Below are 106,852 nucleotides of genomic sequence, written 5' to 3' on the forward strand. Positions count from 1 at the left end.
TACAGCTCCCTAATGGGGAAACTCATGGCAGAAATTGCACAAGTGCTCAGGCACAAGTGAGTTAAAGTCTTTCACAAAAGCAGGGTGTGTGTGGCATTGAGGAAGACACATATCACGAGGGGATGATTCAACAACTAGCCTACACAGGTTATGCGCAGTGGCACACGTGGAACAAGCAACTGTTGGTCAAAGCACTTCTACCTAGTGCTATACTTAAGTAATTTAACATTTGCAGTCGGGACACTCCAATCTGGAGTAAACTCAGAGCAAGTCCAATCCAGGGTCTACACCCTATCGGCAAGCAACTTGAAAACCTCAAAGTTCTTTGTTCCTGCTGTCCAGTTTCTGCCTCTGTGGTGAAAAGGGGACTTGTACTATAGTTAACGAGGGGACCTCACATTGAAATCCATGAATGAATGCAGACTTGTGAAATCTCCCTAAGGGGGACACATTCCATCTCTGACCTGTTTGCAGCACATATGAAACAATGAAGACCATTATGTTGGGCTTTGAGCGCCAAACCGCCTTGGCCAGACATCAAAACTGACATTCACAGTCATGAAGTCCTTTCGGCAAGCAATTTATTGAACACAATACATCTGCTTACTTTGCAATTGCCTACAGAGCGATGTGCAATACTGTGCCTTGTCGGCTTGCGTTCTGTGAATAGAGGAACAACAACAACCATGATAATTGACTGACTGGTTGGCGACCAAGTGGTAGGCTCCCCTGTTAAATTGCTGAAATCATTTAAGAGGGAAATATACAGAATGTTCCCAATCTAGAAGAAATCTAAGGAATTTCTGTCTAGTTGATGATGTCATTGTGTGGATGAAAATACCCAGGAATCAGCATCTCCACCTCACAGAAGACTGTGAAATACATATGATTTACTTCCTGAGTGTGCCAACTGATGACACTGGAGATTTTAAAGGTTATATGGAAGTATTCCATCCCCTGTCTTGTCAAAGACAGTGTGAAGGAGGAATGGTCTCAAATAACAACTACTCCCGAATGCCCACTCCAACAGGAAGGCTATGTGCAACATAACAGCTGAGGGCTTGTTGCTGTACATCCCACAACAATGAGGATTGTAGCCCATTTCAAATGCCCACATCACCAGCATGCATGCAAAACTCAGCAGACTTTAATCATTAGGAATTTATCATACCATGACTAGGCAGTTGTCACAGCATGTCTAATGGAAAACTCACAAAAAAGAAATTGCCATTATTTTTTCTTAAATCTCTTATCATAGGGGTGACTACATTTCATTATGACCAATGTGTACATATTCTACATTTTGGATATATGATAGTTAGAAGATTCCTATTGATAGTGTACATAGTTTGAGATCATAAATCATTCTCTTACTTACAGGCTAGCCACAGGCTATGAACTCTGGAGGGGAACATTATTTATTGAGAAATTGCACTGCTGTCGTTTAGTTGCAAAGTAAACGGCTACTCGCACGGCTAAATCTGTTTCGGTGGCACTATGTATCTGAAAAACTCGAAGCTATGACTAAGGTAATGATGAATGAAGAGTGTCGACCATCCTTGTCTCAGATTTCACAAGAAGGTCCTGAATAGGGGGGTGGGGTGCGCACGGGGGAGGCGGATTTGGGGATGTTCTTTGTGTGTTCCGTATAAAAAAAAATGTTTTAACCGCGACGGAGGAGAGACAGTCACGTGCTATATCCAATCCCATGGTGTAACTAGTGAGACGTTTGTATATTGTGGTGAGAAAGAGGGAAAAGTGTTCCGAATTTTTTGAAGGGGGTTTCGAACACAGGCTGAATTCAAAGAATTGAGAAACGCAGTCGGCTTCCAGGTAAGATTAACACACGTTTATCAAGCAACAAAACGGAGCGTTAATGTGTCCAGGCTGTTTTTCCATTTTACAAATGTTGTGCGCTTAGCTAGGTTAGTTGTATACATGTATCTCTTGGAGCAATTTTATTTTTCTCCAAATGTACTGCGTTTAACATGTGATATTGATAAGTAGCTAGCTAGTACATCGGCATATTGTTTGATTCGTGCTACTAGAGGTATCTCGCTAAATAGCAAGCTAACCAATTTACATTGTCTTGAATGGACAGTAGTTTGTTCCTTCATTGTGTGAACGTGATGGAAGCAACTGAACGTGGATTTCATCACATAGGGCAGGGGTACTCAACTCTTACCCTCCGAGGTCCGGAGCCCGCTGGTTTTCAGTTCTATCTGAATTGCACACGCCTGGTATACCAGTTCTAAATCAAATCGCTGATTTGTAGGGGGAACAATGTAACAACAACAAAAATGCAATGGAACTGGCATCGAGGTCCAGAGTTGAGTTTGATCGAACCCAGGCGGTGTCCAATCAGAAACGCATATTTTGAACAAGGTGTAAAAAAAATAATGTTAATTGGGATAATCCTCTAAAAAAAACGGTCAAAATCTCACGTCATAATACGTAAGAAATGTATTGGGGTTGTAACCCTTGTAAGGATGGTCAAAATTAGGGAGACTAAATCAATGGTCGAAAAGTCTGGAAAATCGCGTCGCCTAGTCTGGATACTCAGCGAGAATTAAGGCTACACACAGGTTTGACCTACCATTGAACTCGTCACATTTCATATCAAATAAAACAATATGAGGTAAGATGGATATCGAGTTTGAGACACGACAAATAATATTTTCATATTTTAGCAGGGTTGCCAATTTTTGGAGATATCTGAGGTTTCCTATCGCGATTGTCAATGCTGTCACCCCTAGCGGGGGTTTTAGGCACATGACAAGGGTGGAATAGAAATGTTTAAAATTCACAGGTCAGGTGTATTTAAGATATTTATTTTAAAGTTGAATAAACACAACTCAACAACATGGTTTGAAGGTATGATATTTTTGTGTGTGCATGAAATTTAGAGAATGGCAACTGGGGAAAATGAATTAGTTAGAAAATCCCAATATTAATCTCTCTAATTTAACTAGGCAAGTCGGTTAAGAACAAATTCTTATTTACAATGACAGGCTACCCCGGCCAAACCCTAACCCGGACGATGCTGGGGCAATTGCGCGCTGCCTTATGGGACTCCCAATCACAGCCGGTTGTGATACAACCTGGAATCGAACCAGGGTCTGTAGTGAAGCCTCTAGCACTGACGCACTCAGTGCCTTAGACCGTTGTGCCACGGAATGTTTTTTATGAGACACCAATATGGAGTTAATGTGGGTTAACTATCCCTTAAAAATAGGACTGTTGGAAATTCCACCTAGAGGTACACCCCTTCAAATGAGTGGATTTGGCTATTTCAGCCACACCCCTGGCTGACAGGTGAATAAAATCGAGCACACAGCCATGCCACCTCCATAGTCAAACAGTGGCACGAGAATGGCCTTACTGAAGAGCTCAGTGATTTTCAACGTGGAACCGTTGAAGTGCTGTTATTGTGAAGTGGAAAGTCTAGGTGTTTGTTAGGAGCTTCATGAAATTGGTTTCTATGGCCGAGGAGCCGCACACAAGCCTAAGATCTTCATATGCAATGCCAAGTGTCGGCTGGAGTGGTGTAAAGCTCGCCGCCATTGTACTTTGGAGCAGTGGAGACGTATTTTCTGGAGTGATGAATCGTGCTTCACCAAATGGCAGTTCGATGGACGAATCTGGGTTTAGTGCATGCCAAAACACTACCTGCCCGAATACAACTGTAAAATTGGATGGGGGAAGAATAATGGTATGAGGATGTTTTTCATGGTTCGGGCTAGGCAACTTTGTTCCAGTGAAGGGAAATCTTAATGCTACGATTCTGTTCTTCCAACTTTGTGGCAACAGTTTGGGGAAGGCACTTTCCTGTTTCAGCATGACGATGCCCCCGTGCACAAAGCGAGCTCCATGCATAAATGTTTTGTCAAGATCAACCCCCCCCCCCCCCTTATCTTGTAGGGCGCTGAAACAAACTGCCTATTATCACATGCTGTCATAAGGAAGCATTTTGGGACAGGTGTGAACGCAAATGTATTTCTTGACGTTTATGTTTACAAAACAGCTTTCAAGTTGCCATGCTGATATTTTGAGTTCATAGTCTTTGATCTGCGCTTAGAATGAACGTGCCTGTCCAGTCTGCCGTGGCTGCAGTCCACTAATCATAAGGGGCATTTCTTTACGAACGCATCCAATCGCCTTGGTCCCGGTCCCTTATTAAACCAATCACAAGCTTCAATCTGCTGCGGTTCACAGTGCTGTGGCAGAAAGATTATGGATGTCCCGGGTGAAGCCGCCACGGTTACAATTTCAGGCACATATATGCTCTGATTTTCAAAAAAGATTTGGAGGCACAGTTGAAAAGTTGACTCACTCAATATGCGTGAGTTGGCAGCACTGTTTTTGTATTCGCTGTTCATATTAATGCGAAGTTCATTTTCTTTTTTGAAGTGTGACATGTCAACAGGGCATTGAGCGTACGCAAGCTTTATATTTTCAAAGCCGTTTACATTTAATTCAGCTCGTCTCATGCTGCAGAAATTGACTTTGTGCCACTGGAGGCAGTGGTGTACCGCAGGGTCTGAGGTCTACAGTTTTTAAAGCTAATTTCCTGCAATTCTACACACATTGCCATATGGCAAAAAGACAAATGTGCAGTTTTATAGCTAATGTCATGCTATTTTACACATTTTTCAATGAGGCTGAGAGAATTTAAAAAGTTAATATCCTGCTATTCTACAGATTTTTACCTTGCCTTATGCCCTGTTCATATCCTATCTGGGGGCGGGGACTGGACTACCTCCAGGTGAATCTTCTAAAGGTGCCGCATACTAGGTTTGGTTTGCTCTACCTGGAATTAACAGGTTACGTCCATAGGCTGACCAGGTGAAAGCTCTGATCCCTTATGTCATGGAAAGAGCACGTGTTCCTAATGTTTTGTATACCATGTACACTTCCTCAAAAGTGTACATTTATCTCAAATTAATTCTTAGAGAAATAAATAAATCTATAATACATTGACTTTTTTATTTTTTACATCTAAGATGTTTGGTGCAGTAAATTAGTCGTCTCGTTGAATGAAAACAATGTCCATAGTTCCCACTCCTACTAGGAGTAGTATTGTTGACCAATCACAGACGAAGGGGTGTAGACTTCGGCTACCAAACTTCGACGAGCCTTTTTATTTTATTTTAAATTTGACCCCTTTTTCTCCCCAATTTCATGGTATCCAATTGTTTTTAGTAGCTACTATCTTGTCTCATTGCTACAACTCCCGTACGGGCTCGGGAGAGACTAAGGTTGAAAGTCATGCGTCCTCCGATATACAACCCAACCAAGCCGCACTGCTTCTTAACACAGCGCGCATCCAACCCGGAAGCCAGCTGCACCAATGTGTCGGAGGAAACACCATACACCTGGCAACCTTGGTTAGCGTGCTAATTAGTGTAGTTGATGACAATTCTCCCGGATCCGGGATGGGTAGTTCCAAGAGAAATGTGTCTTTAAAAAAAGTATATTACGTAAAAAGCATTATCTGAATACGGTGCTCAGAGCCCAAAACGGCCAAAAGAAATATCCACCATATTGTGCAGTCAACATCAGTCAGAAATAGCATTATGAATATTCACTTTTGATGATCATCAGAATGCACTCCCAGGAATTCCAGTTCGACAAATGTTTGATTTGTTCCATGAAATCCATCATTTATATCCAAATAGCTTCTTTTGTTAGGGCGTTTGGTAAACAAATCCATAAGCGCGTTCAGGTCCAGCCGAACGTCGACTTGAAAAGTTCAAAAAGTTATATTAAAGGACATAGAAACTTGTCAAACTAAGTATAGAATCAATCTTTATGATGTTTTTATTAATGTTCGAACCGGAGAATTCCAATGTCTGGAGAAAAGCAATGGAACGAGAGCTACCTCTCATGTGAAATGCGTGTGACTGAGATCGAGGCTGCTGCCAGACCTCTGACTCAATCCCCTCTCATACGGCCCCCTTCACAGTAGAAGCCTGAAACAACGTTCTAAAGATGGTTGACATCTAGTGGAAGCCTTAGGAAGTGCAAAATGACCCATATCCCACTGTGTATTCGATAGGGGCTCAGATTTCCCACTTCCTGTTTGGATTTTTTTCTCAGGGTTTTCCTGACATATGAGTTCTGTTATACTCACAGACATCATTCAAACAGTTTTAGAAACTTCAGTGTTTTCTATCCAATACTAATAACAATATGCATATATTAGCATCTGGGACTGAGGAGGCAGTTTACTCTGGGCACGCTATTTATCCAAAAGTGAAAATGCTGGTCCACATAAGTGGCTTATATCGGCTGAAAGCTTTAAATTCTTGTTAATATAACTGCACTGTCCAATTTACAGTAGCCTTTACTGTGAAAAATACCATGCTACTGTTTGAGGAGAGCTCAAAACACACTTTTTTTCACCGCGACAGGTTTGATAAATTTACCTCTGAAGGTGAAATGTGTACGTAAATCAGAGCAAGATTTCAGAACGTATCATCCCAATAGTCCCAGAGATGACATGAAGTGTCGCTTTCTTTGATAAAATCCTTTTTCATATCCTAAAAAAGGTCCATATAGCATGCACGATTTGATTTTGTATTTCCACTTGTTCAATTTGCAAAGAAAAGAATCTGTGAAAATCTAACCCTAAACTTTGTTTCAAGCAGTCAAATTACATTTGTATTTATTCCTCAGAGATCCTAGAATGTAACCAAACTTCACTATATCATTAGGAGTGTAGTATATCCTATGACACTAAATTTGGTCTGAGAGCGACGCCTTTATGGCGCGCCGATGACACGGGCGGTGTTCACTTGTTTTGACTGTTACTTTGTCAAATAAGCACCAATCGGGGTCAAAGAAACAAACAAAGCTAGCTAGATAGCCAATGAGCTTGGCTTTACGGGAGTATGTGGAAACCCTGTATCTGTTGCACAATTTTGTAAGCCTTTTCCTTTTGGACAAGAATATGCAGAGTTATGAAAACTTACAATATGGCTACTAATACTGGAAAAGCTAAATCAATGTCCAAGTATACAGATTTGACGATATTCTTGCAGAAAAATTTAATCTAAATATACATTTTGGCAAATCGTGAAGGCCACCTGGGTGACTTCACACGAATTGTCATGTAGCTTGCTCATACTTCAAGTTATTAGTCTGAAACTTTGCACATGCACTGCTGCCCTCGTGGACACCATCGGTATTACAACCTTTCTGGTGCATTTCAAAGATGGTGGTAGAATTTTTTTTACAAAAGAAACGGTTGTTTTTCTCCCTCGTATTTTCTTCTACCAGATCTATTGTGTCATTCTCCTACATTCAATTGACATTTCCACAAACTTCAAAATGTTTATTTTCAAATGGTACCAAGAATATGCATATCCTTGCTTCAGGGCCTGAGCTACAGGCAGTTAGATTTGTGTATGTCATTTTAGGTGAAAATTGGAAAAAGGACGCTATCCCTAAGAAGTAAGCGCATCACAGGATGCAGTGGCCAATTCATTGAAAGCTTTGGTTTGCTTAAAAAGAGCGGGTACTACCCGTGTGCTAAAAATAATAATGCTAGAGGGAATTTCGAGGAGTTTTTTTACGAGTTGCTGAATCCCCTACTCTTAACCACCAAGAATGGGCGGCTACAAATAAAAGACTGTAAACAAATATAAACAGCCTACCTATCAGTCTTGTAATTTCTTTGGCCTGGTCAGAATCAACTTGAAGGGAGAATCTGTTTTTTATTTGTTTCAGTAATGGCATTAAATTTTCAGTTCCACATTTAATTAGACTCGCTGTGATTATCAGAAACATCTCATCCATCCTCCAAACTGTCCAAACTATAAGCTTTCTCTCTGCCTGTCTGCAGACAGTGCGGCGAGGGTGTGTGTGTGTGTGGCAGGAGTAGCTGTCCGTGGCATTTTCGTTGCTGGGTTACGTTTTAATCCACAGGAATTTTAAAAGGGAAAAGCTTGACTGAATGGAATGGCTAGCCAAAATAAACAATGACCAGTTAATTAACACAATGAACACTGCTAGGGTTCTTTAACCCATCTGCAAATGAGACTGTGACAGAGAGACTGTGACAGAGAGACTGCCAGGGTAGAGGAGAACGTTGCAGCTAATGCTTAATACCCCACAAACTGCAAGTGCAATACATGGAAAATTGAGATGTATTCACCTGAAGGAAAAAGTAGTAGATGGTGTGTCAGGTAAACATGTTTTGGTCTTTATGAGCAGTGTGGCGAAAGTCAAATACAATTTTATTGGTCGCATTCACATATTTAGCATATGTTATTACGGTTGTTGCAAAATGCTTGTGTTCCTAACTACAACAGTGGAGTAATATCTAACAATACACATGCATCTAAAAAGTAAAATCTAATTTAGAAATATTAGATTTGAGCAATGTCAGTGTATTTTATATATCTACACACACTGCAGTCGGAAAGTATTCAGACCCCTTGCCTTTTTCCACATTTGGTTACATTACAGCCTTTTATTATAACATATTTTATTAAATCAATCTACACACAATACCCCATTATGACAAAGCAAAAATCTTGCTTTGAGAAATTCTTGCAAATGTATTGCTCAGTTTGGCTGGGTGGCCAACTCTGGGTGGTTCAAAACTTTTTCCTTTTAAGAATGATGGAGTCCACTGTGTTCTTGGGGACATTCAATGCTGCAGAAATGTTTTGGCACCCTTCCCCAAATCTGTGCCTCGACACAATCCTGTCCCTGAGCTCTACGGACAATTCCTTTGACCTCATGGCTTGGTGTTTGCTCTGACATGCAATGTCAACTGTGGGACCTTATAAAGACAGGTGTGTGCCTTTCCAAATCATCCCAAATTGAATTTACCACAAATGGACTCTAGTCAAGTTGTACAGTTCTGGCCAAAAGTTGAAAATGACACATTCATTTTCACAAAGTTTGCTGCTTCAGTGTCTTTAGATATTTTTGTCAAATGTTACTATGGAATACTGAAGTATAATTACAAGCATTTCATAAGTGCCGAAGGCTTTTATTGACAATTACATGAAGTTGATGCAAAGAGTCAATATTTGCAGTGTTGACCCTTCCTTTTTCAAGACCTCTGCAATCCACCCTGGCATGCTGTCAATTATCTTCGGGGCCACATCCTGACTGATGGCAGCCCATTCTTGCATAATCAATGCTTGGACTTTGTCAGAATTTGTGGGGTTTTATTTACCCACCCTCCTCTTGAGGATTGATCACAAGTTCTCAATGGGATTAAGGTCTGGGGGGTTTCCTGGCCTTGGACCCAATATATCAATGTTTTGTTCCCTGAGCCACTTAGTTAACACTTTTGCCTTATGGCAAGGTGCTCCATCATGCTGGAAAAGGCTTTGTTCTTCACCAAACTGTTCCTGGATGGTTGGGAGAATTTGCACTCTGAGGATGTGTTGGTACCATTCTTTATTCATGGCTGTGTTCTCAGGCAAAATTGTGAGTGAGCCCTCTCCCTTGGCTGAGAAGCAACCCCACACATGAATGGTCTCAGAATGTTTTACTGTTGGCATTACACAGGACTGATGGTAGCGCTCACCTTGTCTTCTCCGGACAAGCTTTTTTCCGGATGCCCCAAACAATCGGAAAGTGGATTCATCAGAGAAAATGACTTTTCCCCAGTCCTCAGCAGTCCAACCCTGTACCTTTTTTGCAGAATATCATTCTGTCCCTGATGTTTTTCCTAGAGAGAAATGGCTTCTTTGCTGCCCTTCTTGACACCATCCTCAATCTTTGCCTCACTGTGCGTGCAGATGCACTCACACCTGCATGCTGCCATTCCTGAGCAAGCTCTGTACTGGTGGTGCCCCGATCCCGCAGCTGAATCAATCAACTTTAGGAGATGGTCCTGGCGCTTGCTGGACTTTCTTGGGCGCCCTGAAGCCTTCACAACAATTCAACCGCTCTCCTTGAAGTTCTTGATGATCTGATAAATGGTTGATTTAGGTGCAATCTTACTGGCAGCAATATCCTTTCCTGTGAAGCCCTTTTTGTGCAAAGCAATGATGACCGCACATGTTTCCTTGCAGGTAACCATGGTTGACAGAGGAAGAACAATGATTCCAAGCACCACACTCCTTTTGAAGCTTCCAGTCTTTTATTCAAACTCAATTAGCATGACAGAGTGATCTCGAGCCTTGTCCTCGTCAACACTCACACCTGTGTAAACCAAAGCACCATTGACATGATGTCAGCTGGTCCTTTTGTGGCAGGGCTGAAATGCAGTGGAAATGTTTTTGGGGATTCAGTTAATTTGCATGGCAAAGAGGGACTTTGCAATGAATTGCAATTCATCTGAGCACTCTTCATAACATTCTGGAGTATATGCAAATTGCCATCATACTAACTGAGGCAGCAGACTTTGAAATATTTGTGTCATTCTCAAAACGTTTGGCCACGACTGTAGAAACATCTAGGTTGATCAATGGAAACAAGGATACACCTGAGCTCAATTTTGCATCTCCATTTTAAAATAAGGCTGTAACGTAACAAAATGTGGAAAAAGTCAAGGGGCCTGAATACTTTCCGCGTGCTCTGTACATGTCGCAATGATTTTGCTTTTGTCAAATAAACCTGGATCAATGGAAAACCTGCCTACTGTCATACCTTGTTCATAGACTGCTTACAGGGTAAGGAAATCAATTGTAATTTGGGTGAAGTATACCTTTTAACATTTTTCAAATACATACACTGAATATAAAAATAAATGCAACCATTTCAAAGATTTTACTGAGTTACAGTTCATTTACTCAGTCCAAATTCATTAGGCCCTAATCTATGGATTTCACATGGCTGGGCAGGGGTGCCTTGGAGGTTATAGGCTCACCCACTGGGGAGCCAAGCCCAGCCAGTCAGAATTAGTTTTTCCCAACAAAAGGGCTTTGTGGATGGATTATCTTGGCAAAGGAAAAATGCTCACCTACAGGGATGTAAACAAATTTGGGCCCAAAATTTGAGCAAAATAAGCTTTTTGTGTGTATGAAAGATTTCTGGAATGTTTTATTTCAGCACATGAAATATGGGCCCAAAACCTTATTTTTGTTCGGTGTAGATTCAATGGTTCTAAAGACGTTTCTAGGAAATGTACAGTGTTATACAGAGCCATGAGTGCATGGAACTCCAATCTTATATAGCGCAAGTGAACAGCAAACCTGGTTTAAATAAAAAATAATAAAGCAACACCTCACCTCTCCCTCATGTGACCTACTTGTGTGCATGTACTGACATTTATGTGTAACTGATTAATGCACACACAGTACATGTTAATGTATGTAAATGTAAATTAGCTCTGGCTAATGGGGATCCCAATAAATCAAACGATCAGCTCTGAAACATTTCTGTGGTGAAAATATCTAATGGGATTTTTCAAAAAAAATATCAGAATTGGGCTGCGCTGCCTTTGATAACAAGGGAGTGAGCACCAAGTCTAGGTCCAAAAGGTTCTTTAAAAGCACCCCCCCAAGCCATAAGACTGCTGAACAATTAACTTTGTTTTTACACTGCTGTTACTCTTTTTTTATTATCTATACATAGTCACTTACCCCTACCTACGTGTACAAATTACCTTGACTAACCTGTACCCCAACACTGACTCTGTACTGGTACCCCCTGTATATAGCATATATATAACTTTATTTAGTAAATATTGTCTTAATTGCTGGTTAAGGGCTTGTAAGTAAGCACTTCACGGTAAGGTCTACCGTTCCATTCAGCGCATGTGACATAATTTGATTTGTGTTTGTAGCCCTAGATGGCTTGGAAGCTGGTACATGATTTAGTCTTACAGCTGTTTTAATGAGATAAGACATTCCAGTTGGGCCTAATGATATAGGCCTTATTGCATGAGATCCTTGTCCGAACATGTGCCTTCTCAAGAGGGAACTTCTGTTATCCACACTGAGCGGCCTTTGAGACACATTGTTAATGCCACCTGGTGGACATTACTGATATCTTGCTGATGGATCACCACATTTTTGTCCTCTTACATAGAAAGAGGTCTACACTGTCAAACAGAAAAAGGCCTTCATCACCAGAGACACATTTTATTGGTACATGTAGGTGTATAACACATCTACACACTTCAGTTTGTTGGTGTAGTTAATGTACTGCTCCCCTACAGGCAAAAGGTCTTCATATTATTTAGGCAGTTTCCATATTGTAATATTTGTGGGCACCGAATCTGATTTTTATCTTTGGCTCTCACACTGTTGCAAACTCTCGTACTGAGGAGGAACCCCTCATCATTCTTCAGCAATGAGCTGCACGCTTCTGGTAGTGGAGGCTGATGTCATTATAGAGCCTGGTTAGACATTTCTTGAGAAATCTAATATTTGAATATTGATTCTAGATACTGCCTCACTTTCAGGTGCTCCTATACAATAGTCTAATTTGCTAATTTTCCCTCCCTCTTTCCCCCATATAGATCTGAAAGTCTCTCTCCCCCCACCCCAGAGGCACCATGAGCTGGAGTTTCCTGACGCGTCTCCTGGACGAGATCTCCAACCACTCTACCTTTGTGGGCAAGATCTGGCTCACACTGCTTATCGTCTTCCGCATTGTGTTGACTGCTGTGGGAGGCGAGTCCATCTACTACGATGAACAGAGCAAGTTTGTGTGCAATACCCACCAACCCGGTTGCGAGAATGTGTGCTACGACGCCTTTGCACCACTCTCGCACATCCGCTTCTGGGTGTTCCAGGTGATCATGATCACCACCCCCACTATTCTGTACCTGGGCTTCGCCATGCACAAAATCGCTCGCATGGACGATGATGAGTACAAGCCCCGCGGGAAGAGGATGCCGATGGTGAGCCTAGGGACCAACCGGAACTACGAGGAGGCGGAGGACAATGGCGAGGAGGACCCCATTATCTCCGAGGAGATCGAGTTGGAGAAGAAGGAGAAGCCTAGCAAGAAGCACGATGGACGCCGGCGCATCAAGCGCGACGGCCTCATGAAGGTGTACGTGTTCCAGCTGCTGTCGCGTGCTGCTTTCGAGGTCTCCTTCCTGTTCGGCCAGTACATTCTCTACGGCCTGGAGGTGTCTCCCTCGTACGTGTGCATGCGCTCGCCCTGCCCACACACAGTGGACTGCTTCGTGTCGCGTCCCACGGAGAAAACCATCTTCCTGTTCATTATGTATGCGGTGAGTGCCCTCTGTCTGCTTTTCACTGTGCTGGAGATCCTCCACCTGGGTTATAGCGGCATACGGGACTGTTTCTGCCGCCCTCGTCCTCACCCCCAACCCCCCACCAACTCGCCAGCCAGCATCCCTCACTATGTGGCCGCCAGGTGCCCACAGCTCCTCCAGGCTACAACACAGTGCTGAAGAAGGACCCAAAAGGTATGCGATTGGATTACAACCTGGGTGACTCGGGCCGTGAGTCGTTTGGGGATGAGGCGTCACAGCGGGAGCTGGAGAGGCTAAGGCGGCACCTAAAGCTGGCCCAGCAGCACCTGGACCTGGCCTACCAGAATGAGGACAACAGCAGCACTTCAAGGAGCAACAGCCCCGAGTCCAACGGGACGGCCGTGGAGCAGAACCGGCTCAACTTTGCCCAGGAGAAGCAAAGCAGCACCTGCGAGAAAGGTGAGTAGGCTGTGCCACGCATCACAAGGAGTACATCTTCAGTAGTAATTTGCATGGCATATCTATGTTTTAATTTTTATAGTGGATGGAATCAATGAATGGATGTTATGTAGACAATTTTACTCTATACTTCAAACTGACGTTTAACATTTTTCCCCTTGCCTTCAGGTTTACGAGCATAACTTCGTCATTGGCCCACCTGGCCCTCTCAGGATAGATTCTTGCATCTGGGACAGTAGGGGTACCAGGGAGCATTGTGTGGGGACAGGTGTGTATGTGACTTGAGGAGGATGAATCCATCTTTCTTTCAGTGTTGAGGCCAGTGAACGTTCAAGGGAAACATGCCACACTTAACGAGCAGCGCCTTCCTACCCAGCTATACTTGAGCACATCTGAAGATCCAAAGTGTCCACAAACTAGTTTTCAGAACATTCCTATTCGTCTCAGGGTAGCTGTGCTGTTTTTTTGGGGGGGAATACTAGTGTTTCCTCTTGTTTGTAGTTTTTCCCTCTGCTGGAGTTTAGAGGTCAATCTTAAGTTTGCCTTCAACCTAAAACTGGAGTTTACATTTCAGCCATTCTAAGGTATGGGCAACCCAAGCGTGTCGCAAAACCATGTCAATGTGTAATTTTTTTTTGTGTGTGTGTGTTTTGTGAGGAATAGGGAACCACGGTGAGTCGGTGTTTGGGGATGTTAACTGGTATGGTAATAGTTGGTGTTAGAAGTGATATTATGGAGTGAATAACTGTCTTCCATGTGCAACAGCTTACAATGAGCAAATGGTTAACTATTTTGGGTCAACCACCAGAAACAACAGTTACATTTGAGTTGTAGCACAGCAATATGTAGTTTGCAGAAAGAGAACTAACCTACTTTCATCATGAACCTCCCCCTTCCCATAAATCTGACTGTTGCCAAGTCTGGGAACTGGAAGCCTATTTTGGCACCTTTGTCCAAAGGATTTTAAAAAACCTGGGTAATGCTTGAATTCATGTAAATTGTTATCTTGTCTGGTAATGTTGAACATGCTTTTGATACTGATTTCTTCCATTTTGTTAGTGTAACATGGAAAGTGTTTGGACGACATTGCAAGATTAAACCTTTAAGGTCAGGATGGCCAAATTGTAACTATGAAGTTTACTGATGTCTTTTTGGGATTTCTACATTAACTGAGGGACTCAACAGATTTGGAGTTATTTTCCATTATTGAGGACCATCCACGATTTGTGGGTAACGTATCTATGCCATACACCAGTTGAACTCTGGGTCTTGTGCAGTAGGGCACACCATAGCAATGTTTTGAAAGGGAAAATGTCATTAATCCTTCTTATAGGATAAGTTCCTGTAGTACCTCTCCCGTCCTGTTTTGTGCCTACTGAACATGAACCAGAGACCCAATATTTAAAAAAATATATATATACAAACGACGCATTTACTCTGTCGAATAGCATTTTCAGAAAGTAATTCAAGACCCCCACAATTCAGGGTTATTTTTCTATATTGTTTTGTTCAGTGTTTTCTCCTGAAATTGGGACATGTAGATTTGTGGCTCTGTGTTACTTCTCTATGCAATTCCAAATGTATGCTCGGTTCAGTGTTCATTATTGAGGCATTGATGCAAGTAACATTCAAAAGCCTTCAAGCTGTTAATAATGACCCCCATGCTGCAGTCTCAGTGACTGTTGTAAATGTTATCATTGTTATCTTTTTATGGTTGAAACGACCCAATGCCTTGAATGTGATCTTATGATGCCATCAGTGCACACATTATATCAGCAGTGCCATTAAGTGTCAACTGTCATCTCAAACAATTTGTTTAAATACTTTTGTATGAATAGTATTTTTGTGCTCAATTTCTTAAATAAACTTTTCCTAATAAATCCATGTCTCCTGTGATGGAAAATTGTATTGTTTGTGCTTTTCCTTTAACACATTTCTGTGTTCATGCAAGCGACTGAATGAATCACCAGTATTTGGCAGTACGGCCAGAACCTGGTTTTGAGAAATGGATATCCGTTTCAACGTTTCAGCTTAGAGAAGAAGCCTCGTGAGGTATTGGTCTGTCACATGCATGACCCAGTATTGGTCGGTCGCATGAATGAAGCAAACGTTTCGGGGATGTTGGCAAATTACACCTTATGAGGGTTTGATCCAGATTGTCTGAGCTTCCAGTATATCTGTCAAGTACTGTCCAAATAGTGCAGATGAAGGGGAGGAAACAAATATTTTTTTACAATTGAGCCAAAGCCTCAGAAGTTATAAACACAACTGCAATATAACTGACATGCGTTATCTAGCATGATTACATAAACGATACAAGAGTTCAATACAGTAAACAGCATTGCTATAAAAGGCTTACTGTGCAGTTCTCCTTCCACCACCAAGATGAAGAACCTGGTGCGGGTTCTCTATCTGTACCTGATGTGCCTCTATGGCTGTCTGTGTCAGGAAGATGACCCACAGGACTTTATGCTTCTAGCAGGCCCTCTCACCAACCACTTGAGGATGGACTTGAGCACTAAACCCATTGATGCCTTTGACTGCAGTCATCCCCTTCCCTTGGGCTCCAGGGCCTACTTCCAGTATCTCCAGAGTCGGGGAGTAACTCACTTCAAAGTTCCCCTGTCCTGGGCTCAACTTTTGCCCACAGGTGACCCCAGCCAGCCCAGTCAGCCTGCATTGTCTTGCTACCGGAACTTCTTGGAACAGCTAGTGGAAATAGGACTCAAACCACTTGTTGTCTTGCATCGCTCTGCTTTACCAGAGGCCCTGAGATCCAGGTATGGGGGCTGGGAAAGCGCAGAGCTGCCAGATGTATTTCAGCAATATGCTGAATTTGTTTTTCTGGCGTATGGAGAACTGGCACACTCTTGGGTGACACTGAGCCACATCGAAGAGCTGAGGGATGAGGTGAATCTGCAGCTAAAACACGCTCTCCATGCCCACGCCAACGTGTACCACCTCTACCATCACCTGTTTCCTGGACAAGGTAAACCCTTAATTAGCATGTGGTAGAAGATGTACATTATTCACAGGGTTTTGGGGAACAGTTTAGAGATAACAATTAATTTACCTTTATTTATTTTTTTAAGTCCAATTGCAAGGGAGCCCTGCATGCACACAATTTACAAAATACAATCACATACAGACACAAAATCACAAACACAGTTAAGAAAAACAATAATGTTCCTCAGCAAAGAGGTCCACAATCAACATTTTGAACTGCCCGAGAGGCACTAGTACATCCAGTTGTACTAAACTCTGTAGATTTATGGCACAATGGGGTGTAAAGAAACTAAAAGCTGAATTACCTAACTGAGGAGACCGACTAGATTTCCAGAGTTAGCCATCCCTTAGACAGGGTATGGCAACTCCTAAATCTAAAGGTTATTAACGCTGTTAGGTACAGTGGGAGTTTTTATTTTTTTAAAGAGCTTTATGAATAAAAGAGGGCCAGCCTACTTTCTGGTAAAGAATGTAGTGATGTGTTGCACCTGTCGTCCGCAATAAATACTCCTATAGTATGTGGGTTTTTATGAAGATCTTTAGTGCTACAAGGTGTTTGAATTGTTTGTAACCAACAAGTTTTTAGCAAAGCGGCGTTAGGTTTAGACAGATTTTGTAAGAATTGTTTCACAAAATATCGGTCAACCGGATGTGAAAGAGGTCAGTGACTGTGCCTCAATTATGTCCCATCCTTGACTTTTCTAGTACTATCATTCATGTTTGCATGTATATTGTTTTCCTTATCAGGAGAGATTATTTCTGGCCAAGTGTTGTGAATGCCGTTAGATAGCAAAGGTTAGGATCTGGGGAAAAGTGAAACACTGCATGGTTTCTCTCTCTCATAGGCACTGAATGCACAGAAATGTCTAAATGTGTTTCAAAAATAGTCAGAGTAATTATTTTAACCTAAAGCATTTAATAAAGACATGTATAGTACAATAGTATGGGGAATGAGAGGCCTACTTACACAGTGTTTGGAAGGGATCACAGCAGTGATTGAAAGAGGGTATGAGGCATGAGTTGAGGGTGAAAACCCTGTCAAACTGCAGCAACCTTATACTTGTTCATATTAATTATATTTAGACTAGATTAGGAAGAGAATTTCCTCTACCCAGACACAGAAACAACAACTGGTAGACAATAGAACTCACAGGGCTGAGCTTGCTTTATGCATGTTTGCATCATGCTGTTCTATGCAACTTTAGGCCTTGTAAAAAAATGTACTCAAATCTGTCGTCACTATTATGTTGAATGATTAATTCCAGTTACTTTTGGATTGAAAACGTATATGCAGCCTAGCCAGCCCAATTTTGAATATAAACCAAATTTGATCACATTCACGTTTTCGCCTGACACACAAATGGACTATAAATACTGTAATGACCTGACTAGATCATAAATGAACAATTGTCCAGACAGAGGCTTGAGTTTGCGAATTGACGGTTTATTGAACCAACTTTACACAGGCTACTGTTTGGGCCGTAGCACACGCCAAATAGATGACAGATAACCCACAAGCCAATCGTGACCTTCTCTTGTGAAGCCCAGACGTAAGAGAGAGAGAACAAAGGCTGAACCTGGTCTTAACTTCCAATGCCCAACCCCCCTCCACGCCACTCCGCCAACCACCAGGATGCCCGGCATCAGAACATTCCAGGCATTCCCGTGATTGGCAGATAGCAGGTTGATTGACATGTCGGACCCCGCGAACACCGGGTACTGGTCAGTACAACACAACCACCTCCTAGCCTAGCACATAACACACAGCTGTCTGTGCGGGTCGCTACAATACATAACGTTATCAAATTAGTTACCCTGACGAATTTGACAGCGCACATAGGCTGTATGCATCTGCTCTTATTAGTAGCATACGGTTAATCAGACTGAAAAATGGTCTCGTTTTCATCCCATACAGCATGTCAGATCTCTAATGTTTAGGTGTAGCCTAGGGTGCTGCATCATTTAAATCATGAGTTTTTGCTTTTGTCTGTCCGGAGGAAAGTGGAAAGCCTACTTGAGCGCACGCGAAAACATACGCTGAGTCAACCTCTCTCTTTAATCTCTGTTAATGGATGATGCGATGGAAGCTATCAAATCATTCAGAAATTGATTTCGACATCCCAGAGGAGACAGTCGAAAGTTCTATAAATTCAGCAAGTAAAGTATTGTTATGTGCACAATTACCTCTGCAAGCTGATTTTAGTTTCCCTTTTCGGCAGAACATTCCCTCTCGTAGTGTCCTCTAAAAGCAAATTATTGCATGCCCAAAAACACAGTGGTGTTTAAGCCGCTTGAGAACATCCCTGTTTCTTCGAACTTTCTCGTTGAATACGCAGGCCTTAGTCATGATCGATCCAGCTTTTTCCCAGAAGCTTGAATCTGATCTGGGCATTTATATGCTGCCTGCTGAACGATCGATGTTCTTCAGGTCACTGTACCCATCTATCACCTAGGCCAAGGCTCAGACTTTCCAAAAAGCAGGCCAGGCCAGGAATACAGCTGGCTTGGTGAAAGACTCCTTGTTAACCAAATATACTTTTGATACCAGTTGGTATTGAACGCCCTCACCTTTTCATCCTTCTTCATGAAACTGATCTCAGGCAGAGGTCGAACCTCACTTTTAATTTGCACCGTGTACCCCAGAGAATGAAAGGGGTTCTTCAACAAAAAGTCAACAATATTGTCGGCAGCGTTGGCCATTCTACCATTCTGGCGGAGAAATCTCCACTCGCGCTGGTAGCTAGCTAGCTACTGAAGTTAGAAAGGCAAATTTAAATACATTTCACTAACTGGACACAAAATAAAGTTCTAAAACCAAGAAATCAATATATAATATACTTCCTCCGTCTCCTGTAAATTGAAAAAAACTATTTTGAATTAAGTAATATATATTTTTAAAAGCTCAACTATTACTTTTTACTCTTAACCTCTATCCAACAATGTCACCAAACTTCTCAACATATAGAGCCCCCATAACGCTCTGTGGCACAATCCCAATACAACTCACAAGGTTAATTCTCTGATCCTAATTCTATGATTGGATGGAGAACATGTCAGTTCATACTGCAAAAGTTTTGATTGGTTGGAGGACGTCCTCCGGAGGTGGTCATAATTACCATGTATGTCTATGAAAGGTCAATGTAGCCAGAGGACGGAAGATAGCTGTCCTCCGGCTAAACCATGGTGCTACCCCGGACAGTGTTGTTGAAATTACTGTAAACCTTCATTGCAAAACAGTGTATTTTAATCATTTTTATATAATTAACATAACTTTTTTAATATTTCACTGTTTTCATTTTTTATAAAATTTCACTGAGGAGGATGGTCCTCCCATGGAACTGGATTGCTAACATTGTCACTGTTTTTATAACACATCAGCCCTCTATTCTGCGCTCTCCTCTCAGGCGGCCATGTGTCGATTGGTGTAAGGGCCAGTGATGTTTCCATCCTTTACCAAAGCGAGGCTGCCATTAAGGTATGGGTACAGTACCTTTGACATTTGGACAATTGAATGTGTCACAATGTCAGACTCCAAAGCAAATGTTAAACCTGCACAGGGTTTATACTTTTCCCAAGGCACCCAGCGTATTGCTGTGATGGTGATAACATATTTCCCATTCAGGAGTCCCTAGATTTCCTGTCAGTGCAAATTGAGTACAACTGCACCTCTAAATCAAACCTGGCAGAGGAGCTGAGAAGATTACAGGTAGTTTACTCTTCCATTCTCTGATAAAGTGTGTCTTAATGAAAGGAAGAAAAGAGCCTCCACATGAAAGTGTATTTTATTACTGTCTTATCTTACCATCAATTATTAAATGTCTAATTGCCAATATTCTTGTAAGTTACTGTAAACCTTGTGTGTGAAACTCATAATGTTTTACCCCAAAATGGAAAACTGTGAATAATGTGAGATTTTGTATATACAGTTTGAAGGTTGAAGAGGCTGAATACAGAATGTCCTAATATGATTTCTCTCATTTAGATGAAAACACACAACCATTCATCTGCAACTCATAATTGTCTCATAAAAGCCAGCCCCTGAATGACGATCCCTTTGTCATGTTTTAGAAAGCCAATGGGCAGATACCCATTGTGATTTACAAGATGAATATCAAAGGCTGTTCCTTCAGTCAATTCCAGCCACTTGGTAACATCCTGCAAGGTAAATCATATGAAGCTGCATAAATGTACACACGCACGCTTTGTAGACCATCAGATGAATCACTGGTGTCTTGTATGATCATACCATTCAACCTCAGTACAATGGTTCAAATTGCATTTTCTTACAGACAGTTCACCCATATTCAAGTCTAGTGTCACATTATAGACATCTCTACACTGTCAAATAAACGTGTTGGTGATGACATCTCAAAAACCAGATGTCGGATTCAAATCAAGAGAGTGATTTGTAGTGGTTACAGTGCCAGAGACCATCATTTTATTGATGTTATCTCCACAAAGATGTTATCCAATATAAAATGTCATAGTCCAATTTGATTGTAAAGGCATTATGAAATTCTGACTTGTTGTTATCATGGTCCGGAGTACGCTGCAAAGTGCTAGCTAGTTAAACGGCAATCTGGTATTGGAACAACAACAAAGTGGTTATCCCACCTCTTCTTTGGTAAACAGCTCAGGTATATGACTGGAGAAATGTAACTACTAAATGTAACTACTATGCATGCAAGAATTGACCATAGATGAGATCAAATTACAGTTCAGTTTAATGTTTGAAGCTATACAGTGTTCAAACCCTCCTCCAGTCTAGCTGTCTCAATTACCATCTCACTTAAAAACTGTGAGCATACCCTTTATAATTAATATATCCTTTATGGATTTTGCAAATATAGATCATATAGAATGTAACCCGATGTTCATATCAAATCATTTTTTGAGGAATTTGAAGAACAACCCCCTGTGTGTGGTCTAAAATCATTACAGTTCTGCGAAATGGGGACCTGCAAATTCTGGGATGTGACATGGTTGACTTGTTTGAGGAGCTGGATTTGGTGGACATTCTGAATAGGTACAAATCTACTTGTTGTTTACATGCACTATTTGGAAATGTAGTCATAGATCAAATAGTCTACTATTAGCATAATGGAATATAAAAAGTCTGAATTAACCTTTTGTCTTTTTTGTATTTTAGTGTGAATTCATACCTCTGTATGTACAGTATCTGCAGTGCCTTCAGAAAGTATTCACACCCCTTGACTTTTTCCACATTTTGTTGTGTTACAGCCGGAATGTAAAATGTATTCAATTGAGATTTTGTGTCACTGATCTACACACAATACCCCATAATGTCAAAGTGGAAATGCTTACAAATGAATAAAACATGAATAGTTTAAATGGCTTGAGTCAATAAGTATTCAACCCTTTAATTATGGCAAGTTACGTTCAGGAGTAAAAATGTGCTTAACAAGTCACATAATAAATAGCACGGAATCACTCTGTGTGCAAAAATATTGGTTAATATGATTTTTAAACGAGTACCCCATCTCCGAACCCCACACATACAATTATCTGTAAGGTCCCTCAGTTTAGTTTATTAATTCGACCATTTAAAAAAACAAGAACACATAAAACTTAAAAACCATACATGCACATTAATAAAATCATCGAGGATAACACACAATAAAGTCTGGGACTTATTTCCATTGTGGTTCTCTTGAGACAAGATGGCTAGACAAGATCAAAAGCAGTATGGCAATGTAGGGGTTATTCATATGGGCACAGAAGACATCAAACATATTTTAAATTTATTTTTAAAGCTGTCCGGAGAGGACGCTCTTTTTTTGTGTTTTTTTTTCAAATGGTTAGCAAAGAAGGTAGAATTGGTAGAATTACACTTTGAATGGTGTATCAATACACCCAGTCACTACAAAGATACAGGCGCCCTTCCTACCTCAGTTGCCGAAGAGGAAGGAACCCGCTCAGGGATTTCACCATGAGGCCAATGGTGATTTTAAAACAGTTACAGAGTTTAATGGCTGTGATAAAAGGAAAGGGAAAGGGGATACCTAGTTGTACAACTGAATGCTTTCAACTGAAATGTGTCTTCTGCATTTAACCCAAACCCTCTGAATCAGAGAGGTGTGGGGGGCTGCCGTAATCGACATCCACGTTTTTGGCACCCGGGGAACAGTGTGTTAAATGTCTTGCTCAGGGGCAGAATGACAGAGATAACTGAGAATGGATCAACAACACAGGAGTTACTCCACAATATTAACAAAAGGGAGAGAGCAAATTGAAGGAAGCCTATACAGAATATAAAATATTCCACAGCATGCATCCTGTTTTCAATAAGGCACTAAAGTAATACTGCAAAAAATGTGGCAAAGAAAGTAATTTTTGGTCATGAATACAAAACATTATATTTTGGGCAAATCTTCAAGCATGGTGGTGGCTGTATCATGTTATGGGTATGCTTGTCATTGGCAAGGACTTAAGGAGTTTGAGCTAAGCACAGGCAAAATCCTAGAGGAAAACTTGGTTCGGTCTCTTTTCCAACAGACACTGGGAGACAAATTCACCTTTCAGCAGGACAATTACCTTAAACACAAGGTCAAATATACACTGGAGTTGCTTACCAAGATGACATTGAATGTTAGAGTGGCCAAGTTATGTATTTGACTTAAATTCGCTTGAGAATCTATGGCAAGACTTGAAAATAGCTGTCTAGTAACGATCAACAACCAACTTGACAGAGCTTGAAGAATGTTTTAAAGAATAAATGGGCAAATATTGTACAATCCAACTCTTATAGAGTTACCCAGAAAGACTCACAACTGTAATTGCTGCCAAAGGCGATTCTAACATGTATTGACTCAGGGGGTTGAATACTTATCTAATCAAGATATATTCGTATTTTATTTACCACTTTGACATAAGAGTATTTTGTGTAGATTGTTGACAAAAAAATGGCAAATCCATTTTAATCCCACTTTGTAACAAAACAAAATGTGGAAAAAGTCAAGGGGTGTGAATACCTTCTTAACGGCACTGTATTTAATGTTGTCCTTCACCTCTCTTGCTCGGCTAGTCTTTCAGAACACACTGGGGATGCACTGTCAGTAAACTACCAGAGAGTGTGGGATAAGTTTGGAACTCAGACCATTTCCGAGCGGGACATCTTCCTGAATGAGTCTTTTCCTGATGGCTTCCAGTGGGCCACTTCCAGTGAGTCCTTTAAAGTCGAGGGTGGCTGGTCTGAGCATGGGAAGGGTGAGACTATTTGGGACCGCTTTGGCCATGAGCACCAAGCCTTTGAGAATCAGACTGCAGACCTGGCTTGTGACAGTTACCATAAAGTCGACTATGACGTCTATCTCCTGAGAGGTCTACTTGTCAAAACCTACCAGTTCTCTATCTCCTGGGCCCGCATTTTCCCCTCTGGCCACATGGGGAGCCACTCTGAGAAAGGTGCGCTTTACTATGACAGCATGATCAACGCGCTGATAGAGGCGGGTATAGAACCTGCTGTGACCCTGCACCACTGGGATCTTCCCCAGGCACTCCAGGACTATGGAGGCTGGACCAATGTTTCCATTGCAGAAGCCTTTAAAGACTATGCCAACTTCTGCTTCTTCAGGTTTGGAGATAGGGTTAGGACTTGGAACACTTTCAGTAGCCCCTGGGTGATTAGCCATGCTGGGTACGGTACCGGTCAGCATCCCCCTGGAATAAAGAACTATGTGGTTGCCTCCTACCAGGTGAGAGAACTAGCATCACTCTTTTCCCTATAGCCCTTTGTTGACTTTGTGAATTGTAATTATTATTTCTTTGATGATTTTGATCCTTTGTGTGCCCCCCCAAAAAGGTGACTCACAACATGCTCAAGTCCCACGCTGAAGCATGGCATGTTTACAACGACAAGTACCGGAAGGACCAGGGAGGCAAAGTAGGCATTGCCCTGGACTCCAACTGGGCTGAGCCTCCAAGCTCCTCTTCCAAGCCTGAAGATGTAGTGGCTGCAGATCGCTACCTGCAGTTCATGCTGGGATGGTTCGCCCATCCCATTTTTGTGGATGGGGACTATCCACCCTTGCTAAAGTCTCAGATTGAGCAGAAAAGGCGGGATTGTTCCCTCTCTGTGCCTGCCATACTCCCGTTCTTCACTGCAGCAGAGAGTAAGCGAATTCGCGGAACGGCAGATTTCCTGGGGCTCAACCACTACACCTCTCGCCTGGTCAACGCCAGTGATGGTGGCTGCGTGCCTGGACCAGAGGGGGTGGGAGACTTCAAAGCTTATGTGGACCATGCCTGGCCTTCTACAGAGTCTGACTCGATACACTCTGCACCCTGGGGCCTCCGTAGGCTGCTCAACTATGTTTCTGCAGAGTATCTGAATGTCACTAAGGTGCCCGTCTACATAACTGGAAATGGGATACCCACGGGGTACAGCGGGGACACTATCAATGACACGGAGCGTACAGAGTACTTAAAGGGCTACATCAACGAAGCACTGAAAGGTAAATCTCTGGAATGTGTTAGACCAGGGGTCACCTAGCCCTGTACAGAAGGAATGTTTTGAGACTGTTTGTAAGAATGATTGTTTATAAGTATTGTTTACCAGGATGATTTTGGTTGACTTTCAACAGCAATCCATCTGGATGGAGTGGACGTGCAGCGTTTCACTGTGCAGTCACTGATGGATGGGTTCGAGGGGCCAAAGGGCTACAGCCAAAGGTTTGGTTTGCACTATGTCAACTTTGAAGACCCTAACAGGCCCAGAACCCCAAAGCAGTCAGCCTATTTCTACTCTGATATTATCAAGAGAAATGGGTTTTCTGATACAAGAGAAAGAAGTCCACAACAAGAACCAAAGTTTCAAACCGTTGTGCGGCAACCCACTCTGCCCCCGTCCGAGGTTCCCTCCAGATCCAAGGTTGTCTGGGAGAAGTTCTCCAGTCAGTCCAATTTCCAGAGGAAGCTCTACCACTACGGCACCTTTCCAAAGGGCTTCCAATGGGGAGTGACGTCCTCAGCCTATCAAATAGAAGGTGGCTGGAATGTTGACGGAAAGGGTGCAAGTGTATGGGATACCTTCACCCACAAGCCTGGCAGTACTACCGAAGATGCCAATGGTGACATAGCCTGTGACAGTTACCACCGACTAGAGGAAGACCTGTACATGATAAGGGCCCTAAGGGTTAAGACCTACCGATTCTCCCTGTCCTGGTCCAGGATCTTTCCCGATGGTCGGCGCAGTTCCTTGAACCAGATGGGTGTTAACTACTACAACAGGCTCATTAACGGCCTACTAGCTTATAACATAACCCCCATGGTGACACTCTACCACTGGGACCTCCCTCAGGCCCTGCAGGACCTTGATGGCTGGGACAACATCCAGATGATTGAGATCTTTAACGACTTCTGTGACTTCTGCTTTTCCACCTTTGGGGAGCGAGTAAAGTTTTGGTTGACCTTCAACCAACCCTATACAATTGCCTGGTCAGGATACGGTCTGGGGCAGATCCCACCAAATGTCAGGAAGCCTGGGGATGCACCATATAGAGTCGCTCATAACCTTCTAAAGGCACATGCCACGGTGTACCACACCTATGACAAGAAATACCGCAAATCCCAAAGTGGTCTGGTCTCCATCGCCCTCAACGCAGACTGGGCTGAGCCCAAAGATGTCAACAACCCCCGGGAAGTCATGGCTGCAGACCGTGCCCTGCAGTTTCAGCTTGGCTGGTTCGCTCACCCAATCTTCAAAACCGGTGATTACCCCGACGCCATGAAGTGGCAGGTGGGCAACAAGAGTGAGCTCCAAGGCCTGCCAGGTTCCAGGCTCCCCACGTTCACCAATGATGATAAGGCCTACATCAGAGGTACTGCTGATGTCTTCTGTCTAAATGCTTATACCACTAAGGTGATACGTCAAGTAACTGCCAGGCTTAGTCCTCAGTCCTATTATAACGACCAGGATGTTGGAGAGGAGGAGGAGGGTGATTCCCCCACAACTGCCATCAAAGGGCAGAGGGCTGTAGCATGGGGCTTACGGAGACTCCTCAACTGGATCAAGGAGGAGTACGGAGATCCAGAGATTTATGTCACAGAGAATGGAGTTCCAACGGCTCCAAAGACCACAGTGGATGACACTGACAGAATATTCTACTACAAAACCTACATTGATGAGGCTTTGAAAGGTAAGATCTAATTATATATTTCTGTTAAGAGAATTGTGTTCAATGTTCATAAACCAATTCAATTTAACTACTCAGTCTGCTAATCAGGATTTGTAAGATACGGATTGAAATGAAACAGACGGAGGCCCAGCTAAAATAGTCAAAAAGGTTTATTCACGAGAGCGCTGGTCTTTTGTACAAAACCATTCATATTTATACTGGCTTCTTACGCACATACTTTCACACACAAACAGCCCACGCACATACATACACACACAACAGTATGTATCCTACGCACATACTGTCCCACAACCCAGCCGACAAAGATTAGGGAGACCTTGGGACCTTGAGATGTACTCCCTGTCCTTTCCCAAATCTCTAGTCAGGTCGGCATCGAATTTTGCTCAAGAATCTTGTCTGTGTTTAAAATACCATAAAGACATAAACATTAGCTATATTGTTTTACCCTAATTCTGACTAGATCTACACATGTATTGATTATAATTTTATACAATCTAATCAATTCCATACAATTATATGGTTTCAGGGTGAAATATTCTAATCATTCAATTAACAGATAAATCCCATTAACAATTTCCCTACAAGTTGCTCATTTCACCTTCAAGAGGTGGTGGGAGTTTGGGGGGGATGGGGACGTTGTACTATGTCACTGACTATAATGCCTTCTAATTGCATTGAGGATATAGTACAGACTGAGCAGAACACCAAGGGGCAAGCAAATGCAACTTACTTCGCTAGGGATTTCCGACATTTGCTGTAAAAAAAAGAAGAAAAAAAAGGTAATCTTCCAAAAGTAAATCTTCTCTCTTGTCCCCTTAGCCCATGACCTGGATGGTGTGAAGGTGAGGGGTTACAGTGTCTCGTCTCTTATGGACTCTTTTGAGTGGCTCAATGGGTACACAGTGGGCTTTGGTCTCCACCATGTGGACTTTACTCACCCAAGCCGACCCAGGACGCCCAAACGTTCAGCCCACTACTACTATCAAGTCGTGAGGGACAACGGTTTCCCTCAATCGGAGGATGGTACACCCGTTTATGGAAACTTCCGTAAAGATTTCATCTGGAGCACAGCGACAGCATCTTACCAGGTGACTGCTCACTGAAAACAATTCCGAAAAGTCAAGTGCCAATAAAAGCACCACGATATGTTTACCGTGTCATTTTATATCTCTTGTCCAGATTGAGGGGGGCTGGAGAGCAGATGGAAAGGGCCTCAGTATCTGGGATAAGTTTGCCCACACTCCTCTTAGAGTGTCCAATGATGACACAGGAGATATTGCCTGTGATAGTTATCATAAGGTGGAGGAGGATGTGGCTATGCTGAGGAGGCTGAAGGTGACCCACTACCGCTTCTCTATATCCTGGTCCAGGGTGCTCCCCGATGGCACCACCAAAAACATCAACGAGGCTGGCCTCAACTACTACCGTAGACTTGTTGACGCACTTCTCATTGCCAACATACAGCCTCATGTGAGTTTGGTGGCCATGAAGACATGCTCATGACTGGGATAATATGTAATTTACTATATCAAAGGGAGTTAATTACACACGCACTTTGAAAAACCTGAATTGACACATTAAACCCCTGAGGTAAATAATTGTTTCCTCTCTTCATGAATGTTCCTCTCTCCAGATTACCCTCTACCACTGGGACCTCCCTCAGGCTCTGCAGGATGTGGGGGGCTGGGAGAACGACAGCATCATTGACCGATTCAGAGAATATGCTGATTTTATCTTCACTCACCTTGGAGACAAAGTGAAGTTCTGGATCACCATCAATGAGCCTTATAATATTGCCAATATTGGCCATGGCTATGGAGCTGCTGCCCCAGGTACTACCTCTTTAATTCAGACTAAACAAATACGCATTTGGCTTGTATTTGCCGAACAATTGTTGACTGTTTTCAGCGTGTGTCTGTAGTAACAGGAAACAATCGTATCGTTGATATGCTAAATAGCTTCGAAATACAATAGCTTTAAAAAGAGATTCTAAAGCTAAAAAAAAATCATTTAGACCTCTTAAAAGAACTGTAGAAAGAGGTCGTATTTATTTAAGTGTCTTCAGGATGCAGTTAAAACAATAATCCTTCTATGGCCAGGCATCAGCTTCAGACCTGGCACACTGCCCTACATAGTGGGCCACAACCTCATCAAAGCCCATGCCGAAGCCTGGCACCTGTACAACGATAACTACCGCACCAAGCAGGGAGGCATTATCTCCATCACCATCAACTCAGACTGGTCAGAGCCACGGAACCCCTACAAGCAGGAGGACGTAGAAGCTGCACGACGCGTTGTTCAGGTACAGTCTAATGCCTCACATTGCATCAGTCATCAAAGTTCTCTCCACTACATCAGTGAAACTTTAGTATCCTGTGTAAAACATAATCATGTATGTAGAGTTCCTGTACAGCATGTACCACATTTAGCATATTTGGCACAAAAGGCTTCAATAATGGTACAAACAAACATACTAAATAAAGAGTTACATGAAGAGTGACCACATTATTTTTCTGTCGTTTCCCAGCTTTAAAGCCCCAATGTTCTTATTCAGTAACACTATTGGTTCCTTTCTCCTGTTGCAGTTCTATATCGGCTGGTTTGCTCACCCTATATTCAATGGAGACTACAGTGATACAATGAAGACAATCATTCGAGAGAGGAGCCTAGCAGCAGGCCTATCTAAATCACGGCAAGATAAATGTTTATTAGTAGCGCTAATTTTAAAAAACCCATAGAAGAATTTGCATTCATTCTGAGGAAATTATATGACTCAAATCCTAAATATAGAATAAATCATTAGTGATTCACAGATAAAATGCTTTGAACTGGTTATATGATACACGTATGGTCAACTGGCTATGAACTTTCTTTTTTACAGGCTTCCTGAGTTTTCCCCTGCAGAGATCCAGAGGGTCAAAGGTACATATGATTACTTTGGGTTCAACCACTACACAACTGTTCTGGCATTCCCTGTTGAGTATGGGAACCTACAGCACTACGATGCAGACAGGTGAGAAATCAGCCACAAGAGCCTACACTATATGTATTCATGGTTAAATCAACAACTGGAGATGTGTATATAACTACATGAAGTCAACCTGTAAGGGCTATGCATCGTTTATGAATCTATTATAGTTCTTCTGTACGTTTGTTTCTTGTTTCAAATTGATGTCCTGTTCCATTTCCAAACCCATATTTAGTTCAATTAAATATTCTGTCATTTTACTGTGTGTATTAGGGGCGCTGGAACGATTGCTGATCGCACCTGGCTGGACTCTGGCTCTGGCTGGCTGAAGGTTTCCCCATTTGGATTCCGCAAGATCCTCAACTTCATCAAGGAGGAGTACGGCGACCCACCCATCATCATCACAGAGAATGGGATCTCGGCGCGAGGGCCAGTGGATCTGAACGATGTCCACAGGATTCACTACTATGAGAATTACATCAATCAGGTCCTCAAAGGTAATATGCCACAATATCAATTCACTATTTAAATATTGACAGTATGAAATATAATTTACAAGTCAAACACCATATTTAATGTTTTGGAAAACATTCCCACAACCCAATGAAATGTTCTGTGAACCTTTATAGAGCCAAATTTGGGTTTTCTCCTCTCTTTTCAGCATATTTGCTGGATGGGGTGGATATTCGAGGCTACACAGCCTGGTCTCTGATGGACAATCTAGAGTGGGCCACTGGCTTCTCAGAGAGATTCGGCCTGTTCTATGTGAACCGTTCTGACTCCAAACTTACACGAGTAGCCAAGAACTCTGTTGCCCGCTATGCCACTATCATCACCTGCAATGGATTCCCTGACCCCACTCTGGGGCCTCACGAGTGTTTGAATACCGAGCCCGAAGGTAGAGTGACAACATTGTCTATCTCAGTGGATGCAACACTGTTGCGCATAGTGCATTTCAGTAGGAAAAAGCAAATTTTTAATTATGTATGTTTTACACACACACCATACCTGCGAACCATAAAAGTTATCACACAATATTAAAAAAAGACAGAAAGTGATTAGAAGGGTTTTTATAAACTCCTTAAAAGTTTTTTTTAAAGAGGAGTTTACCCATTTTGAACTTTGCACTGCTTAAGTGCAGTGGTCATTGTAAACAAAAGGATGCCATTATGTTATCAAAGCACAAGGAGAGGTATAGAGTGGCAGACAGGCTCGTGGTCAAGGCAGGCAGAGTGGTCAGGCAGGCAGGTACAGAGTCCAGAAACAGGCATGGGTCAAAACCAGGTGGACTAGAAAAAGGAGAATAGCAAAAACGATTTCGGGAAAAACACGCTGGTTGACTTGACTAAACATACAAGACGAACTGGCACAGAGAGACCGGAAACACAGGAATAAATAAACTGGGGAAAATAAGCCACATCTGGAGGGGGCGGAGACAATCACAGGAACAGGTGAAACAGATCAGGACGTGACATATGTTTTATGTTCATATCTGGCATATTTTTTGGTGTGTCAGAAAACTTAAAGTATTTACTACTCTATTCCCATAGAGAAAGTAGTCCCGAGATTAATAGATAAACAGTGGCTTGCGGAGGTATTCAACCCCCTTGGCATTTTTCCTATTTTGTTGCCTTACGACCTGGAATTAAAATAGATTTTTGGTGGGGTTGTATCATTTGATTTACACAACATGCCTACCACTTTGAAGATGCAAAACATTTTTTATTGTGAAACAAACAAGAAATAAGACAAAAAAACTGAAAACTTGAGCGTGCATAACTATTCACCCCCCAAAAGTCAATACTTTGTAGAGCCACCTTTTGCAGCAATTAAAGCTGTAAGTCTCTTGGGGTATGTCTCTATAAGCTTGGCACATCTAGCCCCTGGGATTGTTGCCCATTCTTCAAGGCAAAACTGCCCCAGCTCCTTCAAGTTGGATGGGTTGCGCTGGTGTACAGCAATCTTGTCAAGGATCCCTCCGGAACTTTCATTACGCACACCTGGCCTCTATTCCCAGTGATTAGTAATTGTATAAGTGTGCCCTTGGTTTACCAGTGTCTGGTCAATTATTGTTACTATGTCCGTTGGTGCGTGTGAGTACCTGTGCTGTGTCTTTTGGCTTTCGTGCCATTGTGGATTGTGCAGATGATTACGGGTCTCGTCACGTGTGTTAATCATTGTGCGCGTGTGTTATTTATTCAAGGTACTCCTCTCTCTTTTGTTTGGGTTTCAACCCTGTGTTTTTGTATAGTGTTTGTTTGGTCTTTGTTCACGTGTCTTTACACGGCACGCCGTAATTTGGGTAAATTAAAAAAAACTTTTATGCATTCCTGCGCCTGTCTCCCGAATTATTCATACCAACGTGACAGAATAATCAACCATTAAGGGAGACAGCGGGAATGGCCCATCCGACGACGCTGCGACTGGGCCATCCGCCGCAACTTCGGCAGCTGCAACTTCGGCAGCTGCAACTGGCCCGTCCGACGTCGCCACAGTGGGTTGGTCCGACAACGCAACTTCAGCAGCTGCAACTGGCCCATCCGACGCCGCCACAACCGGTCCGTCCAACGCCACTGCTACTGGTCCGTTTGATGCCGCCAAAACTTCGGCAGCAAAAACTGGTCCATCCGACTATGACATAACTTCGGCAGCTGCATTGGGTCCTGACCGACCCGCACTGCGTTCTTGTGATCACCCTCGAGGCCGGTGTCGTTGCGCTGTTGGTGTAGTACTGTCACGGATCCCTCTGGAACTTTCATTATGCACACCTGGCCCCTATTCCCAGTGATTAGTAATTGTAAACTCAGCAAAAAAAGAAATGTCCTCTCACTGTCAACTGTGTTTATTTTCATGTGTAAATATTTGTATTAACATAATAAGATTCAACAACTGAGACATAAACTGAACAAGTTCCACAGACATGTGACTAACATAAATTGAATAATGTGTCCCTGAACAAAGGGGGGGTCAAAATCAAAAGTAGCGGTCGGTATCTGGTGTGGCCACCAGCTGCATTAAGTACTGCAGTGCATCTCTTCCTCATGGACTGCACCAGATTTGCCTGTTCTTGCTGTGAGATGTTTCTCCACTCTTCCACCAAGGCACCTACAAGTTCCCAGACATTTCTGGGGGGAATGGCCCTCTCCCTCCGATCCAACAGGTCCCAGTCATGCTCAATGGGATTGAGATCCGGACTCTTCGCTGGCCATGGCAGAACACTGACATTCCTGTCTTGCAGGAAATCATGCACAAAACAAGCAGTATGGCTGGTGGCGTTGTCATGCTCTGCAGGGTCATGTCAGGATGAGCCTGCAGGAAGGGTACCACATGAGGGAGGTTTTCCCTGTAATGCACAGCGTTGAGATTGAGCTTGTCATTGCAGGCAGTCTGATGATGCTGTCACACACCGCCCCAGACCATGACAGACCCTCCACCTCCAAATCTATCCCGCTCCAGAGGACAGGTCTCTATGTAACCCTCATTCCTTCGATGTTAAACGCGAATCCGACCTGGTGAGACAAAACCGCGACTTGTCAGTGAAGTGCACTTTTTGCCAGTCCTGTCTGGTCCAGCGACGGTGGGTTTATGCCCATAGGCAACGTTGTTGCCGGTGATGTCTGGTGAGGACCTGCCTTACAACAGGCCTACAAGCCCTCAGTCCAGCCTCTCTCAGCCTATTGCGGACAGTCTGAGCACTGATGGAGGGATTGTGCGTACCTGGTGTAACTCGGGCAGTTGTTGTTGCCATCCTGTACCAGTCCCGCAGGTGTGATGTTCAGATGTACCGATCCTGTGCAGGTGTTGTTGTACATGGTCTGTCACTGTGAGGATGATCAGCTGTTCGTCCTGTCTCCCTGTAGCACTGTCGTAGGCCCTGGCCGCATCTGCAGTCCTCATGCCTCCTTGCAGCATGCCTAAGGTACGTTCACGCAGATGAGCAGGGACCCTGGGCATCTTTCTTTTGGTGTTTTTTCAGAGTCAGCAGAAAGGCCTCTTTTTCGTGTCCAACGTTTTCATACCTGTGACCTTAATTGACTCAAATGATGTCAATTAGCCTATCAGAAGCTTCTAAAGCCATGACATAATTTTCTGGAATTTTCCAAGCTGTTTAAAGGCACAGTCAACTTAGTGTATGTAAACTTCTGACCCACTGGAATTGTGATACAGTGAATTATAAGTGAAATAATCTCTGTAAACAATTGTTGGAAAAATTACTTGTCATGCACAAAGTAGATGTCCTAACCGACTTGCCAAAACTATAGCTTGTTAAACAAGAAATTTGTGGAGTGGTTTGAAAAATGAGTTTTAATGACTTCAACCAAAGTGTATGTAAACTTTTGACTTCAACTTGAGCTTTTTCCTTAATGGCCAAAAATATCAATTTTAGTCTCACCTGACCAGAGTACCTTCTTCCATATGTTTGGGGAGTCTCCCACATGCATTTTGGCAAACACCAAATGTGTTTGCTCATATTTTTCTTTAACCAATTGCTTTTTTCTGGCCACTCTTCCGTAAAGCCCAACTCTGTGGAGTGTACGGCTTAAAGTGGTCCTATGGACAGATACTCCAAACTCCGCTGTGGATCTTTGCAGCTCCTTCTGCGTTATCTTTGGTCTCTTTGTTGCCTCTCTGATTGATGCCCTCCTTGCCTGGTCCGTGAGTTTTGGCGGGTTTGTTGTGGGGGCATATTCTTTCCATTTCTTAATAATGGATTTAATGGTGTTCCGTGGGATGTTCAAAGTTTCTGATATTTTTTTGTAACCCAACCCTGATCTGTACTTCTCCACAACGTTGTCCCTGACCTGTTTGGAGAGCTCCTTGGTCTTCATGGTGCTGCTTGCTTGGTGCCTTTCAGAACAGGTGCAAATATACCGAGCTCATGTGACAGATCGTGACACTTCGATTGCACACAGGTGGACTTTATTTAACTAATTATGTGACTTCTGAAGGTAATTGGTTGCACCAGATCTTATTATGGGGCTTCATAGCAAAGGGGGTGAATACATACTGTGTACACGCACCACTTTTCCATTTCTATATATATATATATATATATTTTTTTAAACAAGTTATTTCTTTCATTTCACTTCACAAATTTGGACTATTTTGTGTATGTCCATTACATGAAATCCAAATAAAAATCAGGTTGTAATGCAACAAAATAGGAAAAATGCCAAAGGGGATGAATTTGGCGCATGTGACATATACAATTTTTATTTTTATTTTTGTCCTAACCCTAAATTTGCTCCAGGGGTGCTGTACTACTATGGCTGACCCTGTAAAACAACACATTTGACAGCACCTATCCCGTGTATGCGACAATAAATCATGTATTTGTTTAGCAACAAAAGGACTCCTTAAATGTTTCCTCCTCGTGTTGTGATGCGTTTTCATAAAATTAATGACACCCTTTTTTTGTTTACAAGGAAGTTCAGAATGGGGAAATGCTTTTGATTGTCAATCTTACCACCTTACACCTGAACATGTTGTCTGATTAATTTCAATGAATTTATTCTCTTACCCCAGGAACGAGTGCACCCTCCACCACCTCGCCTATCTTATCAGTCGAGAACGTGAGCTTCCTCGGTATGGAGCTGTCATCGGGCAGAGCTGAGATAGCCCTCTACAGCGTCTTTGCTCTCTCCATTACGGGTGTCCTCTCAGTCATCGCTGTAACCTATCTGTACCGGAAGTCAGATAGATCCTCTGTGGAATCTGTGAGGATGGAGACACTCTGAACACATAAAGAGTGCGAGAAGGCTCTGCCCCATCCAACATAAATGTCTCATTGTCTCTGTTTTTAAAATAATCTGTCAATACTCAACCTGAAAAGTGCCTGTCTATTTGTGGTATAGGAAAATTAGTTGTTGCTTATATATCTGATGAATCATTAGTGTCTGCACCAAACGTTGCCTTCACTTGTTATTTTAAGAAATAAAGGACTAACTTTTGAAGCATTTCCAGTCTATGGTCATTATCATCAGTCGTCCAATAGAGGACGCTGTTTTATCAGATTCTCTGGTCTTTAGATTAGATTGGGTGTTTATAATACAGTTGTTCCTCCTTTAATGTATATACTCGATTTCATCAACGCAATCAGAAGGCATTTTAGTCAGTAACATTCTACAAAGTCCCAGGTCCCCCTCCCAACGACAATAAAGGTGCAATGCAAAAAATGTAGGCATTGATGTCTACAAAATATATTTATTAGTCAAGCAACTAAACAGCTAAACCATCATTTAAAGGTCAGACAGGATTGTGTCGAGGCACAGATCTAGGGAAGGGTACCCAAACATTTCTGCAGCATTGAAGGTTTCCCAAGAACACAGTGGTCTCCATCATTCTTAAATAGAAGACATTTGGAACCACCAAGAGTCTTCCTAGAGCTGGCCGCCCAGCCAAACTGAGCAATCGGGGGAGAAGGGCCTTGGTCAGGGAATTGACCAAGAACCCGATGGTCACTCTGACAGAGCTCCAGAGTTCCCCTGTGGAGATGGGAGAGCCTTCCAGAAGGACAACCATCTCTGCAGCCCTCCACCAGGTGGTAGAGTGGCCAGACGGAAGCCACTCCTCAGTAAAAGACACATGACAGCCCGCTTGGAGTTTGCCAAACAGCAGCCAAAACACACTCAGACCATGAGAAACAAGATTCTCTGGTCTGATGAAACCAAGATTGAACTCTTTGGCTTGAATGCCAGCGTCACGTCTGGAGGAAACCTGCCACCCTATGGTGAAGCATGGTGGTGGCAGCATCATGCTGTTGGGATGTTTTTCAACAGCAGGGACTGGGAGACTAGTCAGGATTGAGTTCATAATGAACGGAGCAAAGTACAAAGAGATCCTTGATAAAAATCTGCTCCAGAGCACTCAAGACCTCAGACTGGGGCGAAGGACAACGACCCTAAGCATTCAGCAAAGACAACGCAGGAGTGACTTTGGGAGAAGTCTCTGAATATCCTTGAGTGGTCCAACCAGAGCCCGGACTTGAACCTGATCAAACATCTCTGGAGAGACCTGAAAATAGCTGTGCAGCGATACTCCCCATCCAACGTGACAGAGCTTGAGAGGATCTGCAGAGAAGAATGGGAGAAACTCCCCAAATAAAGGTGTGCCAAGCTTGTAGCATCATACCCAAGAAGACTCGAGGCTGTAACAAAGTACCGTGCTTCAACAAGGTACTGAGTAAAGAGTATGAATACGTATGTAAATGTACTAAATCACCACAATATCTCTGGGAAAGCGAGTGATAAGCTCTGTTTGTATATTATCGGTAGGAACAAAAAAATGTGTATGATGAGATCCCTAGGGAGGATATTAAATATTTCCATACTTGAAAATGGTATACAAGGTATACATGATGTAAATAATGATGATTGTAAAACCGAGGGTATTGTCTTGAAATTGGCCGCATTAAAGAAAGCATCTAGAATAATGTGTCTTTTAAAATAATCTGTAATACTAAAAATACATTTAATGAATAAACCATTATAAATGCGTATAAATGTTTAAATGCTTAAGACATTATTATAAATGCTAAACGTTCAAATTAATTGTATAAATGTTCCAAAATACTTATTATTAATATAAGTATTATTATTAAATAAACTATTAATTCATGTTTGTTGCCAAAGTATTACCAAAGTGACTAGTGCTATTAAGCTCATTATCTTGTTTTGGGATATTTCCAACCTAAACTGTGTTTATCCCTCCTAATTGGGTTCAGTGTTCCAGCTGTGTACGTGCAAGCATGCATACAGAATGTGTGTTTACACTGTAGTAGCGCTGCAAGTCTATTATTTCGACCTCTGCAAATGTAGAGGGCAGTACTATTTGACATGTGTATATACAGTATATATGATATTATAAATACCTCACATGCGACTCGTAATAAGACACAAGGCCTTGGCCTAGCGTCGTCCGAGTTAGGGAGGGTTTGGCAGGCAAGGGATATGTTTGTCTCATCGCGCACTAGCGACTCCTGTGGCGGGCAGGGCGCAGTGCACGCTGACCAGGTTGCTAGGTATACGGTGTTTCCTCCGACACTTTGGTGCAGCTGGCTTCCGGGTTGGATGCGCGCTGTGTTAAGAAGCAGTGCGGCTTGGTTGGGTTGTGTTTCGGAGGACGCATGGCTCTCGACCTTCGCCTCTCCCGAGCTCGTACGGGAGTTGTAGCGATGAGACAAGACAGTAACTACTAACAATTGGATACTACGAAATTGGGGAGAAAAAGGTGGTAAAAAGAATAAAATTAAATAAATAATACATTTGAAAAATAAGACACAAGGCCTATTCAAATTTGTATCTGATGCCATAAAGTTGAGTTACAGTAATAGGCAATCAATAAATATCTGAATTTAATTACTTTGTAAAATGAATGGATTCACATAAAAGAAATGAATCTTAAGTTACAAGGCAATAATTACAATAACAAAGCAAGGCATGATCAGAGAGAGAAAGAGAGAAATCATAGCCTGAAAGGCCATGCACCAAAAGAAAGGGGTAGTGGAGAGAAAGAAAGAAAGAAAGAGTCTCTCACCATAGCAGATCAGGAAGAAAAATAAGAAACAACAATGAATCCAATACCCTTTTTAAATTTATTTTTAATTTAACTAGGCAAGTCAGTTAAGAACAAATTCTTATTTACAATGACGACTAGGGCATAAGCATCTGGGGTGTTTGGATTCAAAATCTGAGTTGTTGACCAATAGTATTACTGTAAAGTTAACCTCCAATCAGATATTAGTTATATGATTCCTAAGACAACACAGAGGAAATTATTGCATACAGTTGGTAAGAAGAGTCACTTCAGGGGTCAGGTTGCCCTACACAAATATATTTACCCTTCAGAGCCACTCAAGGTTGCAACTATCATTACAAACACCATAAACCATTGCATCATTGTGTGTCAGAGTTCAAGTTAGTAAAAAAACACCACTATAAAATGCGAGCACTGTGTGGACTTCCACTATAACCAAGATGAGATCCCTAGGGAGGATTCCGTCTCTGTATCTGCTGTGTCTCTATGGCTGCCAATGTCAAGTGGAAGATGACCAACAAGACTTCATGCTTCTTGCAGGACCCCTGACCAATCACTTAGTAAGGGACCTGAGCACCAAGCCTTTAGCCATTCAATCAGGGATTGATGCCTTTGACTGCAGTCATCCCCTTCCTGTGGGCTCCAGGGCCTACTTCCAGTACCTGGGTAACTCACGTTAAAGTGTCCCTATCCTAGGAACACCTTTTGCCCTAGCCTAGGCAGCTGATAGTGGGTGCTAGATCTGCACCATCGTCTAGGATTGATGTGCCCAGCTGGTAATATACTTGTGTCCCCCTTGGAGTGGCTCATACATAAATCATTTGCCGTTAGGCTGCGAAGACATAACTTCCCTCAACTAGCTTTAATGGCGGTCCGTCTGAAAAACAACTGGAAAAATATGTACTGTCTTATTAAAACACAATTTTCCACCACCACCATGCTTTTTCAGCCTGAATGGAGGATGCTTTATGTACGAGACGGTCCACAGGGGACATGAGTGTATTATCGGTTGGGCACATCTATCCTAGACAATATTGCAGATCTAGCGCCCACTATCTGCGGCCTAGGCTACTTTTGCCCACATGTGACCCCAGCCAGCCCAGTCAGTCTGCATTGTCCTGCTACAAAGGTAAGAGGTGAATATTTAAAGAGTGTATGGAGGACACAGGGCCAACATTTATTGCCTATTGTCTTTTATCACATTTTAGAATTCATAGAGATGACAGATGTGTCATACTCAGGACGTTAACAGTACATAATATGAACATTTATAATGCTATTTATTTGCAAGGTGCAAAGTACACTGAACAAAACTATAAACACAACATGCATAGTGTTGGTACCCTGTTTCATGAGCAGCAATAAGAGTTCCCAGAAATGTTCCATACCCACAAAAAAAACATTTGTGCACAAATTTGTTTATATCCCTGTTAGTGAGCATTTATCCTTTGCCAAGATAATTCATCCATCTGACAGGTGTGGCGTATCAAGACGCTGATTAAACAGCATGATCATTACACAGGTGCACCTGTGTCTCAAGTTTTGAGGGAGCGTGCAATTGGCATGCTGACTGCAGGAATGCCCACCAGAGCTGTTGCCAGAGCATTGAATCTTCATTTCTCTACCAACGTCGTTTTAGAGAATTTGGTAGTACGTCCAACCGGCCTCACAACCGCAGACCACGTGTATGGCGTCGTGTGGGCGAGTGGCTTGCTGATGTCAGCATTGTGAACAGAGTGCCCCATGGTGGCGGTGGGGTTGTGGTATGTCCAGACATAAGCTATGGACAACGAACACAATTGCATTTTATCGATGGCAATTTGAATGCACAAAAAATGCCGTGAGGCTCATCTTTTTTAAGGCGTCTGTGACCAACAGATGTATATCTGCATTCCCAGTCATGTGAAATCCATAGATTAGGGCCTAATGAATTTATTTCAATTGACTGATTTCCTCACAGAAACTGTAACTCTGTAAAATCAATGAAATTGTTGCACGTTGCATTTATATTTTTGTTCAGTTTATGGCTCTGGCTAGGGCTGTGTCCTACTCATGGACCTTAAAGGAGCATTATGTAGAATTTTTGCATTATAATGTCCATAATATATCTGCATTAATAGTGGAATGATAGTGGTACACTATTTTTTTTATTATGCTTTTGGCCTTTTACAAAATTGAGTTGAGATTTTCAGTTTTCCCATTGGTCAACAAAATTCAGTGTGTCTCTCATTTCCGAGTTGGAGGGCTGCAGCCTCCCTCTTTGAGCAGGGTCACTCGGAGTCGTGGTCATCTTCTTCCCGAGCGCAATCAACAATGTCAGATTTTAGGCAAGCGTCCAGCCCCACTGGTTGCGGATACAGGGACCAAAAAAAAGAAGTTCAGCAAAGCGACTAAATGATAAGGCTTGTGGGGAAAAAATGAGTAAATTTGGGTAACAATTTTAAATCACTGGAGAGAAGTTATGGCCCTAAAAGGGCTGAAGCCTGATGCAGAGATGGCCTGTTTTCTGCTCGACAGGTAACATTACCAAGACGTTGTGCCAGCTACAGTAGCTAACTAATGTTATCTGTGATGTTTGTGAATGGAATGTAAAACCAGTGAGGATATTGACATAAGCATGTGTTTTTGAGCATAATGATCATTTAGAACCTACGTACATTTTGCATTGGCGGCTAGCTAACGTTTCATGTGCATTTCTCTGTTTGAGAGTGATCGAACTGTAATGGTGCTCGGCTGTAACCTTAGCAGCTGCAATGGTGCTTGGCAGTATAGTTGCCTCACCTTTTTGAGACTTCCAAGTGACTTCCATTCTTACAGAACATTACTGAAACAATGTTAGCTAGCTAACATTATGTAGCTTGGTAGAGAGTTGACGAGCAAGCTCACTTGTTAGGTTTTGTGACACACATTAGCAAGCTAGCTAGCTAGATATAATAATGGGACATGCTCAAAATGTAATTAATCAACTTCTAGTTAGGAAAAAGCCCCACCACAATTCACTCCAAGGAAAGTGTTACCTCTGCCTGCTTCATCAAGCATTGGAGCACCACACTGTCAGATAGGTGAGAACACATGCTTAATTTCATTAGGAGAATAGATAAATACCTTTTTCCTATTCCATTCAATGATGGCTATTGAGTAGTGAGATCTTTCTTGTGTGAGACACGTTTTTGTGTCCCTCTGTTTGTGCCGGCCTTCTTTGAGCAGGCTATGTGGGGGCGTATCTCTGGTACTGTCATGTCTCTCTCTCTCCAGTATTCAAAATGTTTGCCATGGAGCACCATGGAAGCACCATGGAGGCGACAGAAGGATGAAAACAGGCTGCACTAACTTTTTTTTTGCGCCTTCTGTTGCTTCCATGGTGCTCCCACCTAGCTCAACCTCTCCAGGCTATTTCAGAAACTCATCCCTCCTTTAGAAAAATACAGTAGGTTATACTCCAAGCATGTAGTATATTCAATACTGTAAAACATTTTGAATACTGGGAGACATGAACTATTCCCAGTCATATTCCCGGAAGTCTCAGCCCACAGTGAAACATGGGATGCTGACAGGTGACTTTTTATTGGCCACAAACATTTTCCTGTCTGGGAATAATTACCTTTTCTAATTCATGAACATGGGGATGATTTCCAGTGGCACCTTTTTCAATATTCAAGACTGGTACTGTGTGGACTTAATACATTTGTTCTGGAAGGGCTGTGATCATTGACCGTCTGCAAATTAAAGACATTGTGGTAGCCCTAGGTAAAACTGAATTGTTTCCGTGCTTACAGTACACCACAAGCATTTAACATGGATGTCCTGCTTTTTTATTTATTACTTCATGTCTCTTTCGATTTCAGCTGATGGCCACGTGGACTGGCCAGGCTACTGTGCACAGTATTGCACCTCCACTACATTGGCGAATGACTCCATAGACATCTCCATAGTGAACATTGACAAGAAGGAGACCCAGAGAAACTCTGTCATCATGGAGAGAGGCATTCATTAGGACCATGGATCAGCTGATTACGGAGATTCCGCCAAAATAAATCTGCACAGACGCACATGTACAGATTTCTGCTCTATTGAGTACGTTTGGTTATGAACATGCACATCAAATGTTTATTTTGCAAGATTGAATCGCTTTAGAAAAATATATAATGTTTTTTTCAGACTCAGTGAAACGAAAATATAAAAACAGCAGTATCTCCATATGTGGCATGGAGCCAAGAACCTGGCCAAGAAAATCCATGCAGTGAGTATGTAATGATAGATATTCCAGTATATATTTTGGGGGTTTTATGATGTGAAGATGTTGCTCCAGTGTTGGAAATGTTATCGTACCTAGACAGCACAGATTAAAGGTACATTCCGGACCTTCATTGCAAGATTTTGAGGAAGCGATTGGAATCTGGTGGTGGGGATGCCAAGGAAAAGAAGCCTAACCCCTATTCACCCACCCAACAACTGAGGAACTTGTGCAATCACAAGTGAGAAGAGGCCTAGGTAGGTAAAAAAAACATAAGGCAGGAATATTAGTTTGAATTGCATCAGACCTTAGAGTGAGTTATAACAAAGCCTGTAGATGATACCTATGAAATCAATGAATAGTTGTCTAACTTTCTAAGTTCACATTATCGGTACACTTAACCTCCACATTCCTCATTCTTTCCCTCCCCCCTAGGGTTGAACCTCGAGACCATGCAGGGGTACCGGAAACCTCCTCCAACCCTGTGAGAAACCCAGGTAGTAACCCACATACACTACATACAAACTGTTTTACACAAAGTACATTACAATAACCAAATTTTTTAGCCCTACAGAATTCTTTGCCCCACATAGTAACAATTCAATGTTTTCTGACTTCTGTTGGAATACATCAAGATTGACAGTGAAGGACCTGATGGACCAAGACCCCTGTGAAGCCTCCACTATCAAGCAACTAACAGGAGACCTCCCTGCCTTCCTCCCAGTCCCGACCCCAAAACTGATGCAGCACTTTTTCCATGTACCAGGCCACACACAGAGACTGATGACAGGAACACACACACATGGACAGCTTAAACTCTATGGCTGACTGGCATAGTGAAGGAATGGGATGAAATTAGGATTGATATTGATATCCTTAGGCTGTGCAGAGGGCCTACAGTGCCAGACCATTTTCTTAGGTTTACTTTGTTCTGTAAACATGGCCTTACTTTTGAGAGTACTTTACTTCATTAAAAAGGCCCACAGTTGTCACATGATCACCCATTCAATTTGCCAAGCAGCTCCTCCTAAAAGGCTCCTTGAAAAATCCCAACTTGCAAAAGAATCATTGGTTTAGAAGACAAAATAAGAGTGACAACGTGATTCTAGCCTTTTGAAACCCCTTGCTGCACTCTATTTTGATTTAGATTGTGATCGGTGGGGTACACGTGAGGTCATTTGAATGGGGTGATCATGTGGGCTTTTAGTTCAGATTACAGTTTTTCCCAATTGCTAAAACACAATTTTGCAAACTCGGCTGGTTTTATCAAAATACTTAACAAAATTCACAAACCCAAACTTCAAAATAACTCATATATCCTGCAAAATGAAGCACTGCAACCAAAACTACATATAGCATTATCAAAATCAAACGTTTGCACGAAATGGCACACACTTCATTCATATTACCAGATTTTTGTCTAACCAACTACACACTGTTAGGCATAATGAAAAGCACTCATCTTTCGTATGCTTTGCCATAATACTAAAATAGTTAAAATTGTAGAAAATTCTTCAGATGCGCAGAAATATTTGCAGATACACACACATGCTGTTGAAACATTTTATTTTTCATCAAACAAGTCAGTGCAACATATGCACAGCAGATATATTTACATTGGACTGAACCAAAATATGCTCACAAAAAAACAGTAAACTGAAAAAGACAATAGCAGAAAAATATATAGAAAAAAGAATTAGGCAGCATCTTGCCGCACAGCTGGGTCTGACCACAACGCCTCGTGCACATCACAGGCAATATCCTCCCTTGCCAGACATCGAGGGAAGAAGCGCCTTGAGTGCCTTATCCATCCCTGAATCGCACCCACATCAATCTCATCACATGCCTCTTCCATAGCCTGCACAAGAGGCATGCGCACAAGGGGCTGCCGGTCGTACACCTTCCACCGCCATGCCGAAAATACCTCTTCTATGGGGTTCAGAAATGGTGAGTATGGTGGGAGATATTGCACGAGAAATGGTGGGTGGTCAGCAAATCAGTTTTGGACTGGGGCTGCACGATGAAAGCTCACGTTGTCCCATACTACAACGTACCGTTTTTTTGATGGTCTGCATCATTCATACGCTCTGGTGGTATGAGAATGTTGTGGAGTCTGTCCAGAAATGTGAGAATATGGGCTGTGTTGTATGGTCCAAGGTTGGCATGTGTCGTGGAAATTTCCTCTATTTACCAAATTATGAGAGCAAACCACACACAAGTCAGAGTTAGTTATCACAAAGTCCATCTTTAATTATATGAGCTCCATCACAACCCTGTGACTCTCAGATGAATTCTCTGAGAGTCCCTTACACATTGCAACTGAGATCCTTTAGAGCAAAGACACACATAGCCAGACAGCATTGGCATAATTTATCGTTCAGCTTTGTCTCCTAAACTATGTTATTTTCTCAAACTCAGAACCATAAACAAATCCTCCATATCAACAGCCATATATCAAATCCATCCTATCTTGACAAGATCACAGAGACACATTTACTGGCACACAGACATTGTGGAGCCAAGAGATCCACGCTTGACCTCTCCCCTCTCTCCAGCCCACGTAACTTAGTCTTGACAGAGACCAGATGACTGCAAATCCCGCCACAGTACAAGACAAAAACATTCTGATGAGAAGTAACTTACAAACATAAGATGAATATAAAACATCTTACCTATGTTACCAACTAATTCTGATTATTCCCCAACACATGACGGTGGAGGACACCATGCGTATTGGAGATGGCAGCGCACATTGTGATGTTCCCACCACGTTGGCCAGGAACATCTATAATGGCTCTGTGGCCAATGACGTTTCTCCCCCTTCTTCTGGTCTTTGCTAGGTTGAACCCAGCATCATCTATAAAGATGAACTCATGTGGGATTGCATGTGAATCCATTTCCAGTACTCCCTGAAAACAAAGAACAAAAGCAGTCAATATGGTGTTATCCAGTACACTGGGAAACAATGTTGCGTGTAGTGTACTGCAGTCAATATTGTACTTACATCCACATATGCTCGTCTGACCTCTTTGTTTCTTTGAGAGTTTCTCTCAAGCGGCACCTTATAAAGTTGTTTCATTCTGATTTGGTTTCGCTTGAGAATGCGAGCCAATGTGGACAGACTGACTCATTGACTGTTGTTGAATATGGTGTTGTCTTGGATGATGTGGCTTTGAATTTCTCGGAATCTGATTTAATTATTTTCCAAAACCAAGTTTACAATGGCAGCTTCCTGTACCCCGGTGAACATTTGGCCCCTTCCTCCACCATGGTTGCATCTCTCAGTCCTTTAGAAAAACAAAAATATAGGGCTTGGAGAATGCAGCCTAAAGATATTTCCCCCACAGTAGAGTAAATTCTACAGGAAATTTGTGCAGTTAGTGTATGACATCAGCCATTCATGAAGTAAACAGGTGTCACCCAACGGATACACTATGACATGGGGTGTACAGTCTAAATGTCTGGATGACACAGGCGACAGTAAAATGGCTCAAGTTGGGCTGCACTCTCTGTCCAGCCTCTCGCATTGTCAGCCCATGGTTGATGACATGATCAACTAAGGTTGCTCTGATTTCCTTTGAAAGTTGTTGTCGTCTTTGGCCATGAACACCTCTACCAGCTCTACCCCTACCTCTCACTCTTCCTCCCCCTCTCATTCTCACCCTTCCTCTTCCTCTCTCTGCAACTGCTTCCATTGTTGTTGTATGTGCTCACCTGTGGTCTTTTCATAGTGCTTACTTCCTGATTGAAGTGGTAACATTTAACCATTGAGGTGTTTGGCCAGGTGGCACATGTATTGGCCAATTAGCTCATGTAGTGTCATTTTGAATGGCAGTGTTTTGAAATGGCAAGCATGTCACTTTATGTCAGATAGTTGTGTCTTGTGCAGAGAACCGTGTGCAGTGCATTTAAAAAGTGCCATTTTGAATTGCTTGTCATTTTAGTGTGTTAGCAATTGGAAAGAACTGTAAGTCTATAGAGGTCTTTAAACAGCTAAATCCATTGATCCACCTATGCTGCTACGTCTTACCCGGACCACCTGTCAGCCATAGATCTATTAACAGATATTGTTGGCCTCTTTACCCTTTAATCCTCCCATCCCTGTGTTCTTGGGGCTCTACCTGCCTCTAGGGGTGTATATTATGTCTGGGCTCGAACACAAATCTTTTATTTCTCGTTAGGTGACAATTGACACAAGGTTCTGGATCTTCAGTGTTTTTGATCTGGTTATATTCAGGTTTCTGTTTTAGCCTTTTATCAGTTGACAATTTTTCTCGGTAGCTAAGCGTTATCTTGCGCTTGATCATGTTCACATTGTATCTTAAGTCCTTAAAGCTGGAATCAGCAAGTCGTCTGCGATCCCCAGGGCGCACCTCTTCTTTTGTTATTTCATTTTGAACGAAACCCAACACTTACCTCTTTCTCACCTCTCTTTTCGGGTCGAGTTGATATAGATCCAATACTAATGATGATGCTTGTTCAGTAAAACATTAAAAAACCAAACAACGTTCTCCCTGGAACCACAACTGTTTATCTATGACTACCTAGCAGCTGTTTACATTCTAACTCTCTCACGGATGTTCATGCAGGTGGTAGTTGTGTTTTTATATCCCAATTGAAAACTCCTCTGGAATATCAGTACCGTAACCTAATAATTGCATGCCTTTGTCTTATTTCACTCTGCATCCCATGTCTCATTGAATATCAAGGCTTGGAGTAAGTTATCATTTACCTGCATAGACCTGGCACAAGTAATTGGCGTTAACTGTTGTTTTGAGGGTGACATTTGAACCGTATGATTATTATCAATGGTAACCAATTTGCAAAATAGACAAATGTCTAAAATGTATACATTTTTTACCTTTTTTAAACTTTATATCCAGAAAAGTAAACAAATGTAAAAAATATTATTTATTCAAGCACACAATAAAATCTGACGTTTTCCCATTTCAACTTTGTTGTGCTGGGAGTAAGTGCAGTGATGACACTTTTGTGTGAGAAGTAAACGAGCAACCTTTTAGAATCTTTGATATGACATGATGTGCCCAGTAAGGTTTTTGATGTCCTGAAGATGCACCTGGCTGGTGTTTGTGTGTGGAGAATGCAAAATGAGGGAGAGGTTGTGTTCTTTTCACAGCAAGTGACATGATGCCATACTAATGTCAATAAGTGTCTGACAAAGGACACTCTTTGGGTATAACACTAGCATGTCATCCTGCCACACGCATATAAAATCCTAGCACCCAGGGTGGAACCGATTGCACTGTGAATGGGGATAAGGGAAAGTGTCCCTGATTCTCCAAACACAGTAACTGGGGATGACAACCAAGGGCACCATGCTGCCACATCAAACTGTGTGTAGGCAGCTTGCCGGTACTCCCGGGGATCATCTGCTGGCTCTGTTGCATCATGGTATGCAATGGTGCCAGAGGGGATGGCTGCCGTTTTACTGGCTACTGACCAACTTCGCTATTTAGTTGTTTTTTTGTGTTGTTTAACTTATTTTGTACATAATGTTGCTGCTACCGTCTCTTATGACCAAAAAGAGCTTCTGGACACCAGAACAGCGATTACTCACCTCAAACTGGACGAAGATGTTTTCTTTAAATAGTCTGACGCGAATGATATACTGCTTCCCAGAGAACAGGCCCTCCTCCCCATCATTTGTGTGAAGAACATACAGAAATACAAGGGAAGGAGGTCTGGGTGCTTGTGAGAATTCGTCGGCAAGTGAGTAAATCACCACAACCCTCGGTATTATTGGCCAACGTGCAGTCATTGGAAAACAAACTGGACGATCTACGATTAAGAATATCCTACCAACGGGACATTAAAAACTGTAATATCTTATGTTTCACTGAGACTTGGCTGAACAACGACACAGATTATCAAGAGCTGGCTGGCTTCTCCGTTTTTCGGCAGGACAAAGCAGCTCCATCTGGTAAGATGAGGGGCGGGGTGTGTGTTTATTTGTCAATAACTGCTGCTGCGTGATATCTATTATTAATGAAGCCTTGAGGTATTGCTCGCCTGAGGTAGAATACCTCCTTATAAGATGTAGACCACACTATCTACCAAGAGAATTCACATATTAGTCGTAGCTGTCTATTTACCACCACAAACCGATGCTGGCACAAAGACCTCAATCAACCAGCTGTATAAGGCCTAAAGCAAACAAAAATGCTCACCCAGAAACGACACTCCTAGTGGCCGGGGACTTTAATGCCGGCAAACTTAAATCATTTTTACCTCATTTCAACCAGCATGTCACATGTGCAACCAGAGAAAAAACAAACTCTAGACAGCCTTTACTCCACACACAGAAAGGCATACAAAGCTCTCCCTCGCCATTCCATTTTGCAAATCTGACCATAATTCTATCCTCCTGATTCTTGCTTACAAGTAAACACTAAAGCAGGAAGTACCAGTGACTTGCTCAATACAGAAGTTGTCAGATGATGCGGATGCTATGCTACAGCACTGTTTTGCTAGCACAGACTGGAATATGCTCTGGGATTCATCCAATGGCATTGAGGAGTATACCACCTCAGTCACCGGCTTCATCAATAAGTGCATCGACGATGTCGTCCACACGGTGACCATACGTGCATTTCCCATCCAGAAGCTATGGATTACAGGCAACATCCGCACCGAGCTAAAGGCTAGAGCGTCTGTTTCAAAGATCGGGACACTAATCTGGAAGCTTATAAGAAATCCCGCTATGCATTCAGACGAACCATCAAACAGGCAAAGCATCAATATAGGACTAAGATTGAATCCTACTACACCGGCTGTGACACTCGTTGGATGTGGCAGGGCTTAAACTATTACAGACTACAATGGGGAAACCCAGCTGCGATCTGCCCAGTGACACAAGCCTACCAGACGAGCTAAATGCCTTTTATGCTCGCTTTGAGGCAATAAACACAGAAGCGTGCATGAAAGCACCAGCTGTTCCAGACGACTGTGATCACGGTCTCCGTAGCCGGTGTGAGCAAGACCTTTAAACAGGCCAACATTCACAAGGCCGTGGGACCAGACGGATTACCAGGATGTGCACTCCGAGCATGCACTGACCCACTGGCAAGTGTCTTCACTGACATTTTCAACCTGTCCCTGACCTAGTCTGCAATACCAACATGTTTCAAGCAGACCAGCATAGTCCCTGTGCCCAAGAGCACTAAGGTAACCTGCCTAAATGACTACCGACCCATAGCACTCACATCTGCAGCCATGAAGTGCTTTGAAAGGCTGGTCATGGCTCACATCAACACCATTATCCCAGAAACCCTTGACCCACTCCAATTTGCATACCACCTCAACAGATCCACAGATGATGCTATTTCCCTTTCCCACCTGGACAAAAGGAACACCTATGTGAGAATGCCATTCATTGACTGCAGCTCAGAGTTCAACACCATAGTGCCCTCAAAGCTCATCACTACGCTAAGGTCCCTGGGACTAAATACCTCCCTCTGCAACTGGATCCTGGACTTCCTGAAGGGCCGCCCCCAGGTGGAAAGGGTAGGTAACAACACATTTGCCACGCTGATCCTCAACACTGGGGCCCTTCAGGGGTGCGTGCTCATTCCCCTCCTGTATTCCCTGTTCAATCATGACTGCGTGGCCAGGAACAACTCCAAAACCATTAAGTTTGCCGACAATACATCAGTGGTCACAGACAACAATGAGACAGCCTATAGGGAAGAGGTCAAAGACCTGGCCGTGTGGTGCCAGGATAACAACCTTTCCCTCAACGTGATCAAGACAAAGGACTACAGGAAAAGGAGGACCGAGCACGCCCCCATTCTCATCGACGGGCTGTAGGTGGGCAAGTAGAGCTTCAAGTTCCTTGGTGTCCACATCACCAACAAATGATCATGGTCCAAACACACCAAGACAGTTGTGAAGATGGAACGACAAAGCCCTTTCCCATTAAGGAGAAGGAAAAGATTTGGCCTGGGTCCTCAGATCGTCAAAAGGTTCTACAGCTGCACAATTGAGAACATACTGATTGCATCACTGCCTGCTATGGCAACTTCTCGGCCTCCGACTGCAAGGCACTACAGAGGGTAGTGCGTACGGCCCAGTACATCACTGGGACCAAGCTTCCCGCCATCCAGGACCTCTATACCAGAAGAAGGCGCTAAAAATTGTCAGACTCCATCCACCCTAGTCATAGACTGTTCTCTCTGCTACAACATGGCAAGCAGTACCGGAGCGTCAAGTCTAGGTAGGTTCAAGAGGCTTCTTAACAGCTTCTACCCCCAAGTGATAAGACTCCTGAACAGCTAATCAAATGGCTACTCAGACTATTTGCATTGCCCCCCATCCTTTTTTTAACGCTGTTGCTACTCTCTGTTTACCCCTACCTACATGTACATATTACCTCAATTTCCTTGACTAACCTGTGCCCCCGCACATTGACTCTGTACTGGTACCTCCTGTATATAGCCTCACTACTGTTATTTTACAGCTGCTCTTTAAATGTTTGTAATGTTTTTTTAAACTTTTATTTTTTTAACTTAACACTTCTTTTTCTTAACTGCATTGTTGGTTAATGGCTTGTAAAGTAAGCATTTCACTGTAAGATCTACATTTGTTGTATTCAGCACATGTGACAAATAACATTTTATTTGATTTAATATTAGCCAAAACACTTACGCTTCAGAGAGCTTCCCATTTGGACCGTCAGGTGTGGCACGTTGTCTCCAGTTGATCCAGGGCATTCTGAAGAAAGTCTACAACACACCAGGATTGATGAGCGACAAGAAATCTGAGTGTTTAGTTACACACACACCATCTTCGGTCTGATGTTCTACCTTCTCCATTATCGGAATAAGCTGGTCCCATTCAACCAAGACGCTCACTGTCTGTTGGTAGAGGCAAGCATTTCGCTACACTCGCATTAACATCTGCTAACCATGTGTATGTGACAAATAAAATTTGATTTGATTTTGAGGTAGGCATCCCACAACAGCACCACCACTCACCATGCATTCTGGGAAGAGCCTGAGTTTCCTCCTCATCTGCTCAGTCCTGTCTCTCTCTAGCCCTTTTTCTCTCGGTCAATCCCGAAATGGAACAACTCGGCCCCGATATGGCACAGCTGTACCATTCTGAAAATTAGGCAGGTCTCCAATTTCCTTTTCGTTCTCCATCTGACAAATACTGTGAGGGTGTGAGAACATAAAATTGATTATGTCCTTCAACCACGCCAACCTCGAAGTCCCAACCAGTGGCACACATGAATCTGCTTCCTGGATTTCAATACGGAAAAAAAACAAATATATTGGTAAAACTCTGCCAAATGAAATAAGTCATCTGAAAAATTGTGCAGAGAAAGTCATTACGAGGATTACTGCAGTCATGGGAGGCCAGAGCGGTGTGTTTGGGAGGGATTTATGATGTACTTTGATGTTGCATGGGGTTTCTATTGGGAAGGCGGGGATAGAATCAGTTTATTACCGACATCTAAATTCTCAGGCCCTAAAAACTGTCTGGGGTGCTGACAAATAAAAGGGGTAAACTTCCCTTTTAACCAGGCCCTTAAAGGTACAGCACAATAACACATTCATCTAATCAGTTATTGAACTGAAATGTCCTATGAATGATACTTTTGCTAATACACAGATTATTTTTCAAATTTAGCCATCATTTTTCATTTATTGCCAATATTCCTGAGTTGTTAAGTTCATGATAAATATCATTTTAGTACATTTTAATATTTAAATGTTATGTCCAATATGTAATTTGTATTTTATGTGTAACTGTCGATCTTTATGCCAGTTTTTTTTCCCAGTCACAATAGAGCCCTTAGTAACTATGGTTTCTCCTCCCTTTTCAGCACTTTTGCTGGATCTTCAAAGCTACACAGGGTGGTCTCTAAGGGACCATTTTGAGTGGGCTGCGGACTATTCCGAAAGTTTTGGCATGGTCTATGTGAACCACTCTGACCCCAACCTTCCACGTATACCCAAGAGCTCTGCAGCGCGCTACACCACCATCAAAAAGTGTAATGGCTTCCCTGACCCTGCACTGGGGCCTCAAAAGTGTTTGAATCCTGACGCTGATGGTAGAGTGAACCTTACTCTTTACTTTGTTATATTTCTCTGCCCTCTAAACAGTATGCACGAAAAGCCCCAATGAATGGGATTTTAAAATGAGAAGGCATCTGTTCTTGATGCAGATTTAATTAGTAAACAATGCAAAAATGTAATAGATGCCTATTTTGTACAATGATTGAATTCCAAACTCTGTGTCTTGGATTTATTCCTGAAGAAACAGAATGACACCTACCACCCTTCCTCCTCCTCCCATGCCAGTCCAGAGTGTGAGCATCCGGGCAGATCTCACCTGGCAATGCTGAGGTGGCTCTCTATGTCATCTTTTCTCTCACCATTATGGCCACAGTTAGAGCCATTGGTATGACCTGGGGCTTCCTCAGGAGAAAGAAAATAGTCAAATGGAGGCACTGTGGAAACCACGAGAGTGGCTAGAATGTGAAGGCTATCCCAGTATGAATAGTTCTACCTACCTTAATTTCACCAGTTTCTCACAGGAAAATAATCCAACTGCAACAAGAAATTTGAATTATTATGTGGATAACTAAAGGGGAGTTTTTTTTCCACATGTGGGCTTATTTTCAATCTTCCTGTGTTTGATCCCCTTCCTGTGTTTGATTCTCTAACGAAACAATATATTATTACTACATGCACAGAAAGTTGAAAAACGTCAAATGTGAAAATGGTCAACTTCCACTTTAATGGACATTTTTGCAGGGGTTAATAAATGTTTTGTTAGGACAAATCAAGTCTCTAAAAAGTGGAAATTACAAATTTTAGCAGCCTTTTTAAACCTCCTCCCACACCAAGTGGTGTATGACGATATCCGGTTGTCGTCTGTAGTCTTCCCCAAAATTTGAACATGGAGTTTACCCAGTCACTGCTCAATTTGCCAAAGTTCGGCATGAGTGAACAATATAGTTCTTCCACAAACACTATACAGTATCTTCAACTATCAAGGTAAGTTCCGGCGCCGACAGAGATGGCCGCCTCGCTTCGCGTTCCTAGGAAACTATGCAGTTTTTTGTTTTTTTACGTGTTATTTCTTACATTAGTACCCCAGGTCATCTTAGGTTTCATTACATACAGTCGAGAAGAACTACTGAATATAAGATCAGCGTCAACTCACCATCAGTACGACCAAGAATATGTTTTCCGCGACGCGGATCCTGTGTTCTGCCTTACAAACAGGACAACGGAATGGATCGCATGCAGCGACCCAAGAAAACGACTCCGAAAAAGAGGGAAACGTAGCGGTCTTCTGGTCAGACTCCGGACAAGGGCACATCACGCACCACTCCCCAGCATTCTTCTTGCCAATGTCCAGTCTCTTGACAACAAGGTTGATGAAATCCGAGCAAGGGTAGCATTCCAGAGGGACATCAGAGACTGCAACGTTCTCTGCTTCACGGAAACATGGCTTACTGGGAAGACGCTATCCGATGCGGTGCAGCCAACGGGTTTCTCCACGCATCGCGCTGACAGAAACAAACATCTTTCTGGTAAGAAGAGTGGCGGGGGCGTATGCCTCATGACTAACGAGACATGGTGTGATGAAGGAAACATACAGGAACTCAAATCCTTCTGTTCACCTGATTTAGAATTCCTCACAATCAAATGTAGACCGCATTATCTTCCAAGAGAATTCTCTTCGATTATAATCACAGCCGTATATCCCCCCCCAAGCAGACACATCGATGGCTCTGAACGAACTTTATTTAACTCTTTGCAAACTGGAAACCATTTATCCGGAGGCTGCATTCATTGTAGCTGGGGATTTTAACAAAGCTAATCTGAAAACAAGACTCCCTAAATTTTATCAGCATATCGATTGCGCAACCAGGGGTGGTAAAACCTTGGATCATTGTTACTCTAACTTCCGCGACGCATATAAGGCCCTGCCCCGCCCCCCTTTCGGAAAAGCTGACCACGACTCCATTTTGTTGATCCCTGCCTACAGGCAGAAACTTAAACAAGAGGCTCCCACGCTGAGGTCTGTCCAACGCTGGTCAGACCAAGCTGACTCCACACTCCAAGACTGCTTCCATCACGTGGACTGGGACATGTTTCGTATTGCGTCAGATAAAAATATTGACGAATACGCTGATTCGGTGTGCGAGTTCATTAGAACGAGCATTGAAGATGTCGTTCCCATAGCAACGATAAAAACATTCCCTAACCAGAAACCGTGGATTGATGGCAGCATTCCCGTGAAACTGAAAGCGCGAACCACTGCTTTTAATCAGGGCAAGGTGTCTGGCAACATGACCGAATACATACAGCTATTCCCTCCGCAAGGCTATTAAACAAGCTAAGTGTCAGTACAGAGACAAAGTAGAATCTCAATTCAACGGCTCAGACACAAGAGGCATGTGGCAGGGTCTACAGTCAATCAGGGACTACAAGAAGAAACCCAGCCCAGTCACGGACCAGGATGTCTTGCTCCCAGGCAGACTAAATAACTTTTTTGCCCGCTTTGAGGACAATACAGTGCCACTGACACGGCCTGCAACGAAAACATGCGGTCCCTCCTTCACTGCAGCCGAGGTGAGTAAGACATTTAAACGTGTTAACCCTCGCAAGGCTGCAGGCCCAGACGGCATCCCCAGCCGCGCCCTCAGAGCATGCGCAGACCAGCTGGCCGGTGTGTTTACGGACATATTCAATCAATCCCTATACCAGTCTGCTGTTCCCACATGCTTCAAGAGGGCCACCATTGTTCCTGTTCCCAAGAAAGCTAAGGTAACTGAGCTAAACGACTACCGCCCCGTAGCACTCACTTCCGTCATCATCAAATCAAATCAAATTTATTTATATAGCCCTTCGTACATCAGCTGACATCTCAAAGTACAGAAACCCAGCCTAAAACCCCAAACAGCAGACAATGCAGGTGTAAAAGCACGGTGGCTAGGAAAAACTCCCTAGAAAGGCCAAAACCTAGGAAGAAACCTAGAGAGGAACCAGGCTATGTGGGGTGGCCAGTCCTCTTCTGGCTGTGCCGGGTAGAGATTATAACAGAACATGACCAAGATGTTCAAATGTTCATAAATGACCAGCATGGTCGAATAATAATAAGGCAGAACAGTTGAAACTGGAGCAGCAGCACAGTCAGGTGGACTGGGGACAGCAAGGAGTCATCATGTCAGGTAGTCCTGGGGCACGGTCCTAGGGCTCAGGTCCTCCGAGAGAGAGAAAGAAAGAGAGAATTAGAGAGAGCATATGTGGGGTGGCCAGTCCTCTTCTGGCTGTGCCGGGTGGAGATTATAACAGAACGTGGCCAAGATGTTCAAATGTTCATAAATGACCAGCATGGTTGAATAATAGTAAGGCAGAACAGTTGAAACTGGAGCAGCAGCATGGCCAGGTGGACTGGGGACAGCAAGGAGTCATCATGTCAGGTAGTCCTGGGGCATGGTCCTAGGGCTCAGGTCCTCCGAGAAAGAGAAAGAAAGAGAGAAGGAGAGAATTAGAGAACGCACACTTAGATTCACACAGGACACCGAATAGGACAGGAGAAGTACTCCAGATATAACAAACTGACCCTAGCCCCCCGACACATAAACTACTGCAGCATAAATACTGGAGGCTGAGACAGGAGGGGTCAGGAGACACTGTGGCCCCATCCGAGGACACCCCGGACAGGGCCAAACAGGAAGGATATAACCCCACCCACTTTGCCAAAGCACAGCCCCCACACCACTAGAGGGATATCTTCAACCACCAACTTACCATCCTGAGACAAGGCCGAGTATAGCCCACAAAGATCTCCGCCACTGCACAACCCAAGGGGGGGGCGCCAACCCAGACAGGCTGACCACAACAGTGAATCAACCCACCCAGGTGACGCACCCCCCCCAGGGACGGCATGAGAGAGCCCCAGTAAGCCAGTGACTCAGCCCCCGTAACAGGGTAGAGGCAGAGAATCCCAGTGGAAAGAGGGGAACCGGCCAGGCAGAGACAGCAAGGGTGGTTCGTTGCTCCAGAGCCTTTCCGTTCACCTTCCCACTCCTGGGCCAGACTACACTCAATCATATGACCCACTGAAGAGATGAGTCTTCAGTAAAGACTTAAAGGTTGAGACCGAGTTTGCGTCTCTGACATGGGTAGGCAGACCGTTCCATAAAAATGGAGCTCTATAGGAGAAAGCCCTGCCTCCAGCTGTTTGCTTAGAAATTCTAGGGACAATTAGGAGGCCTGCGTCTTGTGACCGTAGCGTACGTGTAGGTATGTACGGCAGGACCAAATCAGAGAGATAGGTAGGAGCAAGCCCATGTAATGCTTTGTAGGTTAGCAGTAAAACCTTGAAATCAGCCCTTGCTTTGACAGGAAGCCAGTGTAGAGAGGCTAGCACTGGAGTAATATGATCAAATTTTTTGGTTCTAGTCAGGATTTTAGCAGCCGTATTTAGCACTAACTGAAGTTTATTTAGTGCTTTATCCGGGTAGCCGGAAAATAGAGCATTGCAGTAGTCTAACCTAGAAGTGACAAAAGCATGGATTAATTTTTCTGCATCATTTTTGGACAGAAAGTTTCTGATTTTTGCAATGTTACGTAGATGGAAAAAAAGCTGTCCTCGAAATGGTCTTGATATGTTCTTCAAAAGAGAGATCAGGGTCCAGAGTAACGCCGAGGTCCTTCACAGTTTTATTTGAGACGACTGTACAACCATTAAGATTAATTGTCAGATTCAACAGAAGATCTCTTTGTTTCTTGGGACCTAGAACAAGCATCTCTGTTTTGTCCGAGTTTAATAGTAGAAAGTTTGCAGCCATCCACTTCCTTATGTCTGAAACACATGCTTCTAGCGAGGGCAATTTTGGGGCTTCACCATGTTTCATTGAAATGTACAGCTGTGTGTCATCCGCATAGCAGTGAAAGTTTACATTATGTTTTCGAATAACATCCCCAAGAGGTAAAATATATAGTGAAAACAATAGTGGTCCTAAAACGGAACCTTGAGGAACACCGAAATTTACAGTTGATTTGTCAGAGGACAAACCATTCACAGAGACAAACTGATATCTTTCCGACAGATAAGATCTAAACCAGGCCAGAACATGTCCGTGTAGACCAATTTGGGTTTCCAATCTCTCCAAAAGAATGTGGTGATCGATGGTATCAAAAGCAGCACTAAGGTCTAGGAGCACGAGGACAGATGCAGAGCCTCGGTCCGATGCCATTAAAATACCATTTACCACCTTCACAAGTGCCGTCTCAGTGCTATGATGGGGTCTAAAACCAGACTGAAGCATTTCGTATACATTGTTTGTCTTCAGGAAGGCAGTGAGTTGCTGCGCAACAGCCCTCTCTAAAATTTTTGAGAGGAATGGAAGATTCGATATAGGCCGATAGTTTTTTATATTTTCTGGGTCAAGGTTTGGCTTTTTCAAGAGAGGCTTTATTACTGCCACTTTTAGTGAGTTTGGTACACATCCAGTGGATAGAGAGCCGTTTATTATGTTCAACATAGGAGGGCCAAGCACAGGAAGCAGCTCTTTCAGTAGTTTAGTTGGAATAGGGTCCAGTATGCAGCTTGAAGGTTTAGAGGCCATGATTATTTTCATCATTGTGTCAAGACATATAGTACTAAAAGACTTGAGCGTCTCTCTTGATCCTAGATCCTGGCAGAGTTGTGCAGACTCAGGACAACTGAGGTTTGGAGGAATACGCAGGTTTAAAGAGGAGTCCGTAATTTGCTTTCTAATAATCATAATCTTTTCCTCAAAGAAGTTCATGAATTTATCACTGCTAAAGTGAAAGTCATCCTCTCTTGGGGAATGCTGCTTTTTAGTTAGCTTTGCGACAGTATCAAAAAGGAATTTCGGATTGTTCTTATTTTCCTCAATTAAGTTAGAAAAATAAAAGTGCTTTGAGAGACTAGTCAAGGACCATATCACCTCCACCCTACCTGACACCCTAGACCCACTCCAATTTGCTTATCGCCCAAATAGGTCCACAGACGATGCAATCTCAACCACACTGCACACTGCCCTAACCCACCTGGACAAGAGGAATACCTATGTGAGAATGCTGTTCATCGACTACAGCTCGGCATTCAACACCATAGTACCCTCCAAGCTCGTCATCAAGCTCGAGACCCTGGGTCTCGACCCCGCCCTGTGCAACTGGGTACTGGACTTCCTGACGGGCCGCCCCCAGGTGGTGAGGGTAGGCAACAACATCTCCTCCCCGCTGATCCTCAACACGGGGGCCCCACAAGGGTGCGTTCTGAGCCCTCTCCTGTACTCCCTGTTCACCCACGACTGCGTGGCCACGCACGCCTCCAACTCAATCATCAAGTTTGCGGACGACACAACAGTGGTAGGCTTGATTACCAACAACGACGAGACGGCCTACAGGGAGGAGGTGAGGGCCCTCGGAGTGTGGTGTCAGGAAAATAACCTCACACTCAACGTCAACAAAACTAAGGAGATGATTGTGGACTTCAGGAAACAGCAGAGGGAACACCCCTATCCACATCGATGGAACAGTAGTGGAGAGGGTAGCAAGTTTTAAGTTCCTCGGCATACACATCACAGACAAACTGAATTGGTCCACTCACACTGACAGCGTCGTGAAGAAGGCGCAGCAGCGCCTCTTCAACCTCAGGAGGCTGAAGAAATTCGGCTTGTCACCAATAGCACTCACAAACTTCTACAGATGCACAATCGAGAGCATCCTGGCGGGCTGTATCACCGCCTGGTACGGCAACTGCTCCGCCCTCAACCGTAAGGCTCTCCAGAGGGTAGTGAGGTCTGCACAACGCATCACCGGGGGCAAACTACCTGCCCTCCAGGACACCTACACCACCCGATGTTACAGGAAGGCCATAAAGATCATCAAGGACATCAACCACCCGAACCACTGCCTGTTCACCCCGCTATCATCCAGAAGGCGAGGTCAGTACAGGTGCATCAAAGCTGGGACCGAGAGACTGAAAAACAGCTTCTATCTCAAGGCCATCAGACTGTTAAACAGCCACCACTAACATTGAGTGGCTGCTGCCAACACACTGTCATTGACACTGACCCAACTCCAGCCACTTTAATAATGGGAATTGATGGGAAATGATGTAAATATATCACTAGCCACTTTAAACAATGCTACCTTATATAATGTTACTTACCCTACATTTTTAATCTCATATGCATACGTATATACTGTACTCTACATCATTGACTGCATCCTTATGTAATACATGTATCACTAGCCACTTTAACTATGCCACTTTGTTTACTTTGTCTACATACTCATCTCATATGTATATACTGTACTCGATACCATCTACTGTATGCTGCTCTGTACCATCACTCATTCATATATCCTTATGTACATATTCTTTATCCCCTTACACTGTGTATAAGACAGTAGTTTTGGAATTGTTAGTTAGATTACTTGTTGGTTATCACTGCATTGTCGGAACTAGAAGCACAAGCATTTCGCTACACTCGCATTAACATCTGCTAACCATGTGTATGTGACAAATAAAATTTGATTTGATTAAGTTAGTACTTGAAGAAACCAGTTGAAATAGCTAGCTAACTAGCCAACTTAGCTAGCTACCTAACAGTAGCTAAGACGTTACCAAATTGGTTAGTGCTAACATGAGTTAGCCAGATAATGTTACTTAATATTTGTCAGACTTAGCTAGCTAACTAATTAACGTTAATTATTTGGCCAGCCACTCTCAGTAACGTTAAGCGTAGCAATGGTAACTTACTAGCATACATGAATTTAATGTTGTCACCAAATATTCTTCTTTCTTTCTCTGTTGTGAATGTGCATTGAAAAACCATAGTAGACCAGGAGGAGGCATTGGTAGTAAGGGCAAGGTACCACAGGTCAATGAGGAAGAATGAGGAGCCCCATTCACTGCAGGTTACGAGAAATGAAAGGTAGTTTAGTTCTTAGTGTTGCTGCTGTTGCAGTTTACCTGTGTTTTGTTCATATGTTCAAAATAATCAAAAACTCGGTTGTATCTGTTCTCATGTCTCTGGACATGCAGTAGGCCTAGTTCCTTTGTAATTACTGTAAATCTAAAGCAGGATCACATTCAAATGTAGTGTAGTAACCTTTTACAGTTAATTTGTTATGTTTTAATGTGAGAATTGAAGAGGAATCATGACTTTCATGCCACAGATAATCAAGGACAGCATGACGACTATGTCTTGACATTGTATTGATTAATGTGACGACTGCTGCTCATCGAATGATTAACGGTTTATAATTACGTGACTAAATGAATCAGGTAATTATTAACTCATTAACCTGGGGCGCCATGGAAAAGTTATTATTTCCCAAATTAACTCAAAGAATATCAGAATATTGATTTTCCAACAAATGGGGATTTCAAAAGAGAGAGTGCACGAGAGAAAAACACACTTGCGTGCATTTGTCATCTATGCTTATTTTAACCCTAACCTTGCCCCGAACTGCCGCTCTTATGGGTCAGAATATAATGATGTAATTACGTGTTGAAGGTCTCCGATGGAGTGTCTCTGTGTGGACCGGACTCGGACTTCTCTGATGATGGTTCGTCTTCGGTTACCGGGTGTAACTCTGTTTATCCTCACAATGTCAGTGTCTTTTCTCTGAGTGGTCTGTTTCCTCGCCCTTGCTTTGAAAAGGGGTCTTTGGAGGTGGGCTAATCAGCCGTGTGGATGGTTCCAGCGTGGGAATGAAAACAGTGTAGACACACGATTCCTTGGAGTGGTGACCGGATGGTCCTGCTTGAATTCACCCCCTTAGAAGCAGCTACTCACCTCTAGCATAGGTTGTAAAAAGGTTCCTTTGTCTTCTTCAACCTCGTGTTGCGTTTTGGGTTTGCTGACCACTCAGACCTTGGCTGCAGCTCAGGGTCACTTAGTCTGATATATTAATTCTTAACTCACATGTTTTATACCCTCTGCTCAGAAATGGGCATTTACGCCTTCAGGGCAATTCTCTGGGCGTAACTAGTTACGAGGGAAGGTCTGGATTTTACTCAGATCCAATTTAGACAACTAACTTCAACTTTACAAAAACATTATCTTTGATCGGGACATTTTCCACACAACGTACAGTATGCAAACCTCAAGTACATAGTGTGAAAACTCTTCAAGTTACAATGTATGTTATTAACTTTTAATAACATAACAAAAACAACATTAATTTTCATATTCCATCTCTCGTCACTGTTACCATTTTGGCTGACGAAACATATTGTCCCAAAGTCCATTTATTGCATGTTAATGTTCTGAGGCAGGTTATTCATAGGCCCATCATGCATCCCATTCCTCCATAGTGAGAGGACAAAGGGATTTTGTCTGCTGCCTTGTGATTTACAATGGGCGTGAGGTGTTATAAACCCCCCTCTCCCACTTCCATACCTCTCGATCTCTTCCTCTCTGGTGGGTGTGAAAGATGTCTCTGTAGGATTGTGGTCCATGTTAACCTGACCTGAACAGGACAGTCATGACAACTATGTGATGACCCCCCCCCAACCCCTTACATCATTTAGATCAAATTGCGAGCACCCAAGGAACCCATCATTATAAACCGCTTCTTCTGTTCATGTGCAGCTGGGAGAGCTTTGTGCAATCATCTGGTGACTCTACTCTTCCAGACAGCACATTACACCACAATGGGGTTGAAGACTGTGCCACCACCATTGCCTTGCACAGGGGTACTGTCGTCATGGCACAGGCCAAGGACAGGTGAGTTTTGAAATGGAACATTTTTCATATTAAAATCATAGAGAACACACATTTAGCATTTTTGTGAACTCATATTGCTGCACACTGTTTTACATTCATCCTGAATCTTTTGTATGATTTTTGTTAACCAGGGGATTCGATCAGAGCTCAATGATGAAATGGTTGAGAGGAAGCCAAGGACATCAAGCAGGAGTGGCATAAAATCCACTATTTACCAAGCATTCTCTGGTGAGGTGCAATTCTCTTTAAACAAGTTGGCATCCCTAGGCTGTCCCCAGTATACTCACACGTTGCCTTCACTCGTGTGTTGACATTTATTGGACTAGAGTTTTGCAATCTTGGCTGACATTCATTCCTCGTCTATTCTGCTTTATGTGTTTCAAGGCCCCTTCCTGACATGATGGTGCCATCTGCTGGACCAAGTTTATGGAGCATGAGACCACATCCTACCATTGCCAATGTGCTGCATGGACTGGAAGAAATGACTCTGATTCTAGATTTTGGTCCAGTGCCCTGCGGGTCAGTGCTGTCATATCAGTCTCCCCCAACTGTCACCAGAGAGATTCTACATCATCCAGATATGCATGCATTCCCTCAAATCCCAGTAAAAGAAACTGAATTGCACAGTCATTTTAAATTTGTCCTTACTTGCACTCAGTTTTGCCACTTGGAGAGCATAAAGGTGTCACCAGCATTGCCATCTGCTATTGAGAACGACACGGTCGAGCAGTCTGCCTGTCCACTATGGACGGAAATGAGGAAACCATGTGTGACTGCTAGCCGGTTTAGGGATGCATGCCACATGTGGGAAGTCATCTAGCTAGGCCTTATCCATGAGACTGTTTAAAGGTGACCAAAAACTGAAGCTATGAGAAGAGTCTTTAGTTTGAGCCAGAGGTTCTACAGAACTACTCTGAATTATTTAATGTCTTGATCAAAACTTTTGGTTTCTTTGTGTGCCCAGATTCACCCCATCTTGGGGAATGCCCTGATGGGAAAGTTTATGACCCTTCTGCAGCACAACCCTTTGGGCTAGCTGAGAAAGTGCCCTAATGTTGACTGTACCTGATGTGAAGCACTTTACGTTTGTCAATGGCCAGGCCAAGCTCAAACATGGCTACAAATCTCCCTGGCAAGTCCAGAGCCAACTGGCTGTAACCGGTTTAGATTGGTGCGACTTCCTTACAAGCACTATAATTGACATTACAGTAGAGATGGAGAGATGCTTTGATAGTGTTCATAGACAAAACAAAGGCCTTAAAATGTCCAATCTTCTCGGCCACATGTCAATAGTACCACACCACATCAATACAGTTCAAATAACAATACACAAACTCACAAGCAACCTCCCTTTAAATAAAATGTCAACCCAAATACGTCTGGCAGGGCAATAATAGGCCAGTGACACTGATCATCAAAGGGAAGCGCATTGAAATAAAATAAATTCTGCTGCAGTGAAAAGCACTGGAGCGATAGAGAGAGAGGTGGTCTTAGCTGTTGACTTCAGGCTTGCAGTTGCACAGTCTGTCCGTCTGATGGTTTGTATGTCAAAGCTTCGCAACAATGTTGCTACTAATCCATGCGATCAATAACCGGGTGCGGTCCCAAAATATAACTACGACCTAGAGCGGTAACACCGGTGATCGAGTTAAAGACTTTACAAACTAAGCACTCTGTAAATAAACAAGACTTCTGCAGCGTTGCACATACTATCAAACTGCCGCGCCTCCCGAGAGTTCATTCCAGAGAGCCGGAAGAGCTATCTTTATTTCCTCCTTTCTTACTGCTGATGCGCTCTTAAAGTGGCAGCGCACGGTGAGGCTCCGTGCAGGATTTTGCCACACTCCTCGCTCCATGAAAAAGTTAAGCCTGAAGAAACAGAGGTTGCAGGCTTTGGCAATTTAATGTTTCTACTACACAAAACCAGGGAAGTCCTCATCATCAGAGTCCTCCAAGAAGAGTTCCTGCAGGTGTTGCTTTTGCCTGTGATCCAGCTCTTCTGCTGTAGGGTTGCAGGCCTTTAGGTCAACAGTGTGGACTGTCCTGACATCTTCTCCTGTGTCCTCCAAACAGGCCAAGTAGTTCACCGGCCCCAATTGCTGCACCACATGATATGGACATTTACATCTCAAAGCTAGCTTGGCAGTGAACTGCTTGGATGCCTTTGATAGATGATGAGAATGGACCCAGACACAAGACTTGGATGGGAAACACACGTCTCGTCTATGTTTGTCATAGTTTGAGCAGCCGTTGTTTGGCTTTGATTCTGCTGGCCTCCACTCTGGCTAGCAAGGTGTGGTGGTGTTGGACTGCATCAAGCGCTGGGAAGTTAGGTGAAACATTGGAACTTTGCGAGACTCTGTTCATCTGACCTTTTAGTGGTCTTCCCAGATGGAGTTCGGCAGGAGTGACCCCAGAAGTCTCCTGGACCGCAGAGTTCAGCGCCAAGCAAAACTCAGGAAGCTGCTGATCACACCTTGTGTGCTGATCCTCCACGAATGAATCAATAATTCCCTTCAGGGTTCGGTTTACCCTCTCGGTCAGGTTGGTCTGAGGATGGTAGGCCATGGTCAGCTTGGCAACTACACCCCAGTAGGTACAGAGCTCTTTGTAGATTCCTGATATGAACTGAAGACCTCGGTCAGAGAGAATTTGGTCTGGAATCCCGAATCTGGTCAAGACCTCCCTTCCCATAACTAGAGCAATGGCAGATGCAGTGGCTTTGCAGTTGAAACAACTCCACTACCACCAATAAAAATTTATTCTGGGTCCCCCGGCTGGGAGGAAAATTCCCAGCATTTAATTTGGATGGTTCACTACGGTCTGCTGCAGTTTCCTGGCAGGTCTGCCAATGTCTGGTTTGTATTTCTGGCAGACTTCACACTGCTGTACTAACTTTTTGGTATTGACCCACATGCCTGGCCAGTAAGCCACCTTTTGTAATCTTCGGTAAGTTTTAAAAACTCCAAGATGGCCACTCATGGGGTTGGTATGTTAAGTTGGATCATCTGGTCACTCAATGTAGAGGGGATGAAGACAAGGTAATGGGTGCTGTTTGTTCCACATCCTCTTGGAGTTTTTCAATACACTTTTTCCTGAATTATGCTGAACTTCTCATTGAAGCGACTCTTCGAGTCTTCTTCAGACAGACTCTTGTGGATCACCATGATGGTGGCATCCTTCTGCTGTGCTCTCCACACACTCCTCATCCAGAGGGAAGGAATCATCCAGATTCTTAGTGGTAGTGTAAATGCTGCACAATGTAGGACAAACAATGTCAGTCTCTGTAATCCGAGAAAGGGCATATGTTACAACATTCAGTTTTCCTTGAGATACTCAATGGTGAAGTCAAACCTCTGCAGTCTGTTAGACCAGCGAATAAGACGGCTGTTGGTCTTGCCTGGTGCCGGAACCCACCTTCGCCTCCAAGGAGTCGCTTCATTTTTCCAAAGCCCAGACCACCGCGAGGCACTCCCTTTCAGTCGTTGAATAATTCATCTCGGCTGAATTAAGGGTACGACTTGCATAGGCAAGAACTTCTTCTGTTCCAGGTCCTGTTTGTTGAGCCAAGACAGCTCCAAGTCCTGTTTGACTTGCATTCGTGTACACCGGCCCTGGGCAATTCCAGTCTCCAGTCCCCATCCCTAGCAAACACACCTGATTTAAACCTATTGCCTTTTTAACTGAGATCATGATTAGTTGATTATTGGAGTCAGGTGTGTTAACTGCGGGAAAAGTGTGACACCATATCAGGCCCCGAACACTGGAGTTGCCCAGGCCGGGTGTACACAAATGCAAGTCAAAGCATTCAGGTTAGGATGTCTAAGCACTGGAGGAGTGATGAGACTGTTTTTAAGTGCTTCAAATGCACTTATGCATGCAGTGGTCCATTGGAATTTCACCCACTTCATCTTAAGGTGGTTGAGTGGTTCGGTGATCTTTGAAAAGTCAGGCACAAACCTGTGGTACCATCCAGACATGCCCAGGAAGCACTGAACAGCCTTGAGAGATTTGGGAATTCCTGCACTGCTGCAACTTTGGCTGGATCTGCATGGATACCTTCAGCATTAACCACATGACCAAGGAATTTGAGTTCTGGCAATCAAGCATGATGGTCTTGTAAGTATCCAAGAAAACCTTGCTTTCATATAATAAAAAAGCTTGAAAGGTATGGGAATGGGATTAGAGAGGTATGTGAAGAATCCAATACTAAAAATCACATTATTGTGGGAGCACCTCCGCTAAGAGTATGAATTAGGCTGTTTGAGAAGGTTTGAATCCTAAGCGATCTTCATACACATTGTTTGAAGTACAATAGACCAACTTAGCTACTGTAGTAGGTCAAAGCTGTGTGCTGGAAAACCTTGGCAGCGCATGGGTGGAGTAGGCATCGTAGGCTTCTTTTACGGCTTCAGACCAATGACTATTTCTCACTTAAAACATTTTTTGTTGTTTTTAATTCAATAAAATCTCTAGTGGAGTTAAACTTTGAGTCTGAAAAGTTTTTTTGTATGGTGTTGTTGTGATACACAAAAACAACTAAATGCATAAGTGATATAGTATAGGAAATGTACTTTGTTAGAAGTATAATGCAACCCTACCATTCTCAGAAGAGGATGCTGTCATGCTGAATTGGGTTTTATACATGTTTTTTTAGAACAAATCAACAAAAAATAAGGCTACTAAATATCTAAGTTAAGGAAATATGTACCAAAAAGCTGGTTGGGTGATTAAACCACAATAAAATCATGTTAGATTGAATTTTGAGAAGAATATCCCTTTAACAAGAAGTTTGTTTAAGAATTGACATGGTGGCTATATTATTATTATTATTATTATTATTATTATTATTATTTATTTGTTGTTCTGGTGCTGTTTAATTTTAAAAATGTTATGATGCCTTAGTGGAGTGCGTGGGTATGAGGGATGGGTGGGGGGATAAAGGACTGGGGATGTTGTATTGATATCAATGGCTCCATGTTCTCAAATTTTTCAAATAGAAAAATAATTGACATGGTGGCTAAGAATTCCAAATATCTGTAGTGCAGCACTGTCACTGCCCACTGAGCAAAAACTGCTTGAATCAACATTTTTTCCACATAATTTCATCAAAATGTTGATGTGATGATGTTGAATCAAAGTAGCAATATTATTGGATTCGAAAAAAATCACAACGTAAGGGAATTCCGGCCTTTTTTCCACCAAACTTTTAAACCTAATCCAATGACATGGTGATTTTTGTCTAATTTCAACAAATGTAAATCAAAACTAGACATTGAACTGACGTCTGTGCCTAGTGGGTTTGTATCATGAGATGTAAAGGCTAAGCTTTGTAGCATTTTTCACTTCTATGGTCATTGTCATCAGTCATCCAGTAAGTGGCAGTGCTACATCAGTTATTCTGTGCTGTGGATTGGAAAGGCTCACATACTGCACACACCATAGCTCAAGAGAGATGCAATTCACCTCTTCATCAGGTTGCCTTTGGAAAACATTGGGTGTACTCTTACTTGATGTGACATGGAAGTCCATGGTAAGGAAGTGGTGTGTATAGGGGAGAATCGCAGGTGCATTTCTTCCTGTAAAGTCACATTGAACATTTACCAATTTTTTTTTATATGTCTCGGGAAATCTTGATATCCCTGTTGCTCATATAATAGATTCATGCCACTGACATTTTTTTTGCATTTCGATTGGTCAGTATATTTTGCTGAGTACATACATGCTCTTCAATAACACAATGTAAAATCAGTAGGGCAGCCACACATGGCAATTGTACACAAAAACCCTGCCACCATTCTTCTACCCCAAGGGTGACACCTGCATCAACTAGGAAGATAACAATAGCTTGTTTTGTGGTTTTAATCAAATACTCAGTGGGTGTAAGTGGCCCCTCTCTGTCACAGAGATAGAGTGATGGTGATTGCAAAATGCCACATGCCAGCATCACTCCCTAGTTGGCACTTCTCTTTGAAGCTGCTTCACAAGTACACAAAGCACACTGTTTTTCTTATTGCATTGTAGACTGTAAGGGAAAAAAAGTTGTATAGTTGTGCTAGATATTTTATACAATCGCTCTAAGACAAGTGTGCAGCGCAGATAATTTTTGCTCCCTGTACCGAGTTGAATGTCTCACACACACCCTTTCCAGGAAAGAGGCCGATGTCTTCCCACTTGAAATGCTAGAGCAGGAAAACATTATTGTAAAGGAATGGTGTGGGGTGGGACATGGAATGAGAGCCTCAGGAATATTTTCACTTCATTAATGGCAACATGATACTGGAAGAATGTTTCCAGCTGGGGCAGGGCGATCAAAACACAGAGCCTTTAGGCTACAGATGTGGGATCTTAATTTGAGCCAGTTTGCTACAGCAGGAAAATAATCCTGCAGCAACAGGAAATGTGAATTATAATTAATGGACATGTTTTTCAATCTTTGTCATATGAAGAGAATTTATAGATAAAACGTATTGGTGCTAATTGTCCGTTGGACATGAACATTACACAACATGTTGGAAATCGCAAATTCAACAATGAGTGGTTTGGAAGGAATCAGTGGCTAACTGCAAGCGTTGCAAAGCTATCACTAGCCTGCTATTCAGTGGAGTGGGTGTGTGGTCCAAGTCTGGGTTTAGGGGACTCTTTTCCAAGCTTAAAATGATAAACATTCAACACCATGGGCCAGAAAAGTTTGAATACATTGGCCATGCTCCCAATCCAGCATGACTTCTGCCGTGTTCGAAACAACTTGAAACTAGGAAATTCAGACTTCAGTGAGCTCCGACTAGGAAAATACATTTTGAACAGTTATCCAACTCCAAGTCAGGAACTCTGGGCTCTTTCTAGAGCTCCGACCTGAAGATCACTGACGTCATGACTCAACCCTGTTTTTTTCTTAGAGTTCCCAGTTGTCTTGAAAGCACCATAAATCCAGAGAATGACAGACTTTGATGACAAAGTTTGACAACAACATTTGCCCACAAGAAGAACCGCCGTGCTACATTCCTGTTCAAGTGAGCACAGCACAACAAGGTGATTCAAAAAATGTATTGTATGCTGCTGTATAAATGATGTAATATGTTAGGGAGATATATATACTGTAGCTAATAAAGTAATACTAAGTGTATGTTGTGTAGTAAGCTGTTAGTAGCCCATGTGCCTCACCCCAATAATCATAACTACTGTTCTGACTTGGTGGTGCACATGTAGCCTATAGCCTGTTTCAGAGAAATGTAATCATCAAATATTGTAGGAGGTTTCATTATCTGCTTATTTGCCCCTGTAATGGGTGTGTTCTGGTGGCATGGAAGTCAGGCGTAGGAGAACGAACTTGGTATAAACGGAGTCATTTAATAAGTGCTCACAAAACTCAGAAAACCAAAATAATAAAAGTGGGTGCAAAACCAGTCGCACACCAGAACATAACTTGCACATAACATACAATCAAACAATCACCGACAAGGACATGAGGGGAAACAGAGGGTTAAATGCATAACATGTAATTGATGGGATTGGAACCAGGTGTGAAGGAAAACAAGACAAAACCAATGGAAAATAAAAATTGTCTAGAAGGTTTGGTGACGCCGACCGCCGAACACTGCCCGAACAAGGAGAGACTTTGGCAGAAGTTGTGACAGCCCCCTTTATTTATCCTACGTTTCTGACTTGGTGTACAGGGAGAATACTGTGAGAATGGACCATGTCTGAATTCTGTCACTGTACATTTAAAAAATGCTGAACAAATAGTAATATTGACTACGTCTGTCCTCGCTTGCTCATGAATGTCTTAATCAAAATTACGGATTGCCTCTTATCCACTCATCGTCCCCTTATGCTATAGTTTGTACATCTCAATTGTCAGTAGAAACCACATTTGTTTAAGCTAGTCAGCCATATCAGCAATGTTTTTTCAAAAGGGTGAGTGAACTATTTCGCTGCCAGACAAGGCTCCGCTGATAGCCAGGTGTAGCAGTGGTAAGGATTCACTCCATGGTACTGAAAATGAAGCTCTGCTCTTGGGAGAGCTTTTTGTAGGCCCTAACAGTTTGTTGGAACAGTTTGTCACCGTTAAAGTGCAGTTGATGTATTGTTTAGTGTTGTGTTGTGGATTTTCTGGCATGTTAATTTTTTATATTTTTTTAAACTTGGTTTGCCCCGCTAAAATCACCACTGAAAAGTTTGAAACAAATGTAGCATGAATAGTAAGATTAAATGTTTTCTTCTAAGCATCTCGAACGAATTCAGCTTGTAAACCTTAGTTGTAGCAATGTTGTGTCTGGTATCCATAGCAACGTTTGATGTGGGAATCCAGGTTGGGCAGCTTGATGCTGTGTGTACATTTTTGCAAGACTCGGTAGAGGCACTGATTGGGGAGCGTAAAGGGAACAGTGAGCTGAGGTGTTCTATAAAGCTGATGCTTTATCTAAGACCCTGTTTATACCTAATATTTAAGTGCCAACTGTGCAGTTTGTGGCCAGTAGCCACATTACACAAAACTGGACTTGACTTGAGAAGTGTAGGCAAACAAAATATGAATTGTGATATCATGTGTAATCAGATCTTGCCTTACATTTCGAACGCAATTTCTCAAAACTCTACCACTGTTCGAAGCACAACTTGTAAATCCTTCATCCATACACAGGCTCCGTTACCCTCAGCTGAATTCAATTTTCATTTCACTTTCAGCAGAGAGCTACAGTATTTTCAGAAAGGTGTGAGTGTCCCGCCCTGACCTTAGTATTCTTTGTTTTATTTTTTATTTTGGTTAGGTCAGGGTGTGACATGGGGGATATGTGTGTTTTTGTCTCATCTAGGGTGTTTGTACTATCTAGGGTTTTTTGTAGATTTATGGGGTTGTTTCCATCTAGGTGTTTATGTAGGTCTATGGTTGCCTAGATTGTTTCTCAATTAGAGGCAGGTGTTTATCGTTGTCTCTGATTGGGAACCATATTTAGGCAGCCATATTCTTTGAGTATTTGGTGGTTTATTGTCTATGTGTAGTTGCCTGTGTCAGCACTCGTTATCATAGCGGCACGTTCATTTTGTTGTTTCTGTTTAAGTGTTCTTCGTGTTCTTCATTAATAAAGAAGAATGTATTCTAACCATGCTGCGCTTTGGTCTACTCCATACGACGATCGTGACAGAATAACCCACCAACAATGGACCAAGCAGCGTGATAACGGACAACAGCAGCAATCAAAGGACTTCTGGACTTGGGAGGAGATTCTGCACGGCAAAGGACCCTGGGCACAGCCAGGGGAATATCGCCTTCCCGAAGCAGAGCTGGAGGCAGCGAAAGCAGAGAGGTGCCGGTATGAGGAGGCAGCACGGCGATGGCGGCGCGGCTAGAAGCCCGAGTGGCAGCCCCAAAAATGTCTTGGGGGAGGGCACATGGGGAGTGTGGTGAAGTCAGGTAGGAGACCTGCGCCAGCTCCCCGTGCTTACCGTGGAGAGAGAGGGTGTGCATAGCCCGGTGCGGTACATTCCAGCTCCTTGTATCGGCCGGGCTAGAGTGGGCATTGAGCCAGGTGCCATGAAGCCGGTTCTACGCATCTGGTCTCCAGTGCGTCTCCTCGGGCCGGCATACATGGCACCAGCCTTACGCATGGTGTCCCTGGTTCGCACAGCCCATTGCGGGCTATTTCACTTTGCCGCACTGGCCTGGCTACGGGGAGCATTCAACCAGGTAATGTTGGGCAGGCTCGGTGCTCCAGATCTCCAGTGCGCCTTCTCGGTCCGGTCTATCCGGTGCCATCTCCACGCACCAGCCCTCCGGTGGCAGCCCCCCACACCGGGCTTCCTGTGCGTCGCCAGAGCCCAGTTCTACCTGTTTCTCCTCCCCGCACTCGCCCTGAGGTGCGTGTCCTCGGCCCAGTACCACTAGTGCCGGCACCACGCACCAGGCCTACAGTGCGCCTCGTCTGTCCTGAGCCGCCAGAGTCTCCCGTCTGTCCTGAGCCGCCAGAGTCTCCCGTCTGTCCTGCGCCGCCAGAGTCTCCCGTCTGTCCTGCGCCGCCAGAGTCTCCCGTCTGTCCTGCGCCGCCAGAGTCTCCCGTCTGTCCTGAGCCGCCAGAGTCTCCCGTCTGTCCTGAGCCGCCAGAGTCTCCCGTCTGTCCTGAGCCGCCAGAGTCTCCCGTCTGTCCTGAGCCGCCAGAGTCTCCCGTCTGTCCTGAGCCGCCAGAGTCTCCCAGTCTGTCGTGAGCCTTCAGAGCCGCCAGTCTGTCCTGAGCCAGCAAGGAGCTGCCAGAGATGTCAGCCAGCCAGGAGCTGCCAGAGCCGTCAGCCAGCCAGGAGCTGCCAGAGCCGTCAGCCAGCCAGGAGCTCCCAGAGCCGTCAGCCAGCCAGGAGCTGCCAGAGCCGACAGCCAGCCAGGAGCTGCCAGAGCCGTCAGTCAGCCAGGAGCTACCCCTCAGTCCTGAGCTGCCCCTCAGTCCGGAGCTGCCCCTCAGTCCAGTGGGGCCCTTTAGTAGGGTTGCCAGTCCTAGGTTGGCGGCGAGGGTCGCCGTTCCTAGGAGGCCACAAAAGAGGACTATGGTGGAGTGGGGTCCACGTCCAGCACCCTAGCCGCCGCTGTGAAAGAGGCCCACCCGGACCCTCCCCTTTAGATTAGGTTTTGGGGCCGAAGTCCGCACCTTTGTGGGGGGTATTGTCACACCTTAGTATTCTTTGTTTTATTTTGGATTTTGATTAGGTCAGGGTGTGACATGGGTGATATGTGTTTTTGTCTCATCTAGGGTGTTTGTACTATCTAGGGTTTTTTGTAGGTTTATGGGGTTGTTTCCATGTAGGTGTTTATGTAGGTCTATGGTTGCCTAGATTGGTTCTCAATTAGAGGCAGGTGTTTATCGTTGTCTCTGATTGGGAACCATATGTAGGCAGCCATATTCTTTGGGTATTTCATGGGTTATTGTCTATGTGTAGTTGCCTGTGTCAGTACTCGTTATCATAGCGTCACGTTCGTTTTGTTGTTTTTTGTTTGTGGTCTTCATTAAAAAATAATGTATTCTAACCACGCTACGCTTTGGTCTACTCCATACGACGATCGTGACAGTGAGTCATTTAATTTGTTCTGATGACTGTTAGCTTTCTCACGACTTGCTTGCTAGACTAGTGAACAGACATCTCCTCTCACATGTTTTCTTCCTCAGTTTGTGTGTCCATGGATGGGTTACTAATTTTAAGGTTGAATAAATAGTGTTCCATTAGTTTGTAAGATAACTTTAGGATATTTACTGTATTATTAAATTCATTTTGTTTGACAACGCAACCAAATATCAATATCAACAGATATCTAATGTTTGGATAGTTCCATAGATTTGTCCTTAATACTATTCTTTAACTTTTAATTTTGATTGAGATGTGTATCCAACATATACTGTATATATACTCCACTTTGTCTCTATACTGATGTTTTGCCTGTTTGGAATGCAGATGGAATTTAGTTTTTTACATTTATTTAACTAGGCAAGTCAGTTAAGAACAAATTCTTATTTTCAATGACGGCCTAGTGGGTTAACTGCCAGGGGCAAAACGACAGATTTGTACCTTGTCTGCTCGGGGATTTGAACTTGCAACCTTCTGGTTACTAGCCCAATGCTCTAACCACTAGGCTACCCTGCCGCCCCGTTTGTATTCCGCTATATTCCCAGTCACTTTGCCCTGGTTAAATGCGGTGGTTCGCGCTTTCAGTTTTACCGAATGCTGCCATGTATCCACAATTTCTGGTTCGGGTATGTTTTGATAGTCACATAGTCACACACAACATCTCCTATACACTTCCTGATAAAATCAGTTACTGTTTCGGTATATTCATCAATATTATTCTCGTAAGCTATCCGGATCATATGCCAGTCCGCGTGATCAAAACAATCTTGAAGTGTGGATTCCGATTGATCAGACCAGCGTTGAATAGCCTTAGCACGGGTACTTCCTGTTTGATTTTCTGCCTTTAGGAAGCAAAATGGAGTTATGGTCAGACTTGTCAAAAGTAGGACGGGGGAGGGCCTTGTAAACAACCCGGAAGTTGGAGGAACAGTGGTCTAGAGTTTTAGCAGTGTGAGTACTACAGTTGATATATTGATAGAATTTAGGCGGCCTTTTCTTCAAATTTGCTTTGTTAAAATCCCCAGCTGCAATAAATGCAGCCTCAGGATATATGGTTTCCAGTTCGCATAAAGTCCAGTGAAGTTCCTTGTGGGCCATCGTGGTATCGGCTTGAGGGGGGATATGCACACCCGTGACTATAATCTCTTGGGAAATAATATGGACAGCATTTGAGTGTAAGGTATTCTAGGTCGGGTGAACAAAAGGACTTGAGTTCCTGTATGTTATCACAATTACACCATGAGTTGTTAATCGTGAAACATACACCCCAGACCTCCTTCTTCCTGTCGGCGCAATGAACTGAGAATTCAGATGGCTGGACCGACTCCGACAGTATATCCCGAGAGAGCTATGTTTCCACGAAAGAGTATGTTCCAATTCCTGATGTCTCTCTGGAAAGAAACCCTTACCCTGATCTCATCTACTTTGTTATCATCAAGTACTATACTCGGAAGCAGTAGGTGGTGTGCTAGTCCTAAATCGGTCTTCTAGTCCTAAGTCAGACTAGAAGACCGTTCCGAGGGCTCATTTTTTGCTGGCGTTGTTTTGGGTCGGCCTCTGGAATCAGTTCAATAGCGCTGGGTGGTGCGAACAAAGGATCTGCTTTGGGAAAGTATTCCTGGTCGTAATGCTGGTAGTGCTGGTGAGTTACCTCTGCTCTGATATTCAATAGTTCTTACCGGCTGTATGTAATAACACCATACAATCTTCTGGGCTAACAATTATTAAGAAATAATACATTAAAAAATAAATAGTTTCCTAAGAACTAGAAGCGAGGCAGCCCTCTCTGTCAGTGCCATCTTGACAATGTGTTGTGACAAGGTAGGGTTGTTACACAGAATATAGCCTTATTTGGTAAAAGACCACGTCCATATTGTGGCAAGAACAACTCAAATAAGCAAAGAGAAATGAGTCCATCATTACTTTAGAACATGAAGTTCAGTGATTGTGGAAAATTTCAAGAACTTTTAAAGTTTATTCAAGTGCAGGCAAAAACCACATCAAGCACTTGAATGAAACTGACTCTCATGAGGACCGCCGCTGGAGAGGATAAGTTCATTAGCGTTAACTGCAAATCAGATTGCTGCCCCCTAAAAATGCTTCACAGAGTTCAAGTAACAAACACATCTCAACATCAACTGTTCAGAGGAGACTGTGTGAATCAGGCTTTCATGGTCAAATTGCTACAAAGAAACCACTACTAAAAGACACCAATAAGAAGAATAGACATGACCGGTGTAAATCTGTCCAAATTAGAGATTTTTGGTTCTACCTGCTGTGTCTTTGTGAGACGCAGACTAGATTAACGGATGATCTCCACATGTGTGGTTCCCACCGTTAATCATGGAGTAGGAGGTGTGATGGTGTGGGGGTGCGTTGCTGGTGAGCCAGGTAAATCTGCTTGTTGGACCACAGAGTGATCTGCTTGTTGGGATGAGTTGGACCTCAGAGTGAAGGAAAAGTATCAAACAAGTGCTCAGCATATGTGGGAACTCCTTCAAGACTGTTGGAAAAGCATTCCAGGTGACTACCTCATGAAACTGGTTGAAAGAATGCAAAGCTGTGCAAAACTGTCATCAAAGCAAAGGGTGGCTACTTTAAATCATCTAAAATATTCAATATATTTGAATTACTACATGATTCCATATGTGTTATTTTATAGTTGTGATGTCTTCACTATTATTCTACAATGTATAAAATAGTAAAAATAAAGAAAAATCCTGGTCGGTGTGTCTAAACTTTTCACTGGTACTCTATATTGGGTAAAATGTGTTCATTAATGTTTTATATACAGGCAGATTATATACAAGCATATTTACCTAGCGTGGCGGAGACCCTAGAAACCTCAAGAGCCAATCCTGTGAACAGATAAGGCAACTCAAATGTCTATACTTCAATAGCAAATGTAGATAAGACGTAAGTTTATGAAGTAGGGCCTGGTAAACCAAACGGGAGATCTACAGGTCATTAGCGAAGTCCAGCCAACCTTTTGATACAGGATGCGGATCAAAGGGATATGCTGGGGAATGTGTAAATCTAGTCTGGTTTTGCTGAAAAAAAGACTAAGGGCTGTATTAAATCAGATCAGCTTTAGCCAACATTTGCATAGCGGTTGTTCTGGTGGCGTCGGACCTTAGGTGGAACTCTATTAGAGCTGTCAAATCCACAAGTGGCTCTTCGCATTACACCTAAAGCGAACATTGCCATTGGATGCATGCCATAGGCGTGTTATTCAAAACAGGTTGATTCGTCCCCTACAATAATTTATTTCAAATCAATAAATTGACCCCCCCCCAGATAGAACACGTCATAAGCAATGGCATAATGTGTAGAGTTGACGGAAATTAGCTTTTAAATTGCAGAATTTCCTCTCATCATCATGGCAAAATGTTCAGAATTGCAGGAAATGAATTTCAAAACTACAAAATCTTCCCTCTGCCCTGTGTCAAAATGTGTTGAAATGCAGGAAGTTAGTTGTTTTGCACTCCCATTCTCAATGGATCAGAGCACTGTCAACCTGGCTCAGATTGAATAGGAAAAGACAATGCGTTTGTGTTGGTTTTCCCATTGGCTGGAATAATTTTTTTGGGCTGCTCCATCGAGTTTATATCACGACTTCCGCCGAAGTCTGGTCCTCTCCTTGTTCAGGCGTTGCTCGGCGGTCGGCGTCGCCGGTCTTCTATCCATCATCGATTCACTTTTCATTTTCCATGTGTTTTGTCTTGTTTTTCCTCACACCTGGTTTCAATTCCCTCAATTACTTGTTATATATTTAACCCTCTGTTCCCCCATGTCTTAGTGTGGGATTTTTATTGTAGTGCTTATGCACGTTCCCCGTGAGCGCACGACGGGTTATTTTTGTGCCTATTTATCTTGTTGTTCTGGATGCCATTGGTTTTGCATAATACATCTCCAGTTATCACCCAGTTCTGCTCTCCTGGGCTTGACTTCTCTGCCACCAATTACGCCCTGTGACACACTGTGTCACTTTACTTGGACTAAGAAAATACACTTTATGACACGGTCACGAAACATTCTGACCATAATAATCCTATAAATCAGACAGGCCTGTCACGTAAATGCCCTTTTGTCAGTCATCAGTCAAAAAGATGGTGTCTTGTCCTGCTCCTGAAATCTGCTCCTGCATTCATCCAATGTCATCAGCAACAGAAGATTGGAGTAGGAACATGTCTGACATCAATGTGTGAGCAATTACAATGACAATAATATGGCCAATTTCCTGTTATATAACATCAACATATTATTTAGGAGTAATAACGCAAAATATGTCACAACAGGTCTAAATATGTGTTGTGACAGTGTTATGACCATATTATAACAGATTATGACAAGTTATGTCAGTTGTTACGACATATTATGACATGGCTATGACTGTGTTATGACGTGTCATGATGCTGGGTGTCAAGTAAATGAACACCCCCACCTCTGTGTCATGGTTTAAACAATTTACTCCCCATGTGGCTGCTCTTGTCATCCCAGGACAGTCCCGTATCTCAGCCCCTCTTCAGGTGTCCCAACTTTTCTGTCTCCCAAAAACATATATACTTTTGTTAGCAAGACACATAGGTTAATTCAGGCTACAAGTGTGTAGACCCAATGACAATCGCCGAATGTCATTACACTTTTTGGTGTTTTGTAAACAGCCCACAGGTCACAGACGTCAATTCAATGTCCATTCCACATTGGTTCAACGTCATTTTATTGAAATTACGTGGAAACAACGTTGATTCAACAAGTGCGTGCCCAGTGGGAGATGTCTCTTTCCATTCATCAAATGGAAAGAGTGCACAGTGGACTGTTTATTATTTTGGAGTGGACGAACATGTGCAGGTAGCCTACTTTCTGAAGTGATTTGTTTGACAATAAGATGAAAACATCATGATTGGTTGCGTTCATGCCAAATTAAAAGGTCATACATTTTAACTTTACTAATAGAGACCCCCTAATGTCACAATATAATTCGCTCTCTGAGCGTGAGCATATCCAATACCACAGTGAGTCCACTTATTGCACTCAAATTATTTCCACAATTAGGAGGAGGACATAGCTGAAGGGAACACTGAATGGTATGCACTTAGTGTAACGGCTTTCTAGGTGTGGTGAAGGAGAGTCGGACCAAAACGCAGCGTGTAGATTGCGATCCATGTTTATTCAAACAAACGTAAACACGAAATAACACAAACACTACAAAAACAATAAACGTAACGAAAACCGAAACAGCCCTATCTGGTGCAAACACTAAGACAGGAACAATCACCCACAAACACACAGTGAAACCCAGGCTACCTAAATATGGTTCCCAATCAGAGACAACGAGAATCACCTGACTCTGATTGAGAACCGCCTCAGGCAGCCAAGCCTATGCTAGACACCCCTACTCAGCCACAATCCCCAATGCCTACAAAAAACCCAATAAGACAATACAATAAACCCATGTCACACCCTGGCCTGAACAAATAATTAAAGAAAACACAAAATACTAAGACCAAGGCGTGACACTTAGTGGATGACAACACCAACCTTTCAGAATTGGTTTTTCACAGTGCACTTTTTTATTAATTAACCCTATTTTAGTTTAATTTAAATTACAGGGAGGAGGTGAGGAAGGTAGCCATCTTGGCATTGGAGGCCTGATGACCTGGAGGAGTGATGTGACAGAGGCGAGTCAGGTTGAAGGTTGCAGTTGGTGAGAGAGTTGGCTTGGGAGCCAGGGCGATGATACCTCAGATATCTGGTCTTCTCCTTTAAGTGAGGACATTTGGAAGTGAGCAACTGGTAGATTAACTCTTGCTCCCAGATAGATAATTCTTGATGGGGAAGACTGCGGCAGATTAAAGTCTAAGTGCTTTGCTCAGAAAAAAATATGATTTTTAAAGTTGTTATAGCTACGCAGCCATCATATTAAGGTTGTGAACCTTTGATATTTCTTACCACTGTGGTAGTAGATGTTTACACTACACTTTCTGAAGTACTGCTAAATTAATATCACACTTAATTTACGGTTTAATACATACACCTCACATATTCAGGAAGCTACATTTTGACAGTGTAAAATAATACATCAAGTTTTAAATGGAGTATTATTGTATTACTGTTAGGCGGCGCGACACAGGGGAACCCAAGAGCAGACTCAGACGAGGAAACAGGGATGAATGAACCAAGATATTTATTGTAACACAGGGAGATATGGAGTGCAGATCCGGGGAAGCTCGAATGAGTTGTAGAAAACCAGATGTGGAGACTGACGTTGGAGTGAGCTGGGTAGAACTGGGTAAACAGGTCCGGAGGGGAATCCAAGGTAGTGATGGTGAGCTAAATCCAGAACAGGGTAGGAGACAGGAGCCAGAGACAGATCGGTAAACTGTGATGAGAGGATAAACAGCATCAGGCAGGGAGACAGGCACAGCAGAGTAACAGGATCTTGAATAATCATAAATAGCTAGAAGCATAAACTGACTGAGCAGAGATTACAGTCTGGCAGAGTGGAAGTGGCAGGACTGAGTATTTGTAGAGGTCTTGATTATGGAATGAGTTGCAGCTGGTAGAGATCTGCTCAGACTCCAGAACACCTGTCTCCAACCACAAAATCACACAGAGAGAGAAAGAGTGTACTGGGGAAGTAACTGCAGGTCAAGAAGACACCGGATGAACACAAGAGGGCATAGCAGGAGCAGATGTGACAATAACATGGTTTTAGACTGGGAGTAACATGTTTTGTTTAGAGTTGTTCAAAGGAGGCACATGGGATTGTTGTTTCGGTGAACTATACCTTTAGATGCCCCTTAGTTTCTAGATAGTTTTGTAAAAGCCATGGTGGTTTTCCGAAGTGTTTATGTCAGGATTTGTAGTGTCAAGATTAGCACTGCAGTCGGTGACGAGACCAACCTTTTTCCGTCTGACGCTCAACGGGATTAGATTCAGATGATAGGTGATTACATTTGACCAGTTTGATGTTGCCAGTCTAGAAGTCCATGATTGAAAAATAACATCACTTAAATACCAGAGTGCCATCATGTCTTTGCTCTTGACAAAGCCTATACATTTACATTTAAGTCATTTAGCAGACGCTCTTATCCAGAGCGACTTACAAATTGGTGCGTTCACCTTATGACATCTAGTGGAACAGCCACTTTACAATAGTGCATCTAAATCTTTTAAGGGGGGTGAGAAGGATTACTTTATCCTATCCTAGGTATTCCTTAAAGAGGTGGGGTTTCAGGTGTCTCCGGAAGGTGATGATTGACTCCGCTGTCCTGGCGTCGTGAGGGAGTTTGTTCCAGCATTGGGGGGCCAGAGCAGCGAACAGTTTTGACTGGGCTGAGCGGGAACTGTACTTCCTCAGTGGTAGGGAGGCGAGCAGGCCAGAGGTGGATGAACGCAGTGCCCTTGTTTGGGTGTAGGGCCTGATCAGAGCCTGGAGGTACTGAGGTGCCGTTCCCTCACAGCTCCGTAGGCAAGCACCATGGTCTTGTAGCGGATGCGAGCTTCAACTGGAAGCCAGTGGAGGGAGCGGAGGAGCGGGGTGACGTGAGAGAACTTGGGAAGGTTGAACACCAGACGGGCTGCGGCGTTCTGGATGAGTTGTAGGGGTTTAATGGCACAGGCAGGGAGCCCAGCCAACAGCGAGTTGCAGTAATCCAGACGGGAGATGACAAGTGCCTGGATTAGGACCTGCGCCCCTTCCTGTGTGAGGCAGGGTCGTACTCTGCGGATGTTGTAGAGCATGAACCTACAGGAACGGGCCACCGCCTTGATGTTAGTTGAGAACGACAGGGTGTTGTCCAGGATCACGCCAAGGTTCTTAGCGCTCTGGGAGGAGGACACAATGGAGTTGTCAACCGTGATGGCGAGATCATGGAACGGGCAGTCCTTCCCCGGGAGGAAGAGCAGCTCCGTCTTGCCGAGGTTCAGCTTGAGGTGGTGATCCGTCATCCACACTGATATGTCTGCCAGACATGCAGAGATGCGATTCGCCACCTGGTCATCAGAAGGGGGAAAGGAGAAGATTAATTGTGTGTCGTCTGCATAGCAATGATAGGAGAGACCATGTGAGGTTATGACAGAGCCAAGTGACTTGGTGTATAGCGAGAATAGGAGAGGGCCTAGAACAGAGCCCTGGGGGACGCCAGTGGTGAGAGCGCGTGGTGAGGAGACGGATTCTCGCCACGCCACCTGGTAGGAGCGACCTGTCAGGTAGGACGCAATCCAAGCGTGGGCCGCGCCGGAGATGCCCAACTCGGAGAGGGTGGAGAGGAGGATCTGATGGTTCACAGTATCGAAGGCAGCCGATAGGTCTAGAAGGATGAGAGCAGAGGAGAGAGAGTTAGCTTTAGCAGTGCGGAGCGCCTCCGTGATACAGAGAAGAGCAGTCTCAGTTGAATGACTAGTCTTGAAACCTGACTGATTTGGATCAAGAAGGTCATTCTGAGAGAGATAGCGGGAGAGCTGGCCAAGGACGGCACGTTCAAGAGTTTTGGAGAGAAAAGAAAGAAGGGATACTGGTCTGTAGTTGTTGACATCGGAGGGATCGAGTGTAGGTTTTTTCAGAAGGGGTGCAACTCTCGCTCTCTTGAAGACGGAAGGGACGTAGCCAGCGGTCAGTGATGAGTTGATGAGCGAGGTGAGGTAAGGGAGAAGGTCTCCGGAAATGGTCTGGAGAAGAGAGGAGGGGATAGGGTCAAGCGGGCAGGTTGTTGGACGGCCGGCCATCACAAGACGCGAGATTTCATCTGGAGAGAGAAAAAAACAGTGCACTGACTGCTGTGGTTTATCCAGTGAGTTTAGATGGCCAACTGTTGTTATGTAAAAGATAATAATCCTCTGTTACCATGGAGACGGCACTCCCAACTGATTTATAGTTTATGCTGCATGGAAGGTGCAAATCTAAAAGCCCTCTTCCTGGTCCTGCCAGGAAGCATTGCTGTTGTCGAAATGAATTAGAAAGATATTGTGGGTATTGTGTGTGTGCTTTGGTGTGGAAACACTCTCGTGGGACTTTGTTGGCTATGCACTCACCTGCTTTTTTTGGTCTCTTTTAATGTTCTCAAAGGACTCGACCTGGGCTTCTGAGTGAGCTTGCCTCATCAATGCACACAAAAATGGCATACGATATTCATAGTGGCATGTCTGAGAAGAATTTGACAACAATGTAACCAAGCCCAGCCATGCTTTGGTTTGATGTCTGTCACTGACTATTACCAATGTGATGTCGTGAGAATGACTGTAGAGAAATCTCCACTTAATCGATTAATTGTTGTATCGAAGTCATTCCAAAGAGTAGATTTAACAGAGCAAATGAAATTGAACAATACTTCATCAATCATAATGTATACAGTGCCTTCAGAAAATATTTACACTGCTTGTTGTTACAAAGCGGGATTAAAATGGATTTAATTGTCATTTTTGTCAACGATCTACATAAACTACTCTGGGATATCAATGCTAACATTTATAAATACATAACGAATAAATAAATAACACTAATATATCTTTATTAGGTAAGTATTCAACCCCCTGAGTCAATACATGTTAGAATCATCTTTCGCAGCAATTACAGTTTTTCTGGGTAAGTCTCTAAGATTTTGGCTCCCGAGTGGCTCAGCGGTCTAAGGAACTGCATTTCAGTGCAAGAGGCGTCACTGTAGTCCTTGGTTCAATTCCAAGCTGTATCACATCCAGCTGAGATTGGGAGTCCCATAGGGCGGCGCATAATTGGCCCAGCATCGTCTGGGTTTGGCCAGGATAGGCCGTCATTGCAAATAAGAATGGGTTCTTAACTGACTTGCCTAGTTAATTGGATTGTACAACATTTGCACATTATTATAAAAAATTATCTTTGACCTTTGTCAAGTTGGTTGTTGATCATTGCTAGACAGTCATTTTTAAGTCTTGCCATAGATTTTCAAGACGATTTAAGTCAAAACTGTAACTAGGCCAATCAGGAACATTCAACGTCATCTTGGTAAGCAACTCCAGTGTATATTTGGCCATGTGTTTTAGGTGATTGTCCTGCTGAAAGATAAATTTGTCTCTCAGTATAGGAAAGCAGACTGAGCCAGGGTTTCATCTAGGATTTCACTTATGCTTATTTTTTTATTTCACCTTTATTTAACCACGTAGGCTAGTTGAGAACAGGTTCTCATTTACAACTGCGACCTGGCCAAGATAAATGCAAAGCAGTGCGACGCAAACAACAACACAGAGTTACACATGGAATAAACAAACGCACAGTCAATAATACAATGGAAAAAGTATATATACAGTGTGTGCAAATGAGGTAGGATAACAGAGGTAAGGCAATAAATAGGCCATAGTGGCGAAATAATTACTATAGCAATTAAACACTGGAGTGATAGAAGTGCAGAACATGAGTGTGCAAGTAGAGATACTGGGGTGCAAAGGAGCAAAATAAATCAAATAAATAACAGTATGGGGATGGAATAGTTGGATAGGCTATATACAGATGGACTATGTACAGGTTCAGTGATCTGTGAGCTGACAGCTGGTGCTTAAAGCTAGTGAGGGAGATATGAGGTCTCCAGCTTCAGTGATTTTTGCAGTTCGTTCCAGTCATTGGCAGCAGAGAACTAGAAGATAAGGCGGCCAAAGGGGGAATTGGCTTTGGGGGTGACCAGTGAAATATACCTGCTGGAGTGCGTGCTACGGGTGAGTGCTGCTATGGTGACCAGTGAGCTGAGATAAGGCAGGGCTTTACCTAACAAAGACTTATAGATGACCTGGAGCCAGTGGGTTTGGCGACGAATATGAAGCGAGGGCCATCCAACGAGAGCATACAGGTCGCAGTGGTGGGTAGTATATGGGGCTTTGGTGACAAAACGGATGGCACTGTGATAGACTGCATCCAATTTGCTGAGTAGAGTGTTGGAGGCTATTTTGTAAATTACATTGCCGAAGTTTACAGTCTAACCAGACACCTAGGTATTTGTAGTTGTCCACATAAGTCAAAACCGTCCAGAATAGTGATGCTGGACGGGGGGCAGGTGTGGGCAGCGTTCTGTTGAAGAGCATGCATTTAGTTTTACTTGCATTTAAGAGCAGTTGGAGGCCACAGAAGGAGAGTTGTATGGCATTGAAGCTTGTCTGGTGGTTAGTTAACCTGTTGCTTCTACTCGGGACGCTTGCGTCCCAACTAGAGCTCTGGAAATGCAAATGCGCTATGCTAAATGCTAATAGTATTAGTTAAAACTCAAAAGTTCATTAAAATACACATGCAGGGTATCGAATTAAAGCTACACTCGTTGTGAATCCAGGCAACAAGTCAGATTTTTAAAATGCTTTTCGGCGAAAGCATGAGAAGCTATTATCTGATAGCATGCAACACCCCAAAAGACCCACAGGGGACGTAAACAAAATAATTAGCATTTCGGCGTTACACAAACCACACAATAAAATAGAAAACATTCATTACCTTTCACCATCTTCTTTGTTGGCACTCCTAGATGTCCCATAAACACTATTTGGGTCTTTATTTCGATTAAATCGGTCCATATAAAGCCTAGATATCGTTATATGTAGACTGTGTGATAAACGAAAAAAACATTGTTTCAAAACGTAACGTCATTTTTTAAAATTCAAAAAGTCGACGATAAACTTTCACAAAACACTTCGAAATACGTTTGTAATGCAACTTTAGGTATTAGTAAACGTTAATAAGTGATAAAATTCATCAGGAGGCGATGTAAAGATCATTAGCTGTCCGTCTGGAAAAATGTCCGGCTAGAAACTCAACGAAAATATCCGGTCCTAGACCGGATTAGATACGGTGTCCTGTATGTGTTTGACCAAGAAAAAACTCGAAGGGAAATGACAAGACTCTAGACACCCTGTGGAAGCTGTAGGTACTGCAACCTCAGGCAATTAATTGTGGTTCACGTTTATCAAATGGTTCAAGTAGCGCATGGATATATTTTCCCCATTTTCAGTGATCAGTTTTTCCTGTGCTTTTCGATGTAAATGCCGTTCTGGTAAAGCCACAGCAGTGATTTAACCAGTTTTTTAAACGTCTGAGTGTTTTCTATCCACACAGACTAAGCAAATGCATATACTATATTCCTGGCATGAGTAGCAGGGCGCTGAAATGTTGCGCGATTTTTAACAGAATGTTCAAAAAAGTAGAGGGTCGACTGAAGAGGTTAACCGTGTCCAAAGAAGAGCCAGAAGTATACAGTATGGTGTCGTCTGCGTAGAGGTGGATCAGAGAATCACCAGCAGCAAGAGCGACATCACTGATGTATACAGAGAAAAGAGTCGGTCAGAGGATTGAACCCTGTGGCACACCCATAGAGAATGTCAGAGGTACGGACAACAGGCCCTCCGATTTGACACACTTAACTCTGTCTGAGAAGTAGTTGGTGAACCAGGCGAGGCAGTCATTTGAGAAACAAAGGCTGTTGAGTCTGCCAATAAGAATGTGATGATTGATGTTTATTTGTCAGTTTAGAAGTGATATATGTATAAGAGTTTAATTAATGTGACATATGGACATATTTATGGAAAGTACATTTTAATTGCATTAGCCTATCTTTATCAGCCATTTTCTCAAAATGACATGTTACCGGTGCGCCAATTCATTTTTCTCAGTCTGCAAAGGACGTACATTCCCACTATTCCACACACAGGTTCTTAGTTCTTACAGGCAGACTTTTACAGAGGCCTTTTTAAATATATCTTGTGTTGTTTTGATTTTAAGTGTAATTTTATGTGTAAATATATGAAAAATATGCATCCATCTTACACGTGAATAGTGTTTTTTTAAATAATTCCATGAAATTACAATATTTTGATGAACTGATTTGTCTGACCATTGAATGTCTTATCACAATAAAACAACTAAAAAAACATTCTGCCTTGAAGCAATGTGTTGAAAATCAGATTCTCGGCATATGCAAATTAGCGCATATTTAAGGGGGGGTTTGACTCATTTGCATATTTTAATTTTAAAACAAATAAAACTTGTAATACAATAATATATTGTATTTTTGTATACTTTCAATTGGTAAAGTTTCAGTCTGATGAGCCTGGCCTTACCTTAGATTTTTGGTTGAAATAGGGACATGAATCCAACATATCAATTATTAATTTGTAGTCAAATTGGAATTAACGCCAGACTCAGGGCACAGATGGAACTATCCAAGCAGATACAACTTCTTCAAATGTTGATGTTTGGTTGTGTTGACAACGAAACACAATTCACTATCACTTTTGCAATACAGTAAATAAGTTAAGGATATTTTAAAAACACATTTAACAGTATTTATTCAACCTTAAAGTGAGTAATACATCCATGGACACACTTTGAGGTTAATGTCAAAATAAATGTCTGCTAATGTAATCATATAAACTGTGCATGTTCAAGATAGCATGCAAAGGCTGCAGGTCTGTGGAAATCTTCACATTTGCTATAATAATCTGCACAGAATCCCGAACGGCATTGATCACTTGTGCCATGTACTTTAATGTAATCTCAACTTCATTCCAGATCATTTGGTTGTTCTATTAGATGAAGCACAGTGAGAACACATTAAAGGGATGCTCCGGAACCTTTGCATAATTTCAGCCAGTAGTTTTGAAGGTGATGCTCACGAGTGTCACGTCCTGACCGTAGTTCCTTTTTTATGTCTCTGTTTTAGTTTGGTCAGGGCGTGAGTTGGGGTGGGCATTCTGTTTTTGTTCTATGTTTTCTATTTCTATGTGTTTGGCCTGGTATGGTTCCCAATCAGAGGCAGCTGGCAATCGTTGTCTCTGATTGAGAACCATACATAGGCAGCCTGTTTTCCCACTATGGGTTGTGGGTAGTTATTTTCTGGTTAGTGTTTGTTGCACCTGTCAGAACTGTTCGTTTATCGTTTTGTTGTTTTTGTTTGTGTATTCATTCTTGATTAAAAGTATTATGGATACGTACCATGCTGCACTTTGGTCCTCCTCTCCTTCCACCAATGAAAATCGCTACAACGAGCCAAAACAGGTCCCCATTTTTTGTGTACTACATCATCCATTTTGTGGGATATTTTTATATATATATATATATATATATATATATATATCGTAAGCACAACAAATTTGCAACATGTATTGCAATTCGTATGATATGTTACGAATCTAATTCATACATGTTGCAAATTTGTTGTGCTTACGATCCCTGACTGCATCTCTAACTTGTAAAAATAAACAAATGATCTTTCATTGTATTCCCATTTGAACATTGTTGTGCTTGTAGCCCTTCACTGCAGTCAAATTAGCTATTGGCCTCATGGGTGGAATGTTATTAATATTTTTCATAATTTCATAATTAATAAACTTTTATTATTATTTTTGGCCCGAAAATCCGGTGTTTCAAAGTAAAAATCAACTCCAAACCACTAATTTCTTTAATTTACAGTGTAAAATAACACTAATATGTGAACAACATTATTTGTGAACAAATGTTTAATTTTGGTGTTATAATATGGTTGGTAGCAACATGCAAAATCATTGTGGAAATCTGTTGCAGCTCAAGTCGACTACAAAATCCACAATGCAATGCTCTCTCTATGGGCTGGCTGGCTGGCAAGCTGCGTCATACCGGACGGATTGCTGCATGCTTGAACGCCAATGACTCAGATACATATGAAAACATGAAATGACCCAGGAAATCGATAGAACATCACTCAGAGGCACAAAATGGGTGAACCTTTCCTTTAAGACCCTGATTTAGACCACTGCAGTAAAAGGTTAAATCGTTGAAAGCGCAGTGATAACTCATTTATGTAACTAAACCAAAAATCAGACATTGATTTTCCATTGGAATTTGGTTTTGCTTTTTAGATAGTTCAAATCATTGCGGAAACACATTGGGAATTCAACCAAGTATTTCTGAGTGGGTGAAAAATAGGTTGTAATGTCATTGATCAACATATTTACCAAATATTACCCAATTCTCCACGTTGAAATGACATGGTGGGTCCAGTGGGTTGAATCAGCAACCTTCTGTCTACTGGCACACCTTTCTAACCTCTAGGCTAGAAGGGGGGATATACTGACTGTGCACTAATATGGTAGAACCAAACTGTTCAAAAGGAGCCCAAAAGCGGCATCTTCTTGTATTCTATTAATTCATTTATGGATTCACAATCCCTGTAACTGCCGAGACTGTCTCCATTGAATGGTGTTCCAGTGTTTTTGTATTGGCTTGTAAGAAACCTTTTGTCCTTCTTCCATTTGTCTGTTTGTACCTGTCGGCTAATTACGATCTTGGCTCATGCTAACTGACCCATCTAAAGAAATGCCGTCAGTACATTTGATTGATAGCATTTAAAAGAAAAGAATGCGGAAGGGAGGCAGGCAGGCAGGCTGAGAGAGTTTTTCACGAATTTCATGTTGAAATTCTTCCTATACATTTATAGTCAACGCTTTATTGGAAGCCTTTGTCATAGTCTTCGTAACTAACTTAGGGCCCCATATTTAGGCAGCCTAGTTAGCATTATACCCAGACCACCAATAACTGTTTCACACTGAGCCAAGCCAAGCCTGGCATAATACCATAGCAACTTTGGGGTTATAAGAGATCGGGGATATTTAGTCCTAGTGAGTTAAAAAAAGACAGGTTGTGAATGGTGTTTCTCTGTACCCTCCACTATCCCGACCCTCTGTTTCTACCTAGCTGAAACTCGCTGACTTTATGGAACCACCTACCCAAATAAAGCTGGCATGTAATCTTAAGCAGATTTGTCTGTCCTACTACACAGGATTTAATTAAATGAAGTCTCTGTCTGATGAGTGCTACAAGCATACTTTAGGTTTCATGGTGTGCTCAAACTATGTCTGGTAGAGAATCTCCAGTTGCCCAATAAATGGCAGTGTGCTCTAACCTGAGGGACAGTATGTCACCAAGTCACAGTCCCTCGCTCTCTTCTCATTTCTGTTCTCTTTTGTCTAGAAGGCGGTCTGCATTATGTCGCTCTGCTTTAATGATGAAAGAGTCCAGCTTTATCAACACAACAGTCCAATCCCTTTTTATCAGCTCCGCAGAATGTTTTCTTCTATTATTGAGTGCGTTTGGAACTCTCTTGATGAAAAACAACTTGCCAAGAAAGCATTTAGGAAAAAGGAAAATATTCACAGCTCTGTGCCCTTTTCAGTTAGCTTAATTAAGCTAATTTTCCCCAGGATAGTTTTTTTTGTTTGAGCTGATAACGGTATCGTGCCCATCTGTTATATTCTCAGTGTTGTCTTCACAAATTCAGTCCGCCGGTGTCACTACTGCTCCTACTGTGAGGAGAGTTTATTCAATTAGCGGGATTGCCATACAGCCATGATAAATGCTCACAGTAGCAACAGAAATGTCTGTCCAGACAAGTCCATCAGGGCAGACACATCTCATGTAGGCCTATAGCTACATATCTCAGATTACTGTCAAAACACTCAAGGACTACTGTAAATTGAACGTAAATCTCTGACATGAAACAGATTTTTGTCAATGTTGTTCAACACGATCTGTGAGAAGCCATGATCTGTGAGAGGACTTGACAAGAGAACACAAGCCATTGTTTTTATGGCTGGAGCAAGGCATATGAAGCTGCTGTGTGCACTCAACCCAACTGCTTTGGAAGGACTGTTAGTGGATGGGAGGCCTGTGTGGCATAGTATCCCTGGTAGAGAAAGCAGAAGCCTCACAGGGGGAAAAAAATCCTCATCTCTAGCTCCAAATGAGACCAAGATAATAGGCCTCGCTTTCAGATCTCAACATGCCTCCATTCCCTTCAGTGACATCCATCTCCTTATTCATCCATTGCCAAATCAGAGAAGCTTAATGTTTGATGCTGTGCTCCTTTGAATCTCTGAGAGCTTAATATCGTCGCAGTGATGTGCATTCACTGAGCAATACACTGAAGGATTAACTGGTTCTTTCATGCATAGAGCAAAACTGAGTACTTCCCATCATCTTGAGAGGAGTTTGAATGTGTTGTTTCTTGACTTGTGATGCGAGAAATCAAACAGTTTATTGGACATTGGGCTCTATTTTAACAAACCTAGCATAATGGTACATCTTAGTGCAGGCGGTAGGCGGTTTGTCAGAAGTATTTAATATGTTCATAACCTGGAATTATGGGGGCATTAGCTGGCGGTGGCGCGAAAGGGCCGGGTTTTGATGAATAAACAAGTTGTCTCACTGGTCAATCAAAATGTGCTCCATGGCTAAATATGTGGTTGCTTCAAGTTGTGTATTTATGGTCTTTAGTATATTGCATTTTCATCAACTCCAATTTGAATGTTAGTCTGTTTATAGCCTAGTTCTTAAAACTTCTTATGGCTGGGGGCAGTATTGAGTAGTTTGGATGAATAAGGTGCCCAGAGTAAACTGCCTGCTACTCAGTCCCAGTTGCTAATATATGCATATTACTAGTATATTTGGATAGAAAACACTCTGAAGTTTCTAAAACTGTTTAAGTGATGTCTGTGAGTATGACATAACTCATATGGCAGGCAAAAACCTGAGAAAAATCCAACCAGGAAGTGGGAAATCTGAGGTTGGTCGTTTTTCAAATCATTCCCTATTGAAGATACAGTGGGATATTGGTCATGTTGCACTTCCTAAGGCTTCCACTAGATGTCAACAGTCTTCAGAACCTTGTTTGATGCTTATACTGTAAAGGAGGGGCTCATAAGGGCTCTTTGAGTTAGTGGTCTGGCAGAGTGGCACAAGCTCGTTCACGTGAGAGGTAGCTCGCGTTCCATTGCTTTTCTACAGAAAAAGGAATTATCCGGTCGGAACATTATTGAAGATTTGTGTTAAAAACATCCTAAAGATTGATTCTATACATCGTTTGACATGTTTCTAAGGACTGTAACGGAACTTTTTGACATTTCGTCTGCTCCTAGTGAATGCGCTTCGTGAGATTGGATTTGTTTATAGAACGCGCTAACAAAAGTACCTATTTGATGGACATTATTGAACAAAACAAACATTTATTGTGGAACTGGGATTCCTGGGAGTGCATTCTGATGAAGATCATCAAAGGTAAGTGAATATGGGGCCTCCTGGGTGGTGCAGTGGTTAAGGGTGCTGTACTACCAGAGATTCTGGGTTTGCGCCCAGGCTCTGTCGTAACCGGACGCGACCGGGAGGTCTGTGGGGCGACGCACAATTTGCATAGCGTCGTCCAGATTAGGGAGGGTTTGGCCGGTAGGGATATCCTTGTCTCATCGCGCACCAGCGACTCCTGTGGCGGGCCGGTCGCAGTGCACGCTAACCAAGGTTGCCAGGTGCATGGTGTTTCCTCCGACACATTGGTGCGGCTGGCTTCCGGGTTGGATGCGCGCTGTGTTAATTAAGAAGCAGTGCGGTTTGGTTGGGTTGTGTATCGGAGGACGCATGACTTTCAACCTTCGTGTCTCCCGAGCCCGTACGGGAGTTGTAGCAATGAGACAAGATAGTAGCTACTAACAATTGGATACGACGAAATTGGGGAGAAAAAGGGGGTAATTCTTTTTTTTTTTAAAGGTAAGTGAATATTTATAATGTAATTTCTGACTTCTGTTGACTGCACAATATGGTGGATATCTTTTTGGCTTGTTTGGTCTCTGAGCGCCGTACTCAGATTATTGCATGGTTTGCTTTTTCCATAAAGCTTTTTTGAAATCTGACACAGCGGTTGCATTAAGGAAAAGTGTATCTAAGGTTCCATGCATAACACTTGTATTTTAATAAAAACGTATTATGAGTATTTTTGTAAGTTAAATGTGGGTCTCTGCAAAATGTTTTTGGAACTACTGAACATAACGCTCCAATGTATACTGAGATTTTTTTTTTTTATAAATACACTGCTCAAAAAAATAAAGGGAACACTAAAATAACACATCCTAGATCTGAATGAATGAAATATTCTTATTAAATACTTTTTTCTTTACATAGTTGAATGTGCTGACAACAAAATCACACACAAATTATCAATGGAAATCAAATTTATCAAGCCACGGAGGTCTGGATTTGGAGTCATACTCAAAATTAAAGTGGAAAACCAACCTACAGGCTGATCCAACTTTGATGTAATGTCCTTAAAACAAGTCAAAATGAGGCTCAGTAGTGTGTGTGGCCTCCATGTGCCTGTATGACCTCCCTACAACGCCTGGGCATGCTCCTGATGAGGTGGCGGATGGTCTCCTGAGGGATCTCCTCCCAGACCTCGACTAAAGCATCCGCCAACTCCTGGACAGTCTGTGGTGCAATGTGGCGTTGGTGGATGGAGCGAGACATGATGTCCCAGATGTGCTCAATTGGATTCAGGTCTGGGGAACGGACAGGCCAGTCCATAGCATCAAGCCTTCCTCTTGCAGGAACTGCTGACACACTCCAGCCACATGAGGTCTAGCATTGTCTTGCATTAGGAGGAACCCAGGGCCAACCACACCAGAATATGGTCTCACAAGGGGTCTGAGGATCTCATCTCGGTACCTAATGGCAGTCAGGCTACCTCTGGCGAGCACATGGAGGGCTGTGCGGCCCCCCAAAGAAATGCCACCCCACACCATGACTGACCCACCGCCAAACCGGTCATGCTGGAGGATGTTGCAGGCAGCAGAACGTTCTCCGCGGCGTCTCCAGACTCTGTCACGTCTGTCACGTGCTCAGTGTGAACCTGCTTTCATCTGTGAAGAGCACAGGGCGCCAGTGGCGAATTTGCCAATCTTGGTGTTCTCTGGCAAATGCCAAACGTCCTGCACAGTGTTGGGCTGTAAGCACAACCCCCACCTGTGGACGTCGGACCCTCATACCACCCTCATGGTGTCTGTTTCTGACCGTTTGAGCAGACACATGCACATTTGTGGCCTGCTGGAGGTCATTTTGCAGGGCTCTGGCAGTGCTCCTCCTTGCACAAAGGCGAAGGTAGCGGTTCTGCTGCTGGTTCGTTGCCCTCCTACGGCCTCCTCCACGTCTCCTGATGTACTGGCCTGTCTCCTGGTAGCACCTCCATGCTCTGGACACTACGCTGACAGACACAGCAAACCTTCTTGCCACAGCTCGCATTGGTGTGTCGTCCTGGATGAGCTGCACTACCTGAGCCACTTTTGTGGGTTGTAGACTCCGTCTCATGCTACCACTAGAGTGAAAGCACCGCCAGCATTCAAAAGTGACCAAAACACCAGCCAGGAAGCATAGGAACTGAGAAGTGGTCTGTGGTCCCCACCTGCAGAACCACTCCTTTATTGGGGGTGTCTTGCTAATTGCCTATAATTTCCACCTGTTGTCTTCCATTTGCACAACAGCATGTGCAATTTATTGTCAATCAGTGTTGATTCCTAAGTGGACAGTTTGATTTCACAGAAGTGTGATTGACCTGGAGTTACATTGTGTTGTTTAAGTGTTCCCTTTATTTGTTTGAGCAGTGTAATTGCATTGCTTCAATATGGTCCATATGTGCCAAATACAGGTGGCACAGACTTTACAGTGCTTGCTTACGAACCTTGTTCAATGATGCAGAGTTAAAAAATATATATAATAAAACATTTAATCGTAACTAACAGAAGAGAAATAAAATACACAAGAATGGCACTATTTACAGGAGTACCAGTACTAGATCAATGTGCAGAGGTACTTGAGGTATATACAGTTGAAGTCAGAAGTTTACATACACCTTAGCCAAATACATTTCAACTCAGTATTTCACAATTCCTGACATTTAATCAGAGTAAAAACTCCCTGTCTTAGGTCAGTTGGGATCACCACGTTATTTTAAGAATGTGAAATGTCAGAATAATAGTAGAGAGAATGATTTATTTCAGATTTTATTTATTTCATCACATTCCCAGTGGGTCAGAAGTTTACATACACTCAATTAGTATTTGGTAGCATTGTCTTTAAATTGTTTAACTTGGGTCAAACATTTCGGATAGCCTTCCACAAGCTTCCCACAATAAGTTGGGTGAATTTTGGCCCATTCCTCCTGACAGAGCTGGTGTAACTGAGTCAGGTTTGTAGGCCACCTTGCTCGCACACGCTTTTTCAGTTCTGCCCACAGATTTTCTATGGGATTGATGTCAGGACTTTGTGATGGCCACTCCAATACCTTGACTTTGTTGTCCTTAAGCGATTTTGCCACAACTTTGGAAGTATGCTTGGGGTCATTGTTCATTTGGAAGACCTATTTGCGACCAAGCTTTAACTTCCTGACTGATGTCTTGATATGTTGCTTCAATACATCCACATAATTTCCCTTCCTCATGATGCCATCTATTTTGTGAAGTGCACAAGTCTCCCCTGCAGCAAAGCACCCCACAACATGATGCTGCCACCCCCATGCTTTGGGATGGTGTTCTTCGGCTTGCAAGCCTCCCCCTTTTCCCTCCAAACATAACGATGGTCATTATGGCCAAACAGTTCTATTTTTGTTTCATCAGACTAGAGGACATTTCTCCAAAATTACGATCTTTGTCCCCATGTGCAGTTGCAATCCGCAGTCTGGCTTTTTTATGGCGGTTTTGGAGCAGTGGCTTCTTCATTGCTGAGCAGCCTTTCAGGTTATGTCGATATAGGACTCGTTTTACTGTGGATATAGATACTTTTCTACCGTTTCCTCCAGCATCTTCACAAGGTCCTTTGCTGTTGTTCTGGGATTTATTCACACTTTTCGCACCAAAGTAAGTTCATCTCTAGGAGACAGAACTCGTCTCCTTCCTGAGCGGTATGACGGCTGCGTGGTTCCATGGCGTTTATACTTGCATACTATTGTTTGTACAGAATAATGTGGTACCTCCAGGCATTTGGAAATAGCTCCCAAGGATGAACCAGACTTGTGAAGGTCTACAATTATTTTTCTTAGGTCTTGGCTGATTTCTTTTTATTTTCCCATGATGTGAAGCAAAGAGTCACTGAGTCAGGTAGGCCTTGAAATACATCCACATGTACACCCCCATTTGACTAAAATGATGTCAATTAGACTATCAGAAGCTTCTAAAGCCGTGACATAATTTTTGGGACTTTTCCAAGCTGTTTAAGGGCACAGTCAACTCAGTGTATGTAAACTTCTGACCCACTGGAATTGTGATACAGTGAATTATAAGTGAAATAATCTGTCTGTAAACAATTGTTTGAAAAATTACTTGTGTCATTCACAAAGTAGATGTCCTAACCGACTTGCCGAAACTATAGTTTGTTTACAAGAAATTTGTGGAGTGGTTGAAAATGTTGTTTTAATGACTCCAACCTCAGTGTATGTAAACTTCCAAATTAAATTGTATGTACATGAAGGCAGAGTAAAGTGACTAGGCATCTGTTTTAGATAATAATAAGAGCTAATTAAATTACAGAGTTGCAGCAGGAAATTATGAGTGTAAAAGTGTGTGTGTGTGTGTATGTGTGTGTATATATGTAGTGGTTGAATGTGTGAGGGATTTGTGTGGGAGTGACAGTGTAGTGTGTGGGAGTGAGTGTGTATGTGGTGTATATATAACGTCTAGTGAGTGTGCGTAGGGCCAGTGCAAGATAGAATCAGTGCAGATAGTTCAGGTACCATCAATTGACTATTTAGCAGTGTGGCATTTTCGCAGTCTTATGGCTTGGGGGTAGAATCAAATCAAATCAAATTTATTTATATAGCCCTTCGTACATCAGCTGATATCTCAAAGTGCTGTACAGAAACCCAGCCTAAAACCCCAAACAGCAAGCAATGCAGGTGTAGAAGCACGGTGGCTAGGAAAAACTCCCTAGAAAGGCCAAAACCTAGGAAGAAACCTAGAGAGGAACCAGGCTATGTGGGGTGGCCAGTCCTCTTCTGGCTGTGCCGGGTGGAGATTATAACAGAACATGGCCAAGATGTTCAAATGTTCATAAATGACCAGCATGGTCGAATAACAATAAGGCAGAACAGTTGAAACTGGAGCAGCAGCACAGTCAGGTGGAAGTTGAAACTGGAACAGCAGCATGGCCAGGTGGACTGGGGACAGCAAGGAGTCATCATGTCCGGTAGTCCTGGGGCATGGTCCTAGGGCTCAGGTCAGTTGAAACTGGAACAGCAGCATGGCCAGGTGGACTGGTGACAGCAAGGAGTCATCATGTCAGGTGGTCCTGGGGCATGGTCCTAGGGCTCAGGTCCTCCGAGAGAGAGAAAGAAAGAGAGAAGGAGAGAATTAGAGAACGCACACTTAGATTCACACAGGACACCGAATAGGACAGGAGAAGTACTCCAGATATAACAAACTGACCCCAGCCCCCCGACACAAACTACTGCAGCATAAATACTGGAGGCTGAGACAGGAGGGGTCAGGAGACACTGTGGCCCCATCCGAGGACACCCCCCGGACAGGGCCAAACAGGAAGGATATAACCCCACCCACTTTGCCAAAGCACAGCCCCCACACCACTAGAGGGATATCTTCAACCACCAACTTACCATCCTGAGACAAGGCTGAGTATAGCCCACAAAGATCTCCGCCACGGCACAACCCAAGGGGGGGGGGCGCCAACCCAGACAGGATGGCCACAACAGTGAATCAACCCACTCAGGTGACGCACCCCCTCCAGGGACGGCATGAGAGAGCCCCAGCAAGCCAGTGACTCAGCCCCTGTAATAGGGTTAGAGGCAGAGAATCCCAGTGGAAAGAGGGGAACCGGCCAGGCAGAGACAGCAAGGGCGGTTCGTTGCTCCAGAGCCTTTCCGTTCACCTTCCCACTCCTGGGGCAGACTACACTCAATCATATGACCCACTGAAGAGATGAGTCTTCAGTAAAGACTTAAAGGTTGAGACCGAGTTTGCGTCTTTGACATGGGTAGGCAGACCGTTCCATAAAAATGGAGCTCTATAGGAGAAAGCCCTGCCTCCAGCTGTTTGCTTAGAAATTCTAGGGACAATTAGGAGGCCTGCGTCTTGTGACCGTAGCGTACGTGTAGGTATGTACGGCAGGACCAAATCAGAGAGATAGGTAGGAGCAAGCCCATGTAATGCTTTGTAGGTTAGCAGTAAAACCTTGAAATCAGCCCTTGCTTTGAAAGGAAGCCAGTGTAGAGAGGCTAGCACTGGAGTAATATGATCATTTTTTTTTGTTCTAGTCAGGATTCTAGCAGCCGTATTTAGCACTAACTGAAGTTTATTTAGTGCTTTATCCGGGTAGCCGGAAAATAGAGCATTGCCGTAGTCTAATCTAGAAGTGACAAAAGCATGTATTAATTTTTCTGCATCATTTTTGGACAGAAAGTTTCTGATTTTTGCAATGTTACGACCTCGAAATGGTCTTGATATGTTCTTCAAAAGAGAGATCAGGGTCCAGAGTAACGCCGAGGTCCTTCACAGTTTTATTTGAGACGACTGTACAACCATTAAGATTAATTGTCAGATTCAACAGAAGATCTCTTTGTTTCTTGGGACCTAGAACAAGCATCTCTGTTTTGTCCGAGTTTAATAGTAGAAAGTTTGCAGCCATCCACTTCCTTATGTCTGAAACACATGCTTCTAGCGAGGGCAATTTTGGGGCTTCACCATGTTTCATTGAAATGTACAGCTGTGTGTCATCCGCATAGCAGTGAAAGTTTACATTATGTTTTCGAATAACATCCCCAAGAGGTAAAATATATAGTGAAAACAATAGTGGTCCTAAAACGGAACCTTGAGGAACACCGAAATTTACAGTTGATTTTTCAGAGGACATACCATTCACAGAGACAAACTGATATCTTTCCGACAGATAAGATCTAAACCAGGCCAGAACATGTCCGTGTAGACCAATTTGGGTTTCCAATCTCTCCAAAAGAATGTGGTGATCAATGGTATCAAAAGCAGCACTAAGGTCTAGGAGCACGAGGACAGATGCAGAGCCTCGGTCCGATGCCATTAAAATGCCATTTACCACCTTCACAAGTGCTGTCTCAGTGCTATGATGGGGTCTAAAACCAGACTGAAGCATTTCGTATACATTGTTTGTCTTCAGGAAGGCAGTGAGTTGCTGCGCAACAGCCCTCTCTAAAATTTTTGAGAGGAATGGAAGATTCGATATAGGCCGATAGTTTTTTATATTTTCTGGGTCAAGGTTTGGCTTTTTCAAGAGAGGCTTTATTACTGCCACTTTTAGTGAGTTTGGTACACATCCAGTGGATAGAGAGCCGTTTATTATGTTCAACATAGGAGGGCCAAGCACAATAAGCAGCTCTTTCAGTAGTTTAGTTGGAATAGGGTCCAGTATGCAGCTTGAAGGTTTAGAGGCCATGATTATTTTCATCATTGTGTCAAGAGATATAGTACTAAAAGACTTGAGCGTCTCTCTTGATCCTAGGTCCTGGCAGAGTTGTGCAGACTCAGGACAACTGAGGTTTGGAGGAATACGCAGGTTTAAAGAGGAGTCCGTAATTTGCTTTCTAATAATCATAATCTTTTCCTCAAAGAAGTTCATGAATTTATCACTGCTAAAGTGAAAGTCATCCTCTCTTGGGGAATGCTGCTTTTTAGTTAGCTTTGCGACAGTATCAAAAAGGAATTTCGGATTGTTCTTATTTTCCTCAATTAAGTTAGAAAAATAGGATGATCGAGCAGCAGTAAGGGCTCTTCAGTACTGCACGGTACCGTCCTTCCAAGATAGTCGGAAGACTTCCAGTTTGGTGTGGCGCCATTTCCGTTCCAATTTTCTGGAAGCTTGCTTCAGAGCTCGAGTATTTTCTGTGTACCAGGGAGCTAGTTTCTTATGAGAATTTTTTTTAGTTTTTAGGGGTGCAATTGCATCTAGGGTATTGCGCAAGGTTAAATTGAGATCCTCAGTTAGGTGGTTAACTGATTTTTGTCCTCTGGCGTCCTTGGGTAGGCAGAGGGAGTCTGGAAGGGCATCAAGGAATCTTTGTGTTGTCTGTGAATTTATAGCACGACTTTTGATGTTCCTTGGTTGGGGTCTGAGCAGATTATTTGTTGCAATTGCAAACGTAATAAAATGGTGGTCCGATAGTCCAGGATTATGAGGAAAAACATTATGATCCACAACATTTATTCCATGGGACAAAACTAGGTCCAGCATATGACTGTGACAGTGAGTGGGTCCAGAGACATGTTGGACAAAACCCACTGAGTCGATGATGGCTCCGAAAGCCTTTTGGAGTGGGTCTGTAGACTTTTCCATGTGAATATTAAAGTCACCAAATATTAGAATATTATCTGCTATGACTACAAGGTCCGATAGGAATTCAGGGAACTCAGTGAGAAACGCTGTATATGGCCCAGGAGGCCTGTAAACAGTAGCTATAAAAAGTGATTGAGTAGGCTGCATAGATTTCATGACTAGAAGCTCAAAAGACGAAAACGTCATTTTTTTTTTTGTAAATTGAAGTTTGCTATCGTAAATGTTAGCAACACCTCCGCCTTTGCGGGATGCACGGGGGATATGGTCACTAGTGTAGCCAGGAGGTGAGGCCTCATTTAAAACAGTAAATTCATCAGGCTTAAGCCATGTTTCAGTCAGGCCAATCACATCAAGATTATGATCAGTGTTTAGTTCATTGACTATAATTGCCTTTGAAGTAAGGGATCTAACATTAAGTAGCCCTATTTTGAGATGTGAGGTATCATGATCTCTTTCAGTAATGACAGGAATGGAGGTGGTCTTTATCCTAGTGAGATTGCTAAGGCGAACACCGCCATGTTTAGTTTTGCCCAACCTAGGTCGAGGCACAGACACGGTCTCAATGGTGATAGCTGAGCTGACTACACTGACTGTGCTAGTGGCAGACTCCACTATGCTGGCAGGCTGGCTAACAGCCTGCTGCCTGGCCTGCACCCTATTTCATTGTGGAGCTAGAGGAGTTAGAGCCCTGTCTATGTTGGTAGATAAGATGAGAGCACCCCTCCAACTAGGATGGAGTCCGTCACTCCTCAGCAGGTCAGGCTTGGTCCTGTTTGTGGGTGAGTCCCAGAAAGAGGGCCAATTATCTACACATTTTATCTTTTGGGAGGGGCAGAAAACAGTTTTCAACCAGCGATTGAGTTGTGAGACTCTGCTGTAGAGCTCATCACTCCCCCTAACTGGGAGGGGGCCAGAGACAATTACTCGATGCCGACACATCTTTCTAGCTGATATGCACGCAGAAGCTATGTTGCGCTTGGTGATCTCTGACTGTTTCATCCTAACATCGTTGGTGCCGACGTGGATAACAATATCTCTATACTCTCTACACTCGCCAGTTTTAGCTTTAGCCAGCACCATCTTCAGATTAGCCTTAACGTCGGTAGCCCTGCCCCCTGGTAAACAGTGTATGATCGCTGGATTATTCACTTTAAGTCTAATACTGCGGGTAATGGAGTCGCCAATGACTAGAGTTTTCAATTTGTCAGAGCTAATGGTGGGAAGCTTCGGCGTCTCAGACCCCGTAACGGGAGGAGTAGAGACCAGAGAAGACTCGGCCTCTGACACCGAGCCGCTGCTTAATGGGGAAAACCGGTTGAAAGTTTCTGTCGGCTGAATGAGCGACACCGGTTGAGCGTTCCTACAGCATTTCCTTCCAGAAACCGTGAGAAAGTTGTCCGGCTGGGGATTTAAACTACTATATATACTTACTGGCATCCTTTCCTACACTGAAATTACCCTTGCCTAACAATTGCGTCTGAAGCCGGGCTTGCAGCACAGCTATCCTCGCCGTAAGGTGAGTACAGCGGCTGCAATTAGAAGGCATCATGTTAATGTTACTACTTAGCTTCGGCTGTTGGAGGTCCTGACGAATCGTGTCCAGATAAAGCGTCCGGAGTGAAAAAGTTGAGGAAAAAATAAATAAATATATGAACGGTAATTAAAAAGTGAAAACCGTAAAGTTGTCAGGTAGCAAAATAGGTTGGCAACAAAACGCACAGCAACTCGAAAACAAGCCTGCAAGTTGTGACCGGAATGAGTAGAAGCTGTCTCGGATCCGAAGGCTTGGGTGGCTGGAGTCCGTGCCAAACTCAATCCATGGAGGTACTAGTGTCTGTGTGTTTTTGCTTCTCCCTTGTACTTGTTTGATGAATTAAGGTCACTAATTAGTAAGGAACTACCCTCACCTGGTTGTCTAGGTCTTGATTGAAAGGAAAACCCCAAAACCAGCAGACACTATACCCTCCATGGAATGAGTTTGACACGCCTGGTCTAGGGGATCGGGAATATGCAATGACTCAAAGGTAAAGGCACAAGAGACAGGAGTGTGGTGCAAACAAAGAGGGTTTTACTAAGAAAAATAAAATGTTATCCTACAGGGTCAGAATTAGCCAGAAGCTTAAACGCTGCAAATCACATTGGTCCTAGTCATACATGGCGGCTGCTCTCCAGGACGCTCTCGCCCTAGAGTCAGAGCTGCACTCACTTTAGACCTGGGACATTGGGTGGGTGCAATTAATTATCAGTTAGAACAGAAAACCAGCAGGCTCCGGTTAATTTAAGAGTTGAATACATCTGAAGCCAATGATCACGTGACACCATTCAGTCCTCTAAAAAAAAACTAATTGAAGTGCATTGAAGCCAAATTAAGTTGGCGTCTCTTGGAGACATATGCCGGGTTCAAAACAACTGGGAAGTCTGAAAAAAACGATCTCGGACTGGGAAAAATCTATTTGAATGGTCACTCAACTCAGAATTCCAACTCGGGATCTTGTGCCTCTTTCTAAGACTCCGACTTTCCGACCTGAATATCACCGACGTCATGATAAGCCGCGTATTTTTCCAAGTTCCCAGTTGTTCTGAACGCGACAATAACATGCACAGTTTGAACTACTCCAGGAAGTGACGTTGCAGGCTAGCTCAGTGCTCCCCCTCACATTGAGTAACCTAGAGTTGATGTCCGCGCCCCAGTGGAAATCGAATTAGCCTAATAATAGAATCTCCATCAAAATCAGTCTGTTTTGCATGGGCTGCGTCTCAATCAACCGCATCTGCCGATGTCGGCCTTCCGCATATGTGGTGAAAGGTGGCAGAGTGTTTGTCAGACCATGAGACATCCCGTTTTGTTCTCATAAAATGCAGACCTGCCAACCCTGTCCAACCTTTTAGAGTAGCAGAAACAGGTGGCAAATTGGAGATTCAACTCATGCGCATAGCACGTGTTGATTTGGGGTTCTCTTTCCCTCGCACGCTCGAGCTCGCCCTGTTTGTGAGTCTATAGAAGCATTGCCTCTATAGATAATACCGGACACTTATTCATTCTTCATCACGCAGTCTTCTAAACTCCTGACTCCATTTAATGCCAAGATGTTAATATTGATTTTTGATTATACTTTTGTTATGCTTTTTGTGATGTGGATCATGATTACAGTTAGTCTATCAGGTTGCTTGATCCTCATAATGTTACGTGGAAAATACAACTAATGGGATAGAGAATTAAATGTAAATCACGCTCGCACACGGCGACCAGTTATTTTTCATATTTGCATTTAATTTCTTTCACTAGCAAACGCAAGTGAACTGCTGGCACTTTAGAGCCCACTGAATGTCCATCTTATGTTCGCTAACGTTAGCTTGAAACAATTAATGTTTACTTTTCCATAACACAAGGAGTCGAAAACGGATTTGTCCATGTGTTTACATACAGCTGACAGTTGGCAAACTCAGCATCACAACAAACAGGTGAAGGGGCAGTTTCGGGGTAGCTACATCGAATAATGATGTATTAATCTCCATGTCCATTAACACAAACTCCGTACATGTCTGCGTTTTGCAGCTCGACAATCAGGATAGATTTACTCAGTGGATTTTTTATTTATTTAAAGAGACCCTATTCATCTCTGTACTTCTAACTCGGATCCCGTACCTGCATACATGGACAGAGAATTGCGTAGTTGATACGCAAAATGTGCGCAGGTCTGAAAATGCCTGTGTCTGAACGGTTTGGCCAACAAACTACTATGGAAAGATGAGACTCAAACAAAAACAATGGAGTTCTCCATTTGGCTCCCCCCCCACAAGCATCACAGGACTCATCCAACATCAGTACCACCAAGCAGTTTGGGCTACACACTAATTTAAACCCACTATGGAAAATGGAGACACTTATGTACATGTCAGTTGTTTTGCTCTGGGACAGAAATGTGTCTCCCACCAATTTAACCCAACCCCTCTGAATCAGAGAGGTGCAGGAGGCTGCCTCAATCAACTTCCATATCTTTGGTGCCAAGGGAGAATTTGTGGTTAGCTGCCTTGCTCAACGGCAGAATGGCAGATTTTGCCACCTCGGGGAGTCGAACCAGCAACCTTTCAGTTACTGTCCCAATGCTCTAACCACTAGGCTGACACTGGTACCAGTTTAAGAAATGAATGGAAGTATGCAGACTATACCAAACATTAGGAACACTTTCCTAATATTGAGTTGTACCCCCTTTTCCCCTCAGAACAGCCTTAATTCGTTGGGGTATGTACTCTACAAGGTGTCGAAAGTGTTCCACAGGGATGCTTTCCACAGTTGTGTCAAGTTGGCTTGATGACCTTTGGGTGATGGACCATTCTTGTTACACATGGGAAACTGTTGAACGTGAAAAGCCCAGCAGCGTTACAGTTCTTGACACAAACTGGTGTGCCTGGCACGTACCTCCATACCATGTTCAAAGGCACTTAAATCATACACAATACACAATCATACACAATTGTCTCAAGGCTTAAAAATCCTTCTTTAACCTGTCTCCTACCCTTCATCTACACTGATTGAAGTGGATTTAACAAGTGACATCAATAAGTGATCATAGCTGTCATCTGGATGCCCCTGGTCAGTCTATGTCATGGAAAGAGCAGGTGTTCTAAATGTTTTGTATACTTTGTATATGGAAGTAGTTTAGTGCATAAAAAGGGGTTAAATGTGTCTCCAAAAATAAATATAATACCCTGATCTCTTCTTGTAATTTTTTTGACTATCTGTTTTTCTATTTATGAATCTGTTATTTAATGCATTTCTATGGGCAAATAGCAATAAGTCCAAATTACTTAAAAAATATATATACTTTTTTGATACATAAAAGGGTCCTAAAATTCAAAATCAAATAGCTAAATTATTCTTGTTATGGCCACCTTAAAACAGTTCCATATGTTAGCTTAGTAGAACTGATGAGGCGTTCTTTGAAAATGGGGATGGGTAGTCTACTTGAACAAGTGAAATACAGGTATGTAAATAATGAAAAAGCATGAGGGCAAAAACCTCCAAAATACCATTTAAAACCCCTTTATTCAGAAGCTTATTTTGGCTAATGGCCTGGATAAAAAGACTAAATCAACCTTGATTAAGGGGAAGGTGCTTGGTTTTTAATCAAATGAATCTAAATGAGGAGAAAGCGATTTGTTTTTTGTATTTCTAAATATGAGATTCACCGGCACAAAAGGACAATCTTCCCTTCCATGGGCGCTGTGCGTCATGACTTGATACGCTGCGCTTCCACACTGAAAATCCATTCCAAAATCATCTGTGTTATCTGTAAAAACTTATTTTTGCAGGTCTTAAAATGTCGGGTCAGCCCCTCTCCTTGTTCGGGCGACGTTCAGCGATCGACGTCACCGGCTTTCTAGCCATCACCGCTCCATTTTTTGTATATCCATTTGTCTTGTCTTGTTTCCATACACACCTGGTTTACATTTCACCAAATAAGCTACTTGTGTGGAACCCTCTGTTTCCCATCATGTTTTGTGTGTAATTGTTTTCATGTTAGGTAGTGTTAGTTTACGCGCGCTACTTTTATGTTCCGTTTTTTTGAGCGCGTTTGTTTCATGTAGTGCTCTCGTTTTTGGAACTATAATAAAAGTGCGCCTGTTCATTGTATCTGCTCTCCTGCACTTGACTTCGCCTCCAATACACCATCCTGACACGTGCCTCCTTAGCGCCAGCCAAAAATAGAGCCCATTATCTTATGAGTGGATGAAACTTCTATAGTGTGGCTTACATAGTGTTTCATTATTATATATATTTGCATTTTTTGTTTCTTTGTAGCTCGAGAGATAGTGATAAGAGAATGGTATAATCATTATAAAGAGGAAATGTTCGGGAAGTATGGCTCAAACACTCAAACATTGCCATGTGATGGGAAAACAACCTGCTGCACCAGTGACAAGATTTCTTATACAATAGTTTTCAAAGTGATAACTTGAGTTAAAAACTAATCAGAGCTATAAAAATGTTTGTCTAAATATTGCCACAAATGTATGCTGCTCACACTTGATAACTGAGGTCCAGTGTGAGTGGAAAAGGCTATGGCTCCACCTGCCTTTTCCACATTGTGATTCAAATAATGATGCTGTAGGCTCTGTTGATTACAGCTCCCATCGGACGCTGTAGTGTTAGTCCTTCCGATAATGGTATGGCGACAGGTAGCGTAGCGGTTAAGAGTATTGGGCCAGTAATTGAAAGGTTGCTCGTTCAAATCCCCAAGGTGGAAAAGTCGTCTGTTTTGCCCTTGAGCAAGGCAGTTAACCCTTAACAACAACCGCTCCCCGGGCGCCGATGACGTGGACATCGATTAAGGCAGCCTCTCAGATTCAGAGAGTTTGGGTTAAATGTGGAAGACACATTTCGGTTTAATGCATTCAGTTGGCAACTGACTAGGTATTCCCCTTCTTTTATTCAAATACTTCTGCGGCATTAGGCAAACATCATCTTAATGTATAATCATGCAGATGCGGTTCATTTGCAAACATATGAAGCAGAAATCTATAATTATTTTATATGAGTAAATATGTACATAATTGGATGTTGATCAAACCTGTCATTATTTATAGCACTACTGTTTAGGTTCTGTATCATTCTTGGCACTCGTGCCATCTTTGAAAGCAAAGAGGAGATAGAGAAAAGAAGAGTGGGCGAAAGAGATCAATTGGAAAATAGGAAAAATAATAGACAGGCAGAGAACAGGCATAATGTGTGTGTGTGTGTTTATGTGAGCATGGACCACATGAAAATACATTGGCTTTCTATGAGATTATGACATGCATTAAGAACATTCTAAAGCTGCTTTAAATTTGTGCTTTTTGTTAATCCACGCCATTCCATCATTTTCTGAGTGGTGAAGCGAGTCATCAGATAATGGCGGATGTCAATGACCCCAACAAGGAAGAGGAATAGGTTCATTTGTTTAAACTGTTACTAGCCACTTTGTCATTATTATGTTTGACTGCACCGTTATTGATTATTACTGTCATTATTGCCAGTGCAGACATAATTAAGATCAGTATTTGGCAAGCAGCCAAATGACAAGCGCACAATTTCAACCAATGTATTATAACTGTTTATGACATATTTTAAACAACATACACTGAACAAAAATACAAAAGCAACATATAAAGTGTTGGTCCCATGTTTCATGAGCTTAAATCAAATATCCCTGACATTTTCCATATGTACAAAAAGCTTATTTCTCTCACTTTGTGCACAAATTTCTTTACATCCCTGTTAGTGAGCATTTTTCCTTTGCCGAGATAATCCATACACCTGACAGGTGTGCCATATCAAGAATCTTATTAAACAGCATGATCATTACACAGGTGTACCTTGTGCTCGGTACAATAAAAGGC

At 43.0% G+C, this 106,852-nt stretch overlaps 2 protein-coding genes and 1 long non-coding RNA gene across 3 annotated transcripts; 2 read left to right on the top strand and 1 right to left on the bottom strand.

The window, feature by feature from the left end:
• The first annotated feature begins 1,660 nt into the window (after positions 1 to 1,660).
• LOC115107788 (gap junction gamma-1 protein-like) lies at positions 1,661 to 15,480 on the top strand. The gene is given in 4 exon segments (XM_029631424.2): positions 1,661 to 1,833; positions 12,434 to 13,267; positions 13,270 to 13,600; positions 13,769 to 15,480. Coding segments are annotated over 3 exon segments (1,143 nt in total). The 5' UTR covers positions 1,661 to 1,833; positions 12,434 to 12,469; the 3' UTR covers positions 13,783 to 15,480.
• Positions 15,481 to 15,952: 472 nt separating this feature from the next.
• Positions 15,953 to 35,690, top strand: LOC115107792 (lactase/phlorizin hydrolase). Its single transcript, XM_029631438.2, has 17 exons — positions 15,953 to 16,589; positions 20,011 to 20,081; positions 20,229 to 20,312; positions 20,675 to 20,768; positions 21,548 to 21,632; positions 23,652 to 24,321; positions 24,429 to 25,080; positions 25,210 to 26,763; positions 27,583 to 27,851; positions 27,943 to 28,233; positions 28,397 to 28,595; positions 28,863 to 29,065; positions 29,349 to 29,455; positions 29,645 to 29,776; positions 30,005 to 30,228; positions 30,393 to 30,629; positions 35,258 to 35,690. The coding sequence occupies exons 1-17, from the start codon at positions 15,986 to 15,988 to the stop codon at positions 35,467 to 35,469; spliced, it is 5,688 nt and encodes a 1,895-aa protein (XP_029487298.1). The 5' UTR covers positions 15,953 to 15,985; the 3' UTR covers positions 35,470 to 35,690.
• A 9,035-nt stretch (positions 35,691 to 44,725) lies between these two features.
• Positions 44,726 to 63,989, bottom strand: LOC115107797 (uncharacterized). Its single transcript, XR_003860266.2, has 7 exons — positions 61,036 to 63,989; positions 53,038 to 53,074; positions 52,800 to 52,938; positions 51,494 to 51,671; positions 51,165 to 51,241; positions 45,505 to 45,787; positions 44,726 to 45,409 (listed from the first exon to the last, which is right to left on the bottom strand). It is a non-coding gene; the product is annotated as an uncharacterized LOC115107797 (long non-coding RNA).
• Between the last annotated feature and the right edge of the window lie 42,863 nt (positions 63,990 to 106,852).

Source organism: Oncorhynchus nerka, linkage group LG3 (assembly GCF_034236695.1).
Source record: "Oncorhynchus nerka isolate Pitt River linkage group LG3, Oner_Uvic_2.0, whole genome shotgun sequence".
NCBI classification, from domain to species: domain Eukaryota; kingdom Metazoa; phylum Chordata; class Actinopteri; order Salmoniformes; family Salmonidae; genus Oncorhynchus; species Oncorhynchus nerka.

Excerpts from the sequence above, each read along its gene's own strand:
- LOC115107792 (XM_029631438.2), top strand. The coding sequence starts at position 15,986 with ATGAAGAACCTGGTGCGGGTTCTCTATCTGTACCTGATGTGCCTCTAT. Across the intron at positions 16,590-20,010 it reads TCACCTGTTTCCTGGACAAG|GCGGCCATGTGTCGATTGGT; the intron begins GTAAACCCTTAA and ends CTCTCCTCTCAG. Across the intron at positions 20,769-21,547 it reads ACTTGGTAACATCCTGCAAG|TTCTGCGAAATGGGGACCTG; the intron begins GTAAATCATATG and ends AAATCATTACAG.